The sequence below is a fragment of the Acomys minous genome (genome assembly GCF_964271855.1).
Source record: "Acomys minous genome assembly, chromosome: 6".
Classification (NCBI taxonomy): domain Eukaryota; kingdom Metazoa; phylum Chordata; class Mammalia; order Rodentia; family Muridae; genus Acomys; species Acomys minous.
This window is the reverse complement of record NC_140487.1, coordinates 123,146,393-123,285,214: the sequence shown is the minus strand read 5'-3', so window position 1 is coordinate 123,285,214 and position 138,822 is coordinate 123,146,393. Positions and strand designations below refer to the sequence as shown.

At 48.9% G+C, this 138,822-nt stretch overlaps 1 protein-coding gene and 2 long non-coding RNA genes across 6 annotated transcripts; 2 read left to right on the top strand and 1 right to left on the bottom strand.

The window, feature by feature from the left end:
• Window positions 1-35,232: 35,232 nt before the first annotated feature.
• On the top strand, window positions 35,233-39,494 carry LOC311600263. Of its 2 annotated transcripts, XR_014780180.1 has the most exons (4): window positions 35,233-36,910; window positions 37,505-37,565; window positions 38,949-39,128; window positions 39,264-39,494. It is a non-coding gene; the product is annotated as an uncharacterized lncRNA (long non-coding RNA). The 2 variants fall into 2 exon arrangements; XR_014780179.1 differs by lacking the exon at window positions 38,949-39,128.
• Window positions 39,495-86,394: 46,900 nt separating this feature from the next.
• LOC311600288 lies at window positions 86,395-106,340 on the bottom strand. Of its 3 annotated transcripts, none has more exons than XR_014780202.1 (6): window positions 106,207-106,340; window positions 102,114-103,025; window positions 89,606-89,830; window positions 89,311-89,500; window positions 86,863-86,971; window positions 86,395-86,696 (listed from the first exon to the last, which is right to left on the bottom strand). It is a non-coding gene; the product is annotated as an uncharacterized lncRNA (long non-coding RNA). The 3 variants fall into 3 exon arrangements; XR_014780203.1 differs by having other exon boundaries at window positions 89,311-89,830; window positions 102,114-102,222; window positions 102,810-103,025; XR_014780201.1 differs by having other exon boundaries at window positions 89,311-89,830.
• A 1,879-nt stretch (window positions 106,341-108,219) lies between these two features.
• On the top strand, window positions 108,220-137,607 carry SLC25A33 (solute carrier family 25 member 33). Its single transcript, XM_084786753.1, has 7 exons — window positions 108,220-108,495; window positions 119,956-120,135; window positions 128,205-128,282; window positions 130,754-130,854; window positions 132,305-132,371; window positions 135,699-135,979; window positions 137,360-137,607. The coding sequence occupies exons 1-7, from the start codon at window positions 108,440-108,442 to the stop codon at window positions 137,557-137,559; spliced, it is 963 nt and encodes a 320-aa protein (XP_084642879.1). The 5' UTR covers window positions 108,220-108,439; the 3' UTR covers window positions 137,560-137,607.
• Window positions 137,608-138,822: the final 1,215 nt, after the last annotated feature.

Genomic DNA, 138,822 nt, shown 5'->3' with positions numbered 1-138,822 from the left:
GACCATGCTCGCCTCTGAGAAGAGTGGGAATCTTGTGAGCCTGTGCACTGAATGTCATCACTGCCCGCTTCTCCCTGGGGTGGACCCCAAAGCCCCATGCTTTCTCCGGATCTCGGTGACCTAGCCATGGGAGAGACTTTAAAGGCTTCTCAATTAAACCAGGGGGCTCAAAGCACCCCTGAACACAGTGCACAAGCCAAGGCCCTCCGATAGCTACTCTGTTGGCACGGGGCCTTTGGCTGAGGCCTGCCAGGCACACCCTTGGATAAGCCAGGTTTTTCCTGAGTGGAAGTGAGGTTCAGATCTGTGTGCCCCGCAGGCCTGAGCAATTGGGCAGGCTATCCGGGTCCCACAGAAAAGGTGGGGAGTTCTGGCCACCAGCCGGAGAGGGGACAACAGAGGATTCTGAGAAGCTGCCAGGCTTCGTCTCCACCCTCCCGAGTCACACGGGAATGTTTGAGACCGGGAGGCAGGTGGGTGGGGGTACAGGGCTTTTCACAGCCCCTTCCAGGGTCACAGGCAGGGCACCACACAGGGAGAGTAGGCCAGACCTGTGAGGGACAGCTATGGTGAGGCAAGCAGAGGATACAGCTGCAGCCTCAGGCCAGACACCACTTCCTCCCTCAGCCCGCCCTCCTTTCCAGAGCCGCAGCCCACCAAGGACCTCATGTTCTGGAAACACTGGCTGGTTCCATCTATGAGTATGGGGGAAGGATTCGAGGTTCCTGTTCTCAGCCGATCCTGGGAAGCACGTGGCCTGGACTCACATGCTCCTTTTATTCCTGACCCCTCCCACTCGCGCTGTCCCCGTCCCCACCTGCAGCTTCTATGGTGTAACACCTTCCCTCATCCTATCCCCAAATATCCAGCACCAAGCCAGCATAAACCAGAGTATGCAGTATGCAGCTGCCATCTCTCCTTGGCCTCCATACGCTGAAGACTGCTGTGGTGCGGCCCCTTTGCCCAGCGGACTCTCTGCAGCACACTGCAGATTAGGAGCTAAGTCATAGGCAAGAGCTGCCAGGAGCAGCTGAGTACAGCAGGGCCACTTGTTACTGGTGCCCTGCCCCCCCCCCCACCTCCACTCCAGGGATCTCCCTGAAAACTCTGCTGTGGCTGACACCTGACTACGACAGCCCCCAGCCCCACTTCTGAGGAGAGTGCTAGCCTTCACCCCCACCGAGCATGGCAGTTGTCTTTGCTTGCAGGCCACCCCTGTCTGCCCTTGGAGGCTTCTAATAAATGGAGCTGTGTTCCACCAGCTGCCCACTGGCAGCCCGGTCTAGCCTGTAGGTGGAGGCCCCAGTCTGTATCAGCCAATGGCCTTTCTTCATGCTTCTGGTTTGTGGACGTGTGTCTCCCAAGCCCTGGAAGGAAAAGTCGTCTCTCTTGAGGCTAACCCACCAGGCCGGGCTTGCGGGGAAACCACAGGTCTGGGAGTGTGGTTGCTGCACACTGGTGTGGCCTTTAAGTTATAGCAGGGCAGAGTCAAAGACATCAGGGTGCCCCACCTGGAGCCCAGATCCAGCCACCTCCATCTCTGCCTGAGCAGAAGCTGGGGCAGGAAGCATTGTGCCAGATGCTCCCCTCACACCAGGGATTAGAGCTCCAACAGCTGGGATGCATCAGAGGTTCCAAGCAGGTCCTCAGGCCAGCTCAGCCATGGGAGTGTTCTCCAAGTGGAAAGCTTGGTCCGCACTGGGCCAGAAGTCGGTGTATGTACTGGAATCAGCCTGATCCACCTGGCCAGAGATGCCACGGATCCAGACCACACAACCCTGGAGGAGTCCAGTGGGAAAAAGAGTTGACTTCATTATCTCAGGCTCCCAAAGGGGAAAACTCCCTCCTGCCAGACCAGCTCCAGGAGGATTTTGGGTAGCTCTGATCCAGCCACCTGGCAAATATCGTTGAATCCAGCCTTGTACCGCGTGCACAGTGGGTGCCGAGATGTAGAAAGACACCAAACTCTGACTCTGCCCTGTAGGATCCTGAGGCAGACAGATAAAATCAGGCCAACATGGCATGTCTGGGCAGACGTAGCAGAAGTCAGGGGAAACGGCTGGTGGTCAGCTACCTAACAAGAGGGTCTCTGGGGCTCTCTAGATCAGACTGACTTTTGGGGGGAATAGGCAAGGATGCTGAAGAGCTTGGAGGCAGCAGCCAGGCCCCAGCCATCGGGGCTTTTTTCATTGTACAGTGCCCTCCTGGTACTTGTTGGACCAGGCCTGGAGTGCCAGACTTGCTTGGGAAGCCTCGGGCTCTGTGCCCTAGAAGACTCAACTGCACCTGCCTGGCCTGGAGCCATAGGAAGTGACTTGCCTGTGAGGTCCCTGCAGGCAGCATTTCCCAAAAGGCACACAGGAAAGAGCCTGCAAGGTTTATGGCCACTGAAGTCAGGCTAGGTTTGGGGAGGGTGTGAGCCAAGCCTGCTGGTTCTAATTAAAGGACCGGGCTCCTCAAATGGCCAAAGGGGCTAGGGGCTATGCCAGGTTTGCAGAGCAGATGGCAGTGTTTTGAACAGCGTCTCCCAGCAACGGGGGCCACTGGAGTAGGGAGGGAGTACCCCCAAGAGCTGGGGAGCTCAGCAGTTAGTTTCACTGTAAGGCCTGCCAGCCCCTGGGACACCTGTCTTGGGCTGAAACTGACTTACTCATGGTGTCTAATCCCACCACCAGCCTGAGTTTAGGGGGAAACAAATAGAACCCGAATACGAACTACTGTCTCTCAGCCCAGGATGACACCGCTAGGATCCACAGGATCTGAGGCCAGAGCCTGGTTGCGCACCTCGCTTGGGCACTCTGAAATCAACCCAAAGCAGAGAACAGAATCCAGCGTCTAGAGTAGGCAGTGCCTTGTCCGCAGGCAGTGCCCAAACTAAAAGTCACCACCCTGGGTGACTAAAACTTAGTCTGACACGCAGCGGGCTCTCGGTATAAGTGTTTAACTGACGAAGGGCTGACATTTGTCTTCTACGCCAAGCTGAGTGACAGCTAGCAGGCAGTGCCCTGGGCTCACCTGTATGTGTGCCCCGCTCTCCCAGGCCCCAAAGGCTTCCAGATCCCCCACCCTGGTGCAAGACACAGGGGTGCAGGTGTGGTGGCAGGCGCGGGTCAGACAGTGTGTGTCTGGCCTTTGAATGCTTTTCCCGGCAGTTCCTCTGATTCACAGCTGTCCCAGGAACAGTCATTGCTGTGTCAATAAATATTAGTGACACCAAGTGACCTCTCCGTCTCGCAGGGCTGCTTGGGCCTTCCTGCCCCTCCAAACCCCTGTCCCGGCCATTGTTATTTTAGCCAGCATGCAAGTCTCGGAGCCACTGAGAGGTCCTCAGGGAGAGACTGGCCCCTGCAGGCTGATAACCCAGAAAGCTGCTGTGGCTGTGTCCTAGTTAGGGGTCCCATTTTAAGTAGAAAGTCCAGCCCTCTGAGGGTGAGTGACAGACACCAAGAGGTCCTGACTCAGAAAGAGCCAGAAAGGTGCCCTATGTTGACCTTGCCCTGCCACCACAGCCCACCCAATGTCCCCTGTTCCTCCATGTTAATGACAGGGCAGATGTGTGCTGTAAACGAACACAGAAACACCAAGCCAGGACAAGCTGCCTGCCTCCTTGCTTCACACTTTCCACAGCGGGCAGGCACCGAGCACACCCCCTTTGCAGGATGACAGACTTTTAGCATGAGAGGAAAAGACAGCTATGAGCACACAGGATTTGTGTCACCTCCTCCATGCCACTCCAAAAACATCATTATTTCGGCTTTTCTGTGGGCTAGGCACTCTGGGGGATGTGACAAGCCTGAGCCCGTGTCCCCTCACCTAACCAGAGTGCAACAGCAAGAAAGACTTAACGGGGGTGGGGGTTGGGGGGGTGTGAAGGCAAAGTTCAGAGATCTGCCAGGGTAGCTAAAGAAGACGAAAGGGACAAACAATTCAGTCCTGGGCGGCCTGCGGGGAGGGGGTTGATCTTGGTTGGAACTTGTGTTAAAAGCAAAAATAGGGCCGGGAACTAGTTTTTGGAGCTGTTGGAGAAATTCATGGTGGCGCACATTAACTGGTATACCTGAAAAAAAAAGGTCACGTTTCTGGCCACGGACATAGACTTTGAGGCATGCAAGGGACTGCCCTGGATCCTCCAAGGTGCTTGCTTATGTATTAAAGAGGGAAAAAGGGTCTGTGACTGCGGCTGTCTTTGGGGTGCTTAGGGGCACGTGGATGGTGAAGGGGCTGTGGCTGAGCCCCATGTTCACTGCCAGCGCTGATTTAGGAAAGGGGCAGAGAGGCTGTGGCTGCAACGGCCAGCAGGCGACACCAGCTCCTTTCTCCAGAGAGAGGCTGTGAGGTCTTAGGAGGTGAGACTCCACAGGTACGGGAGATGGCGTGAGTCGGAAGAGAACTTGTGGCTTTCTGATGGAGACCAGGGGAGCAGAAATGGCCCAGGCCTGGACAGAAGGCTCGTGGGTTGAAGGTGTTTGTCACCAAGCCTGACACCACACGGTGGAGAGGGAGAGCTGACTCTACTCAGTTGTCCTCTGAGCTCCACACAGACCATGGCATGGATGTGCCACCTCCACGCATAGCAAGATATCACTAAAATTGGTTTTGAAACCTCAGTTTCAGAATATCTGTGCAGTGGGACATATCAGAACCCCAGGGATTTGGAGGTAGACTGGCCCAAAGAACTGTGGAGTCTGAACTGTGTCCCCAGGTGTGGCTGTGGCAATGCCAGCCAGGCATGGTAGAAGTTACAGGCATGAAGCTCAGTGAGGGCAGATAATGGCCTTCCTCATCCTGATCCCGCTTTCCCAGATCCCTCTCTGCCCCAAGGGAAACAGGAGGACCACGGGCCCCTGGTGTGAGTCAGACTCCACAGACATCCCAAGAGGTCCCCCATCTCCTGACCCAGGTAAGGCAGGAACAGATTTCCAGAATTCAGCTGAAAGGAAGCCACAACCCAGGCATGCCACAGTTGCTACAACCCGTGTGCCTTGTCTGTTTATCACAAGGGTCGCCAGGGTGGCTTGGACAAGTTCCTCAGGGATTCTGGCGGATCTGATCCCTTAGTGGCTACCTGCATGCCTGTTCTGAGGCTCACACACTCACTCACACTCACTCAGCACACAATTATTTAGCTACTGTTTTTGAGGCACCCATCTCAGATGCCAGAGAGATAAGCGCAAACAATTCAAGGAGTACAATAATAATAATGTAAATAATTAAACATGAATGCATAGATATAGGCTTGTGCCGTGAGCAGTTGGCAATCTACCCAGCATTATACTAGAGGTCCTGTGTCGCAGTAACCTAAACAGCAGCTATGTGTTATACCATTATCCTTAGTAGAGTTAGGATGAGAACTCGGAGAAAGGATCCCTGTGCCTGCCCAAGATCATAGCTTACAAGCTTCAGGGTCAGATACGAACTCGGACCTGGAGCCTGGGCTTCTTCATGAGTCTGCAGCCTCCCAGGGCCTCAGTTTCCCTTTGGTGGATGGCAGTTAAGAAACTTGTTCCTGTCCAGGTTCATCCCCAGGAGCTTGGAGCTTGGACTCACTACTCACTCCTTTCGTTGGTTCTAAGCCTGGACCTCTCCCTTGCTACAGGCAATCAGCCAGTACCGTGCACAGCTAATGCATTCGGAAGGTGCAGGGCAGAGGAGCTTCAACCTGAAGCCAGTGCAAGCTGGCTAAGGACTAGAGTTACACCCTGGGCGCGGGGCCTTGCGGTTCACAGGGATCCAGAGTTAAGGATGCTGGGATAACAGCTGCACCTGCCTTGTATCTGGATGCAGGGCTTGAGCGCAGGTCCTTGTGCTTTGAATGTCACTTTACTGACGGAGCCAACCAAGCCCCCGGTCATCTTGGCATCGGTTCTAAAGCACTCTTTCATGCAAAGGCTCAGACGTCAGCATCTTCCATGCTCACAACACACACACACACACACACACACACACACACACACACACACACACGTCAGGTGCAAGCTCCCTGCTTCCTGATTCTCCTCACTCAGCTAACGTTTGAATGCGATAACTTAGTGGGCGGGGCTCATACCTACTTCCAGTGATCTTGAGCTCTGTCTTCCTGATTGGGCCTGTCAGTCTCCAACTGCATCACCAATTCCAGCATATTCCGGAATATTCGGGACCTGTTCTTTCTGTCTAGAGTATTCTTTCCCTCCACTCTGCCTTTCTTCTAGAGGCCCCTCCCCTACACCCCAACCCTTCCTATCACATCCTGTGCAACTTTTAAAAATTATAATGTTTATATTGATCCTCGAGGGTTTCATACATGCATACAATGCATTTTTATCACACCACCACACCACACCACACTCACAGATACACACACAGACAGGCAGGCAGGCAGGCATGCACGCGCGCACACACACACAGGGGTGAGCACTAGATATGTGAGGAAGGGAGTAAAGCTGTTCACATTGGTGGCCAAAGAGACAGACAGACAGACAGACAGATAGACAGGCAGGCAGGCACGTACACACACACACACACACACACACACACACACACACACACACACACACACATATACACACACACACAGAGGTGAGCACTAGATATGTGAGGGAGGGAGTAAAGCTGTTCACATTGGTGGCCAAAGAGACAGACAGACAGACAGACAGACAGACAGACAGAGCAGAGCAGAGCAGATTGGGGAGGAGGGAGAGCAGATACAAGGGGATAATATATAACTCCCGTAGTTCCTTTACCAAATTCACAAATCTAAATCTCCATTGCCTCCCAGCAGCCCATGGGATTATAAATTCATCTCTGTTAATCTATACACAAGAGCACAGCCTACCCTGATTGGTTGGTTGGTTGGTTGGTTGGTTGGTTGGTTGATGATTATTTTTCTGAGACAATCTCGTTTATCCCAGGCTGGTCTTGAGCTCACTATGTAGTCAAGGATGGTCTTGAACTTCTAATCCTCCTTACCCAGTTTTTGTGCTAGGGAAGCATTCTGCCAACTGAGCTATGTCCCCAGCCCTCCCACTCTGATTCATGACCAAAACACGTTCCGTGCAGTGGGGAGGGCAAAGTCACCCCCGCTGAGAACTGTCGTCCTGTTCAGGAAAGGACAATCAGGGGACAGCACAGTCTGGAGCAGAGGCATTGAGGATGCAGACTGAGGACAGGGCTCTGTGGAGCCACAGCCACAGTTGGCCTTGGATGTTGTCTGAACCACAAGGCTTGGCAAGAGTGGGAGGGCTCAGGGCACAACCATAGCAGGCTGCACAGCTCTCACTTATTTGCCAGCCTTGACCCCTGAACTCTGAGCTTTTCCTGGAATGGCAGCCATAAGGATATGGGCGAGGGCAAGGCCTGGGGCCATGGGCCGTGCCAGGGTCATCCATTCCTTCCTCCAGGGGTCTGGCATGTTCTTAGCAGGTGCTGCGTGTACCACGTGCCTGAGACTATCAGGAGAGTCAGGTCGAGAGCATATCTTATGTCCCCTCACCTGGAACAAAATTTTCAAGAGGTAAGAACATGGGTTTGAATTTCCTGGGTTGTTGTTGTTGGGTTTTTTTTTTTAAGATTTCTTTTATTTTATCTTATATGTATGAGTGTTATGTTTGCGTACATGTATGTACACCACATGCATGACTTGTGCCTATAGAAGCCAAAAGAGGGCATTGGATCTCCTGTAACTGGGCTGGAGGCAAGCGTGAGCTCACAGTCTCGGGTGCTTCAGGTGGTATCCGCATTCTTACTCTTAAAGACGCATCCAAGTCTTTCATTTTACTTTATAGGTCTATGGGTGTTTTGTGGAGACAGAGAGAGGGCATCAGATCTCAGGGCTGTCGTGTGGGTGCTCAGAATCGAACTCGGGTCGTCTGAAGAGCAGCCAATGCTCTTAACCACTGAGCCAACTGTCTAGCCCCAACCCCGTTTCTAGGACAGCGCCTCCTATTGGTCTGAAATTCTCCAGGTAGGTTATCCTGGTTAGCCAGCAAGCTCCAGGGATCAACCTATATCTACCTTCCAGCCCTGGGATTACCAGGGTGTGCCATCACATGCAACAGTCGTCTGTCTGTCTGTCTGTTGTTAGTGTGGGTTCTAGGATGAAACCCGGGTCCTCACGTTTGTGAGGTAAACACTTTCCCCAGCCTAGTTTCTCAATCTTTAATCCCAGGATGAGTATAGCTTCAGAGGCTAGGCCAGAGAGCCTGTTACCCCATCTACCAGGCTGAGTTCAGCTGGTATATGTGAGTGTGGGTGCCTTGGGCAGTTAGGGGTCATAAAGATGCAGGAATCTAAGAGCAAACCACAGTGCCTGTGTATCCTGTCTATACACAGACTCCGCTTGAGGGCCTGGAGAGATGGCTCAGTGGTTAAGAGCATTTGTTGCTCTTTCAGAGGATCTGGGTTCAGTTCCCAGTATCCACGTGGTGGCTCACAGCCCCCTCTAACTCCAGATCGAAGGGTAGCTCACCCCCTCTTGCAGCACACAGCCAGGGAGAAATGGAGGGATTCTCCCAGCTTGTGTCAGGACTGTTCATGCGCAGGCCAGCATCAGCTTCAGAGGCATAAAGTTCCCACAATCCACATGGTCTCTCCGGGCCTCTGCCTTCCTCCGCAGGAGAGGGTCCTGTAAAGTCTGAGGTTTCTCATCTTTCTGCCTCCTTTTCCCAGGAAGAATGCAGCTGGTCAGCAGACTGGTGGAAAAGGGTCCTGGTCGGCCAACCTGTACCACGTAGTTAGTAATCAATCCGGTCCGTGCAGTCAGAGCTGCAGCTGTGCCTACGGTTAGCCATTTCTGAGCAGGCTTGAGAAAAGAGGGAAGCAGGGTCTGGGGTCTCTCAGGGTTGACTGAGCCCCACCCACACAAGCTCTGTCCCCACAGCGACCCTCCCAGCACACCCCTAGGTGGAGGAAAGCTTGACTGGGCCTTCCGTCCCTGGAGTCACAGGACTCTAATGGTACCAAATGACTGGGCCCTTGCTTTCCCAACTGGCTTCTCCTTGTCACGCAGATACTGTGTGGCTTCAGCTTTGAATCAGCTTCGTAGGTACCTTGGTGTCCGAAGGCTCTTTATGACCTTAACGATGAGGTTTTTAAAGTACCATATCAACTTAAAACAAAAGCATGTTGGGACAAGGGAATATAGCCAAGGAACCCACGCTTAACTTCTCCAGGCATGTTCTCTCTCTCTCTCTCTCTCTCTCTCTCTCTCTCTCTCTCTCTCTCCTTCCCTCCCTCCCTCCCTCTCTCCCACACACATATATACACACAATATAAATAAAGAAAAACAAGGTAACATTTTAAAATTACAAACAGCAGCAACAAAAACATGTTTTACACACAAAGATTCCTGGAAGATGGTCTTTTGAGCAGATTTAGACTTTTAGATACGAGATCATAAATGCGCCCTCCTATCATTAAATAACAAAAAAGTGAGCATATTTCTGTGTCATCCCCTGGGCACTTAGGGAAGAGAGGGGCTAGCCTGTGGATGCTGCAGAATGGCTCTTCAAATGGCCATCCTGAATCTGCCAGCCCCACCCACCCACTCCTGGCCTGGTCCCCAGGCTGGCCTCCCCCCCACCCATGTCTTCAACCCTGACCCAGCAAGGAAGGCCTGGCCAGCCTGACCTGCTTTGCCTTCTAAGAGGCACAGCTAACTCAGGACAGAGCCTGGTGACTCCTGATTCATGCTCACCTCTGACCAAAAAAGAAACCCAGCTGTGGTTACAGAGAACTGCAGGGGCCTGAGGTAGGCAGGAGGCAGGGTGCAGGCAGGGACACAGAAACTCTGAATCACGGCGCTGCACTGGGGGCAGAGGCAGTCATGGGAGGCGAGGGGGGGGGTTGGTGAAACTGGAGAGAGAGAGAGAGGCACTGCTGTAGAGTGAGGACAGGCCAACAGAAACAGACATGGCGAGTCCCCCGTCCCCACTTCACCAACCTCAGAATGAGTGACATTTCCTAGGAACCAAAGGGAGGTATCTCAAGGCCTTGACGGGGAGCCAAGAGCCCAGCAGATTCTCAGAGTCAGTTCCAACAGTAGTGCCCTGTGGTGTCCCCACCTGGACAGGGCAAGGCAAGGCAGGCTTCAGCATCACACACCCCTAGGGCCCAAACCTGCCCCCCCCTTTTTTTTTTTTTAATAAAGTCTCACTTTGTAGCCCAGGCAATTCTCTTGCCTGCCTTGGGATTACAGGTATGAGGCTCTAGACCCAGCCCAGTCTTCTATTGAATGCCCAACGCAATGAGTCCCAATAATAAGACTCTCCTAGGAGCCAACAGTGCTCAGCCCACGGGGTAGGAGAGCCTCCCTCACCCCCATGCCCCCCACCTCCCCCCATCCCCCCACTCTCCACTTCCCCCTACCCCCCCCCCATTACAGCCTGCAGAGCCTGGAGTAATTAGTGAATTGATCACAAAGAGATTGCCAAGGAGGCGGGACCAGAGCTGGCCTGGGGAAGCTGAGGATGAGGACAGCATCCTGCCCCAGGGTTGTAGGTGGTGGGCCCGCATTGGCCAGAAGCCTGAGCTAACAACAACTCTAATCCCAGAAGCCTGGATCAGCAGCCAGCCTTCCCAGGCTGCAGGGAACTTCGGGGGAACCAGAACCTCAGAGCCAGGCAGAACGCCTCCAAAATTCCTTGGGATTTTTCTTCTCTAGTCAAAAGACTATTTTTAGTCATGGAATTAGGAATGCAGAAAGGACTGGAGGGAAACACACAAAATGTCAACATGGTTGTTTTCTTCTTTTTCTTGTTTGTATTGTTTTTACCAAAAATAGGACTCTCAAGATTTAAAAAAATGTATTTTTAAAGTGTAATTAATCTTGATAGAAGTTATTTATACTTGAGATTTTAAGAAGTGAAGAAGAGAACTTATCAGCTCTCAGGGTCAGTTAATCAGGAACATTTTGCTGTCTTGTTTTGTTTTCACTTTCTCCTATGTGGATTCTTGGAGGTTGGGTGGCAGTTTTCAGCATTGCTACATTGTATTTTACATTTACATTATTGCAAATATTTCTATCTCCAATAAGTCATCACTCTTAAAGTGTCTAAGTAGGGAGAAGAGAGACGGTCCATGGGTAAAGAGCTTGCTTTGCAGCAATGAGGGCCTGGTTTTGGGTCCTCAGCACCCACACAAGGAGCCTGCGTGGAGTGCCCACCTGACACCCTCGTGCTGGGGCTTGCTGGCTGGCTAGTCTCACTGAATGGGGGGATCTCCGAGTTCAGTGACAGAGAGACTCTCTCTCCCAAAAGCTAAGACAGGGAGAAGATGGAAATACAGCTCGGTGATTTAGAGTATATACTGCTTTTGCAGAGGACCCAGGTTTGATTCCCAGCACCCACACGGCAGCTCACAACATTCTGGAACTCGAGTTCCAGGGATCGAGCACCCTCTTCTGGCACCTGTGGGCACCAGGAACACACATGGTACACACACATACATGTAAACAAAACACTCATACACATAAAATATTTTTTAAAGAAAAATATGTGATTGAAAGCCTAAGATGGGGACTGGTAAGACAGCTTGATGAGAGGCCAACTTGAGCGCCCCGCTTCCCGCGACCCCGACCTCCCTACCCCTCGGTCCTCCTCACTCACTCCTTTGCTCTTCTGTTTTCTGCCATGGAGCAATGGAGCGGTACAGCGCAAAGGCCCTGGCCGAAAGTAGGCAACTCGCTGTGCCCTTTGATTTCCTGGTTTCCAGGAGCTGAACGGATGCCTGCTGCCTAGAATCTGTACAGCCAGTGGGATTCTGTGACAGGAGCAGAAATGGACGAAGACACAGACTTAGTCTAAACCCAAAGCCCCATCCTGACTGACCACAGTAGTGTGCGCCTGTAATCTCTGCACTTGGGAGGCATAGGCAGGAAGATCGTGTAGTCCAGGCCACCCTGGGCTATATTTTGGGAGCATGTCTAAAACCCTGCCCAGTGTCATTAGAAGAAACGTGGAGGCTAACAAGATGGCTGAGCAGGTAAAGGCACTTGCAAGACTGGGGACCTGAGTTCGATCCCCAGAACCCGTGAAGCAGGTGTATGAAATTGTCCTCTGACGTTCACTGTAACTGACTGACTCTCTCTCTCTCTCTCTCTCTCTCTCTCTCTCTCTCTCTCTCTCTCTCTATCTCTCTCCCTCTCCCTCTCCCTCTCTCTCTCTCTCTCTCTCTCTCTCTCTCTCTCTCTCTCTGTGTGTGTGTGTGTGTGTGTGTGTGTGTGCCTCCTGACAGCTAATGCAGTGTGAGCAGGTTCCTCCCACTCCTGAGGCCACCTCTTCTGTGTCCATGGACCATATAAACCTTTCTTTGAACTGCTTGTATCAGGGCTGGGGGAAGGAGGTATGTGTGGAGGTGCACGTATGTCTGCGTGTGTAGAGGTTGACCTCCTGGGTAGTTAGCTCCTCGGGTACAGTCACCTTGGTTTTTGTTTTGTCCTGTTTGGCCTGGAGCTCTTGGATCAGACTAAGATAACTATCCTGAGGGCTGCGGTGCTGGGGTTGCAAGCACATACCGCCACGCCGAGAGCCTCTGATGTGTTTTTATTTATTTATTTATTTATTTTTATTTTATGTGCATTGGTGTTTTGCCTGCACGTATGTCTCTATGAGGGTGTCAGATCTTGGAGTTACAGACAGTCGTGAGCTGCCGTGTGGATGCCGGGGATTGAACCCGGGTCCTTTGGAAGAGCAGACCACTGAGCCATCTCTCCAGCCCCCTGATGTGGTTTTAAAATAAGGGCAGTACAGATCAGACTCGGGTCTTACGGTTGCATGGCAGTCGCTTTCCTGACTGAGCCATCTCTCCGTCCTTCGCCTGGTATCTTGTCACAACGGTCAGACGAGCAACTAAGTAAGGCACAGAGGAACCCAGGAGGTAAGCAGCAACAGGGTCCCCAGGCGGGCCATGGCCCCAGAATGTGGCAGGCAGTCTCGGCACACACACACACACACACACACACACACACACACACACACACACACACACACACACACACACACACCTCTGCCCCCCCCCCCCCCATGCATCAAAAGGTTCCTCCTTACTGAGATCCCAGCCCCAAACTCTAACCTGACTGGGCCCATCCATACACAGCTGGGAAGCCCCGCCCCAGCAACCATGATGCCTAGAGCCTTCTGCTCTGCCAGCGACATTTAAATTCACTTTGCTTGCCTGAGGTTGGAGCTAAGTAGTACACCGCAGAGCTCTGGCTTTGATCCCTCATGCAAGAAAATTATTGCTCAAGCTGGGTCATCTATTGTGGCTGGATAGTATAAATCTAGTGCCACTAGATGGGGTCTATAAATACAACTCTCTCCTCTTTGTATAGGTAGGAAATCTGGGTTTGGAGGCCTGAGTTTGAGGCCCAACCACCAAGCCATCTGAGCCTTGCTTTCCTTACGTGTATCATGGGAGTATCAGACTGCCAACTCCAAGCAATGGGAAAACTAAGCCCACGTTTGCAAAAGCTAATTATGGGATGAGCACTCCAAGAGTATTATGGGAGAAGGATCAGGGGCTTTTGGCATCGCCAAGTGGGACAGTTGACTAGTGTAGGGGACTAGACCTTACCCAGGCCTGCACAACCCTAAGCGACTCTGGGAAGGGGCTTCAGACAGTTAAACCTGAGGCTGATTGGGGAGCTGAGACTCTCCCCGTGACCACCCCCTTCTTTTTTTCTTATTTGTTTGGTTAGTTGGTTGGCTGTTGTTTGTTTGTTTGTTTGTTGGGTTTTTTGTTTGTTTGTTTGTTTGAAACAGAATTCTGTTTACACAGCTAGTCAGGTCAGTTTCACCAGGCTAGTGGGCTGCCAGCCCTGGGTAAAGGTTCATGGTGACTGGCTGATTTCCAGGGCTGGCAGAAGGGGAGGTCACATGGAGCTACAGCAGGGAGGACTCTGCTCGGCCTGCTTCCAAGTGTCTGCGTGGCCAGACCTCACAGGACTGTCTGGAAAGATGACAGAGTGGTAATGGGTCTGTTGTATTTTCCCATCTGTACTTAGGCCTGGCAGAATTGCACATCTGTTCTAATTTGCCTCTGCTGCTGTGATAAAACACCGACCCAAAGCAACTTGGGGGTGGGGTGGGGTATTTCATCTTACATTTCCAGGTCACACTCCATCACTGGGAGAAGTCAAGACAGGACCTGAAGGTAGGACTGCTTGCTATCCCAGACCACATTGCCTCTGACTAGGTAGCTCACTCATAGCCAAGGAAATACAGTAGGTGCCATGGAGGATTCTGCTTGCTCTCTGGGTCACTCACAGGCTTAGCCGCCTTTTTTATACATAGGAGCCCATGCCCACCTGTCTAGGGAATGGTGCTTCCCACTGAAGGCTGGGCCCTCCTGCATCAATTATTAATAAAGACAGTCCCCCACAGGCAAGCCTACAGGTCAACCCTCAGTGGAGACTTCGCTTCCAGATGGTGCTAGACTGTGTTAACTAGACAATGCTAACTAGGACATCTTGGTAAAAGTGAGCCCCAACATACATACCCCAAATCTTTGTTGTTTTGTTTTGTCTTCTGAGACAGGGTTCCTCTGTGTAATAGCCCTGGCTGTCCTGGGACTCTTTTGTAGACCAGACTGGCCTTGAACTCTGCCTCCCGAGTGCTGAGATTAAAGTCATGCACCACCACACCTGGCTCCCAAATCTTTTCATTTACCTATTGTCCCAATATAAAATACTGCTTTGAAGGAAAGAAGATTTATTCTGAGCTAAACATGAGTGATCAGGACCAGAGAATGGAAACATAATTCACCCTGCACGGGCTGTGTCACCACGTTGAAGCAGCATGGACTTTTGGGGTTATCAGATAGGCAGCTACAGAAGGTGGGGGACTCCTCCTTAGATGTTATCTTTGCTTTGCCGATAACTGAACCCAGGGCCTTACGCATGCTGACACGCTAGCCATGTGCTTACATGCTAATCACATGCTTTGCTTTTGAGCCATATCTCTGACCCTCCTTTTTTCCTCTTTAAACATTATTTTAATTCTGAGATATAGGCTTACTAAGTTTCCCAGGCTGGCCTTGAACTTGTGATCCTTCTGTTTCAGCCTCTTGAGAAAGGACCGCAGACCTGTGCCTCCTCCAGGGTCAGGCACCATCTCTGGGTCATTTCCAGCTGCAGGGTTGGCAGAGACACAACATCTGTCAGGCTTTAGCAAAACATTTCAAGAGTAGTCAGGACACACTGTGTCAAACACGGAGGTGACAGTACGTGGCTATTGCCCTGGCTGGTGTATGTCAACTTGACACCAGCTAAAGTCATCAGAGAGGAGGGACTCTCAATTGAGGAAATGCCTCCACAAGACTGGCTTGTAGGCAGGCCTGCAGAACACTTCCTTAATTAGTGATTGGTGTGCCGGGCTCAGTCCATGGTGGGTGGCGGTATCCTTAGGCGGGTGGCCCTGGCTTCTGTAAGAAAGCAGGCTGAGCAAGTCATGAGGAACAAGCCGGTAAGCAGCCCCCTTCCGTGGGCTCTGCATCAGCTCCTGACTCCAGGTTCCTGCCTTGCTTGAGTTGCTGCCCTGACTGCTTCTGACGATGAACTGTTATGTGGAAGTGTGAATTAAATAAACCCTTCCCTTGTAAGTTGCTTTTGGTCATGATGTTTCATCACAGCAACAGTAACCCCAGCTAATACAGCTATTAGAAGGGACTGAAGCTGGCCTGACCTACTTTGGTTATTTATCTACAACACTCCATATCTCTGTATAATCTCTTGTTCTAGTCAGCCAAGGTCAAACAATCTGCAGGCTCTTGGATATTAAAAAAAAAAAAAAAAAAAAAAAAAAGCTTTGACACAGAACCTGGACCCATACTAAACGTAAACATGTTTTTCTTTGTCTTTGTTATTATTGCTACACGGTCTTGCTTATGTCACCCTGGCTGGTCAGAAATTCCAGACTCAATCAATCCTCCAACCTTGGCCTCCCCAGGCAGGCACTCCCACATGTAGATTGTTTTTGTTTATTTATTATTTCATTTGTGTATGTGCCTGGTTGTGTGTATATACATCATGTACACGCAGCTGCCCAAGGAGACCAGAAGAGGGAATCAGATCCTGGGAACCACAGGTGCGGTCAGTTATGAGCTGCCTAACTGGATGTTCGGAACTAACCCTGGGACCAATAGGTACTTGTAAGTGCTAAGACATCTCTCTAGGCCCAGATTTTACATTTTTAAAAGATGTGGACATTCCTGAAGCCAGCACATAGACAACATCAAATCTGTTAGTTCCCTTTGTGGGCAGCCATTTTATTTTATTTTATTTTATTTTTTATTTTTTATTTATTTATTTATTTTTGAGACACGGTCTCTCTGTGTAGCTTCGGCTGTCCTGGACTCTCTTTGTCGACCAGGCTGGCCTCAAACTCACAGCAATCTGCCTGCCTCTGCCTCCCAAATGCTGGGATTAAAGGCATGTGCCACCACACCCCGCTCGCCATTTTATTTTAGTAATGGCTTTTTTGTTTGTTCGCTTGTTTTTTGAAACAGGGTTTCTTTGTGTAGTCTTGTATGTCTTGGACTCACTTTGTAAACTGCCTGTCCTCGAACTCACAGAGATCTGCCTGCCTCTACCTCCCGAGTGCTGGGATCATAGGTGTGTGCCACCACACCTGGCTAGTGTTAGTCATGGCATTTTAATTGGCATGTGGCAGGAATTCACATCTAAACAAAAAAGGGGGGTGTTGGTTTGTATAACTGTAAAGCCCAGAAAATGTTCCTGCCTTGGGGATGGCTGGAGGAAGGAATTCAAGTAAGCCACGAATGATCAATCCCCTACACACACACACACACACACACACACACACACACACACACACACACACACACCACATGCTCACAGGTGTGCACACACACCTCAAACAACTTCCTTGTAATGCCATCAATATGGCTACCATCAGCCCTCAGCCACTGTCCTGTCTAGATAGCAAGGCTGAAAGAAAGAAACTGTCCTTCCCAACAATCTGAAGACGGTGATGGGGCACCTTGTGTTATAGCCCCACCCTGGATGACGAAGACTCCCCACAGTAGCGTGCTTGTGAGGGTCAGATGTGCTCACGTCTTCCCAGCTGTATGCTCGCCAGGGACAGAGCTGAGCAGTGGTGGGAGGTTTGGAACTTGGCACAGCCATCTGTGGGACACGCAGACTTTGAGTCAGCTCAACCTAAACCAACAGAGTGAGAAGAATCGTCTGTCCTCTCGCCAAAAGATGGACAAGAAATGGAAGAGCTCGGGTCTGTTGTGTGTGAAGCTGTCTACAGAGGCTGTCAAAATAAATCCTCCAGGGACTAGGAAGACAGTTCAGTCAGAAAAGTCTCCCTTGCAAACCTTTGGGCCGGAGTGAAGATGCCAGCACCTATTGTAAAAAGGCGGTCATCTCTTTTTGCTGTGATAAAATACCCTGACCCCCAAACAACAAACAAGACAGTTTGGTGGGGAAACAGGAGAGATGGCTCACTGATAAAAGACCACTTTCTGTTCTTGAAGAGGACCTGGGATTTAGTTTCAGCACCCATGTGGCTCACAAAAAAAATCTGTAACTCAGGCTGGGTGTGGTGGTACACTTGGAAGGCAGAGGCTGGCAGAGCTCTGTGAGTACAAGTCCAGTCTGGTCTACAAAATGAGTTCCAATCTAGCCAGGGCTGCACAGTGAGACTGTTCATATATACAACCTCAAAAAACCTGCTGCTCCCTTTTCCTCTTGGCTTCTCAAGGCACCAGGCACATGTGTGGTGCACATGCACACGTTCAGGCAAGAAATTAGCTAATTCATTAATTATATAATAAAAAAATAATTATTGCTGGGCTGCGGTGGCACACGCCTTTAATCCCAGCACTCGAGAGGCAGAGGCAGGTGGGTTGCTGTGAGTTCAAGGCCAGCCTGGTCTACAAAGCGACTCCAGGACAGCCAAGGCTACAAAGAGAAACCCTGTCTCAAGCAAGGCATGGTGGTGCACGCCTTTAATCCCAGCACTCAGGAGGCAGAGGCAGGCGGATCACTGTGAGTTCAAGGCCAGCCTGGTCTACAAAGCGACTCCAGGACAGCCAAGGCTACACAGAGAGACCCTGTTTCGAAAAAAAAAAAAAACCCTAAAAAACAAAAACAAAAAAAGAGAAACCCTGTCTCGAAAAACCAAAATAAATAAATAAATAAATCTTAAAAGAAAATTAGGGGAGAAAGGGTTTGCTTTAGCTCACAATTCCAGGTTCCAGTCCATCACAGCAGGGAAGTCAGTGGAAGGAGCTCAGAGCATCTCACTGCACCCACAGTCGATGACAAATAGATGCTCACAAGGCCACTTAGTCAGCAGCCCCCCACAGATCAACATAATTCAGTCTGCACTGAGAACCTCCTCCTGGATTACTTCTAGACTGTGTTCAGTTGATAAGCAAAACTTACAATTTCAGGAAAGTTGTCTTCTGACCTCCACATATGTAACACACACACACAGTAATTAAAAAAAAAAAAACTATGATACAAAGGGAATTCCTGGAGCCAGCCAGTTTAGAAAATTGATGAGTTCCAAGTTCATTGAGAGACTCTGTCTTAAAAACATAAGATGGAAAGAAATAGAGTAACTTGACATTAGCCTCTGTCCTGTGAACACACACACATGAAACATACACACACACACACACACACACACACACACACACACACACACACACTCACACACATGGAATCTTCCATGGTCTCCTCCCATTCTCAGATCCTAAGGAGACAGATCAGCCCAAGGCTGAATCTACTGTAAAGACAATCCAGCTGTCTGGAATCTAAGGGTGACCCAGGCTCTGCCCTCCCTGAGTGCCCACCTCCCTCCCACACCTTAACCCCCACTCTCAGCCACAACCAGTCTTATTCTATGGAAAAATCAAGAACTTCCGGTGCCAGGCTGCTTGCTTCAGAGCCTTCCAGCAAGCCAACCCAGGCTTTTTCGCTTGTTCAGCTATTTTAAAACAACCCTTCCCAAGCAGACCAGAAGTGGGGGCTGCGGCTTGAGTCGAGGTTAAACAAATAAGAACCATTTCTCCGCTGACAATCTAGGAATGAAAGATTTCTTAAGGCAAATTCCCAAGCTATGTGCTCCATTTAAAAAAAAAAAAGCTGCCCCAAATTGCAGGGTTCCTGTCCAGCACTCTCTGTTTCTGAAGGTATCTGGATTGGTTTTGGCTGAGCTCTGTATGGAGTACTGGGACCAGTGGCAGTGTGGGCGGCCAGGCACCAGGCTTTGAGCTCTGTGTAGCCCCGACCTGGCCTTTCTTGGCAAGCAACCCCCTAACCCAGCCCCACAGGACCTTGGAGGGCCTGGCCTACTTCCTGGCATGCTGGGAAATGCCCATCCCCACCTTGGGAGGCCTAGGTAAAATGACTGGCTTTGGGGACTGCCCCCCCCAATGTCTTGAGGGTAGGCAAGAAAAATGAGAAGGGGAAAAAAAAAAAAAGAGGAGGAGGAGGCGAATGCAAGTTAAAATCAGTAAGATGTCCGACCTTCCTGGGATTAAGTGCAAGAACTACCCAAGGAGGGAGTCTCTCTTTTCCTCTCTAAGAATTGTCAACCCTTGGGCCCAAGCTGAATCTCTAGACCAAGGGTGTTGGGCTAGGCATGGTGGCGTGTACCTGTAACTCAAACACCCGGGAGGCTGAGGTGGCAGGACTGCAAAGAGGAGGCCAGCCCGCACCACCCAGCGGGTTCCAGAGCAGCCTGCGCCACAGCACAACTGTCCTCCTCACTCCAGGAGGAGTCTTGAGAGTAGAAAAGATGACTCCGAAGAAAGGGCAAGCTGTGTGCGCGCCTGCCGTGGTTTGTGAAGAGTTCCAGGCAGTGAAGCTAAGTATGGGAGATGTGTGCTAGGTGTCTTTTCTCAGCTACTGCACCTGCTTCCAGAAAAGCAATAGCTTCCAGCACTGGGGAAGGCTTAGTCAGCGAGGCGCTCGTCATGCAAGCATGAGGACGTGAGTTCAATCCCCACAGCCCACAGGAAAAGCCAGGCATGCACTTATAATCTGAGTACTGGAAAGATGGGGCCAGGAAGATCGCTCGGGGCTTTCTGGTCAGCCAGCCTAGTGCAGTCCTAGGTAGTTAGACAACCTAACCCTCCCCCTCCCCCCACCCCAAAAAGGCCAGAGAGATGACTTAGCAGTACAGAGCACTTGCTGCTCTTCCACACACATTGTGGCTCACAACTTTCTATAACTCCAGGACCAGTGGATCCAACATCCTCTTATGGCGCGCACACACACACACACACACACACACACACACACACACATCAAATACACATAAATAAACAATAAAATATTTTTTAAAGACGGACAGCGTCTGAGGGAGAGTGACACATAACATTGTCCTCTAGTGTGCACACACGTGCTGGCTCCCTGAGTGAGCCTAGGGAAAGTGCTGCTAGCCCACTGGAACCTATATGCTGAGGAAAACTAAACTGTTACTGTGTCCAGCCACCCAGCCACCCAGCCACAGGGGCTGTGTGTTACTGCAGCATTATCTAACGTTCTCTGACTGAACTTGTGACACACTCTGGGATGTCTGCCACATCCTTCACCGGGAGAGAGAGACTGACTTGCAAACACTTCCTAGTCCTCTGTCCAAAAGCCTTCAGCCCAAGAGTAGTTTCCAGCCGCATCCAGGAGCGCCATGGCCTCTGAAACACCTCTGAGGCTTGAGCCTGAATCTGTTTTTTCCTTTGCGTTTCTCTGCAGCAAGTGCATATTACACCTGGTGCTGACACTAATGTGAGCCAGGTGGGAGGCACCTAATTCCGTTTTTGTCTTTTTGAGACAGGGTTTCATGTATCCTAGGCTGGCTTCAAATTTGCTGTGTGGCCAAGTGAGGCAATTCACTGTCATGTGCTCACACGGTCCCTTGCTACTGTGTCTAGATGCCTTAGATATGCATTCATGTAATTCTCCCAGCTTCCCTACCATTCTGTTTTTATTTCTTTTCTTTCTTTTTTGTTTGTTTGTTTGTTTGTTTTTCAAGACAGGGTTTCTCTGTGTAGCCTCGGCTGTCCTGAACTCACTTTGTAGACCAAACTGGCTTCGAACTCACAGCGATCTGCCTGCCTCTGCCTCCCGAGTGCTGGGAGTAAAGGCGTGTGCCATCATGCCTGGCCTTTATTTCATTTTTTAAAAGGCACATGTCCCATCTATACCGAGGCACAGAGAGAAGAAGTGAACTTGGCCATCGTTGCACAGGTAAATATCAGAGGTGCCACTTGAACCTCATGGGTACGCTCCAGAGGCAGGACTAATGGCCGCCCTCAGCTGTGGATGCGTCATTTCAGAGAGAGGGATACAGGCGAAGGGCAGGCCCGTGGAGCCTGTGGGAGGAGGGGGCCCTTGGCAAGGAGCTCTGCCATCAGGTTTCAGTGTGCGCTAAAGAATAAATCGCTGGTGATCACTAAGGACACTAAGCCATCCATGCTCTCCCCCAATCCTAACCTCACTCCTCAGCCAGAAGAGGACATTGGGAGCTTCCTTGTAGTGCCCAGAGACCCAGAGTGGCACAGTGACACCGCCACAAACATCAGTAATCTCACTGTGTATCCTGCTCCATGGGCAGATGTCCCAGGACCATTCCAGCTGTCACCCTTTCCACCCTGTTTGCCTTGTAGCCTCTCCCTAGATAAACTGCGTTATTGCGAGGAGAAAGTGGGAGCCAGAATTCCTGAGCAGTTGTTATGGGCAGGACTCTGTCAAGCAAATCCATGCACCATGTCTCATGAGACCTTGATGCCCTAGGAAGCAGTGTCTATTGTACAGATAAGAAAACCAGGCCTGCCGGGCGTGGTGGCGCACGCCTTTAATCCCAGCACTCGGGAGGCAGAGGCAGGCAGATCGCTGTGAGTTCGAGGCCAGCCTGGTCTACAAAGTGAGTCCAGAACAGCCAAGGCTACACAGAGAAACCCTGTCTCGAAAAACCAAAAAAAAAAAAAAAGAAAAGAAAAGAAAAGAAAGAAAGAAAGAAAGAAAACCAGGCCCATGGCTTTAAGGGACTTGCAAGCAGGATCGGCAACACAGTGTTGCCTCAAACCCTGATCTGTTAAAAAAAAAAAAAAAACCCCAATGCTGCATATGAAACATGATGCTAAGCTTGGACTTTTAGATCTGACTCCCAGAGACACAGGTGTCGCTTCTTCATCTATTCTTCCAGAAGCTGTGTGTGTGTATGTGTGTGTGTGTGGTGTATGCTTATGTGTATTTGGTATGCACCTGTGTATGTATGTGTTTGCGTGTGTGCTTTGCCCGTGTCGGTGCATCTGGAGGTTGACATTGAGACATTTTTCCTCAGTTGATTCTCCACCTTATTTCATTGGTTCATTCACTGACTTGAGGCAGTCTCTCACTGAACCTGAAGCTCACTGTTTGAGCCAGACTGAGTGGCCAGTGAGCTTCCAGGAGCCTCTGTACCTCTCCTGATACGCACACTGCCAGCCCAGTGCTTGGGTTAGAGGTGTACATCACCAGACCCAAAAACTCAGGTTTCCATGCATGTGCGGCAAGCTCACTGAGCCCCTCCCCCTCCCCCCAATTTTATCATCAAAACAAGATCTTGCTGTTTGAAACCTGGTCTCACATCCTCTTGCCTCAGCCACAGGCATGGCCTACTACGAGTATCTGCTCCATGCCAGACTCTGCACTGAAGCCTGAAGTAACCTGGCCTTGGCTTCTTTCTGCTCTTTCTTCTGGGGATGGTAGTTCAAATTAATGGAATATTTCGAGTGTTTTCCATTGTCCCCAGGTCCTGAGAGGGCCAACCAGCAGCCTATGGCTGCTCCTCTGACACAGGGGTATTGGAGTCCTTTCTTGGAGAATCCGGGGCTAAATGTTTCAGGAAATCTCTGACCTGCCAGATTTCTGTGTAACTGATCAGTCAGAGATGGGGGAAGGCTTCCCGTCAGCCCGGCTTTTGTCTCTCACATGAGCCCGAGACAGACAAACCACAGACTCAACCAGCTGTGGAAGCACCGAACAGGAAAGCCAGAACATCTGGCGCTCCACTTCCTCTGAAGGCTGCACACGTCTGGGTGCCTGCGTGTGGCTGCCTGCGTTGGTGTCTGTTTTCTCTCCTGCCGTTGGTTAGCGGGACTCAGATGCAGACAGGGTTGGAAACCACAGGCCTTGTGGTAACAAGGAAGTCAGACACGGGCTCCACAACCTGACAGCACATGGCTGCTCCTCAGACAGTACCCCAGGCCACCCTCCAGCTTCCACCCCTAGTCAGCTGCAAGTCACCATGCAAGCAAAGAAAAGGCATTCTTTTGCTTCTGGACATAGGTGGTTTTTTTCAAGCCGCTGTCTGGAGATGAGGGTAAGGTCTGCTTAAATATAACTTGGCCTCCGAGTGCAGACTCACAAAATGCTGTGTCTGGGTAGAGCTGCTTGTATGGTAATTTGGGAATCTGTGGGTGACCACTGAAGTCACGTGTTGAACAGGGGACTGATTTCCCATTAGCGATGCTGGCCTCCCTGTAAGGACTGAGCTCTTGGGGTCCACGCCTACTTCCTTTTTTTTTTTTTTTTTTTTTTTTTTTTTGACACAAGGTCTTATTATGTAGCTCTGCCTGGCCTGCAACTTACCATGTAGAACAGGCTGGCCTGGAATGCACAACAATTTCTATTTTTTTTGAAGGGAACACATAAAAGGAAATGGGAAAGCCCCCCCCCTAAAAAAAAAACCATAGCATAAGGTTTAAGTCATAGTAATCTTAAGAGTAGACATTATGAAGATGTTTAGAATCATAAAATTGATGCACACCTAAGATCACACAGCAACAAAGAAGTAGGAAGTTTTTTGCTTACATAGTAGTTTCTGATTTTGTGTTTTTATGGGATTTCTCTGTGTGTGGATGTGTGTGTCTCTACACCTGGCTTTCTTCCCCAATTTTTGGCCCTCTTCTCTCTCTGTCTCTCTCTCTGTCCTATTCTGCTTTGTTTTAATTCTATTTTCTTTTTTGTGCCGTTTGTTTTTGTTTTGTTTCGTTTTTTCCTAATGCGAAAAAGGGTGTGGATTTGGGTGAGTGGGGAGGATCTGGAAGGAATTGGGGGAGAGAAAAGTGAGACCAGCATATATTGTATGGAAAAAAAAACTATTTTCAATTTGTTTTTTAAAAAGTAAGGTTAAGATTCAAATTCAAGTGAGTTTCTAGCTCCCTGCTAGGCCCTAGATTATTCTCTCAGTGAGTAGTAATAAACTGCTTAGCACGCAGCTGGTGCTCAATAAATACTTCTTGACTTAATCAACGAACTGTGCTATCATTTGTGGCAAAGACAGCGCAGTCTGCATAGGAAATGCCAGCCCCGCCCCCACCTCGCGCCCGTAAGGCTGCAGTCACAGAATGGGTGCTGCATTGTTGCTAGCATTGTCAAGGTCAGAGCCTGGGTGCCGGTAGCCCTGACTATCTAGACTCGGCATCCTGTCCTCCATAAGCCAGTCACAGAGCCGAAAAGCAGAGAAAGGAGATTCATCCGACGTGGCCACCTCAGGAAAAGGAACAAAGAGGTCCTGTGACCCTCTAAGTCCATCTTCAGGGTTCAAACATGAGGTTTCTGTTTAAACAGAAGGCAAGAGACATGCATATCTAAGCAGTCCCAGGAAGATGTGGTCGCACCGGCGATGTGCTCCAGTCTCTTCTGCAGGGCTGTGTGAAATCTCCTCTCTCTCTCTCTCTCTCTCTCTCTCTCTCTCTCTCTCTCTCTCTCTCTCTCTCTCTCTCTCTCTCTCTCTCTCTCTCTCTCTCTCTCTCTCTCTCCCTCCCTCCCTCCCTCTAATTGGCACCAGTGTCTCTTTTAAAATATCCTCATTCCTGCCAGAGCCGTTACATGGCCAGCGTTCTCAAGTCCACAGCAGGTGTTCAGTGTTACTTGTGACTCGTAGAGCTGCTCAGGAACTGGTTAGGAAGATGGCCTGCAAAATAAAGCTTGCTGACAACAACGATCTGTGAATTCATCTAGCAGTCCGACGGGCTAGGCATGATGGAGGCACCGACAGATGGAAGCGACAAACTGAACAGAGTACTAATCGGGTATCGCCCGCCCGCAGGCGCTCAAAGCAAGCCAGATTAAAGGAGCCAGCTCCCCTCAGCAGATTGGATTGTAAATCAGCAGCACCTGAAGTGGTACGTGCGCAGTGTCCCGGGATATGCTCTTTTTTTTTTTTTTTTTTTTTAAAAACACCTGCAGAGTAAAGCTCCTGAGGCGGCGCTCAAGTCGAGAAAGCGGCGCGTGTTGGTGATGTCATCGGAAAGTGCCAGGGACAGACTCGTTGCCGTGGAGATGGCACGCGTATCTAGCCCGCCCCCATGTCGGGATTGGCTGATTCAGGTAGGATCTCAAAAGCGTGGTCTAGGGCGGAGGTTCTCAACCTGTGGATGGCAACCCTTTTTGCAAGTGGGGCATATTAGATGTTTGCATTACAGTTCATAGAAGTAGCAAAATTACAGTTGTGAAGTAGTATTGAGAATAATATAATGGTTGGAGGAACTGAAAGGATCGCAGCAGTAGGAAGGTTGAGGACCGCTGTTCTAGGACACTTTCTGCTCAGACTCTATGGTGACTTGTTCCTCACGGAGTGTTAGGATCATTCCAGCAACTTGCAGACCCAGGGTAAGAATCCCGAAATCTATGTGAGGGATGTGGTGGCACAAGCCTCTAAACCCAGCACTCATGAAACAGAGGCTGGCTGACCTCGGTGAGCTCAAGGCCAGTCTGGTCTAGACAATTACGCCCTGTCTTAAAACAAAACAAAACAGCATGATTTCAGGAGCTGGAGAGACGGCTCCGAGGTTAAGAGCACTTGCTGCACACGCAGAGGGCACAGAAGACACCATGACCATGGCAACTATTATCAAAGAAACCTTTTAACTGGGGCTGGCTGATAGTTTCAGTCCATTGTCATCACGGCAGGAGGCGTGGCAGTGCGCAGGCGGACATGGTGCTGGAGAGGGAGCTGAGAGCTCTACATCCCGATCCACAGGCAGCAGGAAGAGAGACCAGCCTCAGAGTCCAGGTTGAATACACACTTTCTCCAACAAGTCCAAACCCCCTAATCCTTCTGATCCTATGAAAGAATTCACGGGCTGGAGAGATGGCTCAGAGGGTAAGGGCCCTGACTGCTCTTCTAGAGGTCCTGAGTTCAATTCCCAGCAACCACAGGGTGGCTCAGCAACCATCTATAATGAGATCTGACGCCCTCTTCTGGCATGCAGGTGTACATGCAGATACAGCACTCCTATACATAAAATAAATAAATAAATCTTTAAAAGAAAGAGTTCTCTCCACTTTCTGGTGACTAAGTATGGTGGTGTGAACGAAAATGCCCACACACTCCCAGGGGCTCACAGGAAATGGCATTATTTGAGAGGATTAGGACATGCAGCTATGTTAGAGTAGGTGTGGCCTTGTATGTAATCCAGGCCCAGCGTCGCCCTCTCTCCATAACGCCTGCCAATCTGGACGTAGAACCCTCAGCTCCTCCAGCACCGTATCTGCCTGCGTGCTGCCGTGGCGCCCACCATGACTGCCGTGGGACTGTAAGGGACTGAACCTGTAAGCCAGCCCCAAATAAATGCTTCCCTTTTTTAAAAAGTTGCCGTGGTCAAGGTGTCTCTTCACGGCAGTAGAACACTAGGACACTAAGTACTCACATATGCGAGCCTGTGGGGACCATTCTTATTCAAACCGCCATGGTTGCTAAGCACCACATGGAGATCCCCTACCGTCTACAGGGCATCCTGTGACCTCTCCTGGCCTCCACCTGCAAAACACACACACACACACACACGGGCACACACACACACACACATACACACACACACACAGGCACACACACAAACACACATACATACACACACATACACACACACATACACACACATACACACACACATACACACACACACATACACACACACACACACACACATACACACACATACACACACACACACACACACCATACACAAACATACCTGCAGGCAAGTACTCATACATATAAAGTAAAAATAGGTAAATCTTTTTTTTAAGCTGGGCATGTGGTAGTGCACACCTTTAATCCCAGCACTCAGGAGGCAGAGACAGGAGGATCTCTGTGAGTTCCAGGACAGCCTGTTCTGCATACAGAGCTCCAGGACAGCCAAGGACTACATAGACAGACTTTGTCTCAAATAAAGAATTATTTTTAAAATCTTTTCCAAAAAAATACAAACAACTGCAGATGAGATTCCACTTAAGGCAGGAAGCTCCTGTGAGGTTTAAATTCATCCCTTAGGAAGACTAGGTAGCTACACACACACACACACACACACACACACACACACACACACACACACACGACACCCAAAAAACAACAGAAAGAAGGGCCAGGAAGACAAATGCCAAGAGTCCAAAGTGTAAAGTCACACCGCATTGGTAAATCGTCAAAGGTTTCCCCCTCAGTGTGGCATGTGTTGTTTCTACCTTCCCCAAAGCTTTCTTGCACGGCTCTATGTTTCTCGCCATCCCCATTTTTCTGGCTATCATGACTCCTGGAAAACACTATATTATGATTGCAGCTTTCTCCTCCTACCCGACTGAACCGTCCTTGTCTTCTCCAAAGGAAGCGACTCCATGGAACTTTCTGTGCTTGGCTTTTTGCAGCACACACACTTGACTTTATTCCTCCGTTCCTGGTCCCTCCTTCTCCGTTTCATTTGTTGGCTCCATCTCTTTCCTCTGACTTCTAAATGTAGCTGATGTGGCACATATCAGACAGGCACAGAACACTTCCTTTCTTCCTTCATTCTGGTGATGGCCTCATCTATAAAGACCTTTTTTAAAAAAAAAAAGATTTATTTATTAGTTATACAGCATATGTGCCTGCAGGCCAGAAGAGGGCACCAGATCTCACTATAAATGGTTGTGAGCCACCATGTGGTTGCTGGGAATTGAACTCAGGACCTTTGGAAGAGCAGCCAGTGCTCTTAACCTCTGAGCCATCTCTCTAGCCCCATAAAGGCCATTTTTATACAATGACTTATCTATACATCTCCAGCCCAGAATGCTGCTTCACCTCGGACATTGGCCTATCCTTTCTTTCATCTTCTCAGGCTCCAGACCTTGACCGGATCTTCATCCCACAGCCCATCTGTTGGCAAATCCTACTGACTTTTTCTTCAAAAAGAATACAGAAATACAGGCTGGAGTGCAATCCCAGGGGGGAGCCCTTGCCTGGCGTGCATGAGACTCTGGGATTGAGCCTCAGTGCAGACTTAGATGTCAATCCTCAGATTCCAGCCTACCCTGACATGGGCCTAGAAGGATCCTCCCTCATCCCTCACCCAGATGATGAGCCCTGAGCACTGAGCACTGCCCCCGCATCCACATTTCCCCCCCCCCCCATCCCTCCCTCCACGCACGCTCATGTAGCCGCAGGAATTCTGATCAAAGGCACGTCATGTGGTGTCCCTGTGTAAATCCTTCCAGAGGTGCCCATCTGGCTTGGAATAAAAGTCAAAATTAGTCTTGACCCGCAGTGTCCTGTACAGCCAGCCTCCGCGCACATCACCAGGCCTCTATGCTTGACTCCCCCGATTACCTAGCTCCAGCCGCGTTGGCCATCTGCCAGGCCTGCTTCTACCTCCAGGACACTGAGCTCGCTTGGCCTCTGCATGGAACACAGCCTCTCATAGCCATCAGGCTCCATGCCACTGCTTGCTGCTCAGGAAGGCGCTTGGCGGGTTTGTCTTTATTTCAATCTTTAAAGCTTCTAGATTTGTTGCTGTTGCTGTTGTTGCTGTTGCTGTTGTTGTTATTATTTGTGTGTGAGTGTACACATGTGCATGCCACCGCACATATGTGTTGGGGAGTTGGTTATCTTCTCCTACAATGGATCCCAGGGGATTAAGTTCAGGTTGCCAGGCTTGCTCGGTGCTTTTTAACCCACTGAACCATCTTTCTGGATTTCATCTTGTTATTTTATTCTTGTGGTGCTGGGGACCGAGCCCAGGGCTTTGCTCGTGCGAGACGAACATGCTACCCCTGAGGGGCATCCCAGCCTGACTTTAAATTGCTATCAGATTTGCTGCAGCCTTTATTCCTATTCCCTCCCATTTTGGTTCATTACACTTTTATTCTCACACACATACACACATGTGTACACATAAACACACACACACACACACACACACACACACACGAGTTATAGGACTCTAAATGAAGTGAATGAATTCTAGCAGATGCCCACAGAGCATACATACACCAAACTAAGATGGCTAAATTATCAGCGAGCAATTAAAGCTTATGAGATGCCTGTCATATGTGCGGCCCATCGTTGGTTAAAAGGTTCCTATGTCCAGCCTGGCTGTAAATCATACACACCAAATACATACGACATGCATGATGTATGTAACACTTTACTCTTTTATCCTATTGGGTCCCTTTCCACACAAAGGCAGGGTTTCATCCGCTCGCCGTTGCTCTGCTCCAGTCCTTCACAGAACTTGCGTCAGAAGGATCTGGGGAGCAAGTGAATACATTGTCCGGTGGGAGGGGTAAGAGCCGGCTATGAGCTCGGGCTTTCGGGCTTCCCATACTCTTTTGCCACCGATGTGCTTCATGGTGGCTACGGTGGTTTGAATGAGAACGGCCACCTTAGGCTCATACAGTTGACCGCTTACTCACCATGGCATGAAACTGTTGGGGAAGGATTAGGAGGCGTGGCCTTGTGGGAGGAGTTATATCACCACGATGGCTTTGAGGGCGTGGCCTAGTGGGAGGAGTTACGTCACCACGATGGGCTTTGAGGTCTCAGTAGCCCACTGTGTTTCTCTCTGCCTGCTGCCCGTGGATCGGGATGCAAAGCTCTCAGCTACTGCTGCACCGCCATGCCTGTCTGCTTCCCGTCATATGATGATCACAGACTTGTCCCCTAAAACTGTAAGCCCCCAATTAGATGGCTTCTTTAGTAAGAGTTGCCATGGTCATGGTGTCTCCCCGAGGCAATAGGCCAGTAACCTTTGAAACATCTAACCTTTCGAATATGAGGGGCAAATATTTCAGCCTTTCATTTTCCAATATCAACACGTCCTGAACGAATCAGCGAGCACAGCCGGCCACTTTACCGGCCTCACAGTATCAACCCTGAACGCAGATTCTCCCTCGCTCCCCAGCGCCTCTGCGTTGAGGAGGTAGTGACAGGTCCTGCGGCATGGTCACACAGACGCTTTTTCATAGAGTGCGCCATGTGCAATAAAGGAAGCGCAGGTAGACAGGAAGGAACAAGGACAGGGAAGAAGTCCTGAGGGTGCTCTCACCGAGCCGGCGCTAACAAAAATGCCATTCGTTTTTCTCCGGTGCTGGAGGCTGAGGTACAAGCGCAAGTGAGAGCCTAACAGATCTGATTGCCCTCTGGGCGTCGCTCCTTGACTAGAAGATGGCCTCCCCCCCACCCCCCTCCGTGCCTTCACATGATCCTGTGTGTGCGCATGCCCCCAGGCGTTTCTTTTGTATCTTAATTTTTTTTTTTACAAGGATATCAGCAGCTTAGATCCTAAATTACTGGCAGTCTGTCTGTCTGTCTGTCTGTCTGTCTGTCTGTCTGTCTGTCTTTCCTTGCTTACTTAGAGATAAGGTCTTGCTGTGTTGTCCAGGCTCCCCTCTAAGTCCTGGAATTGACAAATCTTCCCACTTAACTCCAAAGAGTAACTGGGACTACAAGTGGGTCTCCCTCCAAATACAGCCATAGTGACGGGTTCAACTAATGACTTTGAGGGGTAGAGGCGTACAATCTGATCATGACATTAATTTATATCCAAGAGATGACTGGGAAGGGCAAATGAGACAAAAAAGGAACCTTCCAGGCAAAGAAAGAATGATTGTGAGGTCCTGTGACCAGAAGGAGTGTTGACACGTTAGGGGGAATGAAAGGCCTTTGTGGCTGGAGCTCAGGTGAGAGTCTTGATGGGACACAAGCCAGGGCTTGGGTGGGGACCAGCCGCTGCAGAGCCTTGGCAGTCACTTAGGACTGTAGTTGAGAATAACGTGGGAAGTAGCAGCCTCTGAAATTATTACTCTGGCCACAAATGGGTTGAGGTTCTCCAACTCTCTCTCCCTCTCTCTCTCTCTCTCTCTCTCTCTCTCTCTCTCTCTCTCTCTCTCTCTCTCCCCCCCCCCCCCTTTCCTCTCCAGTAAAGACTGAAGGACATGGAGCTTGGAGCCTTTCTCACAATAAGGGGACATTAACAAAATCTCAACAGAGGGCTGGAGAGATGGCTCAGAGGTTAAGAGCACTGACTGTTCTTCCAGAGGTCCTGAGTTCAATACCCAGCAACCACATGGTGGCTCACAACCATCTAGAGTGAGATCTGCCGCCCTCTTCTGGCCTGCAGCCATAAATGCAGGTAGAACACTGTATATGTAATAAATAAATCTTTTTTTTTTAATCTCAACAGATAATTTTTCTTAAGGACCACAGACATGTTTGATAGGAGGACTGATGAAAAGGGGCCAGGAGTAAATGTAAAAAGCCAGAGAGCCACACAAATGGCATGGAATCCGAGGACAGGCCTCTGAACGCATGGACTGCCCCTTCTGGGGGGCTGCCTCTACCTTGAGTAAAGTGCAGCGCTTGAGCCCTGCTTCTATGCAGGCCACCATGTTCCCCCCTCCCCCACACAGACAGGTACCTGCTGAGACACTATGAGTCCCTAGCTAACAGGCCCAGGATCTCTCACCTGAGACATGTAAGGAGTGCTGGCAGCCACACATACTGTTCCCCACTCCTTACTCTGCCTCCTGCCTGGGAATCAAAGCATGTGGCTGCTGGCTCTTGCTGAGGGCCAGAGGCTCCCTTCTGTGCCATCAGGTTGTGTCTTTGCCTGTGATGCTAATAACTTTCCTAGTAAACTCACTTCCCGGTAGTCTACCTCCGGATCCCTCTGGAAATCCCCCTCCCTCTAAAACCTCTCACAATCTTATAGGCAGATGTGATGTCTCACTGGAGTGGGAATGTTCAGATGGACTGATGCAACAGTCCGTGTCGGTCTTCTGAAAGCCCAAATACAGTGGGATGGCTGGATTTGAGAGGAACACCCTGCATGTGTACTGGGGATGAAACCCAGGGTCTTGCACATGCTAAGCAAGCTCTACCACTGAGCCACATCTCTAGCCTGGAGAGTGGGAGAGCGAGGCCTCACAGTCTTTCATGGCTGGCTAGTTGTAAAATCAGCACAGGAAAGCAGGGAGGGGCTGGCACTTAGTTCCCCTCAGTTTGGACTTTTGTGTATACAAAGGTTTTCCTGGGTTGGGGGGCATAGAAACATTTGCATACAGGTGAGGAAGATAGAAAAATTTTAATGCCTTGTCATAAACACAAGTTTTATACCATTTGATTTTTTAAAAAAAAGAAGAGGTTTAATTTTTTTACAGTCCCTTCCATCCCCTTGACAGAAGACTGTCCAAGGCAACCATCCTGATTCTAGTCAGAATTAACTGGTGGAATGTGCTTTGTGTTCTTCAGCCAAAAAGATGTCTCCTAAATCCCACTGGGCTTGCTTGGCTTACAACACGGGTTCTCTACAGGGACACTGACTGTCTCTTTAAGGCGTGGAGCATCTGGCAGTGGCTGTATGGTACCCTTCTATGGCCCCCATGTGTTCTGTTCCCAAACTGAAGTCCTCTCCCTCGTCCAAAATAGTTTTCTTTTCTTAATGGTGCTTTTTAGGAATATCTTTGTACATAAATCTTTCTCGACTTGTCTGTAGATGCATTTCTATAAACGAAACTTCTGGGAAAAAGAGTTTCCTAATTACCTTCCAGAGAGAGTGTTCTGGTGTGCAAGCCCACGAGCAATCTACAGGATCGCCTGTAGTCTTCCCCTGCCCCAACAACTCCAGGAATTTTCATCCTTTTAATCACTGCCAATCTGATAAGGGAAATGATTTTCTCAGGATTACTTCATTTGCATTTCTTTGATTGCAAGTGAGATTTGGACTCCTTTCCAGCCACTTCCTACACTTCTTCAGTCAAGCTTTGGAGCTAAATGCGGGGCCTTGCGTGTATTCCCGTTCAGTTTTATCTCAGTCGGGATTAACTGAGCATTCTTTCCTGTTGAGATAATTTTGGATCTTGCTGTTGCCGTTCCAACAGATTGGCCACCCTTCCCAGTCTGGGGCTATTTGCACAGTCGATAAGCAGCTATCTTTGGCCCCATCCAAGCTGTTGATAGAATGCTAAAGAGATTAAAGCCAAGGACAGAATTTCTTGGCACGCCACTAGAGAATTCTGTGAAATGACACTGTCCCATCTGTTAGTGCAATTCCACATCGCAGAGGTCCAGTAGTACAAAGGACCCTTTACCTGGGACATGAGGGCTGGGTACACAGTCTAGTTCTGGTCCTTGCTAGTTGTGTGAAATGGTGTCGCCTTCCTTAGAGATATGCCTCAAGTTCAGTAGACTTTTCTTTTTCTTTTTCTTTCTTTTTTTTTTTCCATTTTTTTTGAGACAGGGTCTGTCTGTGTAGCCTTGACTGTCCTGGACTCGCTTTGTAGACCACACTGGCCTCAAACTCATAGTGATCCACCTGCCTCTGCCTCCCGAGTGCTGGGATTAAAGGTGTGTGCCACCACGCCCACCTTCAGTAGGCTTTTTGACTCTGTTTTTGGTCCATAGAAATTTCATGAAAAGTGGTGAAACTATTGTGAGCAACATGTATGCCCACTGCGTTCGTTTCATTTAGTAAAGCTATCAAAGGCATCCCTTTGGGAGTCACTGTGGACCCCATTGTCACCTCTCTTTATGCCTGCCAACTATTTACTTGACCATCCACTTCAGAGTTTAGCCTACAATCAACCCTAAACTCATTGGCCTGTCATTGGCCTGACATGATTTTAAATTTTTAGTCTGTGAGAATGTGGTCCAGTTGATAGAGTGCTCGCCTAGCATGCAGAAGGCCCTGGGTTTGATTCCCAGCACTGCATAAAATGGGCCGTTCCCCGTACTGGGGAGGTGGAGGCAGGAGGATCAGAAGCTCAGGGTTGTCTTCAGCTATGCAGATGTGCTGCCTAGTTTTATGTCACCTTGACACAAGCTGTGGTCATCTAAGAGGAGGGGACTTCAATTGAGAATATGCCCCCAGAAGGTCAGGCTATAAGCAAGCCTGGGGAGCATTTTCTTAGTGATTGACAGGGAAAGGCCCAGCCCATTATGGGCAGTGCCTTCCCTGGGCTGGCGGTCCTGGATTCTATAAGAAAGCAGGCTGAGCAAGCCACGGGAAGCAAGCCGGTAAGGAGCTCGCCTCCACGGCTTCTGCATCAGCTCCTGCCTCCAGGTTCCTGCTCTGTTCGAGTTCCTGCCCTGACCTCCTTCAATTACGGACTGCAATGTGGAAGTGTAAGCTGAATAAACCCTCCCGGCCCAAGCTGCTTTAGTCTTCAAAGCAACAGAAACCCCAACAAAGACAGTAGAGTTCAAGGACAACCTAAGACACATGAGATCCTGCCTCAAAAATAAATATTTAAATAAACTCAGCTTTCTGCCTCCTGGCCTTTATGCTTCTTCACAGCACCCCCGAAATATCAAAGGTGCTCAGTACCCCCTGCCAAGGCGGGTCTGTCCTAAGCCCCCTTTCAAAACATGGGTGAGGAAGCCTCCAGGGATACCCCGCCTCTCTTACAGGCACGGATCAGATGGGTCAGTGTGATGGGAGAAAGGTTCAGAGGGAACCAGGGGACCTGCAAGTGGTGGCTCATGCTTGTAATGCCAGCGCATAGGAGGCTGAAACAGGAGATTGCTGTAAGTTCAAGGCCAGCCCAGGCTACAAAGTGAAACCCTGTCAACTGCTTTCATCTGAGGGAGGGAGGGAGAGGGAGGGAGGGGGAGGGAGGGAGGGAGGAAGAGAGGGAGAGAGAAGGGGGGGTGTCCTTTTGTGGTCAATAAACAGCAGCAGTTGAAACCGTGAGAAACAAAGACAAAAGAACTCCATCAGCCGTGCAAGAGCAAGGTGTCATTCTAACACCTGGTGTGTCAATAGTGTCACCCAAGCACTTACACCCTCAGTTACCTCAGTTCCAAGGCCAGACACGGTTATCTTCAGGAAAGAACAGGAAACATTCATTCCATGTGACAGAAAGGAAATAAAAGGGAAATTAGGTTCCTGATTTAACTACCATAATGACTCTGTCACCCTGGTCTCTTCTTTTTTTTTTTTTTTAATATTTATTTCAATTTTATGTATATGAGTGTTTTGCCTGAATGTATGTATGTGCACTGTGTGTGTGTGTGTGTGTGTGTGTGTGTGTGTGTGTGTGTGTGTACTTGTTGCCCACAGAAGCCAAAAGAAGGTGTCAGGTCCCCTGGAGCTTGAGTTACAGAAAGTTGTGAGTTCCCACGCGTGGGTGCTGGGAACCAAACCTAGGTCCTGTGAAAAGCAAACAGTCAGAGCTCTTAAACGCTGAGCCGCCTTTCCAGCCCCATATTTTAGATTCGTACCGCCACATCTGGAAGACAGCGCTTTACAGGACGTATTCAGTCTGATAGTTATAAGAGCTGCCTAAAGCCAAACTGTAAACTTGTTCAAAACATTGTGCTACTTTTGTGATTTTTTTTCCTTCCTTTTTGCTTGCTTGTTTGCTTTTGTGACTCAGTTGCAGGTGGCAACATCGCGTCGCAAAGCAAAGACTGAACACACCTGGTGCTGACAGTCATCTTGCCTGCTCCTCAGTACAAGATGTACAAAATTCCTTTCCATTGTGTTTGTCCTAGCTCGCTGGTGGTAATGAGGTTCCTTGCCATGAGGGAGGGTGTCCCCCCTAAAAATCCACATGGAATTTAATCCTTTGGGGGCAAGGGGGTGACCAGAGGGCCACCACTGAGAATCAGCTGCTCTGAGAGAAGGCCCGATGACTTTCTCTGAGGGAGGTGGGGGTGTCCTTTCCCTCCGCCTTCCAACCCAGCAGGAAGCCACCGGAAGGCAAATGCTGCACCTTCGCTTTCAATTCCCTGCTCCCAGAACTAGGAGGAACCAATACCTAGTGTTTATAAATTACTCAGTCTGTGCTTTTTATTTTTGTGATAGCAGGACAAGCAGACTGTAGCCAAGGCGAATGCTGCCATGCCCTGGAAAAGCTCAGCGCGCTACATATGCATTAACTCTTTCGTCCCAAGGCACAGAACAGGGGAGAGTGACCTGTCTGAGCCCACCTTTCTTATAAGAGGTAGAGCTGGGACTTGAACTCAGGCAGTCTGTTTCCAGGTTGTAGGCATTACTGAACGGCAGCATCCTACTGTTCTATATGTAAATGAGGTTAAGGAAGGAATAATTAGAAATTATTTCTCAGGGCTGGAGAGAGAGAGAGAGCTCAGTGGCTAAGAGCACGCACTGCTCTTGCAGAGAACCCATGCTTTGTTCCCAGCACCCATGTTCGGCAGCTCACAACTACCCTTAACTCTAGCCCCAAAGGACCTCAGTGACTTCTTGTGGCTTCTGAAGTTAACTTGCACACACGGTAAATCTTTAAAGCAAAAGAAATTATCTCTCTCCCCAAATTATGAACGCACACTGCAAAGCTGCCCCAGATACAGTGGCGCGCAGACTCACTCTCGCCTCCTGTGCGCGGCACACAGAACGGTAAAGAGAGACAAAGAATACAAGTGACTAACACCAAGGGGGGCCCTGGACACCCACAGCGGGGGTGTGTGTGTGTGACCGCAAAGCAGGACACACCAAAGCCAGGCCCCAGAACCCAGGCTGACGGCATGGTCATGAGACAGGCCCACACCATAGAGCCCCTGCCCCCAGGAGCATCCAGCTCCTGAGACCAGCCAGAGAGGTGGCCAGGACTCAGCGCCAGCCAGTGCGTTCCCAGTACCTTCTTCCTGTTGATGGACTGCACAGCTTCCCAGGACAACATTTGGAGTCTCCGAACTAGAATGTAAGTAAAACATTTTAATACAAATCACTTCAACCACAGCAAGGCAGTTGGCTTCTTCCGACAAAGCTGGCAAGAGAAGCTCATGAACTCATTCGGATTGACATCTTTCAAAGGGCTCTTGCCAAGAGCAATTGGCCGCCTCGTAATTATGAGAAGATCTAAGCTGTTTCCACTCCACCAGGGTTAGGGCCACTGGTATCTGATTCAGTGTTTACTTCATGAATGAGGTCAGTTCCCAGCACAGCTGGGGCTCAGGAGCGGAGAGAGACTGCTGGTCAGCCGACCATGTCCCGGCTGCAATTCCACCCTGGAGTGTTAGCCTTAGGGCAACCAGCTTGCGGCTCAGCTGGCTTAGCCACACCCCTGGGTGTTTTCTTGGGGTCTGGCTCTTCTGTCTTCCCTCTGGAGAAGCAGACCCCAGCCTGATGCAGCCTCCACAATAATGAAGCCACAGCCAAGTTTCCCACACCGCTATGCTTCCTTCTGCAGCCTGCCTCTTAGGAATTGCCACACTGTGCTCCTGGCCACCCCCTCAGGAGCTGCAGACTGCCAGGAAACAGGGTAGGTTTATTTTAGTTGGTTTTTTTTTTCCAGGATAGCTCTACACGGGTGGTATGAAAGGAGTGACTCAGTGTCTTGGAAGCCACCTTCAAAGGTAAAGAAGTCTCCCAGTCCCGAGTGCCCCCTCTCTGCCTCTGCCCCACAGAGACAAGAACAAACTCAAAAGGTTCAAAGCATGCCTTGTAAAGGCACACATGGGCCTGGGGACGTGGCTCATTTGGTACCTTCTGTTGCAGAGTGCGTGAGAAGCCTGCAATGGAACCCTAGTTTCAGAGTGTAGAGGCTACACAGTTGGCTACACAGTAAGTTGAAGGCAGCTTGGAATACTGTGGTCCTGTGCTTTCCGAATGCTAGGATGGAAACTGTGTGCCACCATGCCCGGCCCCAGATTCCTCCGGATTCCTTTTTATAAGAATCCATTCTCGCAGCGGCAGCATTAATCCATCCATGAGGGCGGGGCACTCATGACGTAAACACTCTGGCTTGGTGTAGCAAAATACTCCCGTAATCACAGAACTCAGGAGGTTGAGGCAGGAGGATTGTGCATGTAAATCAGCCTGGGCCACATAGCAAGACCCTGTCTCAAAAATAAATCTTGGGAGTATCCCGCCTTCTGACACATCTACACTGAAGATCAAATTTCCAGTGCATAATTTGGGGGGATGTGTTTCCAACTCTAACAAGGCCTAGACAGAGCTTGTGCCTTCACCTTCCTCATCCTCACCACTATTGTCCCTGCCTTCTTGCCTATGGCAATGCACATGGCCCTGCTGAAACTTACTCTCTCTCTCTCTCTCTCTCTCTCTCTCTCTCTCTCTCTCTCTCTCTCTCTCTCTCTCTCTCTCCCTGAGAGGCCTCTGTACTCGCTTTTCCCTTCCCTTGTTACACCTTGAGGGCTTATCCACCCATCTCTCTTCTCCTCAGCCTTTACTCCAATGTTCCCTTACCACAGAGGCCTTCCCGGCCACCGTCTCCCATGCCCAGGAAACTTCCTCTTAGCTTTGAATGTGTGTTTTGTAATTTGTATTTTGAATAGTGCATATTGCGTTGTTCTTCTTTCCTCTCCCGGCACCTCCGCTGTCCACGGCATGCCAGCTCTGCACGGGCAGAAACTTTCTCTCCATAGATCTACTTTCACAGCACCACACACCAAGCACTGGCCTGGACTCTGGGAGATTCTGCAAGAATTTTTTTTTCCCCACATTTGAGGAATTTATGCTACTTTACAGAACTAAGTTGTTACGGTCAGGGCAGCCCGGTGTCTTCTGATCTCGCCGAGATTTTCAGAATGGGCAAAGACTGTCCACGTGCCTCCCTCCCTCCACTTCACTGCCCCTCTGATTCCCAGCAGGAAAGTGGGGCCATTGGGGGAAACAGGGTGTCCTACCCCACTCTGGCCCATTGGTCTAGCCTCTTGACCAGTCCTAGGGAGGAGACACACCTGTGATGCTGCATCCTCTTCCCTGTTCCTTAACAGGTCTGCAAGGCACCATCACCTGGCCTTTCACTGAGGACTGGCAAATTCACACACACACACACAAGTGGCTGGAAAGGAGCCAGCCACCCTGCAGCCAGCATCCTGCCCAGGGAGTCTCACCTGGAGCCCCTGTCTGCACAGTGACAGCATCTGTCTTCTCCACAGATTCACGCAGCACAGGTGCCCTGAAGCCTTAGCCCATGAAAATGTTGTACAGGGGTTCCTCCAGCAAACCCGAACTAATTTTCATTTGAAAAGGAGTCTTTTGAGAGTTTTGAGTGATCCCAAAGTAACCTCTTGATTTCTGTTTCGAAGGGAAACCAATTCCAGATCTGCGTGGCTGCAGGGCCCACAGTCAGCATGTATGACTCCTTGGTTGTGTGACCTTAGCCCCATCTGCGAAGCTGCTGCCAGACCTGATTGCAGAAACAAACTTGAAGCAAAGACATTGAAAACAAAGCAAGAGGTCTGAGGTTTGCCCCATCAAGTCTTTTGAAACCAAACTGTCCACATATTTAAGGGCTTGATGTCATAACTTATTCCCAAGTAAGACTACATTTTGAAAAAAAACCAGTGGTTTGTGCACATGCGTCTCTGTTGTGTGTCTGTCTGTGAGTGAGTGTGTGTGTGTATGTGTGTGTGTGTGTGTGTGTTTGAATGTATATGTGTGGGTGAGTATGTGGATGTATGTGTGTCTGTCTGTGTGTAAGTGTGGGAGGTAAGTGTGTGTGTGCGAGTGTATGTGGGTGAGTAGGGGGTGAGTGTGTGTGTGTGTGTGTGTGTGTGTGTGTGTGTGTGTGTGTGTGTGTGCTGGAATGTGAGAGGTTTAGCATAGACCTTAGGAAATCAACTCTTAAACCTGAAATTTGAGATGTGTGTTCAGAATAGGCCACGAGGCTGTGCTTGCCTCAGTAAACTCATGTGATTTTGAGACTGCCTGGAATTGTCTGGAAGTTAAATGTTAGCCTTCTGAAAACGGCCAGTCCTCAACGCGCCAGCTGTTGTTAGTCTAAGTGCGCTGTAAGCAGCGGTCTATTTAAAGTCCTCACACCTGGTACTTGACTACTTCTTGTTTTCCAGTGGGTGCCCTGGAGCCCTGCACTTCTTTTCCAGCATCAGCCACCCCTTTCCATGTCCAGGTGGCTTCACTCGGCGTGCTGACTGGAAAGGAAAGACAGATGTGTGTGTGTGTGTGCGTGTGTGTGTGTGTGTGTGTGTCAAGGTCACAGTCATTTGCCTCTATTGCTGAAATTGGGCTCGGGTAGAGACTAGGTGACCCTACAAAGTGTGCTGGGGTTTGGGACAGAAGGGCCAGGAAACTGGGTGAAGAGAGTCCCTGAGTCACACTGGGGAGAAAGCTGTACACCCCCTCACCTCACCCAGGGCTCTGGAACCCGGCGGGCCTATAGGGATAAACCCATGACCTTCATGGCCTCTGGAGAAGCAGGCCTCAAGAAACGAAGGGAACCCTGGAATGGCTCGTCAAATGCAGGCATTGGCCATCAAACCGGGAGGTTCACGTTCAGTTCCCAGGACCCACAAGGTAGAAGGAGAACTGATGCCCACAAATTGTCCTCGGATTGCCATATACAGCCACACATTGTCCTCTGACCTCTCTATACACACACACACACACACACACACACACACAAGCACACACACACACGCACACGCACACGCACACACACACACAAGCACACACACACAAGCACACACACGCGCGCGCGCGCGCGCGCGCGCACCACTAAATAAGTGTACTAAAAAAAATCTTGAAAAATAAAAAAAGAGCAAGTCAACTTTCAGAGATCAATTAAAGGTAGCAGGAGTTGTGCGCCACGCTGTAATCCGGGCACTCAGAAGGTGCAAGCAGGAGACGCAGGGGTCTGAGGTCGCCCCAGGTTGTTACAGAAGACCCAGTCTAAAAGGAAAAAAAAAAAAGGGAAAAGATGGGAAGGAAGAAAGGGAGGGGCGGGAAGAGAGACGAGACAGGGAAAAGGCGTCTCCGGCCTGGACTGGAGCAGAAGAGAGAACTCCGTGGTAAAGTGCTCCCTCATAGCATCCCAGAGCTCCCTTGTTTCTCTGGGGTCTCTCTTCCAACCTCAGAGACTCCCTCCTCCTCCCCCTCCCTCTTCCTGGCCACCCTCTCACCCTTGGGGGCTCGGAAGAGCATGTGTGACTCTGAAGGACACAGCAGGGCCTGGTGCCTGGTCGGGCAGTGGTTCTCAGACCAGAACAAGGCTGTGGTTGCGGGCTGTGCACCGGGCTTTTCATGGTGGTGTTGCAGAGACAGGGCCTTCGAACTGAGGGGGCAGAGACATTCCCGAGATTTTTCACGTGCAAGCAGATATTTCCTTTGTGAGTTTCTAGACTAAATAACACTCCCTGCGTCTAAGGATCCGTGTGCGCTGCTGACCTGGCCCCGTTCTCTGCCAGTGGGAGGAAAAGGGAGCCCTCAACTGCCCACAGATTAGGAGCCAGAGAGCAGGGAGTAGTTAAAAAAAAAAAAAGCTGTCTTTATAAGAGCCTACCTGTACTATCTTCCCTCTGCTGCCCCGGGTCTCCTCCAAACACTGAGGAAGTTTGTTGGCAAACCTTGGGGACAAAATGGCAAAGGCTTTTCTAAGAAAAGATGCCAGCCCCCTATCCCTGTCATCCCCTTGTACTCCTCTCTGGGCAAATACACTTTCACCAGGTTTACTTTCTGAGGGGAGGCAGGGTCTCCTGTAGCCCAGGATGACCCTGAACTCCTGAATCTCCCTTCCTCTACCTCCTGAGTGCCAGTGTTACAGGCATGCACCTGGCAGACAGGGTCATGTGGTGCGGGGGGGTGGGGGGGGGAGCCTAAGGCTTCCTGCACTCTACCACGACCCCCACCACCTAGCCTTGCCGTCTAGAGCAGTTTCAGGGTGACAGGCAAATGGAGCAGACACTACAGGGTTGCGATTACCCGCCCCGCACATGGCCTCCCTGGCCATGCGCACCCTGCAACCCACGCGGACATCCCTCACCCGTGCAACCGTGCGGCCCACACTGTTATCACCTAAAGTCTGTATGTCACATTAGGGTTCACTGTCACAGTTTCCCAATCCACAAGTAACATACTTCTGCTTTTATTATATCCTACAAGGGAGTTTCAATGACCAATAAATTGTGTAAGCCGAGGCTCCGTCCCAACCCTGGCCACTCCTGATCTGTTTCCTGTTTCCATAGTTGTGTCTTTTCCAGAATGTCAGAGTTGGACTTAGACAGTGCACAGCCTTTCCAGACTGGCTTCTTTGCTAGTAATGTGTGTGTGTGTGTGTGTGTGTGTGTGTGTGTGTGTGTGTTTCTTTTCTTTACCTCCTCCCTTTCTTTTTTAAGACAGGGTCTCACAGTGTAGCCTTGGCTGACCTAGAACTCACTGTGTAGTCCATGATGACCCCTGAAATAATAAAGATTTGCCTGTCTCTGCCTCCCAAGTTCTGGGATCAGAGGCACACACTGTCACACCTGGCCTCCTCCTCATATTTTCATGGCTGGACCCCTGATTTTGCTGTAGCAATGACTAATAATTCAATGGTCTAGATGCAACAATTTTCATATATTTCTAGGAAGCCAGATTTCTTTTTAGTTTAGTCACAAGGAAAAGCATCCGAAGAGTGGCAGTGGGAGGCCGGGCGTGGTGGCGCACACCTTTAATCCCAGCACTTGGAAGGCAGAAGCAGGTGGATCTCTGTGAGTTCAAGGCCAGCCTGGTCTACAAAGTGAGTCCAGGACAGCCAGGCCTACACAGAGAAACCTTGTCTCAAGAATAAGAAGTTGTATTTTTTTTAAAGATTTATTTTTTATTATGCATACAGTGCTCTGCCTGCGTGTATACCTACAGGGCAGAAGAAGGCATCAGATCACATTATAGATGGTTGTGAGCCACCACGAGGTTGCTGGGAATTGAACTTAGAACCTCCAAAGAGCAGTCAGTGCTCTTAACCTCTGAGCCATCTCCCCAGCACCCCAAGAAGTTGGATTTTTAATGAGTTGCATAATTTATTAATATATAACATTATAATAAAGGCTAAAATAAAATAAGAGCAATATTTGGCTTAAATAAAATAACTTTTAAATGACACCTTAAGTGTATTATATGAGTATGTTATGCATTTGCATACGTGTGTGGGTACACACAAGCCACAGTGCTCGTGTGAAGGTCAGAGGACAATTGCAGGACTTAGTTTCCTCCTACCGTCATGAGTTAAGTCCTGGGAAATTAAATAGGGTCATCAGGCTTGGCAACAGCACCTTTGTCTGCTGAGCTATCTCACTGGCTCCAAATGACCTCTATACTAACACCATCAGTGTGAAGGCCACTGTAAGTAAACCAGGGCACAGAGAGAGGCTGACTTACATGAGGTAGGCAAGTCCGCGCTGTGTTCGCCCTAAGAACCGCAAAGCACAGCATCTAAGCGTGAAGCTGAGTTGCAGCGAGCTCAGCTTACACTGGAAACCTAAGCGTCTTCCCCACGGCAAACGTTGGCCTGGGGAAGGCATCTCTCCTTCCTCTCTCTTTATAAGTTATTTTTATTGTGTATTTATTTGTTATTGTTTGGGGTGCGATGTTACACGTGTGGAAGTCAGAGGCCAATTTGGCATCGTTAGTTCCCCCCCCCCCATCACTACACGGGTCCTGACAACCAAGCTGAGGTGGCCAAGCTTGCAAGGCAAGAGCCTCTACCCACTGACCCATCCCTCCTCTCTCCTTTAGCTCCTGGGGAAGAAGCACTCGGGAGGCAGAGGCAGGCGGATCTCTGTGAGTTCGAGGCCAGCCTGGTCTACAGAGTGAGTCCAGGACAGCCAGGGCTATTACACAGAGAAACCCTGCCTCAAAAAACCAAAAAGAGACTGCCTGGTGCCGTGCCTAACCTTGCATGCCCCATTGTACCTCTGCAGTTGCTCAGTGCTGTCTGGATTTCCAGAGCCGAGGCTGAAATCCCACCACAGCAACACCCAGCACAACGGGGAAGCTTAAGAGCGTGTCTGCACAGAGGCTGGGCCAGAAAGGGACGCTGTCTTCAGAGCAGTCCCACAGGGCATCCTTCCTGAGAACTCCGTACTACTCGTTGATAAGGACAAAGAGGGTGGCAGCGATGACCATAAAGCATCTCCAGCCTGGCTCCTGTGGGTCGCCCAATGAGATGGACCTGTTTCTCAAATAACACACACATCATCGCTTTGCTGCCCCTACCCTTACCCATCTCCACTCAGAGGTTAAGAAAGCCAAGTCCACCTGACAGGGTCCTACCAAAGGTTCTAGAAGGTGTTTGGTTGGGTTTTTTTTTTCCTTCCAAAGATGGGCTAGAGGAGGCAAAGGCACTTTCTACGCAAGCATGAGACCTGAGTCCAACCTCCCAGAACCCGTATTGAAAAGCCGAGCACAGTGTCCCCATAACAGGAGCATTCGTACAGTTGCTGGCCAGCCAGTCTCGGCGAACCATGAGCCCCAGGCTCAGTGAGAGATCCCACCTCAAAACATAAGCTGGCGAGTGCTGAAGGAAGGCCCGGTAGCAACCTGGGCTTCCACAGCCGCATGCACACATGTAAACATGCACCCACACAGATGTGCGCACACATCAAAAACACAGGTGGAGGACAATTGATTAAGACACGGATGCTGACCTCTGGCCTCCACACACATGCTCCCCTAAAATGAATAAATGAATAAATGGACGGGAGGAGCTCCCATTCCCTGTTTCGGTCTTGACCATGGGCACACTATTTGGAACTCTGGCAACGGTAGGATGTGGGGAATGCCTGGAACAGCAGCAAACCAAAGGAGACACACTGTGCCAATAGAACTAATCACCGGCTCCTCCTGCCTTCAACAAATATAAACAAAACAAGATGTTAAAAAGTAACAGGCTCGAGCCGGTGCAGTGGCACACGCCTGTAACCCCAGCACTCAGGAGGCAGAGGCAGGCGGATCTCTGTGAGTTTGAAGCCAGCCTGGTGTACAAAGCAAGCCCAGGACAATCAGTGCTACACAGAGAAGCCCTGTCTTGAAAAACCAAAAAAAAAAAAGTAACGGGCTCTGCTTTAATTCCCGCCAAGGTCCTGAGGCTTCAAACAAGCCAGCAGGTGCCAGGGACACCATGGCCAATGACTGAGCTTCGGTGACTGTCCACAGGGTGGAGGGTGGCAGGGCTAATAGGGAGATTGCCGGGTACTCTATCCTGGGATGCTATAGCGCCTCCCACCCTTCCCACTGGTCCTGCTGGAGATGGCGGGGGGGGGGGGGCAGGGGGGCGGGGGGGGGGGACCACTGAAGGATGTGGCAGGCGCACAGGCACCCAGGCACACAGGGGCCAGACAGCTGATGTTGGTCACATGCTCAGGAAATCCTAAGGCCTGGAAGTCCTGAAGTCAGGAGGAGAGAAAATGAAGAGCAGCTGCGCTGGGAGCTAGCCCACATGGGCCGGGTGGGTGCAGGGAGAGGCGAAGGACGCGGGAGTGTTTTCTGTGGGCCTTGAGGAATCTCTGACCCAAGCGGCCCACCAGGAATAAAGGGCTAAGCCAGGAAGCCTAGGAGCCTAGGAGCCTAAGGAGGGAAGAAGCAGGGCCAGAAAACGTGAATAAAGAGTCAGTTCCTGGGGCTGGATGCCCAGCAGTTAGGAGTGCACAGTGCAGCCAAGCGGTGGTTTTTAATCCCAGCGCCCACTCAGGAGGAAGAGGCAGACAATCTATATGAGTTCGAGGCCAACCTGATCTACAGAGAGAGTTCCAGGACAGACAGAGGTACACAGAAAAACCCTGTCTCTGGGGGTGGGGGTGGGGGGGGGGAGTGGAGGGGAATAGAGTACATGCTGTTCTTGAAGAGACCAGGGACCAGGGTTTGGTTTCCAGCATCTACAAGGCAGCTCACAGCTGCCTGGAACTCCAGCCTCAGGAGACCCCGTGCTGTCTTCTGTCTTCTGAGGGCATCACATCCATTGTGCACAGACACTCATGCAAGCAAAGCACTTGTACAAATAGTTTTTTCTTGTTGTTGTTGTTGTTTTGTTCTGTTTTTCAAGACAGTGTGTCTCCGTGTAGCATTGGCTGTCCTGGACTTGCTTTGTAGACCAGGCTGGACCTGAACTCACATCGATCTGCCTGCCTCTGCCTCCCAAGTGCTGGCATTAAAGGCTTGCGCCACCACACCCAGCTGTACTTTTTTTTTTTTTTAAATGAAAAGGAAGCAGGCAACTCTCTGGATGTGGGCTAGCCATTTCCCAAGTAGCTTGGTGCTGTGCATATATCTGTCTCTCTTGATGCATTTGTGTTTGTTTGTTTTTTAACAGAACCCGATTCCTGCCCTGGTCCCTCTTTCCTGATCACTTTGGAGAATTGTGCAGTTTCAGAGCAAAGTACCATGTAACATTGAGCTAAGGGACCATTAGGTTTGACTTGGTTTGTTGAGATGGATATCTCATATAACACAGGCTAGCCTTGAACTACATATCTGAATTTGGCCTTAAATTAGAGATCCTCCTGCTGCGGCCTCTGCAGTGCTAGGATCACCTTGATACATAGCTTTCCTGACTTTCTCCTGAAGGGTTTTGTGCTTTCGTGTTTGGTTTTGGCTTTCGTTTTTGAGACAGGGTCTCCCTATCTCTTAGCTGATCAGAACTCACTATTTAGTCCAACCCCTATCTTGGGGCAATCCTCCTGCCTCGGTTCCCAAGTGTTGGGATTACAGTACCAATCACATTTGGCTATGATCCCTTTTTAAGTATGAATGAAAGCCACTCCTTCGGGGTCATTCCCCACCCTGCAAGAATCCAGCTGGAACCAGAGCCCTGGCTCCCATGGAGCTGACTGGTCGGCACTAGACTGTGTGCTAAACACCACCAGGGCGTGAGGGCTGCTGGTCATCTGTCTCTGCCAGATTCCTAGGAATACTGCGGGGGTTTCCTGGCCCGTGGGAAGCAGAGCCAGCCTGTGCCTGGAGGCTGACAGGAGGGACGTTGGGCAATGCTTCTCCCTCCCACTGCCCGATCAGCCCAGGCTTCCCAAGTTCCCCGGGTCCCTGTGCCAAGCCCCCGGGGTATTTATAGTGCTGGCACATGCCGGGGGAGCCAGTGGAACAGCTGTTTTCTGATATGGGAAAAAAAGGAGCTGTTTCTACTGGGAACTGTAGGAAAATGAGCCGGGGATGATGTCTGCCACTCCGTGCTGGTCTCGCTGGGGAGGGGACCTCAGTTCCTGTGCGGACAGCACTTCGCAACCTCACCACCTAGACAGTTCAGTCAGCTTGTGGCCCAGAGCACCTGGTGCTGACTGGATCCTGGGGCCAGGAGGATACAGTGGCCAGGAGGAACAACGTCATGGAAACCATGACTGACCATCCAGTCCTCCCATTACCTCAGGATGAAGGGAGAGAACATAAACACAAAAGAGTCCACCACGTGCGGGAGTCAGCTGCCCCTGGAGGGTGATGGTGGGGTGTCGGGAGGGATGGACAGGAGGGGTCCATGTGAGAAGGGGCAGATGGCATGGAGAGTGTGAGGCCTCCCGTGGGCCCTACCTATCACCTCCTGGGGATCATAGAGGTTGTGTGCCTCTTCCAGGTGAAATCATCATGTGTGGAGATGGAGCAGCCAAGCCTGCTGCCTCTCAGGGAGCTGGAAACAACACACGTGCGCGCGCGCGCACACACACACACACATACACACACACACACACACACACACACACACACACACACACACACCCTGGACTACAATAAGGAATTAAAGCAGGAAGTGGGGTCAGGGTTGAGGTTAAGGGTCATGAGCCAAGCATGTAGATTCTCCTAAGACAGAGTTTCTGGTGGCGGTTGGGGGGGCAGGGTGTAAACTCTGCACTGCAGGCAACCTTCCACAGTGCAGCATGCACCGGAGCATGCACAAGCTGCATTTCCCATACACCCAGACATGCGGGGGGTGGGGGAGGTGGGGGTGGCAGATACCCCACCCCACCCCCACACACCTTGTGAAGGGATTTGGATCCCACCCCTCTGCCTCACTCCCCCCCCCCCTCACCCTCCCCTGTTATCCCATCAGAATCCCTTAGTTCTCCCAAATGCTGTTCTGGGCATCTGTCACTCATGGAGTCCTGTGGGCGTGGTGATCTGTGACTGGATGAGGTCTTCCACTGGGCCACCCTCCTCTATGTGGTGCGAGTGCAGAGTAAGCCCCACTTGTGTTGGGTTGAAGACCTTAATCACTGTCTCCTACCTAACAAGGAACAGTGAGCAAGAAAGAAAAACATCTCTTGTCGTTTGCTGAGAGAAGTTGCCCACTGTCAGGAGGTAGGGTGCATCAGCTTTCTGCCAGGGCCATGTCTTGGGAGGAATTTTTTTAGGGGAGTCTTTTATCTTGTTTGAATATTTGATGGGTTTTGGTTTTGGTTTTGGTTTTTGAGACAGTCTTATGTAGCCGAGGCTGGCCTCAAACTTGCTATGAGGCTGAGGGTAGCCTTGAACTCCTGATCCTCCTGCCTCCACCTGCTAGGATTACAGGCATGGACCATCAGTCCCAACTCGCTGGGGCTTTCTTCATCGCAGCAGAGTCTAAGGGGAGCCCTGCTGTCCTTGAGTGGGGAGGGTTGGTTTTTAGACACAAATTGAAGTGGAAATCCAGGAGAAAAATCAGTTAGTTCATAGTACAATGGTATTGAGGCTGTTGCTAAACTAAAAAATTTGATCATTTTCTCAAAGAAGAGCCATTTTGCCCAGATAGGATCATGCAGCTCTCTGGTAGGGACGGTGAGGGCTAGTGGTTGGCCTTCTAGTAGTGGAATTGTGAAAATCTCCGGAGAAGGTGTGCCTGGACAGAGACCAGGACAGCAGTAAAGGAGGGCTGTGGTGCCCTCTAGTGAGAGTAGGAGCAAATGCACTGCAGACATGCCTCTAGGGATGGCCCTTGCCCCACCATGGGAAACACAAAAGTCATAGTTTCTCATGGTGCTCCTCAGAGCTCACACCTTCCAGCCATGTGGACTTGACCTGGCCACTTAGACAGGATATGGGTTCCATCCAAGAAAGGAGCGAGGTGTCCATCCTAGAAAGAGATGAACACACCCTACAAGGACTGAGGCCAAAGGAAGGTCAGGTGGCTAAAGGCCTCTTGTTCCCCAGAACCGCCCACAGTCACAGGAAAAGTATCCTGTGCAGACATCACTGCAGGGGCCAATGGGGTTTCCCACCAGGCTGCCTCTGCACAGACATCATGGAGCTACTGAGCTGAACCCAAATCTCCACACATCCATAAACAGAAGCATTTACGTAGGATGACAGAGTGGTCTCCAGAAGACTGAGAAGTTCTGAATGCTTGAGAAAGAGCATGGCTTCCATACACCAACACCAGGGCTTTCCCTGGGCTCAGAGAAATGTGCATGAAAGACAGAAAGGGGTGGGGGATTTGGTCCTTTCAGGGCCCAGTGTGATGTCTAGAAGGAAGTAACTAGGAGCTCTGCCCACATACCACGTGCTTCTGGAATCTCTCCAGACTCAGATTTTTATGCCTTTCCAAGTCAACAACCTCCATCGATGATGCCTGTTTCTGCATAGACTAGGTCTGGAGTGCATTTGGTGGGAACTGAGAGCCACTGGAGATCTGCTATACGCACTGTGAGGCTGATGGATCCCATGGCACAGCCTCTGATGCACATCCTGAGATTTCTGGATGGGCCATCCCGGTCACTGTTAGGGTTAGGCTACACAGACCTTGATATGCCTTGATGCTCACACCTGGAGGAGGCTAGCACTCCCTCCCCTCCAGGGAGTTTGAAGACAGCTCTCAGAAGGCCCAGTGAGGACCCTGAGAAATCCACAAGATTCTGCCCTGACATCATTGACTCACTAGAGAAAACCCCATAAGTGTGTTTATTTTGTGTTATTCGGCACACCAAATTTTGGAGATCATTTTTTTCTTGAAGTTTAAAAATACCAGCAATCAAACTTGAAAATGTGTTTTTGGTGGTTAAACCAGAGCATCCATCTGCTGGGATTTAGTCACCTTGGAAATGAAATCCTGGTCAGGACTGTAAGGGAGTTGTAGGCTGTTAATCACTGGCCTCCCCTGACACCATGACTGTAACCCTCAAACTGTGAGCCAAGATAAACCTCTCTCCTCACACCGCTTCCTGTCAACTATTTTGTCTCATCGATTAAAAAAAAAAGTAACTAATATAAAAATCCTTCTACATTTACTGAGAACAGTAAAGCTGGAGGAGGAAAGTATGTACTTACCTAGAAGAGTCTTGGGGTCTTTTTGGGGGAGACAAGAACAAATGTCTACCCACTCAAACCTAAACTGGTGTGGTAGCTTGAATAGGAATGGCTCCCATAGACTCATGTGTTTGGCGCTTGGCCCATAGAAAGTGGGACTATTAGAAGATGTGGCCTTGTTGGCATAGGTGTGACCTTGTTGAGGTAGGTGTGGCCTTGATGGAGTATGTATGGCCTTGCTGGGGTAGGTGTGGCCTTGATGGAGTAGGTGTGGCCTTGATGGAGTAGGTGTGGCCTTGTTGGGGTAGGTGTAGCCTTGGTGGGGTGGGTGTGGCCTTGATGGAGTAGGTGTGGCCTTGTTGGGGTAGGTGTGGCCTTGCTGGAGTGGGTGTGGCCTTGTTGGAGTGGGTGTGGCCTTGCTAGGTAGGTGTGGCCTTGCTGGAGTGGGTGTGGCCTTGCTGGGGTAGATGTGACCTTGATAAAGTAGGTATGGCCTTGTTGGGGGTAGATGTGGCCTTGTTGGAGTAGGTGTGGCCTTGCTGGAGTGGGTGTGGCCTCGTTGGGGTAGATGTGGCCTTGCTGTAGTGGGTGTGGCCTTGCTGGAGTAGGTATGGCCTTGTTGGGGTAGGTGTGGCCTTGTTGGGATAGGTGTGGCCTTGCTGGAGTGGGTGTGGCCTTGCTGGAGGAAGTGTGTCCCTGGAGGATAGGCTCTCAGGTCTTGGAAGCGCAAGTCAGTTCTCCCCCAGCTGTCTACAGCTCCTTCTCCAGCACCATGTCTGCCGGCAGACCACCATGTTTCCCCACCTTCCCAGTAAGGGACTAAACCCCTGAACTGTAAGCCAGCTCCATTAGATGCTGTCCTTTATAAGAGTTGTGGTGGTCATGGTGTCTCTTCACAGCAACAAAATGCAAACTAAGACAACTGGTAAACCAGTGAGTTTAGCAGGCTTACTTACTGGACCATGAGTGGAGGGCTACTTATGAGACCGAATGACCCACAAATAGCCACCACAGAGACTCCTCCAGCACAGGGGTGATGGCTTCCCCGTAGCTGCGTAGCTGATGTCTCCCCTTCAGTAACCTCCCACCCTCTGTATTTGCTAGCACCTTCGAAAATAATCTCAGGTGACAGTCTGATGACCCTTCCCCTCCCTCCATCAGGGAAAGCCAACAGGAGCTACCTTGTTGAGGGTCGCTTGCAGGTCACCCAGCTAATCTGATTAAGATGGGAAGGACTGTTGTGCTCAGAAGACACAGAACCCCACAACACTGAGGGTGTCAGCCCTCCAAGTATAGACGTGGATGAGGCCAAATGTGGCGGCTCTGGCACTAGCTCCTTCTCCTCTCTGGAGCCTCTGTCCTTCATCCTGAGGTACTAAGTCCCACTACACCCAGTTTTAGAAATCACTTTAGGGTTTATTCATTTCTTGTGTGTGTGCGCGTACGTGCACTCAAGCTGGAGGCCAGCTCTGGAGACTTGATTCTCACCTTCTACCCTTTGGGTCCCGGGTTCAGACTGGGGCCATCAGGCTTGGGGGGGGCAAGCGCCTTTATCCGTGAACCATCTCTCTGGTCTCCATTCAGTTTTTTTTTTTCATCTTACTTTTGCAGACCACTTTTTTTTTTTTTAGTGAATAATTCACGTGCCATAAAAATCTCCCGATTAAACAGTCCTCCAGCCTACCAGGGTCCACGTTAGAATTTTTTTTTTCAAGTTTATGATGGTGTAAAAGAAATCTGCGTTTGGTAGAAACTATGCTTTGAGCTTTGGGTTTTCATCTTTCCCCAGGATGATAGGTAGTAATCGTCTCTCAGGATGCTGGTGGGCATTTAGGCTAACTCCTCCAGAGAACCGCTGACACTCAAGTATGCCACGTTGCTGAGCTGTGTCCAGTTTGTTGGGCCTTTTTACCTCAGCTATTTTCCACTTAGCTGGGTTTGTCAGGACAAAACATCAAGGAGTGCCCGTATCCACAGCGAAGCAACCTCGTGACCATCCGTGTTAGAACATGTCCATCACCTCACACAGGAACTCTGCAACTTTACCCAGCTTCGGTTTTCCTTCCCCCCATCCTAGTAACCACTGGTTCAGCGTGGTTACCAGTGCCGGCGTAGTAGCGCACGCCTTTAATCCTAGCACTCAGGAGGCAGAGGCAGGCAGATCGCTGTGAGTTCGAGGCCAGCCTGGTCTACAAAGTGAGTCCAGGACATCCAAGGCTAACACAGAGAGACCCTGTCTGGAAAAACAAAAACAAAAACAAACTTTAAAACCAGAGTGGTTACCAATGACCAGAGGCCTTCTCGGATCTGCCCGCTCTTCACACTTCATGGGACACAATCTTACTTTAGGGGATCTGTCCTAGTCACTGCCACCCACCTGGCGGGTGGAATGCTTTATCACAGACCTCATCGCAGAGGAAACTAAGACAGCATCCTCTGTGCCTGGCTTCTCTTCACGGCCTGCTGTAGCCTGGGTCCACTCTTCCTCCTTATAGTTGAGTTAGTGTCTACTCTATGGGTAAAATTGCTTAATTTATTGCTTCATTGGCTGATGGACATCGAGGTTGTTGCCACTCTCTGGCAAGTGTATGAATACTGTCACCACGAACACTAGTGTACATACACGGTTTCCTTCAGTCTGTTGTTCCTTCCCTTGAACGCATGCCCAGAAGTGCAATTCTGGGATGGGAACTCCATGTTTGACTGCTGGAGGGACTGCCAGGCTGTTGGCGCTCTCTTCACTTTTCCAGAGCCCTAAGAATTGGTCAGTCACGTTGAACAAACAACACTCTTACCAGATCTTTCCAGGAAGAATCTAAATGGCACTAGTAAAATGTCAGCTCTAGCTAAGAGTCAGCAAACTGGCCTTGCATTGAAGACACCAAAGAGGTGCTGGAGAAAAATTCAGACATAGCCATTGCTTCCAATGGGGTGGGTCACCGAGTCCCACTCTGCGCCAGGGTATGAGTTTTGGGGGTACTTTAAAGCTGGCTAAGATCCAGTAGAGCCCTACTAATGTGCACTGCTCAGAGTTTGATCCCGGGGACTGAAATTTTAAAAATAATTTTTAAAACATCCAGCTCTCAGGAGACCGAGACAGCAGGACGAGGCCAGCCTGAGCTATATTGAGGTCTTGACTGCAACTAAAACTCAACACCACTGAGATGGCCGGTCCTGGTTGTCAACTCGAGTGTAACTGGGATCAACTAAAACCCAAGCAGCTGGCCACACCCGAGAGGGGTTTTTCTTGGTTGGATCATTCGAGTTGAGAAGACCTACCCTAAATCAGGGCCACACCTTCTGGTGTCACACACACACACACACACACACACACACACACACACACACACACACACACACACGGACACGGAAGAAGGAAGTTTTCGCTTTCTGCTAGTTTCCCTCTCTCTTGCTAGCAAGGTCAACCTTCCTGCTGCTGAGGCGCTCCTCCTTCGCTGGCGTTAGAACCGGCTTCGTCAGGAACGCAGTGTATACTGACCAGATGAGGCGCCCAGCCTTGTGGACTGAACAGCTACCAGACTTTTGACCTTTCTGTCAGGAGACAACCATAGTTGGACTAGCCAGACCACGGCCTGTAAGGCACCCTAATAAATCCCCCGTAAGTAGAATATATTTTCGTTCTAATCGGTTTGGTTCCTCTGGAGAACCCTGACTAATACCAACTCCCATGCATCAGCTTAATGCGTCACTACCGCTGCGGCAGGCCGGGAGGCTGAGTGGGCTCCGTGCGAGGAGGAATCTGTTGGGCGAAGCTCCCATCTGCAGGCTGGGTAAGAGCCCACCTCCGTTCTAATATGCACAAACCTCAGCTTCTGGCGCTTGTAGGACTGGGGTCCCCCTTTCCCAGCTGGCTCTTAGCGAGGGTCGCTTAGCCACTGATAGACCTCTCCTTCTTTCACCCTTAGTCTCCCCTCATCTTCAAAGCAGGAAGGGTGCCTGGACCACTCTTGGGTCTAGCCTCTCTGGCCTCCTCTTCTGGCCTCTGGCCTCAGAGCACCTCGATGCTCTGAGAGGTTCCGACCCACAGGATAGCGTCTGCTCTCCTGCCCCGAAACGCCCGCCCACTGTAACACCACGCCCACACTTCTCAGATTAGACAGACGCTGAGGAGGGGGCCGTCTCCGGATCTCCATCAAGCTCAGGAGATGCATGCTTCCCAACTCCAGGACTCTTTGAGGAGATGGCTGTCTAAAACTGACCCCCAAATCGTGCTTCTGAAGAATTTGATCCGGATATAACAAATACATGATTGAGAAGCAGGAAACAGCATGTGCTTGAGACATAACACAGATAAGTCTTTTTTGGTTAGTTTTGTTTTGTTTTGTTTTTGTTTTTTGAGACAGGGTTTCTCTATGTAGCCATGGCTATCCTGGACTCGCTTTGTAGACTAGGCTGGCCTCAAACTCACAGCAATCCGCCTGCCTCTGCCTCCCAAGTGCTGGGATTAAAGGCGTGCGCCACCATGACCAGCCACAAAAACTTTTAAAAAGAGTCCAAAAAGCTATATATGCTAAGATAATCATGACAGTATTGCTAATATAAACGATAATTCAAAAATAATAAGGAGGGCCAGAGAGATGGCTCAGCCAGTAAAGGTGCTTGCCACCAGGCCTGATGACCTACGTCCCTTGGCTGGAGCCCACGTGGGGGAAGGAGAGAGTGGATTCTCTCAAACTGTCCTCTGTCCTACACAAGCACACAGGTACATACACACATACACACACACACTTATGAATTATATAAGTGTAATTTAAATTCTGTTAAGTTGACACTTTCATGCGTACAACTCAATGGGTTTCAGTATAGTCATAGCCTGTAACCATTACCATTACCAAAGTCTAGAATAACATTTTTATCACACAAAAAAGGAGCCCTGTCCCCTCGGCGGTGGTCACTACTCATCCCCCACCCCAAATAGCTGCTCATCTGCTGTGTGTCTCTGTGGAGTTACCTGCTCCAGACACTTCATATAAACGGAGTCTCCCAACCTGCAGCCTTTGTGTCTGGCTTACTTCCCTGAGCACTTACAGGAACGCTCCAGGTCAGGGCACACATCCTGACAGTATTGAGTCTACAGCGCCTTCAAACGCTGACAGACAAACCAGGCGGAGCCACCCGCCAGAAACTGCTTTCCGACCCAAGCTCAGAAGTCCCCTTTCATCAGATCCGCTTTAATCTTCTTCCAAATAAACCACGGCGTTGAAGTCCAGGTACCTGTGGCTAGAGCGGGCTGGAGGGTGGGACTGACAGTGACCACAGAATTGGTGCAGTTGAGAGGTTACATACATGCCCTGGATGCCCAGGGGCCAACCTGGCCATCAGGTGTGTTGGTATGGCCTTCACTGGCTGTGGAGTAAGGCAGAAGTGTAGAATTTGAGAACTTTCACCAAATTTTTTTTTTTTTTTACAAATCAGGCAGTTGACATCCCACCTGATGCCCCTAGGCTGGGCAGACTAGACAAGATTGCTGTCTGGGACTCCTTGGTGACTGCTCCCCACACAGAGGCCATATGCCCTAGTCTCTGCCTCCTTCAGCTGGCTGGCTGACTCCCGCCCCATTTTCTATCTCATGTACATAAGTCCCAGAGCCAGCTGGTAGTGGTGGTGCACACCTTTAATCCCCGCACTCGGGAGGCAGAGGCAGGCAGATCGCTGTAAGTTCGAGGCCAGCCTGGTCTACAAAGTGAGTCCAGGACAGCCACGCTACACAGAGAAACCTTGTCTTGAAAAAAAACAAAAACAAAAACACAACAACAACAACAAAAAAAGTCCCAGAGCTTTCCTGATTTCTGTGGGGACAGACAATGAATGCTGACCATGAATCCTGGGGGGCTTTCCCTCCCTAAGGACATCCTCACCCATGACAATGGCCAACTCATTGATCGTTGGTGGCTTTAACACAGCCCCGCAGCCTGAGAAGCTGCTCAGTCCCAGGCAAATCAGGATGTCTCGGCTCATGGCCTCTCACTTCATGCCCCTCTCCTCCACCTGACACACACACACACACACACACACACACACACACACACACACACACGGATATAAAATAATGCCACATCAGGACAGGGAGATGGCTCAGCATTTGCCACAAAAGAAAGTCCTGAGTGTAGATCCCCAACAGTCATATAAAAAGCTAGACACAGTGGTGCATGCCTGTAACCCAGGGGAGGCGGGGACATGTCAGAGAGCTCACAGCCACCTGTGCCAGCTCCAAAGCCCTCTTCTGTCTTCTGTGGGCACCTGCATGCACACATACACACACGCACGCACGCACGCACGCACGCACGTAGGCACATGCGCACACACGAGGCCATAAAATATAAACTAAAAAGCAAGGCTGGCTGACCTGGGACTTTGTCTTCTAGCTGACCTGCCTGTGGGCAGCCTTTAAAGCTGCTGGCAACACCTTTGTCAGTTTTCTCCCGGTGTGAGAGGAACACTGTACTCCCGCCACAGTGAGTTCCTAGGGCCCAGTGGGTGGACACGGGGGTCTGGGAATGGAGGACAGTGCACACACAGTAAGGCTGAGCCCAGTCAACAGCAGTGGCTAGTGCCTGCCTGCCAGATGGCCCTGCACGCCTCTGGTTATGATTAGGTGACAGACGGCACTCGGAACCCGGCAAGCCGATGATGAAAGCTGTGAAGAGAACATTGTTATACGACTTTTCATAGTTTCCCAAGTAAATGTTCCACTCACTGCCGCTTGGATTACTAAGGCCTTGGAAGTGAACCCAGAGATCTGTTCCCAAACAGATGCCTCGTTTCTCCTCTGTCACCTAGGCACTCGGTATTGTTGTCAGATTGTTTTCCTGGGTCCGCCCATCCTCTCGGCTCAGAACATTCCCTCCGAGTGATCGCCTGGCACCTCTTCAGCCACTTCATTTCCCAGCTCTCTCACGCCAGCTCGTGATGTAGCAGGCAACTTGCCACTGGCAGGTGACCCAAAGGTCCCCTGATGATGCTGCAGGGAAGGTAGCAGCAGACAGACAGACAGGGCGGTCCTGCCAAACCCCTCTCCAAAGGACAGCCCATTGGCTGTGCCAACTCCATGCCTGTCCTGTAGCACTGGGGCTCTTACAAGGGCAGTCTGGAGAGACATGCAGAAAAAGTGTCTACACCCCAGTGGCCCTAGGGCCCTCACTGCCTTTATTACTGCTTATAAAATCTAGTAAACAGATGGTTTGGTTTAGAGAAAATATGCAGCCAGGATTATGAAAGAAAGAAAGAAAGAAAGAAAGAAAGAAAGAAAGAAAGAAAGAAGTGGAAGAGGGAATTATATAACAACAAGCCTAGGGACAACTGGCGAATCAAGTACCATGGCCCTGTGTGTCTCTTCATAAGTCTTATGTGTCCCCAATGAATCCAAGATAACTCCCATGTCAGGTTGAGTCACACTCCACTCTCCTCACCACCCTCCTATGACCTGCGTAACGTATGCACATGACACCACGGGAGAATGAGTTTCATGGTACTTGGGGCCAGAGGAGTACATGGGTTTGGTTTTTTGGTTTTGGTTTTGTTTTGGCACAAGATTTCTCTGTCTAGCCCTGATTTGTAGACCAGGCTGGCTTTGAACTCACAGAGCTCTCCGACTCCCAAGTGCTAGGATTAAAGGCATATGCCACCCCACCCAGCGTACATGTGTGCTGTCTCTTGAGAAGCCTGGTCATACAGTTGACAGCCATAAAGATAGAAGGGAGGGAGAACCAGCAACCTTGGTTATTTTCTTTTACTGTAACAAAATATCCTGAAAATTAATGTAGTGGGAAGAAGGGGTTAATTTGACTTACAGTTCGAGGTTATATATAGGTTGTTGCTTTGAGGATGTCAAGGCAGGAAGTCAAGCAGCAAGTCATATACTCACAGTCAAGAGCAAAGAAAATATTTTCACCTTTGCTTGCTTGCTCTCAACTAGTTTTCTCCTCTCTTATACTGTTCAGGATTCCCTACCCAGGGAATAGCACCACCTACAACGGGCTGGGTCTTTGTGTTGAACAGTTTTGTGTCAATTTAACACAAACTAGAGTCATCTAAAAGGAGGAAACCTCTTTTTTTTTTTTTCCTGGTTTTTTGAGACAAGGTTTCTCTGTGAAACAACCGTGGCTGTCCTGGAATTTGCTTTGTAGATCAGGCCTCAAATTCACAGAGCTGCCTGCTTCTGCCTTCTGAAGTGCTGGGTTTATGCCACCAAGCCTGGCTGGAGGCATTTTCTTAGGTGAGGTTGCCGACTCGTGGTGCACACCTTTAATTCCAGCACTTGTGAGGCAGAGGCAGATGGATCTCTGAATTCGAGGTCAGCCTGGTCTACAGAGTGGGTTCCAGGACTGCCAAGGCTACACAGAAAAACCCTGTCTTGAAAAACAAACACAAAACAAAACATGGTTGTAGGCAAACCTTTAAGGCATTTAATGATTGATGGAAAAAAGGCCCAGCCCATTGTGGGTGGTGCCATCCCTAGGCTGGTGGTCCTAGCTGTTATAAGACAGCAGGCTGAGCAAGCCATGTGAAGCAAGCCAGTAAGCAGCATCCCCTCCATGGCCTCTGCGTCAGCTCCCGCCTGCAGGTTCTAGCCTTGCTTGAGTCCCTGCCCTCAGTGCTTTCGAAGTGTTATATGAAAGAAATTCTTTCCTCCCCAAGTTGCCTTTGACCGCGGTGTTTCATCACAGCAACGATAACCCTAACTAGGACCGAAGTTGGTACCAGGAGTCGGGTGTTGCTGAGACAGACCTGGCCATGTGTTTGAGGGAGGATTTTGGAAGGACTTTGGAACTTTGGGCTAGAAAAGCCATTGAGTGTTCAAAGCCCAGTGAGCTGCTGTTCTGTGGGAGCTTGGAGGATAAGAGCGTTGAGGGCAGCAGGTGATGGAGACCTGGCTTGTGAGGTTCCAGAGGGAAGTTTGAGCATCTGTTAATGGCTCAATCAGGGCCATTTGCTATTTTGAGTTAAGAATCTGTGGTGTCGGAAGGGAGGAATGGGAGGATACAAGGGATGGGATAACAATTTAGATGTAATATGAATAAATTAATAAAATATATTTTTTAAAAAAAGAATATGTGGTGTCACCAGGCATGGTGGTGCACAGAGAAACCCCATCTCGAAAAACAAAAAGAAAAAAAAAGGGGAGGTAGGGAGACTGGGTATTTCAAATGAATTTGTAAGACTGTGGAACTTTTTAAGTTTGTAAATGATTTTGTTGTTGTTGTTGTTGTTGTTGTTGTTGTTTGTTTGAGCTTCTCTGTGTAGCTTTGGCTGTCTGGAACTAACTCTGTAGACCAGGCTGGCCTCAAACTAACAGATCCACCTGCCTCTGCCTCCTGAGTGCTGGGATTAAAGGCGTGCGCCACCATGCCTGGCTTGTAAATGTTCTGATGCTTATATTAATGTGTGGCCTTGGGGATGAGTCAGAAAGGAAAGATTGTAGCTTTACAGTGATGAGTTTGTGTGCTGGATATTTTTATGTCAACTTAACACAAGCTAAAGTCAGCTGAGAGGAGAGAACTTCAAGTTTTAGAATGCCTCCATAAGATCAGGCTGTAGGTGGTGTTGCTTTAATGGCATGGCCTAATAAATGTTTATTATTAGGCTTATAATTATTACAGTGGTATCATTTTCTTGCTTTCACAATCAATAAGGACACAAATACCTGATATATTTTAGAGTAGCCCTAATTCACCCAGGGCAAGGCAGACATTACCCCCTAAGCTACCTTCCCCTATCTCCCAGCCTCCATCCCATACCATCTGCTTCTAGTAATTTCTATTTGGGCTTTTTCCCATCCATAATCCCAAAATACTTGCTGAGGTTGTTCATCTGGGCCATTTCTTTCCCTGTGGAACTTCAGAGTTCCTCCTCTGGGCCCACCTGGCTCTTTCCTGTCCCAGGGGATTCTCCTCCTCCTCCCTCCTCCCTCCTCCCTCCTCCCTCCTCCCTCCTCCCTCCTCCCTCCTCCAGTCTTGTCTGCTTCTTCCTCCCAAGATCCTTCTCTCCTCAAGCCTGTGAACCTTTGCCACCCCTACCTTCCTCTGGTCCTGCCCAGGTATTGGTTTTTTTTTTTAAAGATTTATTTATTTATTATTATGTATACAGCGCTCTGCCTGCATGTACACCTGCAGGCCAGAAGAGGGCGTCAGATCTCATTATAGATGGTTGTGAGCCACCATGTGGTTGCTGGGTATTGAACTCAGGACCTCTGGAAGAGCAGGCAGTGCTCTTAACCTCTGAGCCATCTCTCCAGCCTGGTATTGGCTTTCTTTATTAGTCAAACAGCAATACTTAGGGTTACGTGAAAGTCTGCAGTAAGAATCTCAGGGGTGAGGGGGGAAAGGAATTAACAAATACAACGCATCGGGCCACAAGGCAAGTCTGTAGGGCATTTTATTAATTGGTGACTGACGTGAGAGGGTCCAGACCATAAGAAAGCAAACCATGGGGAGCAAGGCAGTAAGCAGCACTCCTCCGTGGCCTCCGCATCAGCTCCTGCCTCCAGGTTCCTGCCCTGCTTGAGTTCTTGCCCTCACTGCTTTTGTTGAAGAACTGTTATAGAGAAGTGTGAGTGACAGCCGGGCATGGTGGTTCACGCCTTTAATCCCAGCGCTCAGGAGGCGGAGGCTGGCAGATCTCTGTGAGTTCAAGGCCAGCCTGGTCTACAAAACGAATCCAGGACAGCCAAGGCTACACAGAGAGACCCTGTCTTAGAAAAAAAAAAGTGTGAGTGAAATAAACCCTTTCCTCCCCAAATTGTGTTTGGTCATGGTGTCTGATCACAGCAATGATAAGGTTAACGAGGACAGTCTTCCCACATCAATTAACAATCAAGACAATGCCATAGGCTTGCCCACAGGCCAAGGCGGTCTAGACAATGCCTCATTAAGGGTCTCTTCCCAGGTGATTCTAAGTTGTAGCAAGTTGGCCATTAAAGCCAGCCAGCAGCCGGGCGTGGTGGCGCACGCCTTTAATCCCAGCACTTGGGAGGCAGAGGCAGGCGGATCGCTGTGAGTTCGAGGCCAGCCTGGTCTACAAAGCGAGTCCAGGACAGCCAAGGACACACAGAGAAACCCTGTCTCGAAAAAACCAAAACAAAAAACAAAAAACAAAACAAAAAAAAAAAAGCCAGCCAGCAAGGGCTGGGGAGATGGCTCTAGTTAGGAGCACAGGCTGCTCCTCCTGAGTTCGATTCCCAGCACCCACATCACGTGACTCACGGCCGTGGACATTTGCACTCACAGGCACATGTTCATGAAGGGACGTACACCACATCTGAGAAGGAAAAAAACCACAAGAGGATGAAGGGGGCCAAGTGCCACTCTGAACAATCTAGAGAAAACACAAAACAAAACAAAATAAAACCCAAGAGCCACGGCAGAAATGAGAAGAGGCAATGTCAGGGAGATAGCAGTGTGGAGTCCCTGGGACAGAGCACGCTGTAAAGAACCCTATTTATAGGAGGCTCTCTCTCTCGGTGTCCGTGGTCTGAGCCAGACAGCCACATTTCACCGCGAGCCTTCCACAGTGAATCCAGAAGCCAAGACTGAACACTGTAAAACACTGTAAAGTTTTACATGTCTCCTGCTGCGTCTGTCTGGCCTACTTCCTAATTTCTTAGTCTATTTCTCTCTCTCTCTCTCTCTCTCTCTCTCTCTCTCTCTCTCTCTCTCTCTGTCTCTCTCTCTCTCTCTCTCTCTCTCTCTCGTGTGTGTGTGTGTGTGTGTGTGTGTGTGTGTGTGTGTGTGTGTGTGTGTAGCTGGGTGTGCACGTGGAGGCCAAAGGACAACTTGCAGGGTCAGGCCTCTCCTTTCACATGTATGCTCTGGGAAACAAACTCTCGTTGTCAGGCTTGGCCCTGGTAGTTTACCAGCCCAGCCATCTCTGGCCTGACTTTGTGGTTTTTGTTTCATATTTAAAAAAACGTTATATGGGCTGAAGAGATGGCTCAGTGATTAAGGACACTGACTGCTTTTCCAGAGCACCTGGGCTCAAATCCCAGCACCACAGGACAGCTCACAGCTGTCAGTAACTCCAAGCTCTGACACTGTCACATACACATATATGCAGGAAAAACAAATGCGAGCCAGGTGTGGTGGTGCACGCCTTTAATCCCAGCAGAGGCTGGAGGATTGCTGTGAGTCTGAGGCCAGCCTGGTCTACAAAGTGAGTCCAGGACAGCCAAGGCTATGTGGAGAAACCCTGTCTTGAAAAACCAAAAAAAACAAAAAATAAAAAAATTTTAAAAAATCAATGTATATGAAATAAAGGTAAATAATAAATAAATCTTCTTTTTTAAATTATGTAGCTATTGAATTGTTGATAGCAATAAAAATAAAATAGCTTGTATTTTTTGGTTATAAATTACATGGTGTGTGTGTGTGTGTGTGTGTGTGTGTGTGTGTGTGTGTGTGTGTGCGCGCCTATATTTAGTATTTGTATTGGACCTCGGGCCAGCCCCTGTGCCCACTCAACACTTAGGTGGGCTCTGCGCACTCACACTCTGCTCCTCCTGCTTGTTAAACAAGTGCTTCAAGGGCTGACCCAGTGGCTCCCAGCACAGACCTGATGGTTCCCAAAACCACACACCCCACAGCCTGCTGCTCCGTCCCCGTGTGTCTTCTGGTCCCTGAACTGGCGAGGGTGAGAGAGAAGTGCAGCCCAAACTGAGAAGCACTGCCGGCTTCAACACTTAGGATAGGCCGTATGATTCCACTTACAAAAAGAACGAATGAAAATTTGCTCAACCATGTTCATAGCAGCCTTATTCATAATAGCCAGAACATGGAAACAGCCTAAGTGCCCCTCAGTAGAAGAATGGATAAAGAAACTGTGGTACATATACACGATGGAATATTACTCAGCTATTAAAAACAAGGATTTTCCAAAATTTGTGGACAAATGGATTGAACTAGAAATGATCATAATGAGTGAGCTAACCCAGAAGCAGAAAGAGTCAAATGGTATATACTCACTTATTACCGGACACTAGCCCAAGGGACAGGTCCCATGAAAGTCTGCACCTACCAGGAAACGGGGATGGAGGTGAGGACATCCTATTGAGACTCTAGATGAGGAAAATATAGAGGATAGGCAAGTAGGGGGACCCAGAGGGTCCTAGAAACCTACAAGAAGAACATTATGATGGCTAGATCTGAGCCCAGGGATTCTGCTTGATCTAAGGCACCAACCATGGACAAAACGGGCAGTCATCATCAAACCCCTACCCAGATCTAGCCAAGGGACAGAACATTCTCCACAGCTAAGTGGAGACTGGGGACTGACTTTCACAGGATCTCTGGTGCCCCATATTTGGCCATGTCCCTTTGTGGGGGAGGCCCAATGGCACTCGGAAGAAGGATAGAGGACTACCAAGAAAAGACTTGATACCCTAGCACCATATTCAGGGGGAGGAGGTCCCCCACAGCCACAGTCATAGGGAAGGGGGATTGGGGTGAAAGTGGGAGGGAGGGAGGAATGGGAGGATGCATGGGATGGGATAGAAAATGAGATGTAATAGGAATTATTTTTAATTTTCAATAAAAATGTGTTAAAAAAAAAAAAAAAAAAAAAAAGAACGAATTGAGGCTGCAGTGAGAAGCTGGGATAATATGTCTGGTCCAGGGGCTCCAGCAACTCGCAAGGGTTGGTCACGTGTTGACCCTAACACGTGCTGGGTACCCGCAGGCTCTGCTGGGGAAATTCACCCAGTTCGCTAGAGTTGTGCACTTAACAGTTTGTACAGGGTTTTTTTTGTTTGGTTGGTTGGTTGGCTTTTTTGCCTACATATTTCCCTGATAAATTGTATTTCAGAAAGTCAACAAAGCTTAGCACAACAACATTAACAGATCCTGTGTGACTATGTCCTGCTGGTGTCTGTCGAACTCTGCAGGAGGACCACCACTAAGGGGGAAAAAAACCCCACAGTTTCTCTGTACAAGAAACCCAGGTTTGTTTTTTGGGTCACTGTTTTCCCAGGTGGTGTGTGATGGGGAGGGGGGGGTGTGACTCATTTCTTTGCTCCACCCCTTTCCCCTCATCCCAACCGTGTGGGGTTGGAGGGGGGCCAATGGCTGGGAGGTTTGGGCTGTTGCCTAGGTGATGCTTAAATATTGGCCTCAAGTTATGATGGTAAAATAAATAAGCAAAAGCTTAGGGAACGCCAGCTAGCCTTGGTCTGTGGACCAACTCGGCCCAGCTGTAGGGAAGGCTCTCTGTCTCTTTCTGTGTCTCTCTCTGCTCTCTGTCTCTCTGTCTCTCTCTCTTTGTCTGTCTTTGTCTCTGTCTCTCTGTCTCTCTCTATGTCTCCGTCTCGGGGTCTCTCTCTCTCTCTCTCTCTCTCTCTCTCTCTCTCTCTCTCTCTCTCTCCCTCCCTCCCTCCCTCCCTCCCTCCTTCTCCCTCTCCCTCTCCCTCTCCCTCTCCCTCCCTCCCAGTAGGATGTGCGTGCACAGCTGCCAGCAGACACATTCACTTTCAGGTAAGAAAGTGACTGACTCTCTGGGACTGGGAATGTGTCTCAGTTGCAGAGTGCTTGCCAGGTGTGTGAGAGGCTCTGGGTTCAGGCCTCAGCACTGCTCGCTGACACATCACACCCCAGATTGGGGGCTGGAGAGTTGGCTCAGCAGTTAGGAGTACTTGCTGCTCTTACAGAACCAAAGGTTGGTTACCAGCACCCAGGTCAGGTGCCTCATAACCACCTGTACCTCCAGTTGCAGGGGACCTAACATCTTCTTCTGGCCTCTGTGGGCGCTGGCACCCACGTGCACAGACCCACACAGAGAGGCACACAAACACATGCATATTCAATTTTAAAACAAAATCAGACTTTTAAAATTTTTATTATAATTTATTCAGATTACCTCCCAATTGTTATCCCCTCACTTGCATCTTCCCATTCTCTCCCTCCCTCCCTCTTCCACCCTATTTCCCTCCCCCCAGACCTCTGACTGAAGGGGACCTCCTTCCCCACCATATGCCCCCAGCCTATCATGTCTCACCCAGACAGTCTGCTTCCCCTTCCTCTGTGTGCCCGGTGGCCCTCCCCACCAAAGGGAAATGATCAAATTGGGGCACCAGTGTTCATGTCATAGGCAGTCTCCACTCTCCCCACAACTGTGGAGAACGTGCTGCCCATTGGCTAAATCTGAACTGGGGGGTTTACTGCATGCATTGACCTTGGTTGGCACAATGGTTTGTGTAGGCCCCCTGGTCCAGATCTGCCGGCCTCGATGGTCTCCCTGTGGGGCTCCAGAACCCTCTGGGTTCTTCAATCTTTAATTTAAAGAAAGAAAGAAAGCCAAGTGGTGGTGACACACACCTTTAATCCCAGCACTTGGTGGGGGCAGAAGCAGGTAGATCTCTGAATTCAAGGCCAACCTGGTCTACAAAGCAAGTTCCAAGACAGTTTACGTGGAGAAACCTTGTCTTTAAAAACCAAAAAAAAATAAAATAAAAAATAAAAATAATAAAAAGAAAGAAAGCAGGAGGTTTTAAAAATTAAAAACCCAGAGGCTGACTCCAGGCACTCTGGAACCCAGAGGCAGAATGAGGGGCCTGGCTCAGGGCTTGCAGCAGACTTAATCCCAAGATGAATTCTTAGTTCCAGACCAGGCTCCTATTCTGGGATGCCCTTTAATTCAGAGATGTAGAGCCTCTGGGCCTCAGTTTCCCCACCTGTAACCATCCTTTTTTATAGGCAAGAGGCAGCGGGGAATGCATCTTGCAAAGCTTATTCCAGAGTGTTTGCTCTCTGCAGCTGCGGCAGCTGCGTAGCTTGTATTCCAGCGTCTGTGGTCCCAGTGCCCTTGGGGAAGTAGAAACCATCCACGTCGCCCCAAAAGCAGCTAAAGTCTTGGCCCAAAGGCTAGCTTGTCCTGCTTGTTGGCCTGTGTGCGTAGGGGAGGAGAGGACTCAGGCAGAGGTGGGGTGGGGACAGCTCCCTCTGGGCAGTGCTAAAGCACTGGGCGGGGCTGGGAGGGGTGCTGAGTGTTTGACAACCAGCATGAGGTCACTGCTGTCCTCCCCTCTGGGGTGTGATGTGTCAGCAAACAGCCATTGGCCTACATGCCGTGACTCAGGGTGGTAAGCATTCTTCTTGAAGGCCTCAGCCCCAGCCCTGCCGCTGCCCTCTCCAGCTGCAAACTCCACCCTCTCCCTCTGGCTCGGTCCTTCAGAGCTCCGGCCAGGAACTCTAAAGGAAACACTCTGTCAGCAGGAGCAACTGCCCCTGGAGACCCAGGATGCTCCTAGTGCTACTTGGGTCCCCTGCAGGGTCACAGACTGTCCCCTGAAAGGTCACATAGCTAGCTGCCTTGATGTTGCTCACAGTGTCCTCAGACATGGCAGCACTGGCAATTCTGGATTTTAATGAGCACCTACTGTGTGCTCTAAAGCAGATTCTTGTGATAACTGCCGATCTCCCTCTCTGGAAAGCTGCCACCAGTCACAAATTACCATAATCTGGGTGTCTGAAAACAAGAGAAATTTATTCTTTCCAAAGCAAGCCAGAAGGACAGAATCAAGGTGTCAGCAGGTCCATCTTCCCTGCGATACTCTGGGGGAGAAGCTATTCTGGCCTTTCCACTCTGTCGTAGACAATTTCCTCAGCCCATGGCTGTGGCCATATTCTCCTGGCCTCTCACCTCAAATGGCATTGCCTTCTGTCTTAGCCTTCTGAGTCCAGTCTTCTTCATATGAAGACACCGGCGATGGCATGTAGGGCCCACCCAATTCCAAGATGGTCGCATCTGAAGACCTCTGGTTACACTTGCAAAAGCTCTATTTCTGAAACAGGTCATTGTCACAGACATAGCTGTGTCTTTCCTCAATGTCAAAATTTATCAAATAGTAATAAATTCACAAGCCAGCTGCAATTTGCCAGGTAATCCCAGTTTCGCTTGGTAGCTAGCTGGCAGTCACAGGTTGCTTGGCTCCAGTCTTAACTCCATAGCAAGATAATATATGCAGAATGTCCAGGAAAGGGTTAAAGCGGCTAAAAAGGTCAGAGGGGCTGTGCTGAGGTTGGAGGCAGAGCCAGTGCAAGCAGGAAAGGTCTGCAGGGGCCCAAGGGGTATACAGGGGACTGAAGCTGTGGTCAGACACAAGGTCGGTTTGAAGTGGGCGACGTGTTACAAGCGGGAGAAACTGAGTTTGAGCTGGAGGCGAGACTGGGGCACAGGCAGGAGCCACTCGCTGCGCTAACTTTCACGGACAAGACTCAAGACAAGCTTCCGGAGACCGCAGCATGCCTGCACATTTGTCCTGATGCATTCCTCTTTTATGATCTCAGGTGAGGGCTTTCATCTGGCCTGAGTGAAAAGCTCCTGTGTCTGAGGTTTCCAATATGCTTGGATGCACTCTCAGATGTTACTCTTTATTGGCCCAAATAATCGCCAATCCGTGCCTCCCGGTGCTGGAAGCTGGAAGCTACTGACAATTAACTGGTATTAAGATGTGGAGTATTAGGGCTGGAGAGATGGCTCAGTGGTTAAAAGCACTGCCTGCTCTCCCAAAGGACCCGGGTTCAATTCCCAGCATCCACATGGTAGCTCACAACTGTCTGTTATTCCAAGATGTGGAGTATGCTGGGCGTGATGGTGTACGCCTTTAACTCCACCACTCAGGAGGCAGAGGCAGGCAAATCACTGTGATTTTGAGGCCAGCCTGGTCTACAGAATGAGTTCCAGGACAGCCAAGGCTATACAGAGAAACCCTGTCTACAAAAAATAAGAAAATGATATGGAGAAATTTTTTTTCTTGGCACTTATACTCAAAGTGTTGTCACTTAGGTCAAGACTGTTGCTTTAAGGTTTAAGATTTATTTTACATTGTTTTGAGATTTATTGTTTATTTATTTATTTATTATTTTATGCACATGAGTAGTTTTGCTTGCAAATATATCTGGACACCATGTGTATGCCCGGCGCCCATGGAAGCCAGAAGAGGGCGCTAGATCCCCTAGAACTGTAGTTAGAAATGGTTGTAAACCTCCATGTGAGTAGAGGGAATCGAACCCAGGACCTCTGGGAGAGCAACAAGTGTTCTTAATCACTCAGCCATCTCTCAACTCCTATTTTTAATACCTCTCTCTCTCTCTCTCTCTCTCTCTCTCTCTCTCTCTCTCTCTCTCTCTCTCTCTCTCTCTTTCTGTGTGTGTGTGTGTGTGTGTGTGTGTGTGTGTGTGTGTGCGCCCCAAGTGTATATATACGCCCAAGGGAGTTAGAAGAGGGCATCGGGTCCCTTGGAGCTGGAGTTAGAGGAGGATGTGAACCTCTTGTTGCTGGTGCTTTGGAAGAGTAGTATGCACTTTAGCCACTGTCATCTCTCCAGCCAAAGGCTGTTGCATTATGAAATGGATTTATCCAAGGCTAGACCCAGCCTGCTGGCACTTCATACAATAGAGCAGAGCTGGAAGCAGGTCCAGCTTGTCCCCCTGTCACACCCTGAACCTCTAGTGACCTTGGATTCGGGGGAGGTGGGACAGACAGCTATGAATCTCGGTACCGTTTTTACCTCTAAGGATGCTGGGAGTCAGTGAGTGGAAGTGGCCCGTGGAGGTTGCCTCAGCTGTAAGTGCTGAGGCCAGGATTTGAAGTCAGCTCTCTCTCTCTCTCTCTCTCTCTCTCTCTCTCTCTCTCTCTCTCTCTCTCTCTCTCTCACTCTCTCTCTCTCTCCCCTTGGGTGTCTTGAACTGACTTTGTAGGCCAGGCTGGCCTTGAACTCACAGCAATCCACCTGCCTCTGCCTCCCGAGTGCTGGCATTAAGGGTGTGCACCACCACATCCAGCCCCATACTGTCTCTTTCAGAATCCACACCAGAGAGAATTTCTACCCTGCAACCATCCCACAAGGCTGAACGTGGGAAGGGTCCTCGGCACTCAGAAGCTAGGTGTGCTCCCATATTTCTTTCTCTTTCTTCAGTTAACAGTCAAGTCCTCAAACAAAGCTTGTAAAATCACAGGGAGATTCTGAACCAACATGCCCATGGCTATGCTTGGTGAGGTAGGTGACTCAGTGACGGTGGGCCCAGGAATCCCAGCAGCCTCGAGTGAGGCTAAACCTGAAGCTCCAGACCAGCCGTCCTCCAGCTCAGAACAGGAACCAAGAGCACAGCTGAGCAAAGGGACTGTTTTCCATGTTCTCACCAGATAAGCTCAGCACTAGTCTGCTGGGGACCAGAAGTCCTGCCACTGCCAGCTGGTGGGAGAAGGGGGGTGGGGTTCATCCAAGGAAGAGAAACTAGATTGAAACATCCATTCCTGGAGGTGTCAGTGTGCTCCTTTTGGGAGCCACAGACAGCTCTGGGCTCTGCCCAGACTCCAGTGTGCAGTGTGTGACAGGCTCAGAGGATGAGCCCAAACCAGCCCTTTACACGGTGGCCTCATCAAGCGCTCCCCAGTGCCGAGTAAGGAAGGAAACCAGGACTTCCAGTATCCCCAGCCAGCTGGAGCAGTGTGGACCCTGAGTGAGGACAGCCCCTCCTGGCCCCAGAGCCAGAACAAGAACAGGTGCCAGTCCTTGCGGCCAGTGGCCTCAGGGAAGCTCAAGTGCCACCTCTCCCCTGAACAAGATGTCCTTGGCACCATGCTGGGGCTCGCTTCACTGGGTTTCATGAAAATATAGGACTCTCCCTTGGACAGAACACCCAGGCATTTCCGTGTCCCTACAGCAGGCAGTGGCCTCGCTAGTGCCACGCCCAGCATTGCCCTGTGTGATCTCTTCTGGCTAAAAACCCACTGTGAGTCCCAGACAGCAATAAGGGAAGGAAAAGTCACAAACTCCATGGCCCCTGAGATGGCGGGGCACCCCAAGATACCTGTGAGCTACTCACGCCTTGGCCTGTGATTCAGACTCAGTCTTCTTTTACCTGCCTGTTGCTTGTAATTATCTGTCTGCCTCTCCTGTCTGCCCCTCCCCCCACCCTGGGATCCTTCAGGGCAAAGTCTATACTGATGCACTGTTGACCTGCACAATTCTTGGGACTTCAGTGTGTGCTTGTTGCAGGATTGAATGAATGAATGAATGAATGAATGAATGAATGAATGAAATGCCTAGAAGTCAACTTCAAAAGAGGGCTTGTGGGCTGGGAGTACAGTTCAGTGGCAGAGTGTTTGCCAAATACCCTACCCAGAATCCCACTCTTCCTGGAACACTAACAAAGGGAACTGACCACTGGCAACACTTCAGGACCACTGGCAAATAACCTCTGTCCTGACCGCTGGAAACATGTGTCCTCTGGGAGCTGCCCTCCCTCCATCTCCTGGTTTTAGAAACCCCTGCACCCTACACGTTGTCCTGTTCTCCCTGGGACCCTCTTCTTAGATCCTACAGACTCCCAGCCACACCCAACGCCTGGATGGGCCAGCATGAGAAATAAGGCTCCAGCTGTGAAAGACCTTCAGGAATTAACAGGGAAGGGTGCTTCTCTGGGATCTCCCCCTTCCAGGACCAGCATGTGGACCTCTGAGGAAAAAGAGTTGCGCTCGGAGAGCCGTTTATCCAGTACTTACCCAGAGCCTGCTAGGAATGACGTGCTCCCTTTAGTGGCGTGCAGCCATGGGCTTTTACAGCAATGCCATCCTGTACTAACAAGACAGCCGAGCTGTGAGGGAGCCCTGGGAACTGAGAGAACAGAAAGGCAGGTCCCTTCACAGAATCACTTTCCTTCATTCCAAGTACATCATAACATGAAACCACTGAGTTCTCACCAAGACTTTCTGAGGTAGGGGCAATGACTGCCACATCTTACAGAAGGGCAGGAAGCTGGGGTGCAGAGAGGTCAACAGCGGCTAAGAGATAAAGCAGCCTTGCATGCAGCCATCTGGCTCCTGGTCCCCTTTCTCAGCCACCATCAAGGCTGCCTCTCTAGCTGAGCTCAAGCTATCTTCTCAGCTTGTCAGGACAAGAGTGTCTTTCCAAGCCAGGCGTGGTGGCACACGCCTTTAATCCCAGCACTCAGGAGGCAGAGACAAGCAGATTGCTGTGAGTTCGAGGCCAGCCTGATCTACGAAGCAAGTCCAGGGCAGCGAAGGGTACACAGAGACCCTGTCTCTAAAGAAACCAAAAAATAAAATAAAAATTTAAAAGAAGAGTGGGGGCTGGAGAAATGGCTCAGAGGTTAAGAGCACTGGCTGCTCTTCCAAAGGTCCTGAGTTCAATTCCCAGCAACCACATGGTGCCTCACAACAATCTATAATGAGAGTTGGTGTCCTCTTCTGGTGTGCATGTGTGTGTGCAGGCAGAATATAGTAAATAAATATTTTATTTTTAAAAAAGTGTCCTTCCAGGCCCATCCACACAGCACGGGGACCCTGACCCCAGCCCCATACACACAGCACAGGGACCCTGATCCCAGTGAGCACTCAGCTGAGGACGCACAGTGTGCACACAGAAACCTTCAAGTCAGCCTGGCCATTATGGGATCCCAAACAGGACAGCTCCCTCTCCACTTACAGGCCTTTAAAAGCAGCTCCCAGGGGCACATGTGTCCCTTGGGAGCTGGTGTGGTGGCTTCCCCCAACCAGCAAACAAGATTTGACACCTGTCCTGGTGTGAACAGCTTGTTCCCGAAGGGAAAAGCAAAACAATGATTCAGACCCTAGGTAAACAGCGTGCTCACTCTACCAGTGAGAGGGAACACACAGAGAGGCCATCTGATGGCTCTGTCATAAACAACAGGCCAGAGAGAACATCCCAGGTGGGGTGTGGGACCTTTGGAGGTCATGGGCTAACTCATGACTGCAGACTGTGATGGGAGGAGGGACAGGGGAAATTCTAGATGCAGGGGTTGGTCACACTCCAAACGGCCTCTTCCCTCACACACAGGTGACTTCCGGAGAGCAGCTCCCTCGAGGCCCCAACATCTGTCTTATTCACTAAAGGGTCCTCAGTGTCCCAAATTTTATGTCACTGAGAGCTGGAGAGATGGTCCAGTCAGTAAAGTATGGCACAAGCACAGGTACCTGAGTTTGGGCCCCCAACACCCATATAAAAAGCCAAGCAGAGTGACACGTGTCTGCAGTCTCAGGGAGGTGGAGGCAGTAAGAGCCATGAAGCTCAGTGGTTAGCTAGACGAGATGAGTTAACTAGCCTGGATTCAAAGCCTGACCCTATCTCAAAAATAAAAAAAATCTTAAAAAATAAGGGGGAGACTGAGGAAGGCACCTTATGCTGACCTCTGATACATGCTCACGTCCATGTGAAAATATGCACACACACCTGACACACATGAATATACAAACACACACACACACACACACACACACACACACACACACACACACACACGATGGGCGGCTTAGAAGTTATCATTTGCCGGGAGTCATGATGCACACCTGTAATCCCAGCACTCAGGAAGGCAGAGGCAGGTGGATGTCTGTGAATTTGAGGCCAGCCTGGTCTATAGAGTGAGTTCCAGGACAGCCAGGGCTACATAGAGAAACCCTATCTTGAAAACAACCCCACACACACATCCAGTAGAAACGGTAGGCCAGTACTCCGCCAGTTGGCTCCTTGTCTGGTCCAGGCTCCCAGCTCACTGGATAGTTACTCACACTCAGGGTCCATCTCCCTCTCCGGAAGCACCTCCAGGACATACTCAGAAGTGGGCCTCACCTGCCGTCCAGGTGACTGTGAAGCCAGGCATGCTTTCACTGAAGACTATCACAGACTTGAATTTTACATCATAGTCATGAACCATTTGCCTTACAATAACTTTCCCTAACCATTTAAAAAAAAAAAAAAAGATACAAAACTCACCGTCAGCTTACAGGTCTCTCCAAAACCAGAAATGGGCTGAATTTGGCCTGCAAGCCAGTGGTGACAGGCAGTGGCCACAGCTCAAAAGCTCAAACCCAGACTCTAGTCTCCACAAGTTCCCTTCAGGAACAAGCTGTTCACAGGCTCTGCCAATCAAATTGGGCATGGCCCCAAACTCTAAACCCCCATTAAACATCCACAATGCTCAATTGTGTTTCTCTTATGAGTTCTTCTAGAACATTCTTCCTCCTCAGTTTTCAACACTGGCGTGTGTGTGTGTGTGTGTGTGTGTGTGTGTGTGTTTGTGAAGACTTTTCTCTTAAGTGTTTTTTTTTTTTTTGCCCCAAGTGTCCCCAGTTCTGGGAAGGTTCTGCAGATCCCTATGGAGTCTGGATGCTTTTTTCACTTCTCTCCAAGTTCCATAAGCAGAATGTTGCCGCGCTGGCTGCCTCAGCCTTGTTCTCGTCCATCAGCCTAGATGCTCCCTGAGGGTCCTTGTCACCCCCCCACACACACAGACTATCTCGTCAGTATCTGCGGATTTGGGAAACATTGATATGTGTTTGTCACAATCATATCCGCTCTCTCCTGTCCCCTCACTTTCCCCAGGCTCTAGGATTGCCACCCAACACCTCAGTCTCCATCCACCTCCCCCTCCTCAGTGAGTCACCCCACATCAGGGCCTTCGTACCGTCCATGGTTGGTGGTGACAACTCTCAAACCGTCATATCTAGTCCCAGTTTGAACACCATGACGAGGATGTCACTGCGGCTCTTAAAGCCAGATAGACAAAGGGTGAGAGACACGTAGCTGTCTGATGACTACATGGGGCTGGTCAGACGCACGGGCATCTTGACTTCATAGGGCCAGGGAGACAGTGTAAGGAAGTGAGCTGTCCCAGTGGCGGGCACAGTTGTGCTGGCTGGTTTAACGCCAACTTGACACAATCTAGATTTATCTGGGAAGAACCACCTTCATAGATGAGCTGTGGGCAAGCCTGTAGGGCACCTTAATTAGTGATTAGCGGGGGAGGGCCCCAGCCCATTGTGGGTGAGGCCACCCCTGGGCTGTTGGTTCTGGGCGCTATAAGGAAGCAGCCTAGGCAAGTCATGAGGAGCAAGCCAGTGAGCAGCACCCCTCCATGGCCTCCGCATCAGCTCCTGACTCTGGGTTCCTCTACCGCTTGAGTTCCTGCCCTAACTGCCTTTAAAAAAAATTTTTTTTTCCAATATAGTTTCTCTGTATAGCCTTGGCTGTCCTGGATTTACTTTGTAAACCAGGCTGGCCTCAAACTCACGGAGATCCACCTGCCTCTGCCTCTCTGAGTGCTGGGATTGCAGGTGTGCGCCACCACACCCGGCTTCCCTCATTGCTTCTGGTGATGAACTGTTATATGGAAGTGTGAGTGAAGTAACTTGCTTTTGGTCATGGTGTCTCATCACGGCAACAGTAACCAAGACAAGACGGGCTCTCCTGTGGCGGCTTGGGGGCGGAGTCTAGTTGTTTAAATGAGAAACGTCCGCATAGTTCTGGGCACTTGAACACTTGGTCCCCAGTTGGCGGTGCTCTTTGGCGGGAGTTCAGGCTGTGTTGGTCTGCTGGAAGGATTATGTCACTGGGGAGTAGACTTTGAGATTAAAAACCCCAAAGCAGGGGGCTGGAGAGATGGCTCAGAGGTTAAGAGCACTGACTGCTCTTCCAAAGGTCCTGAGTTCAATTCCCAGCAACCACATGGTGGCTCACAACCACCTGTAATGAGATCTGGTGCCCTCTTCTGGCCTGCAGGTGTACATGCAGGCAGAGCACTGTATACATAATAATAAATAAATAAATCTTAAGAAAAAAAAAACCCAAAGCACTTCCAGTTCAGGATGCGAGGACATCCTGCTCCTACCACTGTGCCTGCTGCTTGCCTCCGTGTTTCCCAGACCCCTCTGGAGCTGGAAGCTCAGAGACACCCTTTCTTTCAAGAACGGCCTTGATGGAGGTGCGTTACCACAGCAACAGAAAGTAACTAATACAAGTGCCATACACCTGTGATCCTGGCACTCAAGAGGCTGTGGCAGGAGGATGGAGAAAACTCTAGGCCAGTGTGGGCTGCATAGCAAGGATTGTCCAAAAGAGAGAAGAAAGGACCAGCTAGGTGGCTCACTGGCTAAAGGCATTTGCCACGAAGCTTGGTGTTCTGAGTTCCATCCCTCTAGGACTCACATAAGGAAGTTCACCCACAAGTTGCCCTTTGACCTCTACACACACAGTGGCACATGCACATGCAACTAGAATTTGATAATTGATAATTACAAAAAAAAAAAAAAGCCGAGTGTGGTGGCACACACCTTTAGTCCCAGCACTCGGGAGGCAGAGGCAGGCGGATGTCTGTGAGTTCAAGACCAGCCTGGTCTACAAAGCGAGTCCAGGGCAGCCAATGCTAACACGGATAAACCCTGTCTCGAAAAGCCAAAATAAATAAGTAAATAAAAGATTTTTTTTTAAGAGGGGAGAGAGAAGGAGGGAAGAATGGAGGGAGGGAGGGTGGGAAGGGATGAGCAGCAAGGAAGGAAGGAGGGAAGAGAAGGGAAAGGAAGGAGGCGGGGAAGGAGGGAAGGACGCCAGCCCAGAGCTGGTCAAATGCCTCTCAGTGAAGCTGATCCAGAGACCACAGCTCAGTCCCCGACAGCTGGCCAGGTCACCAGGCCCGTGCACAGCCAGGAAGGTCCAGGCTGCAAAGCCAACCAGTGCTTCCAAATAAGTGTGGGAGGAAGGCAATGTGCCTGGGACAGACAGAGGTGGCAGGGACCTTAGCCTAATCAAGCCCAAGAGCCCCCCAGGGGCCACTGTTCTCCTAAGTAGGCTCTGTGCCCAGGTGTCACCTTGAAAGTCAGCCTTCTGCCTCCTTTCCACAGAGTCACTTTGTCACCCTTCCTATTGTCCTCCCAGACTCTTCTCAACTCCTCCTCCCATCTGGGACCCTTAATGCCTGCCAGCTCAGCCCCCCCTAGCCTCCCAGCTCCTCTAAATCAACCCAGAGGACAAGTTCCCTCTCTCTCATCTTGCCTCATCAGCGGGCCCTCCAGCCTCTCCATCACTTTTATTGCCTTTTCCCGGCAAAAACTCCCTCCAAAATTATCAGCAAACTCCACAAGGGAAGGCCTAAGAGAAAATCCTCCAGATAAGAAGCGCTCTCTCCTCTCCCAGAGTGCGTTCCTGGGCAAACACTCCTCCTCAAAATGATTACAGGCGAGATTTGGGCCAGATGGGAGGTCTGGGATCCCGCCATTGCTGTCAGCTTCTGCCTGTCTGAGCCTGCATCCGCTCACCCGCTCTCTTCCCCTCCTCTCAGCCTGCTACTCTGCGGGCCCCTTTGTCACCCTCACCGTTTTTCTGTTCCTGCCCCCAAATACCTTCAACCCAAACAGCCAAGTCAGGGATCCTGAGCCGCCATGGGGCCCACCTGCTTGGCAGCATCCTCGGGGCTCCTTTAAACGTCGTCGTCAGCAGATCATCCTACACCCAGCTACAGCGCTGTAGCACGTGATCTCACCTCATCCAGAAAGACATTCTTCACTAGAGGGAGGGCACACGGGTTCTGGTGAATTAAGTAACCAGCCTCAAGCCGCTGGGCAGGAAGTAACGAGACTTCAGCCCAAGGCCTCACTTTTCCCGGAGGAACCCACAATTGAACGCCTGGCGCTGTACCTGACCAACACAGGATTCACAGGGGGAGTCTCTGACTCAGCAGGTGGCAACCCTCCCTGTTGCTGGTCCCAGATGAGACAGTCACACTCTAGAGACGGCGCCTCTGTCCCCATCCCACCCCACGCCCGGTCCTTACTGAGAGGAAAATGAAGAAAAAACTCCTGGTTTGGGTTACAAATCTTCTGAGTCTCCCTGTTGCCAAGGGAGATTTTCTTTAGAATTAGCAAGTCAGGGGCCAGCCACACCACCCACCTGGGGAGTAAGGATGCTGTCTGCCAAGCCTGAGGACCTGAGTTCAGTCCCTGAGACCCATACGGTGCAAGGAGAGAACTGACTCCTGCGAGGTGTCCTCTGACCTCCACACGTGTGTCCACACACGTACACGCAGAAAGGAAGGAGAAAGAAAAGCTGTTTAAAATGAAACAGCTCAACCGGCCAGTGAACGGTTCAATGGGCCAAAGACACTTTCGGCCAAGCCTGACAACCTGAGTTGAGCCGCCAAGAACTACATGGGGACAGAAGAGGACTGACTCAAAGTTGCTCTCTAACTACATGTGTGTGCCATGGCACACTTGTGCGCATGTGTGTAAAAATACACACAGCAAATAGGTAGAGAAATAAATGTTTTAAAGTCATTAGAAGTAAACAGGTCAAGCAAAAACATGCACAAAGACTAAACATTATAAACAACTTGAATGAAGGAAGGAAGGAAGGCCATGCATACTTGGAATATTACTCAACAATGAAAAAGGACGGCATTCTGACATCTAATGCATGGGGAAGCCTTGAAAGTATAATGCTCAGCCGGGTGGTAGCGCACACCTTTAATCCCAGGATTTGGGAGGCAAAGGCAGACAGATCACTGTGAGTTCGAGGCTAGCGTGGTCTACAAAGTGAGTCCAGGATAGTCAAGGCTACACAGAGAAACCCTGTCTCAAAAAACAAAAAAACAAAAAAACCAAAGTTTAATGCTGAGTAAAGGAGGTCAAAAGTAAAAGAGTCCTCCGGTGTGTGGCCCACAGCCATGAAATGCAGATAGACAAACCCACAGTGGTTTTCAGGGGTTGAGAAGGGAAGATTCGTCGAGGCAGGACTTTCTGCGTCGTAGGGTAACTCTGTGTTCAGCTCTTTGCGGAGCAGTCAGAATCCATGTAAAGCTGACCGTGCAGGGTGCATCTGAAATTCCCGCATGCCGGGACTGGGATGGGAAAAAGAGACGGCAGAGATCCCTGGAAACACACAGGCCAGCTAGCCCGAGTACACAGAGGGGGCAACACACACCCTGTCTCAGCAAGGTGAACGGTGAGGGCAGACGCCCTCTGATGTCCACACGGTGCTTCATTTCCGCCCCCCCCTCTCTCCCCTTCCCTCCCTCCCTCCCTCTTTCCTCAGTATCCCCACCCCTCAGCGGCTGAAGAAACCCAGGCATAGAAACCAAAGTATCATGGGAGACATTATATTTAAAAAAAAAAAAAAATCACGAAAGCCCAGTTCCACCTGTACACTGTCAGCCGCATTCCCCAGGTCGTGGCCGAGGCCCTGACGCCGGCTGCAAGTTTTTGAGCAAACGTTCCTCCCTGGAGAATATGGAATCTGCAAATCTACAAACAAGGGTCTTGGGAATCCCCATCCTGGATGGATTAGCTCGGTCTCGGGCGCCCCCTAGCGGGCACTGGGGATTTAAGACATTGCCAGTGGAGTGTGCTGGTTAGCCTCTCAGTCACCTGGGCCTCTTTGAACTCCAAGAAGAGCAGTCCTACACATGCGTAACTTCTTTTAAAGGTTTTTTAATTTGGGGTATATTTTTTTAAACAACTAAAATAAGCAAAACCAGCAAAATTCCAGTCTCATTTCGTTATTTGTTTATTTACTTACTTACTTATTTATGTGCCTGCATGCCAGAAAAGGGCATCACATCACATTACAGATGTTTGTGAGCCGCCATGTAGTTGCTGGGAATTGGACTCAGGACCTCTAGAAGAGCAGCCAGTGCTCTTAGCCTCTGAGCCATCTCTCCAGCCCCATCACTGGTAGTCTTACCAGTGATAAAAATGTTCTGTTTCATTTTGTTTTGCTTTCAATCCGTCTCCATCAGAATCTTCTGACATTTCATCTTTACAGAGTCTCTGTCCGCTTTTAGATTCTCACTTGTAACATACTGTTGACGAAGCCTGATAGCTAGTCTAACCCAGATTTTATCATGCTAGGCAGCCTTGTGAGCAATGGACCAAGATGACTGTTTCATGGTTAAAGTCACAGGGGTTTCACTTGTCCCCAGTTCTCTGTTTCTGTTACTTTTATCATTTTTTAAATGATTTTTTCCAGGCAGGGCCTCATGCAGCCCATGCTATCCTCAAATTGTCTTTGTAGCCAAGGATGACCTTGATCTTCCAATCCTCCTGCTTTCATTTCTTGGGATTATAGGCATATGCCACCATGCCTGGTTTTTTTTTTGGGGGGGGGGAGTTGGTGAGTTGGTTTTGGGTTTTGGTTTTTTTTTGTTTTTTTCAGTTTTGGATTTTTTAGAGATGGGGTTTCTCTGTGTAGCCTTTGCTGACCTGGGCTCGCTTTGTGAACCAGGCTGGCCTCGAACTCATAGCGATCTGCCTGCCTCTGCCTCCTAGGTGCTGGGATTAAAGGTGTGTCCCACCATGCCCGGCCCATGCCTGGTTTTGTGTGGTCCCAGAGATGTGGAACTTAGGTCCCCCTGCATCCTAGGCCCAACAGTATCTTTTGGCCTCTGAGAGCAGTGGATACATGTGGCAGATTACACATGGAGGCAAACTACTCATAACAAAATAAAAATAAATCTTAAATCTAAAATAAAATAAATACAGAAATTACAGAGTCACTGTAATAGAGAAGCTACAAGTTCCACGCTCTCTTTCAAATGACGTCAGCCCGACACTTGTTTTAGATGCCTCTGAGATTTCTGGGTAGTTAAGAAGGACTCTGTTGCTGGATGGGGTGGTGGTGGTGATGCACACTTTTAACCCCAGCACTCAGGAAGCAGAGGCAAGCAGATGTCTGAATTTGAAGCCAGCCTGGTCTCAGAGCAAGTTCCAGGACAGCCAGGGCTACACAGAGAAATCCTGTATTGAAAAACAAACAAATAAAAGGACTCTGTTTACGGATGCTTCTGGGGGGGACAGCAGTTGGGACAGCTCTGTCTCTCTCCTCTTGCTTTCAAACTTGACCTCAGCCTGCCCTAGGAGCCTGTGACCCCTCCTCCCTGAACTGCCCCTTTTCCCTGAGTTCAGGCACTCTAGAATATTCCCCTACCATCAATCCTTGATCCTGTACCCCGTTTCGGGTACCACCTCAGCCTCCAGGGATACATCGTATCCTTCCATGTTCATGTGTGCCACCACCTCTGGTTTAGTGGGTGGGTTTCCTGGTTGGGGTGGTGGTGGTCCCCTCTGCTTCTTAGCAGATGCTGGCTATGGGTGCATAAAGGTGTTTCCTTAAGAGAACCCCCCGACAGGTGTCCACCAGTCTTGTCCTGTGATGTGGGAGGGAGGGAGAGAGGAAGCTGAGAGAAGCTCAGCGAGGGCCCTGGGGACACAGACAAACCTCCCAGGCTAATGCAGTCCTGAGTGCTTCGTAGCTACCCACCCCACTCTAACCCCCCCACCCACCCCACCCCCGCAGCCACTAGAGGACACAGTGGCGCCAGAAAGAGCCACAGGGACTCATTTAGTTCTCAGGCTCCCCTCTGGGATGCAGGTCCTGTTACCTCTGTGATTTCAGTCAGCAGAGAAAGGTGAAGGAGTTTAAAGAAAACAAACAAACAAACAAACAAACAAAACGACTCCATGCATCCATTCTACAGGCAGCATTGACTTAATAGGATCCCAGTCGGCAAGCAGTAGGCCAAGGACCTTAGGTATCCACTGGCCTGTCCAGGGGACAGAGACCACCAGTCCTTGCTTCTGAGCCATATCAGCCCCCTTGCTTGTCCCCGTGGTGGTGGTTTGGATAGGAATGGCCCCCATAGGCTCGTGTGTTAGGATGCTTGGCCCACAGGGAGTGACACTATTAAGAGGTGTGGCCTTGTTGGAGGACGTGTGTCACTGTGGGGGGCGGGTTTGATATCTCCTGTGCTCAAGCTACGCCCAGTGTGACACACAGTCTCCTTCTGCTGCCTGCAGATCAAGCTCTCAGCTCCTTCTCCAGCACCGAGCCTGCCTGCCTGCCTGCCTGCCTGCCTGCCTGCCCGCCTGCGTGCTGTCATGTTTCCCGCCATGATGATAACGGGCTTAACCCTCTGAAACTGTAAGCCAGCCCCAATGATAAGACTTGCCGTGGTCATGGTGTTTTTTCACAGCAGTAATACCCAAATGAAGCTGGGCGTGGTGCCACACACCTGTAATCTCAGCACTCTCGGAGGCAGAGGCAGGTGGGTCTCTGTGAGTTCGAGGTCAGCCTGGTCTACAAAGCAAGTCCAGGACAGCTGAGGCTACACAGAAACCCTGTCTCAGAAAAACACACACACAACAACAACAACAACAACACTAAGACAGTTCCCAAGCCCTTATCCAAGGCATCTCCTCTATTTCCCTCTACTTCTGCCTCTACAATATTGGGTTTGAAGGAGCAAGGCTGTCAGATTCTGGAGCTAAGGAGACCACACACACCTGTGGCAGCCTTTCCCCTCTCTCCAGAGCGTCCAGGCTACTGGCAAGCTCCGTACTGAGCGCCTGTCTGCAAATTGGTACCAGGCTTTCCTGGGTACTCCAAGGAGGAAATACTAAATCCAAGACCAGCTCTGATCAAGTTAGGCCCAGCTGCAGCCCTCTCTGTCTCTCCTCAGAACTGATCCAGAATCCATGTCGTACAAGGAGAGACTCTACTGAGAGTGGCTAGGAGTGTGTACACAGACTCCCTGTGCCCGAATGCCAGGTGCTGTGCTCCCTTCCCCAAGGAAGCATAGAAGACCTCAGGCTGCTAAGCTCCAGAACATCAGAGGACTACCCGTGGGGACACATTCCCCCACCATATAACAGGTACCCTGCAACTGGAAGCGCCCCCTTCTCATTTCTCCCACATCCTTGGAGTAGTATCTTCCCACCCCCCAAATCCTCTCTGGTTCCCTTGCTACCCAGGAATCAGAAACAGCTTGGCTACATGGCTGCCCCTTGCCCTACCACCTGCCTCTGACAGCAACATGAACCCCACTTCCTCTGAGGTCTATAAGAAGGGACCCCCACACCTGCCTCCTGGACCAGAACTCTCCTCAGACCCTGCCAAGCGGTCACATGTCTGTCTGCCCATGGACTTAGTGACTCTTTCAATAAATCTCATCCAATGGACGAACCACCTCATTGGTGGTCCCTTCTTGAATCCCACACCCCAACTCTCCAGTACTGAGTAATTACAGTTGGTTGGTTAGTTGGTTGCTTGCTTTTGTTTGGATTTTGGGACTTCCTTTGTTGATTTGGGTTTTATTTTTGAGACAGAACTTGCCTATGTAGCCCAGGCTAACCAAAAATTTTTAATCCTTTTCTCAGCCTCCCAGGTGCTGAGGTTGCAGGTAAGCATCACCACACCAGGCTTTTTAGGTTTTTGGTTTGATTTGGTTTGGTTTTTTGAGACAGGGTTTCTCCGTGTAACCTTAGCTATCCTGGACTCACTTTGAGGCTGGCCTCAAACTCACAGAGATCCACCTGCCTCTGTCTCCCCAAGCGCTGGGATTACAGGTGTGCACCACCCTGCCTGGGTGCTTTTCTAGTTTTGAGGGGAGGGGGGTGTTGTTGTTTTGTTTTTTAATTTATTTATTTATTATGTATACATTGCTCTGCCTGCTTGTACTCCTGAAGGCCAAAGAGGGCACCAGATCTCTTTATAGATGGTTGTGAGCCACCACGTGGGAATTGAACTCAGGACCTCTAGGAAGAGAGGTCAGTGCTCTTAACCTCTGAGCCATCTCTCCAGCCCTGCTTTTCTAGTTTTTTATAGAATAATTTTTAAGGCAGTTGTAGGTTCGCAGCAGATTCCGTGCACGCTTCCTGCTGCTCTGCCCTCAGCCTTCTATCACTGTTACAAACCACATTGACAATGTCGGTATCTCCCAGAGTGCCTCAGGGCCGGCTCCTGATGTCTGTGCTGATTAGTTTTTCATCAGCTTGACACAAGCTAGAGTCACCTGGGGAAGGGAAGGTCCATGGAGAGAATGCCTCCACCTGACTAGGCTGTAGGACGTTTTCTTGATTGGTGTGGGAGGGCCCACCTCACTGTGGGCAGTGTCACCCCTGGGCAGATGGCCCTGGGGATATTGGAAAGGTGACTGAACAAGCCCTAGGAAGCAAGCCAGCAAGCAGGGTTCCACCACGGCCTCTGCCTCAGTTCCTGCCTTGAGTTCCTGCCCTGACTTCCCTCAGATGAAGTGAACCCTTTCCCCTCCAAGTTGCTTTTGGTCATAGTGTTTATCGCAGCAGTAGAAAGCAAATTAGGACAGTGCCATGCATTCTGTGGATTGGGACAACTATAACATGGCACAGCCTTGCAGTTCCAGGGTCCCCCAAACTGTCTGTGTTTCCCCTGGTCGTCTCTTGCTAAACACCATTGATGTTTCACTGTCTCCACAGGCGTCCAGCGTCCCAAATGTCATACAGTTGAAATAGTAGAGTATGCAGCCTTACCACATTGGCTCTGTAGTGGTGAATCTTGGCTGTCAACTCCCACTGAGGAATTGCTCCTGTCAGATTGGCCTGTGAGCAAGTCTGGGGGGCATCTTCTTGATTGCCAAGGCTACACAGAGAGAGCCTGTCTCAAAAAAACAAATAAATAAATAGTTCTTTTAAATATTTATTTTAAATTATTTTTTATTTATTTGTGCTCATGTGTGTGTGTGTGTATGTGTAAATACCACATGCATGCACATATTTGCCCATGGAGGCCCGCAGCATTTTCTTTTTCTTCTCCTCCCCCTCCTTACACTCCCCCCACCCCCCCACCCCCTGCCACTGAAGCATTTTCTTAATTACTAATTCTTCTAAAAGGGCTCAACTACTGTGGGTAGGGCCATCTCTAGGCACGCGGTCTGGATGAAGAGGGAGCAAGCCAGTGAGCAGGCTTCCACCATGGTGTTGCTTTAGTCCTGCCTTGGCTTCCTTTGATGGCAGACTGTGACCTGCAAGCCAGATTCCCGCCCCCCACCCCCACCCCAGCTGAGGACCTAACCCAAGGCCTTGCATTTGCTAGGCAAGCACTCTCCCACTGAGCTAAATTCCCAACCCGCCTGCAAGCCAGATTAACCCTGCCACCCTGTCTGCCCAAATTACCTTTGGTCATGGTGTTTATCACAACAGTAGTCAACACCCCCCCCCCCCTCAAGCACCGGTGCTCTTAACTGCTGAGCGGCTCTCCAGCCCCTTTGATTGCTTTCACTCAAGTTTTCTAACTTTCCCTATGTAGATCTTGCACGTTTTCTTCTGTTGGTTTTGTTTTGTTTTTACAGAGCTATATCTTAATATTTCATTTTGGAAGTGCTAGTAAAGATGGTTATAGTTTTAAGCTTTTTATTACATTTGTGCGTACTTGGGGGTGCGTGTGCTACAGTGCATACGTGAAGGTCAGAAGATGACTTGCAAGAATCAGTCCTCTCTTCCCACCATGTGGGTCCCAGGAATCGAATTCAGGTTGCCCGTCAGGAACGAGACAGCAGCTGGAGATGCCAACCGAGCACAGGTCACCAGCCTTTGCACCAGGCGCCTTTACCAATGAACCATGTTGCTGACCCAGTAACACATTTTTAATTTCAAATTGCACTTGCTCGTTTCCTGCACTAAGGAGGTAATGACGTAATATACTAATGTTTGCGGGCAGCCGCTGACCCGAGACTTTCTCAGAGGCCACAAATGAAAGGACAGAGGGAACTTTAGATCTTTGTCCTTACCAAGAATGGACTTGGCAAGGCTCATCTCACTCTGCAGCCAGGGCCTCAGAGAAGTCAAGGTTGCTGGGGACCTGACTCTTCCTCCTGGGCTGTAGTTACCAGCCCTTAGGCAGCTGTGCCTGAGGTGTCACATGTTCTCTTTGCCAATATTGTCTGACATAGCTCAGTGGACTGCGGCTGGTTTCCCCCTGTAAATAGTATATAAGGTGCTATACTTAAGCCGGGCGTGGTGGTGCATATCTTTAATACTAGCACTCGGGAGGCAGAGGCAGGTGGACCGCTGTGATTTTGAGGCCATTCTGAGGAAGGACACCATTAGAGGCCAATGCTCTAGAGGTCACACCCACACCCTGAGCCCACATTCTCTACCCATGGTCAATATATTTGTCCCTAGGGAAAGTGGGGGGAAAGTCAGGCCTTGAACGTGGGCGGTAGGTAAACGCTGCCCCATTGATTTGACTTAGGATTGCTGGGGCCTTGCTTAGGCATGTGTTCTCACTGGGGGGGGGGGGGGGGGGGAGGACGTTGCAAGAAAAAAAAACAGCATGACAGACTCAAACAAGTCCTATCCAGGCTCCAGGAAGCCAGACCCATTAATAACCAGACCAGCCACAGCCCAGAGCGAAGGCTGCATAAGTAGCTACCCCAACACCAAGGCATAGGTGCCTCCCCCACCCCCAAGGGGCTAGTGGCTCCCAGGCCAGCATTTCACCTCGTGGCATCAGCCACTCTGTTATTTGCTGAGAGGAAAGCTGGGAGCAGAGGGAGGCAGCCCACGTGACTTTCCTGGGAGCCTGTTTGTTTGTTCTGGTGAGGCAGGCCGACAAACTCCCAGCTGGCCTGGGAACTGTCGCACAGCTACAGCAACTTGCCCGGAACCCAGACTAAGTGTCCCTCCGCCCCCTGAACTCCAGGGCCCACATCTCTTCCTTTATTGTTTGTTATTGTTGATGGTGGCTGTTTGATATGAGATCCCACTGTTTCTCAGCCTGGCCTCTAACTGGCAGCAACCCTCCCGCCTGCCATACCCAGATCATAGATGCTTTTTGTCAATCTATCTGCTTTGCTCTGATGCAAAAGGTGAGGAGGGCACATGGGCAACCTGAGGCGGAAAATACCCATAGAAAAAAACAGCTAGGAACGGGCACAGGATGTGCACCAGGCAGGAGGGTGGGCCTCACCCATGGGGGACCCGAAGCCCTCTTAAGATGATGGTCCACGAAAAAACACAAACCCGGAAGTTTATGCTTTACTATTCTGAAGCACATGGGTTTGAAACCAGCGTGTTAATGGAAACTTGAGGTTTTGGTTTTTTCCCCGGAGTAGGGAGGTTGGACAGGACGTTACCCTAACTGGATCAAACTCACCTTGTAGCTAAGGGTGGATTTGAACTCCTGATCCCAGGTCTCCACCTCCTGAGTTCTGGGTTGCAGGCGTGTTCTTTGATGCCCAGCTGGCCCTCCTTGTTCCTCCTAGATCCTGGTGGCTTCAGGTCCCTTCCCTTGTGTCTCTCTACCTCCCTTTTCACGTGGTTTCTTGGTGTATTCTCTCCTGACCTGCCTTTCATAAGGACATCAGCCTGTATTTAGAGTTCACGTGCACAACCCAGCGTAATGGTGTCTTGGAGTCTTTAACTACATGGCATCTGCACTGGACCTTTATTCAAAAATAAGGTCACAACAGCCGGCTGTGGTGGCTCACGTCTTTAATCCCAGCACTCGGGAGGCAGAGGCAGGCGGATCGCTGTGAGTTCCAGGCCAGCCTGGTCTACAAAGTGAGTCCAGGGTGGCTAAGATAATGTAGAGAAACCCTGTCTCGAAAAACCAAAAAAGAGAAAAAGAAAAAGAAAAGAAAAAAAAGAAAAAAGAAAAAAGTCACTTTTGCCAGTTGAGGTAATCATATCTTGATGTGGAGGTTGGGGGAACTCATTATTAAACTCATCACAGGATCACTTTCTGTTACTATAATAAAATGCCCGAGGCCGGGTGCTTAATAAAGAAAAAAGATTTAGTTATTTTGTTTTAGAGGTTGAAAATCTGAAAGCAGGACTGGGGAGATGGCAGAGTGGTAAGTCCACTCGAGCTCTTCCGGAGCACCCAAGCGCCCACCTCAGGTGTTCACGAGCCCAGGTAACTCCAGCCTCTCTTATGAGTCCCTCCAGCTGCAGATAGGACCCTGTTGGAAGGAGCATGTGAGAGAAGGTGAGACTGCAGTCTAGATCATAAGGAGGAGCCAGTTCATGACCTCCCACCTCTTAAAGGGCCACCACCTCCCAGCATTACCACACAGAGCACCAAACTTCCAACCTTTGAGGGGCACACTCATGGCAGGGCCTAATTACCACATGAATTGAGAGTCCTTAAAGCCAGCTCTTTCAGGGACCACTGGTGACAGGGAGAACAAGGTACCAGGAACATGCTAAGGGTCCACAGTACTCGGCAAAGGTTGACCTATAGGAAAAGTGATTTTCTTTTAATTGCCCTGAAAACCTACCAGACTCCCTGTGCCTCACCGTGAACGCTGCTCTACCTCAGGAGGTGTGTGGCGCTTCCCTCAGACTGGTTCTGACACTGACCTCCCTGGCTGCCTGGATGCTGTTTCCTAACCTTGTAGCTATAGTCATGTTTTCATCTGGCTGAGCCAGAGCCCTGCAGAGGACTCTGAGTGCTGTTGCTTACAAAATCCACCCCCTCTGCCAACGTGCAGGCGTGTGTGTGTGTGTGTGTGTGTGTGTGTGTGTGTGTGTGTGTGTGTTAGGAAGCCTCCTCTATCACTTCCACCTTATCTTTTGAACCTGGAGCCTGCCACTCATCTAGACAGCCTGGCCAGAGAGTCCTGGGCTCTGCCTGTCTCCTCCCACCCCCCACCCCATCCCAATGCTGGGATTAGAGACACAGACTATCGTGCCTGGCTTTTGCACAGTGCTGGGCGTTCGAACTCAGGTCCTCACGTTTGCCCAGTGAACATTCTATCCACTGAACTATCCCCCTAGTCCCACCTTGGTTTTTTTGTTTGTTTGATTTTGTTTTTGTTCTTGCTTGGAAACAGGGCTTTTCACTGGCGGGATGGAGCCCAGGTCCTCATCCTCGCAATACAGACAAGCAGTTTGCTAGCCAGGCTATCTTCCTAGCCCTCTGTTCTTATTTCCAGGTAATTCCCTTCACCTCACAGCTTGAGACTTGCGGATGCCCATTGCTCGCTTACCGCATGACACTGCAATTGGCTACGCACCCTGGGGTAAGCTCTCATTAGGCCCTGTACTGGCCCAAAGGACTCCACCCAAACTACTGCCATGTTCACAAAAGGGACTTGAACCCTGACCCAAGTCCTCTGGGGATTTGTAGAAACACCTCTTTTACGAATAATTCTAACTTAAGTGAGTATTTCCTGGGGCTGGGGTGCATAGCTGGCTTAGTGGCAGAACATGTATCCAGCATGCACACCCTAGATCTGATGAAGGGTTTTGTTTGATTTTGGTTAATGTGTCTTATTGAGCTGTTACCCACGTGCTCTGCAATTCACCAATTTCACGTGTAGAATCCAATGTCATCAGTGTGTCTTCACGGAGTTACACAATCTCCACGGTCAATTTTTAAACATTTCATCATTCCTCAAACAAGCCGTGCCGCTAAGCTGTCAACCCGGCGTACCGCCCCCACCCCCATCCAGCCTTTGACACGAATCCACCTTCTGTCTCTAGATTTGCTCACTCTGGACGTAAACAGAATCATACATTATGTGGCTTTGAGTGTCTGCTTCTTTCACTCGGCAGGTATCTCCCAGGCTTCCCCTGGTGTAGCGGTCTTCAGTACATCTTTCCCTGTTAGCCAAGTCGTGTCCATTGGGTGGGTACCCCATGTTAGTAATCCACCCATCCGGTCGATGGGCATTTGGGTTGCTTGGCTGCCTAGCTTTGAGGGATCTAATGCTGCCATGAGCATTTCTCTAAGCAAGTTTTCAAAAGATGGCTCTTCTTTTGCGGCCCCCAGTGAGGAAATGTACAGAGCAGCAGAGTCCTCAGGAGACTAGTGTGTCCCACCTGGTCGGCAGCACAGGGCAGCTGTGAACTCCCCCACAGGCTTCACAGAGGGATAGGGACACCCAGGGCCTTTGCAAGGGATCTTTTAGGTCAGATGTGCGTACAAGTGTGGGGACTGTGATATGCCCATCACTGTCCCCACCCATCCTCACTCCCCGCCTCAGTCCCCCGCCCCAATGCCCCTCTGTCAGGGGGATGACAGATGGTACCAGGCACTGGGGATTTGGAAATCTGCTGTGTAGATGACTTAGGTCTGGTGGCATGTGGCTACATAATTCATGGTCAAGACTGTGTGCTACTATAACAAAGGCTTCCCAGGAGCACCTGCAGTGCCCTCCGTGGCTCATGCTGCTGCGAGGCAGGACACTGAGGAAGTAGTACACTATTATTGCCTTGAACGTCATCCTCCTGCCTCTACTTCCTGAGTGCTGAGATTAAAGTGTGTGCCACTACTCCTGGTCTATGCCAGACTGGGGCTAGAACCCAGGGTTTCCTGCATACTAGGCAAGCACTTGGCCAACTGAGCTACAATCCCAGCCCCCCGAGAGCCTTTTAAAAAGGCTTTTAGCCGGGTGGTGGTGGCAGCACACGCCTTTAATCCCAGCACTCAGGAAGCAGAGGCAGGAGGATCACTGTGAGTTCAGAGGCCAGCCTGGTCTACAAAGTTAGTCCAGGACAGCCAAAGCTACACAGAGAAACCCTGTCTCGAAAAACCAATAAATAAATAATAAAAAATAAAAAGGCTTTTACCTTTATGTGTATGAGCGTTTTGTCTGTGAACTGCGTGGGTGTAGTGACCAAGGAGAATAGAATAAAGCTTCGGGTCCCCTGGCACTGGGGTTACAGATGGTTTTTAGCTGTGGTGTGGGTGCTGGGAATTGAACCCAGGTCCTCTGCAAGAGCAGCCAGTGCTTTTAACTGCTGAGCCATCTCTCCAGCCCTATTTTAAATGAGAGAATAATCATATATTTTAGTATGTTGGTGTTACACTGCTGCATAACAAACTATTTCATGGTTTAGTAGACTAAGTAGTACGTGTCCTTACAGATCACAGATCTATGAATAAGCAGTTCCGATGACTGGGCTGGGCTCTGCTGATGTCCTAGACTGGGGTGTCTCTTATAGCTGCTGGGTTGGGGTGTGCCGTCTGGTCTAGGATGGATGCACGCTCATTTCTGATGGCAGAAGGGCGGTTGTGGGAAAGTGGGAAACCTCCTCAGCCACAGGTCTATGTTTTCCAGTGTGCTGGCCCGATGCTCACACTTGTCTGCTGGAGGAGATCGGGTTGAAAGGTTCAGTTCCATGGTCACTGAGAGCCACATATTACGACAGCAGGAGTCTGTGGTACACAAGATCCATTCACGTGCCAGCAGGCAAAAGCAAAACCAGCTTCTACCCAGAGCTTAACGGTGTGAGCCACCGTCTGGCAAAAGTTTTTTGGTTTTTTGGACAAGGTTTCTCTGGCTGTCCAGGAACCCATTATGTAGACCAGGCTGGCCTTGAACTCAGAGATCTACCTGCCTCTGCCTCCCAAATGCTGGGATTAAAGACGTGCATCACCACCCTTATTGTTTTATTTGTGTGTGTGTGTGCGCGCGCGCGCGCGCGCGCCACATGTGTACAGGAAACCTTGGATTTAAATCCCAGCACAGCATAAACCAAGCTTGGTAGTGAGGGAGTTTTTCCTTGGCACACAGTGAGTTCAGGCCGAGCCTAGACTACATAATGAATGAGACGGGAGACAGGAAACTATGGATAAACACTGCGCTGGGTGGTGATGTCATGTAGAATGGGATGCAGGCTCGGTCCAGAGCTCTGCACAGGTGTGCCGAGATCTGATAACAAGGGCCCAGACAATAGATGGTGTGAGCAGGTTCCTGCTCGGTAGGCAAAGGGGGAGGGAAGGCTTGCAGAGGGGCTCAGCAGTAAAGGCGCTCGCTGCGGAGGCTGAGCTCCTGAGAACTCACACACACACACACACACACACACACACACACACACACACACACACACAAAATTAGTTAATTAGGTATCATTTTTTAAAAGGGGAAAAACTAGGCTAAATGGGGGGGGGGGCGGTGCGGTGCTGGATTATAACTGGAGCGAAACATCAGGATGACCACAGGTGCATCTAAATATGTATTTCTAGATTTAACTATACTGACATGACCTAAAGAAGCAGAGCCCAAGTAGCAGTAAGCAATAACATCTTGGTTCCACACATATATGACTGAGCTGGAAAGGTGGAGGAGCATAGGGCCGAGTAGGGGGGACCACGCGCCACCACCACCACCACCACCACCACCACCACACGGGAAGAAAGTTAACAGTGCTCCAAGGATGCATGGATAGCTTTTCTTTTTGAGGCTAATCCAATCCCTCAGATTCACTGGGCACCGTGGTGCAAACCTGTCATCCCAGCACTTGGGAGGCTGAGGAGCTCAAGGTTAGCCTCTGCTACACGGCAAGCTAGGAGACCCCCGTCTCGAACCCTCACAAAGGGTTGACAACAACTAGCCCACCACACCACGTTACAGCAGCAACCGCTTCCTGCTACGTGGACGATATGGTCTGTCAGTGTGGGCGTGGGTGAACCCTGAGGTTTGCACAATGCCGACATTGTGTTTCTTAGATTGTGTTCCCCCCCCTGGTAAGTGATGATGAACTTTGAGACTGCATTTAAGGAAGTCGTTGAGGTTAAATGAAGCCATAAACCAGAGGAAGAGACTCCAGGGGGGCGCACACTACAAAAGGAGGGTCATGTAAGGACGCCTCTGAGAAGGCCCTGTCTGCAGCCAGGAAGCAACCCCTCAGCAAAATCCGGCCCTGCCCACCCTTGATCGCAGACATCCTGCCTCCTCCAGCACTCTGAGGCACAAGTGTCAGCCTCCAGAGGCCCCAGTCTGTGGGACTGAGTTAGTGGCCCTCCAAACGCTGCATTATGTAACCTGTCTTTTCCAGTGCTGTGGACAGTGACATTTATGCTGTTGACAGTTGTGTTCCTTGGCTGAGCTGGCTTGAGAGCTCTGAATTCAAAACTTCAGGGACAGTTTCTGAATGTCCAGCGTCTCATCACTGTAACGCACTGTCCAGTGTGAAATCCTCTCCAGAATCCCTCCCAAGCATTGGGAATCATAGAGCATTCAGAGGCTCCCATGGGAAGCAGGCCATTGCACTGTAGTTTACAAGACTCGTTCTTAAAATAATAAAATAAAATAAACAGAGCGTAGAAGTGCAGCTCAAGTGCCAGGATACATGCTGAACCTGGGGGGCTGATCATGCCATCTTCCGTTGTTTTGATCCTTGGAGATAATTACTGATCTCACATCTTGTATCATAAAAATAAAAACTTAAGTTAAACATCCCACCTTGCCTTTCCTGGGACTTGAGGTCTAAAGGAGACAGCTGTTCACTGTCACTTCCCCAGATGCTCTTTATTCAAGACTTGGGGCTTGTGACCAAACCTTCCGTTCAGGAGTAAAACACTTTTAAAGGTCTATGCATGAGAGTGTGCCTGGTGATGGTAGAGGTGCCTGCAAGGGCACAGGTAGGGGCTAGATGCCCCCCTCCCTCCCCCACCCTCTCCCCCTCCCCCCACCCCACCCCCTACCCCCAGTCTTGTCTTTAACAACCAGGATAGAAGTGCCAGCTTGGGTTCTCTGTTCAAGGACTGGCGTGTCCTGCAGTTGCCTAGCGATGCTGGCAAGCCTCCTTCCGAGAGATTATCTGAGTCCACTCCCACTTTCATGCCCAGAGGGAAAGCCCTCGAAGGACAGCTGGAGGAAGAAACATCTTCTGGGACATCAAGTTCCCAGGAACCACTTGGGGCTCAGCCAGGACAAGCCAGTCTCTCAGGGAACAACAAACAGGGTGAGGGAAGGAAGTAACACAAAGTGTGCACTCAAGAGTGGAGGGTGCAGCCAGGCAGGCTGTGGTGGCGCACTCGGGAGGCGGAGGCAGGTGGATCTCTGTGAGTTTGAGGCCAGCCTGGTCTACAAAGCTAGTTCCAGGACACCTAGGGCTACACAGAGAAACCCTGTCTCAAAAAACCAAAACCAAAAACAGCAACAAAAACAAAAAAGGATGAAAGGTACATTTTCTGATCTATTGATTGATTGTGTGTCTGATGCACGCGTGTGGGCACATCATGTTTTCAGATGCAGAAACTCTGGGACTGTATCAGCCAGGGTTCTGCAGAGAAGTGGAACACAGAAAGAGATGCACAGCCACGTATGGTGGCACATGCCCATAAGGCCAGAACCTGATAGGGGTAGTTAGAAGCTAGCCTGGGCTACACAGTGGGAGTGTCTTAGGTTTCTATTGCTGTGATGATGACCCTGAGCAAAAGCAAGTTAGGGAGGAAAAGGCTTGTTTGGCTCACACATCCCTGGTCACAGTCCTCTGAAGGAAGCCAAGGCAAGAACCTGGAGGCAGCAACTGTTTCCCCTGGCTTGCTCAACCTGCTTTTTTATACAGCCCAGGAGGTGGCACCACCAGCAGTGGGCTGGGCTCTCTCATGTCAACCACTAATAAAGAAAATGCCCCCCACAGACTTGCCTCCAGGCCAATCTGACGGAAGTATTTTCTCAAGTGAGGTTCCTCTTCCCAAATGACTCTGGCTTGTATCAAGTTGACAAAAAGCCAACCAGCACAGAGACCTCGTCTCAAGAAAACAAAATGAGAAAAAGAGGAACCGAGGGGAGGGGACTCTGTGACTCTGGGGGCTGAGAGGTGTCATTATCTGCAGGCTGCAGACCCAGAAAAACCAAAGCTATAGTTTCAGCCCACACCCAAGGGGCTTGGGAGCAAAGAGCTAGTGTTATGGGTCTCAATTCAGGCTCCAAGGCTCAAAACCAGGAACTCTATTGCCCAAGGGCAGGTAAAGATGGCTGTCCAGCTCGAGAAACAGTGAGGGCTATCCTTCCTCCTGTCTCTGCACTCTACTAGGGCCACCAATGGATCAGATGGTACCTGAATCAGTAAGGGCCCACTTGTTTTTTTTTTTAATTGTATATGCATGGGTGTTTTGCCTGCATGTATGTATTATATTGTGTAGATTCCTGGTGCCTTCAGAAGCCAGAAAAGGGTTTCAGATCCCCTGGAACTAATTACAGATGGTAGATGCTGGGAATCAAACTCAGGTCCTCCCCAAGAGACATCGAGTGCTCTTAAGTCCTTAGAAATCGCTCCAACCCAGGATACCCATCCAAATATCGATCTCTTCCAGAAAACCTTCACAGGTGCGCTCAGAAACACCGTGCTACTAGTTGGCAGGACATCCTTTGACCCAGGCGAGTTGAAATTCAGTGTTACAGGACCAAAGAGCACCGGGCCTTGGAGGTCACTCAGCACCCTGCATCAGCAACCGAGCTCCTGGAAGATCCCAGGCATGGAGGGTAGAACCCAACCCAGCTGCTTAAGGACACTGCTGCCCAGCTGTGCTTCTCCCTGCCCCACCCCCACCCACCTCACCTCACCTCACTTCAGCCTCACTGGCCGGGCTTCTTTCTGCTCCTTACATAATCTGAGCTTCCTTCCACCTTTCGGCCTTTGCACTTCCTGTTCTTACCAGTCAGACTGACCTCCCCAGCTCTCTGCATCCTCTGTGTCTCAGCCTCATGCCAGCTCTGCACTCTCCCCAAAGGGAGAGCTAGATGCACACCATTACGTGTTTACTGCCTTTCTGGGCCCTCTGCGAGCGTCCTTTAATGGGCCTTTAGTCCTTTGTTAGTGGTTGGTCTCTTTCACTACATTTGAGCTCCAAGAAGGGCAAGGAGTATTTCTTATTTACACCTGAGTCCTGAGTGTGACATTGAGAAAGAATTCAGGTAGAAGCTGTGTGTGTGTGTGTGTGTGTGTGTGTGTGTGTGTGTGTGTGTGTTGTATACACACATGCAAGTACACACACCTGAGTGTGGCATATACGGAAGCCAGAGGAAGCCTCTCACCTTGGCCTTATTCCCATGAGACAGGGTCTCTCACTGAACCTGGAGCTATCTGCATCCTCCTGACAGCTCTGCACTCTCTGCACCCGCTCCCCAGAGGGAATGTTAGATGTGCACACACCATTGCGCTTTTCTGGGTAGCCAGCAAGCCCCAGCGATCCTCCAGTCTCAGACTTCCTACAGCTTTACACAGATACTGGGATCTGAACTCAAGAACTCGTGTGTGTGTGTGTACCGCAAACCTCCTTACCCACTGAGCCATCACTCCGGCCCTGAGCCCCTCCCCCTCCCTCTCCCCTTACTTTTGTAGTGCTGGGGAATGAAATCCACTCAGGGCCTTGCACATGCTCGGTGCATGCTCTACCCCAGAGCCCCACCCCTGCCCTATGGCCTACTTTATTTAGCAAAATGAAACCAGAGTTTACCAGTGTCCTTAAGGGCCGGTGCTGGAGATAAGGTGCCCCAGTCCTGAGAGAACCCACAGGTCAGTGGGAGGGGCCTGGGGCAGTGCCATGAAAGCTGTATGAAAGGAGTAGGCAGAGTCCTAAGGGAGCAGGAAAGGCCACTTCTAACCCTGAGGAGAAAAAAACTACATAAAACAGGTCGTTGGGGCCTCAGTTTCTTCCTTTGTAAATGGGGGACAGTGATAATGCAGCCTCAGCTTTGTGCTGTTGTGAGTCCGAAAGAGACGGCATGAAACAGATACTCTACATGTGACCAGATGCCAGCTCTCACAGGCCTGTCCCTTCCCTTTTCCCCGGGCACAGAGTGACAACCTCCTAACTCTGCCCTGCTCACACTGTGGCCATGCCAAGTCTGCAACTGGAACCAGCTCCTTTGGAAGGACACACATGGCCTCATTTCTACACAGTCATTTTACGGATTAGAGAAAAAAAAAAGATGGCAGACAACAGGTACTAACTAGATGGAGACTTTTATTAAATGAACATGGGGAGAGAAGGGAAGGGGAAAGGGGTACCCCAGGGAGAGAAGGGGGGTGGGGTGGGGGGAGAGAGGAAGAGAGAGAAAAGCAGGGAGGGGGAGAGAGGGGGGAGAGAAGAGGAGAGAGGAAATAAGAGAAACGTAAGAGATAAGAGGTGAGAGGGAGAGGTGGGTGTGTCCTTTTATATAGCCCCGTTAGGGCCACGCCCCATAGAGGTAGCCAATGACATCACAGGTAAGCAGACTGAGGCAGAATCCTAACAGTAATGAATCCTTCAGTCCCTTGAGACTTACTAGCCTTGGAGGGCTAGGGCCATGGGGGGCTATCACTGGAGCTCAGTGGGTAGAGTGGCATGAAGCCCTGGGTTCTATTCCCGGCGCTGCATAAATGGTGTGGCGGTGCAAACCTGTGGTCCCTGTACTGGGGAGATGGAGGCAGAAGCATCAGAAGTTGAAAGTCATCTTCTGCTAGACACTGAGGTACAGCCCTACCTGGCCTACACAAGAGCCTTTCTCAAAACAAACGGGCAAATAAAAATTGGCTCGTGAAAAAGTGACTCGGCGAGCCTGAAGTTACTCTGCCTCAGCAGCAATACAGGGACTTCTGTGGGAGTCACTGCTGGTATCACCGACAGGGACCTAGGACTTTCTGCTTTGTGTGCTTGTCGGTGTCGAGGCTCTTCAGTTCCTGGCCTGCCAGAGGGATTCTTAAATGCCGCCAGATGCAACTGAGGCGAGGCCCCTGAGCAGACAGAGCCCTCCTCGCCCAGCCTCACCCTTCTGTTTGCTCTAGGTGCTTAGCAGAGTAAGAGGAGGGTTTCTGCATTTCAGCACCGTGGCTTGGAAAGCCAGCTGTTGGCCTTAGTGGAGATAGGACTGGCGCTTTAGTTCTGAGCCTCTAGCTCAGCCACACTTTGCAACTGTTCAGGCCTGGTTGAGGTGGGGGGCCCAGCAGCGTCACCAGAAAGTTTAGTGTGGAGGTGAAACACAAGTTAGGTTCCACCATGACGTTCACATGGGAAGCCCAGGTCGAGGGGTCCACAATCCGCACTTCCGACTACAGGAACTGTGCCCTCCCGTCTTGTGTGGACCCACTGAGCAGGCTCCTCACTGGCTCCCATAAGCCATCTGTCTGCTACAGCTTGTGACTTGCAATTTCCCTCCATAGTCAGTTTATAGCTAGCCTCTCCCCGCACTCCGCACCCCGCACCCCGCACCCCACACCCCGCACCCCGCACCCTGCACCCCGCACCCGGCACCCCGCACATCCATCTCAGTGCCGTGGCCCTTGGTCCAGGGTCCCCCTTCCTTGTCTGCCCCACCTACCCTTCTCAACTCTAACCTCCAGATCCCAGCCTTATGCCAAGAGATGCCTTGTCCACATGGCCACCACACGGTCAGCTTGGTCATCTTCTAATTCTTCCGGAACTGTTCGGCAATCTCCATTGCTCTTGGGATGGAATAGTAACCCCAGGCTCCCTCTTCCTCTCCACGCCTGCCGCTCTCCAGCCCCACAGGACTTAGGACTTGCCAGCCTTTCTCTCCGGGCACCAGGCCTTGTCCGCTGGCACTTGCTATTCCTATACCACTCTCCCCGCCCTTGCTGACCAGGGTCCCAGTGCCTTCCCAGAGGAATGCGATGACCTGTTGCACCAGTACCTTTTAGGGCTTTTGCTTTTTCTGAGGACCTGCACGAAGCGAGTGCTCTGGAGGCCGGTGCCGCGGTCAGATTGTAGCAGAGAAGCATTGCATGCGGCCATGAATAAATGAATGACTGGAGGAATGAATGAATGAATGAATGAGGTCTGCTCTGTCCCGCCTGCTCCTCAGGGTTGGATGCTGCTGCGGATCCAAGTGTCATTGCATCTCCACCGCGGAATGGCCGTACTAATGCCCATGACCTAGCATCCTTTAGCAGCCAGCCAGTGCTGGGTACCAGGCTGAGGAGTAACATGCGTGGACAAGAACCCCAGCGCTCCTTCTCTTGTGCTGAGAGTCCTCAATGGCCTTTCTGTCACTCAGAGGGACATAAACCCACGCTGAGAGCCAGGGATTTAAAACTGGGAGAATAATGTGCCTCGTATTAATTGGATGCTTTCTCTAGGCAATCCCAAGGATAATATGCAATCCTTCCTATACCCTAAGCAGATGCTGTTATGGTCCATCTCATTATAGCTGGAGAAGCCACTGCTCAGCAAGGCTCGGTGGTGGGCTCAGGGTCCTGGGGTGTGAATCCATCTGGCCTGACTCCAGGGGGTTGCTCCCTCCACACCAGCTCGGCATTACATACCCTCACTCTGTAGGCACAGGCAGCTGGTTCATTCCTGACTCTGCATAAGACAGTGTACTTAAAGTCTCTATCTATCTATCTATCTATCATCTATCTATCTATCTATCTATCCATCTATCTCTACCTTTCTCCTCCCCTCTCCCTTTCTCTCTCTTAGATGCATATGTCTTATATACATATGTTTGTGTGCATATCTTCATGCATGTGGGTACAGCATGTGCGCAGGTATGCAGAAGCCAGAGTTTTAAATCCGGTGGGTTTTTTTTGTTTGTTTGGTTTTTGTTTTTGTTTTTTGGGTTTTTGTTTTGTTTTGTTTTGTTTTGTTTTTTGAGACAAGGTTTTTCTGTGTAGCCTTGGCTGTCCTGGACTCTTTTTGTAGACCAGGCTGGCCTCGAACTCACAGCGATCCGTCTGCCTCTGCCTCCCGAGTGCTGGGATTAAAGGCGTGCACCACCACGCCCGGCCAAATCGGGTGTTTTTAAAAGCAGGGTTTCGTACTGAACCTGGAATCCATTGGTCCAGGCTGGATGGTGGTTGAGCTCGGACGGTGGTTGAGCTCAAGAGGTCAGCCCGCCTCCACCCCCTGGCACCCAGTTACATATGCACGCCATCAGCCTGGTTTTCACGTGGATGCTGGGGACCCAGACTCAAGTCCTCACGCTTATTGAGCAGGTGCCTTGGTAAGCCATGTCCCCCGCACTTGACCTCTCTCCAGCTTAAGTGAATGAGGCTCACATAGGTAAGGTATATGAAGGGCTGCTGTGTAGTCAAGACTCAAGGGACATGACTAAGACTATAGCTCAGTGATAGAGGCCTTACCTAGCATGTGTGAGAATCCAGGGAGAAAAGCAGCTGGAGGTGGTGAGCAGCTGCAGCTCTGGCTGGTGAGCTTGGCATTGGTTCTAGAACTCACGCACAGCCAGTGTCTGGCCACCCCTGGAGATTATCCATCCCCGGTGGTTGTCAGATGAAGCAAAACAGATCCAAAGTCTTTCATCTGCAGTTGTAAAACCTGAGCCACAAAAGCTATAGGTTACTCCTGTTGGCATCAGGAGCCAGTCTGGCAGGACCTCATCTGCAGCACACTCTGACCTGTACTGGCCAGAAAGCTGCTTAAAGGGTACTTTGCTTATAAAGTCCCTGCAGGTGACTATTTGAAACGCTTCATACCTCAAGATGGAGTGCCACCCAAAGTCAGACACATCCTCTATCTGACTTCTCTAAAATCATTACAGCTCACACTGTAAAGTCCACCCAGGCTGCTGCTGTCAGACCTCTCCCTAAGCTGTTCCCAGCCAAGACTTTTGGATAATGGTTTGTCTCTATTACATCCTTTGGCCTGTGGCTGGCATACAATAGGAGCTCAATAAATGACACCTCTCTTCGTCTCTCTCTCTCTCCCTTCTGTCCCATACACACACATACCTCTCATTTTTCCCAGACATGATTTTTCTGTGCAGTCCTAGTTGTCCTAGAACTTTCTCTGTTGCCACAAACTCAGAGATGTACCTGCCTCTGCCTCCCTGAGTACCAGGATTAGAGGCGTGCGCCACCACTGCCCAGGCAGTTCTCTCTTCTTTTGAGATTATGACATCTTTAACATCTTTCTTTACAGTCCATCCCATCTCTTGTGTTTGGAACAAAATTTCTTCTTTAAAAAAGGTGTGTGTATGTGAGAGAGAGAGAGAGAGAGAGAGAGAGAGAGAGAGAGAGAGAGAGAGAGAGTATGTGTGTGTGTGTACATGCGTGCACATGCCTATTAAGGCCAGAAGAGGGCATCCGATTCCCTGGAACTGCCGGTTGTGAGGCACCAGATGTGGGTGCTGGGAGCTAACTAGGTCCTCTGCTCTTGGGTGCTGGGAGCTGACTAGGTCCTCTGCTCTTGGGTGCTGGGAGCTGACTAGGTCCTCTGCAAGAGCAACGATTGCTCTCAGGAGCTGAGCCATCATCCCAGCCCCCACCCAGCCATGATTAGTCCTTACTCTGAAGTATCAGCAAAATTAACCTTGCCACCGCCACAACAGGTGGGGAAATGGAGGCACAGGGGGCTCTTCTTCAGTCACAGAGCCTCCTGCTCCGCTCCCTCCAGGAAGCTGCGGCCAAGACAACAGGCAGAGGGAAGAGAGGAGACCTCTTCTGGGCAGTACTCACTCATTGGCCAGCGCACGGACACAGGGGTGCCAGCAATTCCTTCGAGTGACCACCACATTGTCAACATCGTTCAACACAATGGGAGACACAAAGGCAAGCCTCTTAGACTCGGCTTCATCCCAAAGGTGACTTCCTTCTAAAGAAACTATCAGGGACACTGTGGACTGGAACAAGGGACACTCAAGAGAGTCAGGGGAAGCAGGTTCCATCCTGGCAGACAGAGACTTACAGGCCGCCCTGGCTTTGCCTTGCCAGGACAAGCCAGGCCGTTCATTAACGAGGAGGCTTGGCCTGCAAAATCTCACTGAGATCATGGCAGGGAAAGCTGGCTCAGGCTGGATCTGTTAGAAAGAGGAAGGTGAGGGCAGCGGCGGCCTGGCATTTGTCATTCGCTGCCCCTGGATAGAACCCAGACTCTCCGGCGTCCTATCAGTTGATTATACACGAAGCTACCAGAAGCTTCCAGAGAAAGAAATGAGCCCTAGCCCCACCTCTGGTGCTCATAAAGCAAAAATGCTCCTTTAAAGCACCCCCCACGAAGCACTGAAACCCCAAAGCCACTGTGGCGGCGAGCGATTGCCTGCGCCGGCAGTTTATGCAGCAAAACAAGAGTCAGAAAATTAGAGGCTAGAGGGAAAGAAACAAGACAGAACCTGCATCGGGTCACCGGAAGCCACTGGCCTTGGAAACCTGAGGGGGTGGGGGGAGGACAAGGATGCTTTTCTTCTTGCACCTGTCAAGTCAGAGACAGCAAGCAAATGGGCCAATGGGTACCGTGTCCTCCTTCATCTCTGAGCTTGGCACGTGGTGCATTTGTTCGCTTTATCTATTTATGCCTGCTAGTGGTTGAAGCCGTGGCCTAAGCGCAGAGTCTACCACTGAGCTACATCCCAACTCCTGGGCTCGCGGCACATGTAGTTGGCCTTGCTTTTGTCTACCTAGTCCCCCTCTCTGAGACGCGGCATGCACACAATAAGGTGTATCTACTGTAGAGGGGACTTTGGTGGCTGTGGGACAAGCCTCCTATGGTCCAGAATAGCGTCAGACTTGCTGTGTAGTCTGAGCTTGAACTGCCGAGCCTCCTGCCTCTGCTTCCTCAGTGCTGAGATTATAGGCAGGAGCCACCACTTGTGGACAATTTAAACCTGTTTTCTTCTTGGATACAGGGTCTCTTGTGTGCTAGGTTGGCCACAAGCTCACTATGCAGCGGAGAATGACTCTGAACTTTGGCTCACCTGGCCTCTGTCTCCCCCGTACGGGATCACGGGCATGTGCCACCATGCCCAGCCTCAAAGTGGGACTTTCTTTCTTTCTTTCTTTTTTTTTTCAGAGTGGGACCTCCAATTAACTTTATTCTCATTAGGTTCCTATACCTATATTCCTATATCCAAATATAGAACTTTTTTTTTTTTTTTTTGGTTGTGAGCCTAACCTTTAACAGCTGAGGGATCTCTCCAGCCCTAGAACATTTTCTTGACCCTCCGAGGAGGAAGAAGAAGGCTGCTTGCTGATGGTTCGTCCTGCAGCTGCATTTGCTGGTTAGCTGGTTTGCTGGCTAGCCTGACAGCTGAGATCAGCAGGAACTAAGCATAAAGAGGTTTTTGTCCACTGTCCCTGCTAACCTTTTTCCTACCTAGTGTTGGGGGTTTGGAAGGGAAGTAGAGGTATAAGAAACGCAAATAAAATCGATATTAAAAAGCACGCCTTTAATCCCAGCACTCAGGAGGCAGAGGCAGGTGGATCGATGTGAGTTCGAGGCCAGCCTGGTCTACAAAGCAAGTCCAGGATAGTCAAGGCTACACAGAGAAACCATGTCTCAAAAAACCAAAAAAAAAAAAAAAAAAAAAAAAAAAAGTACGGCTACACAGAACCATGGACTCTTTTATGCCTGTTTTCTTCTCTTTCATTTTCTCTCTCAGTGCTATTATAAGTAAGCTTTCCTAAATTACATTTATCTGCATGTGCGTGGGCATTCATGGGGAATGGCTCATGTTGGAGGTGAAAGGGCTGTTTGCAGAGCCTTCTCTGTCCTGCTGTGTACTGGGTACCGTGTCCTGGGTACTGTGTACTGGGCTCTGGGTACTGAACTCAGGTCATCAGACTTGGTGGCTGAGTCGCTCTGTTGGCCCTAAACAGAATTGCCTAAAGCTTCATAAGCCAACTATTTGCAAAAAGAAGTTTCTTTTACATATTGTCTTTACCTCCTGTGACTTGGCTGAACTTACCAGTTCACTCTGAGTTGTTATAGAAATTCCCCAGGATTTTGTAACAATTACATCACCTGTGACTGAAGAGGCTTTTACTTCTCCGTTCCAAGCGTTAGCAAAGTCAAGCCTATGGCACACAAAAGTCAATGTCCAAGAGACCAGCGTTGAGGAAGAGACAGCAGACCTCTTGAAAATTCTACCTACCCAGATCCACATCTCCAGACCAACCTTTCAACCTTTAGAAAGGGACAGATGTTTATGTGAGGACCAGGTTAGGAGCTGCCTGCAGAAGCAAGTTCCCTGAGAACTTTAGTCAAGTAGTCTGGTGTTTTGACACCTTGCAGATGTGATACTCTCCTGGCAATTGCCATTAATACATATGCATATATGTATATGCATGTTTATATGTGTATATATATTATACCCTGAAATATGATCATATCCACCCCCATTTTCCCTGCTCCCATGTTCCTTCAACATGTCCCTTGGTAACTTCCTCTCTCCCTTTCCCCTCCCCTTCCCCTTCCCTCCCCTCCCTCTCGCCCACAAAGTACAGTTAGTGCTGCCCATATGCGCGTGGCTGTGAGGCTATCCACTAGAGCATGGAAGACCTATGAATGGCCACATCCTCAGAAACGAGTGGCTGTTTCTCTCCCAGCAACTACCCTCTGCTGATAGTTCCGCAGGAAGGAGTGGGGCCTGGAGATCATCTACCCGTCTATGCCCGGATTTTGGCGGGTTTGATCTTGTGCAGGGTCCCACAGATGCTGTGAGCTGATTGCAATGTTCACCTCACATCTAGAACACAGCGTTTCACAGCAGCCTTCTCCTGCCTCCTCTTCTCTGGGCCTCGGTGGTGGTGGTGGTGTTAATAGAGGCATCCTCCAGGAGCCTGAGCCAGACACTCAGAAGGCAGAGTGAAGACAGACCCTGAGAAGGAAAGAGAAACAAAGCAAGACGGAGTCACTGACAACAACACAGCATATAGTCTTTGTGCCTTTCACTTATTTTCTTACCTCATTGTGCTATCTAGGACCAATAAGACAGCCATGAAAAAGAGGTAAGCACCTTTGCAGTCACTGTTTACCCTTAGGTACGATGTCAGCTATAGGATGGTTCCAGACACTTGAGTCCCTGAGGCTCTCACATCTACCTCCTGAGTGAAGGACTGGGCAGGTAGGCAGGCAGGAAGGAAGAAGAGGCTCCAGGTAGATAAAGATACTTTTCATTTACACTTTCAAGGGTGTTTGGCTTCCTTGAAGACTAAGTTAGTTTGCCGGGCTTCCTCCCCCCCCCCCCCCGACATACCCCCACCTCCCCCCCACCAAGGGAACTTTTCAGTGGGCAGGTTGGTTTCCTCTATTGAGAACCAATTAGCCTCTCTTTGTTTAGATTACCCTGCCCCTGTGATAGCCCAAAGCAGCCAGTCCTGAAGCAAAATAAATAAATAAATAAATAAATAAATAGGGGGGGGGGAGCAGCCAGTCTCCAAACATATACTGTTTTAGAGCTCCTTCCCACCTGAGACTCCTCCCCTTCTCTCTCCCTCTCCCTCTCCCTCTCCCTCTCCCTCTCCCTCTCTCTCTCTCTCCCTCTCTCTCTCTCTCCTGTGTGTGTGTGTGTGTGTGTGTGTGTGTGTGAAAAAGCACTGGCTGCTCTTACAGAGGACCTGCTCTCGGGAGCTCTGGCACTCAAGTGGTACACAGACATACATGTAGGCAGGACACGCAAACACAAAATTTTTTTTAGTGGTGAGACCTTGCTTTTCCTGATTTTTAATTCTTTAAATAGGTAGAGAAAAAGAATAGGTTTCTACTGTAGATGACTTACCATGACAGCAGACCAGGGCTAGAGTTACAGTGTGTACTGCCACGCCTGGCTTACACATCATTTATTGGCAAGAAGATTGCTGCGCTCCTTCATCATGAATAGTGGCCAAGCGCTTTTCTGTGTTTATTGACACCTGCCCTTTGTTCTGTTAGCCTGATAAAGGATATTATTGATGCTCTAGTGCTGAACTGGCTTCACGTTCCTGCGTCATAAGCCATTTCATCATGATATTTTACCCTTTTCCTGTTATTGTTAAATTTGATTTTGAAATTTTTTTCTTTTCTTTTTCTTTCTTTCTTTCTTTCTTTTTTTTTTTCTTTTTTTTTTTTTTTTTTAGTTTTTTGAGGCAAGGTTTCTCTGTATAGCCTTGGCGGTCCTAGACTCACTTTGTAGACCAGGCTGGAGGCTGGTCTTGAACTCACAGCAATCTGCCTGCCTCTGCCTCCCAAGTGCTGGGATTAAAGGCGTGCACCACCACCACCCAGTGAATTTTTTTTCTTTTTGACACAGAGTTTTCTATAGGCCAGGCTGGCATCAAACTCACTATGTAGCCAAGGCTGACTGTGAACTTCTCATCCTTCTGTCTCTGCCTCCTGAGTGCTGGGACTACAAACACCTATCCACATGCCCTATTGGTTTGTTTGTTTGTATGTACATGTATGTTTTGTCTGCATGTACATCTATCTGTGTACCACTGTGTGCCTGGTGCCCTTGGAGGCCAGAAGAGGTCATCGGACCCCCTGGACCTGGAGTTATGGTCAGTTGTAAACACCAACTGCAATATGAGTGCTGGGGTCAAACCCGGGTCCTCTGCTGAGCCATCTTGCTGCTAGCCCATACCCAGTTTTTATGCCAAGCTGGATACAACACACGAGTCTTTGCGCAAGCCCACCACCACTGACCCAACGCCGTGCGTGGTTTGGAAAGGATTTGTATCCATTCGGCCTCTGCTGTGCCATCAAGAGTCTGTAACAACTGTTCTAAAGGAGTAGCTGCGCTAATCGCATGAAACCAACAGCTTCCTCCACGTGGGACTGCTGAGTCAAATAACTTCTTTACGTCAACAGAAATTTCCAGTCCTTCCCTCTGAAAATGCTGCCCAGTTCTTCCTTTGACTCTAGAGCAGTTCACTACCTCTTGCTGTAGCTCTGTGGTACAGGCCCTGCAGTAAAATCCTTTCAGGAGTAGGAAGCAGGAGCAAGAGGCTCTACAGAGATGTTTTACAAAGAGGCCAGTCTCTGAGCTGGCTTGCTTCTTATTCCAGTGAGGAGGAGGAGGAAGGGGAGGTATTAAAGGGCCAGAAGGAACCTGTGCCGTGGAGGAAGGGTGACAGCCTGGCATTAGAAACGGCACATTCAAAAGCACAGAGGCACGACAGATCCTTGCATCAGCCGCCAATTTAGCTGCTGACCTTGAGCAGATCTGACCTGCTTGTTTCGTAAAGAGGGAACAAAACAACAGGGCTGCCAACAGCATGGGTTTGCAGTGAGATAGCGTATGTGAAAGACCTTGGGAAAACTCTCACAGGAAAGCCACACTGCTGACAAGCTGATGGAGTCTTAGCTGCGCGTGCAGCTCTGCACTGCACTGACAGACCCGAGGAGAAGCCAGGAGACTGGCTCTGCCTAGGGGTGAGAGCCTGGATCCCAGCCTCAAACAGCAGCCAAGGAAAGGGGTGGGTTTCCAGGGTGGCCCCGCCCCTGATTTAGAGTCCAGCCTAGGATGGGGCAGGCATATGAAGCTCCGGGAGTTCAAATTTAGCTTTGTCTACATAGAGAGTTCCAGGCTGGCCACTGGAGACTTTGCCTCATGACAGAGAGAGACAGACAAATAGACAAACAAAACTCTGACTAGAGAGGGACAGTTCCCTTCTGATTAACAGCCTGGCAGTATTCTGCTTAAGTTCCCCCATTGCCCTACAAACCACCTTGAGCTGGGACTGGAGAGGCAGCTCAACCATCTTGGAGGGGACATGGGTTCTGTTCCCAGAAACCAACATGGAGGCTCAAAACTTTCTGTAACTCCAGTTCCACGGACTCTGACTCCCTATTCTGGCCTCCTCAGGCACTAGGCGTACATGTGGTATACATGCTATATTTATAATATTTTAATAAAAGATTAATATTTTATTAATATTAATATGTAATAGATAACATAATATTAATAAAATAAATGTTTTTATTAAAAATATTATACATCTACTTTAGCTAGGGCAAGCTCTCACTTCCTACAGAACTAGGGCAAAGGATTCGGTAGATACAGGAAGATCGAAGAATCTCACCCTTTTCGTTTCTTTCTCCAATATTAGAGTGCAGCTGGTATGCAGCCCCCATGCCAACAGCTCTACAGCTGAACTCTACTCCCAGACGTGAAACACAGCTCCGCTCTGCTCTGCCCGGCAGCGATGGCTTTAACATAGAGCAATCAGTGTGTTTGTATTCTAGATGACTGAGCCTGGCAGTTGTTTCTAAGCAATGCCCACTATCAAATACAGATTGGCTGTGTTTGCTCACACTCGCCTCCCACTCCAGCTTTCCTGTGTGTGTACACACAGGGCATCTAGCAGCTTGGTCTGTAGAAGGTGGTGATTTGCAGCAGCTCTGGGAGACAGAAGACAAAGGGTTGGCATGTTCTGCATCTGAACTCTCTGGAGGGTAAAGGGGCAAAGCAGTGGCTGGTGCTGCAAAGTTGGTGAGACCTAGAATCCCTAGTTGGGGAGGGAGGAAAGGGGGGCGGTGGAGGGAGAGAGAAGAAACTGTGAGTCAGTTTGGAAGCAGGCATTTATGGCCTCAGTGCCTGTGCAGAATACAGAGTTACTACCAGGGGCCAGGAGCAGAAGAGGCTGGGCAGGTTTGGGGGAGGAGGAGAGTGATCAGCTCAGCGTAGGACATTTGTTTATTAGTTCCTTGGGCAATTCTAGGTAGCAGGTACCGTGACAGGAACAGTCTGTTAAGAACAACCACAAAGTCTAAAAACAAGGTCCCCACTCCCATGGAGCTCACGTTCCTTCCAGAATGGGAAAGGACAGTTTAAATAAAACAACAAACAAAGTGCAGGAGCCCAAGTGAGGCAAGTCACCGAAGTCATGTGATCAGGGTGCTGCCAGGGTAACCAGGCCTGGAGGTTAAGAAGATGCCAGTCTCCGTGTGGCAGTGGTCCAGGACATCTAAGCGGAGCAGCAGTTTGGATATCTCAATCTGAGAACACACAGTACAAATGTCACACTGATGAATACATACCAAATATAATGCTATTTACAGAGAGATCAAGAACACACAAAATACTAAGGGTACGCTGGAGCAGAGCAGGCTTGTTTAAATCAAGTATTTTTTTCCTGTTAAGCTGTGAGATGTAATATATAATCTGTATACTTTTTTGCATATGGAAATATTACAAAATGAAAAAAATTTCAAAGATTTATCTATTATATATACACAATACTCTGCCTGCATTACACCTGCAGGCCAGAAGAGGGCATCAGATCACGTTATAGACGGTTGTGAGCCACCCTGTGGTTGCTGGGAATTGAACTCTGGACTAGCAATCAATGCTCTTAACCTCTGAGCCATCTCAGAGGTATGGTTTCCCAGTACTGGAGAGGCAGAGGCAGGTGGATCAATCTGGCTTCGAAGTCAGCTTGGTCTACATAGAAACGTCTACATAGTGAGACCATGTCTTAAAACAACAAAAATAAACACATGCCAGCCCTGGTCGCACACGTTTTTAGATGCAGCACTCAGGAAGCAGAGGCAGGCAGATCAAATGTGAGTTTGAGGCCAGCCTGGTCCACATGGCAAGTTCCAGGCTGTCCAGGGTTACACAGTAAGACCCTCTTAAAAACAAAACAAATCAGCCAGGCACAACAGCACATGCCTTTAATCCCAGCACTCGGGAGGCAGAGGCAGGCGGATTGCTGTGAGTTCGAGGCCAGCCTGGTCTACAAAGCGAGTCCAAGACACCCAAGGCGACACAGAGAAACCCTGTCTCGAAAGCAACAACAAAAACAAAAACCAAATCACACACATACACATGAACCTAAACATTTGTTTGTTTGTTTATTTTTAAGGTGAGGCTTGGCTCATGGGGCCTGGTTTCCAACCTCTGAGAAGGACCAAGAAGCCTGGGCAGGTTTTCAGGCCACCCACTACCAGTCCTGCGCAACTAGCCCCCCCGCCAGGGGATGGCCCCGCCCCGTGCCTGCACGATCGCCACGCCCACATCCACCTGCCGTCCAATAGGCACGCGGGATCCGGGCCCACACCTCCGCCGCACCGCGCCCCGTGACGTCACGGCCCAGCCTCCGCCACGTGACGGCCGTGAGCCCGGCTCTGACCAGCGGCTGGAGGGCTCCGCCGAGGCCGCTGACGGGCGGGCCGCCACGCCGCGGAGGGAGCCGGGCGCCTGGGCCTCCCGCGCGCATGGGAGCGTCAGCGGCTGCCTGAGGGAGGCCAGCGGAGCCCGAGACCTCGCGCATCCCACGAGCGGCTGCGGCGGGCCGCGGAGCCGGCGCGGCCATGGCGACGGGCACCCAGCAGAAGGAGAACACGCTGCTTCACCTCTTCGCCGGCGGGTGAGCCTCGGGCCCCAGAGGCGCTCGCCTCAGCCCCGACCTCCTCCCTCGGGCGTGCCGTGGCCTCGGGAACCCGCGTTTCCCGGGGTGAAGCGAGGGCGGGCGGCCCGGGAGGGTCGGGGCTTCGCCGCGGCTGCCCACCCGGCGCGTCCGCGTTCCCATCCCCCACCCACCGACCGCCTCTCTGCCGTGTGTTCTTTTGAACAATTTCTGGCTTGGTGTGACTGTCACCAGGGGCGAACGCTCCGAGCCCCTGTGACTCCTGCCTCCTGCGCCTCCTCCCTGGCTACGCTGCGGTCACTCGCCGCTAGGGAGATGCGGATGCTGGACATCCAGGGGTAGCGCGGGAGGCACTGCGCACGGTCAGAGAGCAGCAAGCAGGTGTCGCAGGGCAGCCGTGGCCTGTGGAATGTGGGGGGAACGGATGCCGGCCTGCACCACGTGGGAGGGTAAATGGGAACCTCGGAAGGTATGTCCTTGAGCACCTTAAATGTTTTTCAATGGAGAAACGCATTATGGTAGGAGGAAACAAACAGGAGCTGAATCCCTCCCCGACCCCCTAAAATTAAGCAGATTTTTTTTTCCTTTTGTCATAGCTGCCAGTGGCATGGAATCCTTGTTGGTTTTCAAACTATCTGTGGAGCTGTGGCTCTCCCTCCCCCACCCCCAGCCCGGGGTCTTGAGGAACTCTTTGACTTAGCACAATTTTAAGTGTAGGATGTTTTACATAACGCAGGATAACTCGTTCAGCCCGTGTTAGCATATTCACTTGAGTACTATACCCAAGGAGTTCCTTATCCTAAAAAGTAATGGCCGAAGAACTACCCAGAAAATACCATGACGAGAGGGCCTCTGATGTCTTCCTGCTTTTACTCAAGGCAGGCAGTTACTTTCTTTCTCCAAGCAAATAGCTTTAATGGTTGTGCTTAGACAGGAAGAATTTCCTTGTCCAGTTTATTTCTGTCACTCCTCCGTTCCATGGCTTCGCTGATAATTATCTTTGAGACTAACACCAGAAAGCACTCTTAAAGGTAAACCATTTTCTGTTGTCATCTCTGGGACTTTGAAGCCAAGAGAAATAAGTTTACACACTTTTTATTTTTACACTTTATTTTTTACTGAGGTGGCTTCCTACATTGTATGTGTGCGTGCTGTTGACTGGAGGAGTTTTTTAGAGTGGCCTGTGTTGAGACTCACTGTAGCTGATGGCCCTGTCTGGATGCGTCTCCCTGTTCATCCTTCACAGTGCCCTCTGGCTGCCAAGTCCAGCCTTTCAGGTTCTGATAGAGAATACTGCGGTGGACTCATTAAGATGTAGGGAGTTTGTTAGTGCTGTGCCTGAAGCCATGGTGTTTAACAAGCTCTAGTTCTTTCATTAGCAGCTTGAGATCTCCGTGCATGCAGATAAGAGAAGAAATGAGCTTTTAAAAGGATGTTTTCAGAATTACTAGTTGGATTTTGGCCTAATGCTTTTGTCCTTGTTAAGGTAGATCATGAAAGGAGTTGAGTATGAAGAGGGCATGGTCTGTAGTTTAAAGTTGTCAGCCCAGGGGCCTGTGTAACTGTTTTCCTCCATTGTTAAGCTGGCGTCTTTCGGGAAAGCTAAATTCAGTGTCTTTGAGAAGAGATCTGGCTTTTAAAAACGGTGTGTCTCCTTGTTTATTGACGAGTTGTTGAAGGACTGTATTCTCACACAGATTTAACGCTATCCCTTGCTATTCTAATACAGATAATTTATTTTATTGAAGTCAGGATCTAGAACTCACAGTGACCCTGTCTATGCTTCTGCCTCCCAAGAATTAGGATTAAAGGTGTGTCGCACTAGGTCCTAGTGATACATGAATTAGGATTAAAGGTGTGTCGCACTAGGTCCTAGTGATACATGAATTAGGATTAAAGGTGTGTCGCACTAGGTCCTAGTGATACATGAATTAGGATTAAAGGTGTGGCGCACTAGGTCCTAGTGATACATGAATTAGGATTAAAGGTGTGTGGCACTAGGTCCTAGTGATACATAAATTAGGATTAAAGGTGTGTGGCACTAGGCCCTAGTGATACATGAATACTTTCACTAGCTATAACAGACTCAAAAATTAATATAACCAGTGAAAGTTGATTTTAGATCCTGGAAAAATAAAGACTGTACCAAAACAGCTCACAGTCTTTAATTTTTCTTCCCCCCTGGAGAGACAAGTCCCTAGATTATTTACAGAGGTTACTTCCAAAGATTATTTCCTGTATTAACATGTAATAGTCAGATTTTCAGTATAACATATTACCCTTTGAGAAGAGAGCAGGACAGGAAGAAAGGCCACCACAGGCCAACATCTAGAGGCAAGCACTTTGGAAAAGGTCCCGAGTATGTGTACATCCCAACCCAGTTTTATATTCACTTTAAACATAAGACCGTGTTCTTTTTGTTTGTTCACTTTGCATGGGCAGGTGTAGAATTCACTATAAAGCTCAGGCTGGCCTTAACCTCCCAGCAGTCCTGCCTCAGCCTTTCAAACCCTAGTATCACAAGGCGTGCGGCATGTTGCCTGGCTAGCCCACCCTGTTCTTCACTTTGCTTTCTTCTTAGTGATACATTGAATGTTCATGTATTTCTGAGTACAGTCTCTCATTAGAAAGTCTGTGTCTAATATTCTTCAGTGCCAGTTGTGGAGAGAACAGTGAAGGCAAATTCGGTTTCTAAAGCTCGTGGGTGGGGATCAGTGAAGATGTTGGCATAATTTATAGCAACATCCTGTGACACTGACGACATCTTTCTAATCTTTACTCTTTGTTCCTTCTCCTCCACTACAAATCATATTCTTACCTGTGGAAATACAGCTGCTGAGTCAAAATACTTTTTTAGGTTTTATTTCATGTGTATGGTGTTTTGTTTACATGTATGTCTGTGTATCACATGTGTGCCCTGTGCCCATCAGGGACTAGAAGAGAGCATTGGATCCCTTTGAACTGAGGTTGTAGATGGTTGTGAGCTGCCACGTGGGTGATAGTAATCAGACCTGGGTCCTTTGGAAGAACAGCAAGCACTCTTAACCACTAGACCATCTCTCCAGCCCCAAACTGAAACATTTTTAAGGCATTTGGTCTCAACGTTTTCAGAGTGCCTCTTAGTGTCTTTGCATCTTCGAGAATGGGCTTTTTATTCTTGGTTGTAAAAGGTATTCCTATAAGATTTCTGCTTTCTTTAGTGTTGTCAAAGCAAAGAAGTACTCAGACAATCTGAACTGGATGCCTTTGGTCTTATTCTTATGGTATGATATTTTGTGTGTGTGTGTGTGTGTGTGTTTTGTCATAATAAACAGTTACATGACCTTTAAATATTTTTAATAGGGGCCAGGAAATAACATATTGTAAAAGTAACTTTTATTTTCCAGGCTCATTTGTTGTCTGTGAGGCTTACTGCCTCCGTCTGCTAACCTGGGCCTACTCCTGAAATCTCCTGGCCTCCTCACAGCCTACCGTAGGTCTAGAATGTTTTCAGCCTCTGAGACTCTCTGCAGAAGGAGCTAACCCTTACTTGTTCTTTCTGAGCTCTGGGCTAGTTGGTTCAACTCGGCTCAAACTCTTCTCCCAGCTGATTTATTTAATCTGGCTTCTTTCTCAACCCAGAAATGTTCTGTTTGGCCTCAAACTGACTCAGCAATCTGCTCTAATTTTCTGGCTCATTCCATCTTCACCTGAGTTCTCACTTTGCAACCCATCTCTCTAATACAGTTCTTATAAAACTATCCCCTCTCTTTGTAAAATTGCCTCTTTTTGGTTTTTCGAGACAGTTGCCTCTTAAGTTGCTTCTCTTTCTTTCCTCTCTTTTCTCTGCAGAGTTCAGCATATCCTAGTCTGTCAAATCTTCTCTGATTGGTTACCTTTTCTGCCATTCAATTAGCCATCACTTCCAAACATGGGGGCTTCCTTCTACAAGCTAACTGTACCTTCGCTTGGGATTAAAGGTGTGTTTCACGATACCGGGACCTAAGCTTTTCTTTACCTGATACTTTATACAAGGCTGTCCTTGAACTCAGATCTGTTTGCCTCTGTCTCCTAGATTAAAGGTGTGTTTGAGAGGCTGGACAGATGGCTCAGTGATTGAGAGCACTGCCTGCTTTTCCAGAGGACTCAGGTTCAATTCCCAGTGCCCAATTGGCAGCTCACAATTGTCTGTAACTCCAGTTCCAAGGGACCCGACACCCTCACATAGATATACATGCTGAAGGCAAAGCACCAATACATGTAAAGTAAAAATAAATAATTTTTTAAAGCGTGTCTTTATTCCAACCAGATCACATAGACTTAGAAGGTCTTTGGATGTGATCTCTAGCAAAACCAGCCATGTTCTGAATTAACATTCTTCTACACATATTGGTAGATTGTGTGTTTAGTATGACTGTGGCCCTGGGTTCTTGGTTCAATCCCCAGCATGCTCCAAAAAAAGTATTTTAATGAGGATATGGTAGATCTTTAAGGTCTGAAAATGTAGCCTATAGATATTTTCAGGATTTACTGCCTTCCCACAGATTACTGGCTGACAGGTATAGTCTAGCACTGTCACTACCAATTTAATCCTGGTTACTCTGAAGCATTTCAGAGATGGCTGTTCATTGTCTAGGGAAAGTGTAGAGACCATTCAACTCACCCGAGATCTGAGGACACAGCTCACTGTAAAGCATTGGCTGGCATACACAAGTCCTAGCTGGATCCACTGAGCTATATAAACCAACCAAACAACAACCCTTGGCTTACAGGAATTTTGATGAAACAAATATAATGCATACCTTTTATCAGGTTATATATACTATTATGAATAAAATTGACTTTAATTTCATCTACTACATTTGTATATGTGGAAAGGTGGGGTTTGTTTTTTGTTTTGTTTTAATTTGGTTGGGAAATGGCCAATAGGATGCAAGTTTCTCCTCTACCCCCCCCCTTTTTTTGTGGTCTCTCTGTGTTGTTGTTACAAAGAAAGAACATCTCAAATCATTTGATTTTTTACCAATGAAGACTCAGGTGCCGGATGCTGTGTTAAAAACCTGGTTGCTCAGAGAGGTAGAGAAAGCACCCAGCTGACCTTCCTACTTAGCTCACATCCAGAAGGAAAAAGCCAAAACCCAAAAGCTCAAAGTTAAAAACCCCCAAAAGCCAAAGGCTTGTTAGTTCAGCTGACATCTCAAGAGGAAAAGCCAAAAGTTATTTCTTCTTCACACTATCTTAAATTCCATTCACCCTAAAGTCCCTCCTTTCTGTTTATTCCCTGTCAGCTGGCTACTTGCTCCACCTCTTGACCTATGGTTAACTTTATTAAATCCTGTGAACAGAAAGCTCTTGGATTAAAGCTGTGTGCTTGCACTAAGCCACACCATAATCACCCGTTTACAGAGTAAACAGAAAGTTCTTGGATTAAAGGTGTTTGTTAGGGCTGAACCACACCAAACAAGAAACAAGTTTTTACAATTCACAATCTCAGGGTTCACAATGGGATCAAATATCCTGCAACACTGTGTAGTATTGGCTGTCCTGGAACTCACTCTATAGACCAGGCTGGCCTTGAATTCAGGAATTTGCCTGCCTTTGCCTCCCCAGTGTTGCTTAAAGGCGTATGACAGTATTCTACCTACCCCCCTCAGCTCCCCCACCTCCAGCTAAGGATGGAAGTGTCTTGAATGAAGGTACCATGAACTCCCTTCACTAACCCATTCTGACAGGTTACAACTGCCTGTCAGTATTAAACAATGTAGTCTGAATTGTCCTAAGTAAAGAGAAACAGTACCGTATTGCTGAATTACACATTAATATTTGCTGAGACTATATTGTATCCAGCAATGCTGATTTAGATTTCCCTTATTTGTGAAAGATAGGGTTTTTCTTTATTTGGGTTATTTTTTTCCTCTCATGACATATTTATTGCAGCCAGCCATGGTGGCACATGCCTTAAATCCCAGCACTCAGGGAGGCACAGGCAGGTGGATTTCTGTGAGTTTGAAGCGAGCCTGGTCTACAAAGCAAGTCCAGGAGAGCCAAGGCTACACAGAGAAACCCTGTCTTGGAAAAAAAAAATGTATTCTTGTTTTATGTATATGAGTGTTTTGCTTGCTTATATGTATGTGCATGCCTAGTGCCCACTGAGACCAGAAGAAGATACTGAGCCCACTGGAACAGGAGTTGTATAAACAGTTATGACCCGCCATGCTGACCTGAGCCTGGGTCCTCTGCCACAGCAAGCCACTGAGCCATCTCTCCAACTTTAGGGCTGCAGGGGTGCGATTAAAAATGTTCTTCCCGGGCTGGAGAGATGGCTTAGTGGTTAAGAGCACCACCTGCTCTTCCAAAGGACCAGGGTTCAGTCCCCAGCGACCACATGGCAGCTCACAACTGTCTGTAACTCCAAGATCTGACACCCTCACACCAACACACATAAATTTAAAAATTAAATAAAATATTTTTTAAAAAAATGTTCTTCCCAAATGAGATGGAATCGAGGATGTATCATCTAAAAGAGAATCCGCTACATCCAAAATTGGTTTTGCCATAGCAAAATAAATGTGCAATTTGCATAATTGACATCTCATAAGCCTGCTGTCAGATACTCAGATAAACTTGCCAGAATATTATAGTATATGCCAAAAACAGCTAATGTTTTTCTTTTTTTCTTTTTTTGGTTTTTCGAGATAGGGTTTCTCTGTGTATCCTTGGCTGTCCTGGACTCACTATCCACCTGCCTTTGCCTCCCGAGTGCTGGAATTAAAGGTGTGTACCCAGCCGCAACTAATGTTTTTCAAGTAGTGACTACAGAAGTAGCCAAGAAGATGAAAAAATTATTGAATTGCTAAAGATTGGGAGGCTTGCAGAATACCTGTTGTATTATTGGTAAAGTCCATTTTGTGCCTGTTAATAGTCCATGAACATGGAAATCAGTTTACCACTAGTAGGGTAGTGATTTTTATAATTAATAACACATTGGACCTGAGAGATGGCTCAGTGGGCAAAGGGCTTTCTGACAAGCCTGACAGTTTGAGTCAAACCTGGAGACCCACATAGCAGGAGAGAACTGTGAGTTTGTCTCTCTGACATCCACACATGCACAGCAATACCTACCCATCCCTACATTAAATAAGTATGTGTAATAAAAGTTCATGGTCCACCAAAATGGTTCTACTGACAAAGATACTTGACACCAAACCTGACAATCTGTGTTCAATATCTAGGACCCACATGGTGAAAGGAAAGAACTCACACTCCACACACACAATAAATAAGTGTAATTTTATTTTATTTTATTTTATTTTGTTGTTGTTTTTTGTTTTTTCGAGGCAGGGTTTTTCTGTGTAGCCCTAGATGTCCTAGACTTGCTTTGTAGACAAGGCTGGCCTTGAATTCACAGAGACCCACCTGCCTCTGTCTCCCCAAGTGCTAGGATTACAGGAGTGTGCCGTCGCTCCCAGCTCATAAATGTAATATTTTAAAAGTAATAATTTTTTTTGGTAAAAAGTACTTGGTTTTAGTGACTAAGATAAGTGGGTATATGCTTAGGAAACAGCATGTTTTACATATCTAAAATTTTTTCTGATTATTTGAAATTCTAAGGTGAAAGGTAATTTATGTACATAATTTTAAATTTTTATATAACTCTGTGATCCCCTAAAATTAGCAGAAAGATCCAGTGTATATTTTGTGGTAGTTGTTCTATCCTAAACTGGAGGAGAGGTATTTAATCCACAGGGGAGATTAAGCAAGGGCCATGTGGATATAAAAAGGTAAATGTTGGGGCTGGAGAGATGGCTCAGAGGTTAAGAGTTCCTCCAAAGGTCCAGAGTTCAGTTCCCAGCAACCACATGGTGGCTCACAACCATCTATAATGTGATCTGGAGCCCTCTTCTGGTGTGTAGACAATCAACTGTATAAATAATAAATAAATCTTTTTAAAAAACAGGTAAATGTTAAATATGCCTTTGTATAATAAGTGCTGCTTCAGCTCTTAAAGGGAGGCTGAGAGAAGGTGGAAACGCGCCCAAGATCATAGCCTCTTGTAAAAGGGAACAGGGAGTGAAGACTCTCAGTCATAGTCATAGCTTCATTTATGTTCAAGAAATTAGGCAAGTGCTGGGTGTAGTTGTGCATGCCTTTTTAATCCAGCACTCAGGAGGCAGAGGCAGGTGGATCACTGTGAGTTCGAGGCCAGCCTGGTCTACAAAGTGAGTCCAGGACAGCCAAGGCTACACAGAGAAACCATGTCTTGAAAAAAAAAAGAAAGAAAGAAAAGAAAGAAATTAGGCAAATAGACTTTACAGCCAAACTGAGTCTTGTGTCTTCTCCTAGACATTTCATCACTCTTCAGATACTTCCATGTTTGCTCTGAGTAGAACCTTCCAGAGAATTTTACTGGACTTTGGCATGGTAGCCAGTGCAGACTTACCCTGGGAGAGAAATTAATGTCCGGGAAGTTTCCACATAGCCAGTGGAAACGTGAGAGCTGATTACCCTCTGAACATTGTCTGCAGTAGTCAGCTTCCTACCTATGAGCTGTGAGCAATAGAAAATCTACTTTCCACTGGCTTAACTCTTGGAGCAACCACTCCACAGTCACTGTGGCCCTGACAGCTCTGCCTCCCAGTGATACCTGCTTGTCCCCTTACCTGCATGCAGTTCCTCTGTCTCTCTACCACTCAGTAGGTCTTGAGTTTCAGTAAATGGAACTAGTTTAGAGACACACCTATTTCTAAACCAGTCATTGCTCTAAGGGCATTTATGTGACTATCTTGGCCCAAATCACATGCTCTTCTCTGAACAGACACTGTGGTGGAGTAGATGGTATCATGTTAATGGGCTTAGGTGAGTCAGAGTTAACACTAGAAATGGCCTTGATCCCACTCATCCTGTATGGCTACGGTCTGGTTAGAACAGAGGCCCAAATGCTGGGATGCTGCCAGCAGTGCCACCCTGTTTACACTGCCTCCAAGGCAGCCCATTTTACTGGTCTAGAGTGGAGTTTTCCAGCTTTGGCAGGATGATTAACTGTTCTGTCCTATGCATTTTAGAATGTTTAGCAGCATACCGGCTTGCTAATAACAACATCACTAAAACCACCAAGGAGCACGCTTAAAATAGTGGTCTCAGACTCTGATCACTTGACCTAAAAATAAAGTGCTCTTGTATCCATCCATATGTTGGTGTATGTGTGTGAAGGTCAACTTTTTTTTAAGAGACAGAGTCTTATAGAACCTGGGGCTCATTTAGTTTGGCTACATGGGCTGGCCAGTGAGCTCTGTGGATCCACCTGTCTCTACCTCCCTGTTACTATGGTTACTTGTGAGGCAAACGTTTTACATCCTGAATCATCTGCCGCACCCCCCCCCGTAAGATATGCACACAAAATGTAAATTAAGTTGTAAAAATTTTTTAAGCAAATTTCTCTCTGTAATTTCTTTTAAAATTTTTATTTGTGAGTCAAATGAAGGTAGCACACATCTTTAATACTAGCACTTGGGAGGCAGAGGCAGGTGAATCTCAGTTCGAAGCCAGCCTGGTCTAAGAGTGAGTTCCAGAACAACCAGAGCTACACAGAGAAATCCTGTCTCAAAAGACCAAAAATAATAATAATAATAATAATAAAATTAAAATTTGTGTGTGTGTGTGTGTCAAGTGTGTGGATACCTGTAGAGACCTGAAAAGCCCTTTGCCCACTGAGTATCAGATTCTCTGGAGCTGACGTAACCAGTTATGAACTGCTGGATGTGGGTGCTGGGAACCGAAGTTTGGTTCTCTTGGCCATCAAGTCATCTCTCCAGTCTCTATTTTCTGTCTTCACGCCATTGTCTATTTAGACACACATCTCAATATATGGTACTTCACTCAAGACACCGGTTCTCAACCTATGGGTTGTGACCCTTTGGTGGTTGAAGAGCCCTTTTATAGGGGTCACATACCAGCTATCCTGCATATTAGATGTTAATATTCTGGATTTTTTAGATTTATTATTTATTTTATGTATGTGAGTGCTCTGTTTTGCACGTATACTTACATGCCAGAAGAGGGCATCAGCTCTCATTATAGATGGTGTGAGCCACTATGTGGTTGCCAGGAATTGAGCTCAGGACTTCCAGAAGAGCAGACGTGCTTTTAACCTCTGAGTCATCTCTTTAGCCCCCAACACATTATGATTCTTTTTTTAAAAGATTTTATTTATTTATTTTATGTATGAGTGCTCCATCTGCATATACACCTGTATGCCAGAAGAGGGCATCAGATTCTAGTATAGATGGTTGTGAGCCACCAGGTGGTTGCTGGGAATTGAACTCGGGACCTCTGGAAGAGCAGTCAGTGCTCTTAACCACTGAGCCATCTCTCCAGCCCATAAATATACTTAAAAAAAAAATTAAGACTTTCTCTGTGAATTATCAATTGAATAATCCTTGGCTGAGAAATTACCATTTGTGAACTTATTTGGTCCTGATGCCATAGATGCAAAGGTGAGTAAGACCCCAGGACCCAACTTGGAGTTGCTCTGATGTAGGGCCGTGTTTTCCAAAGAGGAAAGTCCCTAGTTGTACGGGCGGTGACCTTAGATGGTACGTGGCATCATTTGTTGTAGCTAGCCCATCCAGCATGGTGACCTTAGATGGCACGTGGCATCATTTGTTGTAGCTAGCCCATCCAGCATGGTTTTGTAGACAGTGTTGAGAAGGTAGAAATAGGTAGTTTAGGATAAACAAGTGAGCTGTCTTGAAGAACGGTGTTTAATCTGGGTATGGTTGTGTACACTCCTGTGATCCAGCTGCTCAGGAGGCTGGGGCAGGAGAGTTGCAAGCTGGGCCATTTAGTGAGGCCTTGTCTTGAAATAGAATACAAAGGCCTGAGAGTGTAGCTTAGAGCATCTGCTTGGCATGAGCCTGGGCTCAATTCTTATACCAAAAAGAAAATTCTTTAAAAAATAGTTCAGAAGTTTCTTGCTATCAACACCTGTGAAGGGCAGAACTGAAGTGATTGCCTTAGAGGAATGACTAGGAGAGACAGTGGCCAGAACAACACAGTGCATGCCCGTCAGTCATGAAGGAAGGAAATAGGATTCCACAGTTGAAAAAAGATGTAATGTTGAGTAGTGTCCACGTTAGGTCTGTGTTGTGATAAACAGATATTCAAAACGGCAGCACCATCTGAATATCCAGCTTGCATGTGCAGAGATTGTTGTGCTTTCTAGACTATTCACGGCAAGTCTTATGGTGAGATTGCATGAGCATTCAACTGGGAATTGGTTGAGCACTGTGTAGAGATACAGAGGGACATGGCATCGCGCTGGTGGGTCATTGTGAAGTGGTTTTCTGTAGTTCTGGAACCTCAGCTAATATTTTTAACTTTCTTTTAAGTTGTATGAAATGAGTTCAGATGATCTGTTCTAAAGAAGAAGAGGCTGACAGTCGCGTGTTGCCTTCTGATCCTGTTGTGGTTTCTCTTCTGTAGGTGCGGGGGCACAGTTGGTGCTATTTTCACATGTCCACTAGAAGTCATTAAGACAAGATTGCAGTCTTCGAGACTAGCTCTTCGGACAGTATATTATCCTCAGGTTCATCTGGGGACCATTAGCGGAGCTGGAGTGATGAGACCAACGTCTGTGACACCTGGACTCTTACAGGTTCTGAAGTAAGTGCCGTCCATCCTATTCACGTAGCGTCTCCTGTCACTCGCCTGTTTACTTTATACGCTTTTGGTCCGAATACACTAATGAGGAATGGGATGGTGTGCCATAGCATACAGGTGGAGGGCAGGGCTCCTGGGATCAGGCTCAGGCTGTCAGGCTTGGTGACAGACATTCTAATCCACTGAGCCATCGTGCTGGTCAGATGTTTTGAGAAATTGCTGCCCAGGAGGATCAGGTTTTCAGTTTTAATGGTGAGGAAGGGAGTGAAGTCCCAAAAACAGGTGGCTGGTGATAGACCAGAGGCCAGGGTATGCGGAGGCAGCACAGACCTCAGTGAAGACAAACAGCCCCGCTCCCGCAGACCAGCTCCAGGAACAGTGAAGAGGAGAGAAGAGAAACTATTGGTGGGTCCCTGATAGGGAGAATTGAGCAGGTGGTAAACGGCTGGTTAAAGGAAGCCAACCGGTGGGGAACAACTGGCTGTCGAGCCAGATGTTGAGAGGTTGAGGAGCAGTGGGCAAAAGGAAATAATAGATCCAGGCATATACAGCACAAAACTGAAGAGTGTGTGTGTGTGTGTGTGTGTATTGTTTTTAGTTTCTGGCTTTTTGTTTTGTTTTGTTCTTCGAGATTAATTTATGATTAAACTTTCCCAAGTATTGTTTAAGAAATAATAATCAAGTTATGCTGACCATTGCTTGGAAATTGATTGATTTTTTGATGTATACTTTATTGTAGGTTATGCATAACTGTTTGTATTTCTTTGTTAGACTGTTTTCTTGCTTTGTTGATTTTTAAACACCCTATTGATTGTAAAAGATGAGAAAGATCATGCTGTAATCTGTAATGAAAAAAATGAAATTTCACTTTAAGTAAAACACGGGGGTTGGCCCAAGAAGAACAGCAAGTAAGTGACAGATACAGAAAAATAAGGTTAACAGCAAGTAAGAAGAAAGACAGAAAAGTAAGAGAGAGCAAGCGAGACAGAGAGACAGACAGTGAGCATGTGAGAGAGACAGTTCTTCCGGGCTTTAAAGTTTTAAGCCAGGTAGTGATGGCCCACGCCTTTAATCCCAGCACTTGGGAGGCAGAGAGATAAACCAACAGGTGTTATCTAAACCTAGGCTAAGTGCCAAGGGGTCCTCTATTGTAAAATATCTGTAAAGTGTGACTTTCCAAGCCCAGTGTCTATTGCTCTCAAAGCAGATTCTAAAGAAACTTTTCTACAGTATCTAGCGAGGTACTGTTATGTCAAGGTCCTAACTTTCTTTCATGCAGTTTCTGCTTGGCTGCTCACAATCAGAGCAAAAAAATAAAATAAAATAAAACTCTATCATTGTCTCAAGCCTTTGGACAGATGCCTTACTTCAACATTATGGGAAAAAGTTTTCCCTGTGAGGGTTTCATTAGGGCTGAGAAATAAGGAGAAAGAATTTTAGGAGAAAAGGCAGATTTTTAAACTGTGTGTGGTGGCGCACGCCTTTAATCCCAACACTCGGGAGGCAGAGGTAGGCGGATCGCTGTGAGTTCGAGGCCAGCCTGGTCTACAAAGTGAGTCCAGGACAGCCAAGGGATTTTTAGACAAAATTACACCTGGACCATATGTAATATTTAAGGGCAGTGGTCATCAGCTGGAGATCTTTGGAACTTTGTCAAGCAAAACCTCAACAGCTGTTCTGGATCTCTAAAAACCATACTGGACAGTCAGAGGTCTCTGGAACTTTGTCAAGCAAAGCCTCTACGACTTATCTTCATGTCTGTGACAAAACAGGATCCAAGGTCCTCAGTGGCTGAAAGAATACTTCCTGCTTGGTGTCAGGTGACACCTTTTGAGATGTCACTGTGAGATGGAGGCAGGTCATCAGGCCACTTCCCGAGCATTCAGAGGAACTGCTCCACACAGGCTTGCCATCCTCCATTTGCAACCCTCCATTAGAAACCACTATCCAAAAGCTGTAGCTACCAACCGAGCAGAGCCTGTAAGGTAAATGGAAATGTTTCTCTTCTGTGAGTTTTATGGAGTGTGTCTCCTCCTCCTCTAGGTTCCCACTGTAGGCTTCAGGAGCCCCGCCTGCAGTAGTTATTCATTACAGTGGACGCCAAAGGGAAAGGGTACTTTGTCACTGAAACTTCAGGAACACGTCCACACCACACAAAAGCCAGTGCTTCACCACAGACCTGCAGCAGTGGTTGGTTGATACAGTCAGTGGCTGTGATGAATATCCATTTACACTCTATTCATGTCAAAATGGAAACCATGGAATTAAGTCAGTTGTTAAGTTAATGATGCTGCCCATGTTAGAAAGGCTCTGTGCAGTTGTCTTGCTTGTCTAGGCTCTAGTTCTGAGCCTGTTATGTAAGTCTTTAGGATTCTTCTGCAGCCTGGGCTGTCCCCAATAGCTTTCAGGTTTTAAAAAGATTCTATTGATTTTTCACAGCAGCCTTAATGGATTAGTGTCTGGGCCAGGCATGGTGCCGCACACCTTTAATCCCAGCACTCGGGAGGCAGAGGCAGGTGAATTGCTGTGAGTTTGAGGCCAGCCTGGTCTAGAGTCCAGGCAACACAGAGAAACCCTGTCTCAAAATATAAATAAGCAAAAAGAGGATTAGCTTAGTGTCTGGACCTGAGTTCCTCCCATCTTAGAGAGAAGGCATACAGATTAGCAGTTGTAGGTGCCCAGGGTCATGTTTAGTGCACAGCCCCTTATTTCTAGGAAAGTTTGAAGCAGCTAAGAGCAAGGTAAGCCAAAAGTAGATGAGCCCAGATCATGGCTGGCCTGCATGCAGCCTCTTTCAGGTTCTATGTGGAGACGTAGGTGGTGCTGGCACAGAGATGCCAGGACCAGGACCTCAGCCCTTTCATTGTTGCTGCTGCCTCCTTAGCTGTGGCTACTAGCCTCAGAGAGAGGTAACCTTACCTCTTCCTGCTGTGGCAGGGTCCTAGGAGTCCCTCAGTGATATCTGTCCCCAGTTGTCTCTTTTAGTCATCTGTGAGTGATGGGGTTTCTCACATCCACCCTCTGCTGCCCTGTGGACAGCATGAATATTTTCCACTCATCCCTAACAAAATGGGGACAAACCAGAACGCTCTGCCCTGCTAGGCCTAGAGCCTGCTTGCTTAAAGCGGCTTCATCCTTGCAGCTACAGTTCTGCGACCTTGGAGCCATTCTAGAGACTTCTCTCAACCCACAGTAAATCCTGTCAGCTCTGCTTCCAAAGTATATAGGAATCTAGTGCTGTCCTGACGAAGGCTACAGTGCTGTGCCGTGTTAGCGTTAGGCTAAGGTTCTCATCCTAGCTGCCCTGGCCTGAGATGTAGCTGTCCACCGTCTTCACTCTGCTCACATGCCTCATCCAAGCAGGAGCCTCAGCCCACAGCCATCCCTGGGGCCTGCAGCTTGTCACTCAGCGGTCCTGTGACCATGCCATTCCCTCCAGCCTCCTGGTTCCTTTAGAGGCGCAGGAATGGGCACTGTGGTACATGCCTTTAATCTCAGCACTCAGGAGGAGACTCTTGAGTTTGAAGCCAGCCTGATCTACATATAAAGTTCCAGGGCAGCCAGGACTACACAGTGAGACACTGTCTCAAAAATAAATTATAAAGGCACAAGTTTCTCTTGTGCCCTCAGACATTATCTGTGTGGCTTTGACACCTTTTCAGGAATCTCCTGCAGTGACCCAGTTATTAAACTGAGCCACCACCACCCCTTATCCACAGCACCTCCCTCCATCTGCCAGCATTGCTGCTTGCTTATGTACATGGTCTTCTGTCTCCTCACTCGCACTGCACTCTTGAATGTGCGAAGTGTGTGTTCTGATTAATAGTGTCCTCAAGCTCCTTAAAATGTTGTGTGTGACGGGAGAAGCACTCAGAACTAACTGAGCAGGTCAGTAAAAGTCATGTTCAGGGCTTACCAGCCTCCCACCATGTAGACACATTACCTTGCTATCACTAGTGAATGCTTTCCTGAGCTTGTTTGTTTGTTGTTTATTTGTTTCAAGATAGGGTTTTTTCCTGTGTAGCCTTGGCTGTCCTGGACTCCCTTTGTAGACCAGGCTGGCCTAGAACTCACAAAGATCCTCCTGCCTCTGCCTCCTGAGTGCTGGGATTATAGGTGTGCACCACCAGCTCATTTCTTTCCTGTCCCTTTTTTTTTTTCCACTTTACATCCCAATCATAGCCCCCTCTCTTATCTCCTCCTGGCCCCATCTTCCCTCCCTCTTCCCCTCATGCCCTTCCCCTAGTTCTCAGAGATGGGAGCCTTTCTCCCCTATCAGCTGACCCCAGTCTACCAAGTCTCACCAGGACTGCCAGCATTCTCTTCCTCTGTGGCCTGGTATGGCACCCTGCCAAGCTGAAGTGATCAAAGAGCAGGCAACAGAGTCCATGGCAGGGAGAGCCCCTGCTCCCCTTACGAGGAGCTGCCTATCGGCTACATCTGAGCAGGGGCCTGGGTTTCCTGTGCTTTTTAAGGTATGGTTTACAGCACAGATTATTTGTATGGTAAGTTCCAATTCCCATGTGAAGAAAGCACATCCTCAGGCTATGAGAATGTACTTGTTTAAGCCAAGTGCGGGGGTGATGCTGTACCAGGGCTGTCTGTGAAAAAGACAGTAAGCAAGGATAAGCCCCAGACGTTATCTGTACTCCGAGGCCCATCCTGGGTTCTGCTCTGAATTCTAGGAGACACTGTGTTTATCAAAAGCCCAGATAAAGCTGGGCAGTGGTGGCACAAACTTGGGAGGCAGGAATACAATAGTGACAGAAATGAAACCAACAAGAACTTCTTCCTGTCTAAGCACAACCATCAAAGCTATTTGCTTAGAAAAAGAAACTGCCTTCCATGAGTAAAAGTCCAAAGACAGCCTGGTGGTGGTGGTGCATACAGGCAGGGCTCTGAGTTCTAGGCCAGCCAGGGCTATACAGAGAAACTCTGTCTCAAAAAACAAACAAACACACAAAAAATTATGTGTTTTATGCTGTATACATGCATGCATATGGAGGTTACAACATAATTTTTTTTACAACATGCAATTTTTTTTAACAACATGCAATTTTTAAAAATAATGTTTTGTCAGGTATCTCTTTTTGAAAAAGTATGTGTTTTAAATGAACATTTGAGCTACTAAGGATTCTTATTTTATTTTTTAAGGTCTTAAAATTTTTTAATAATAATTTATTATTAAATATAATTAAATAAAAATATTATTAAATAATAAAATAAGTGCAGATGGCCAGTCTTTTGAAGGTGGAGGTATAGGTTGTTGTGAAGTGAGCTGTCTGACGCAGCTGTTGGGAACCAAACTTCGGACTTCTGCAAGAGCAGCGAGTGACTGTTACCCTGAGCCGTCTCTCCAGCTGCTTCCTTCCTTCCTTCCTTCCTCCCTTCTTTCTTTTTCTTTTTCTTTTTTTTTAATATTTTATTTTATTTTATGTGCATTAGTGTGAAGGTGTCAGATCCCTTAGAACTGGAGTTACAGACAGCTGTGAGCTGCCATGTGGGTACTGGGAAATGAACCCGGGTCCTTTGGAGGAGCAGCCAGTGCTCTTAACCACTGAGCCATCTCTCCAGCCCCTCTAGCTCCTTCTTTCAATCTGAAATGTAAAGTCCATATCAGTTAGCTAGTCCATATCTTTCAAAAACTACCTTGTTCTGATAGATACTTTGATGAGACACTCTCCTAGTCATGTGTGTCCAGAGAAGACTGATTGTGTCCCACGCCTTTCCAATAGGAAAGCTTGCGTGCCTGTGGGAGAGAGAGTGCCTGGATCCTACAGTGGTCTTTCCAATAGGAAAGCTTGCATGCCTGTGGGAGAGAGAGAGCCTGGATCCTACAGTGGTCTTTCCAATAGGAAAGCTTGCATGCCTGTGGGAGAGAGAGAGCCTGGATCCTACAGTGGTCTTTCCATTAGGAAAGCTTGCATGCCTGTGGGAGAGAGAGCCTGGATCCTACAGTGGTCTTTCCAATAGGAAAGCTTGCATGCCTGTGGGAGAGAGAGAGCCTGGATCCTACAGTGGTCTTTCCAATAGGAAAGTTTGCGTGCCTGTAGGAGAGAGAGCCTGGGTCCTACAGTGGTCTTTCCAATAGGAAAGTTTGCATGCCTGTGGGAGAGAGAGAGCCTGGATCCTACAGTGGTCTTTCCAATAGGAAAGCTTGCATGCCTGTGGGAGAGAGAGAGCCTGGATCCTACAGTGGTCTTTCAAAACTGTGTGCCATGCATGCACAGTGGGAGCTTGATTGTTCAGAAGAGTTTATAAACACCCAGATAGGGCAGAAGTTCAGCTTATGTAACAGGTTTGACTTGTTGCCACTGTTAAATGCGTAGCTATGGAGACTGTCTGTCTTCCGCTCTTAAAAGGCGCAAGTCACTTGAGGACATGCACTCCCTGCTGCATTATGCATGAGGGCTCCCAGCTTTCTGGAGCCAGAGGTTCCCTCACCCTTCTTAAATAGCTTCTAGGCTGCACAGTGCTCATTACTGAAGACCACAGTTAAAGTCTACACTTAAACGACTGTCGGGTAGAGCCGCATTTGAGTCCTTAGTCCTTGCTATGTCATAAGATGTAAGTCACCTCAAGGTGCTACTGGAGACATGTTTTGTTCAAGGAGTTCGCCTTTTGGAAACAGTCTTCTTTGAGGAAGATAACAGAAGTAAAGTGTTTTCATTGAAAACATTAAGTTGTATATGTTATGAACCAGGTGGTTTATTTTTGGCCTTGTGACTCTTATGAAACTTCCACAAATTTCATTTTAAAGCATTGTGTTCATAGAAGCCTAATAACTGTTTGCTGTAACCTTTGATTTTTATAATTTTACATGCTATAATTTTAGTCTCAGTTTTTATGGCCCTTAGTAAGATCTGTTGTTGTTTGTATTTTATTATTTATTATTTATTTATTTTTGGGTTTTGAGACAGGGTTTCTCTGTGTAACCCTGGCTGTTCTGGACTTGATTTGTAGACCAGGCTGGCCTCGAACCCACAGAGCTCTGCCTGCCTCTGCTTCCCAAGTGCTGGGATTAAAGGTGTACACCTCCACCACCCAGCCCAAAAATACGTTTTAAAAAAGACATTTTCGCCAGGCGGTGGTAGTGCATGCCTTTAATCCCAGCACTTGGGAGGCAGGGGCAGGCAGAGCTCTGTAATTTTGAGGCCAGCCTGCTCTACAGAGCTAATTCCAGGTAGCCAGAACTACACTGAGAAATCTTGTCTCTAAAAACCAAGACAAAAAAGACATTTCATCGATTCAATATGAGGTATTACACACATGTAATCCTAGCACTTAGGAGGCTGAAGGAGGAGAAACCAGCCTTGGCTACATAGTGAGACAGTCTCCAGAAGCAATAATAAAATCATAAATTCACAATAATACAGTGGGGCCCAGGTTGCAGGCAAAGCAGAACTGAGAGCTAGAGCCTCCGTGTGTGTGTGTGCGGTCAGTGCTCTCTGTGCCACTGGCCTGCATCGTCACCACTCTTCTTTTTGTACTTTATATGTTTTGAGCTGGAGGCTTGCCGCCCTAAACTCACTGTGTAGTTTAGACAGGCTTTGAACATGTGATCTTTCTGTCTCAGCCTCCACAGGAAATGAGATTCCAGACTGAAGTGCGTTCAAGTAACTGAGAAACAGGATCAGAGATGTCCTAGGACAGTATTTCTTGAGATTTACTCTTTGTAACACTCCTGTCTGATTATATAGCCTTCGGGTTTTATATTCTACAGAGGGAAGTGAGAGACTGGGACTCCTTAACAGTGTGTTCTTCAAGGAGACGCTGGAAAGGTTGGCTTCAATTACCCAAATAGGCCTAGCTCGGAAGTCTTGGTTTTGTTTTGAGTCTCATGTAGCCTAGGCTGGCCTCAGACTCTTTGTAGCCAAGGATGACGCTGAACTTCTAATCTTCCTGCTCCTACCTCCCGAGGGCTGTGATTACAAGTGTGTGCCACCACACCCTGTTTATTGCTGAGAATCAACTAGGGCTTCCTGTACACTAGGTAAGCCCTCACCTAGCCAGCCACATCTGCAGCTTCCAGGGAGAGTCTAAAGCTATGTCTTTTTCTAATTCTTATTCAGGTCAATCCTGGAAAAGGAGGGACCAAAGTCACTTTTTAGAGGCTTGGGTCCAAATTTGGTTGGAGTTGCACCATCAAGGTAAGCACTTAACTGTTGCATGAGCTCATCAAGATCAGCATGCGGCCCTGGGTCTGTTCTTGCCCAAGAGGGACACTGTTGAATGGCTGTTTGTCTTTCCTGTATTAAAATTGCCTAAACATATCTGACATGTAGAAACAGTGGTGACCTTGGGTGGTTCTTAGTATGTGAATAGGGGGCTCTGTTATTTTAAGTGGGAAAATTAACCTTTTGTCAGCACTCAAATCTCTCTGAGTTTCTTACCTTGAGTGTGGTGTGCAGTCAGTCCCTGGGTGTAGACATGCTCAGTGTTGTAGCCTGCACAGATCCATATCAGAATCTGCCTTCTTAGCAGGACATCCAGGTGACCCATAGGAACATTAGGCTGAAGGAATTACAAAGGCTTTACTTTCTATAACATTATATCCTTGGTTTTTACATTTTCTTTAAAGACTTCATAGAACTGCACTATCCTAGCACACTAAGCTACTGTTCACCTTGTTTGTTTGTTTGTTTGTTTGTTTGTTTTTCGAGGCAGGGTTTTCTATGTATCCTTGGCTTGGCTGTCCTGGACTTGCTTTGTTGTAAACCAGGCAGTCCTCGAACTCACAGCAATCTGCCTCCCTGAGTGCTGCGATTAGAGGCGTGCACCACCATGCCTAGTGTTGTTCTCCTCCCCCCGCCCCAAGACAGAGTTTCTCTTTGTAGCCTTGGCTGTCCTGGACTCACTTTGTAGACCAGGCTGGCCTTGAACTCACAGAGATCCACCTGCCTCTGCCTCCTGAGTGCTGGGATTACAGGCGTGCACCACCACGCCCGGCGCTGCTCTCCTTTTTAATTAGTTCAAATACTGACCGCTTTTGAAGTACTCATCATCCATGCCTAGCTAGTGTCTTGGCATTACAGAAAGTTCCTGGGCAGTGCTAATAGAGGGGACCTGTATGTGTAAAAGGAACAAGTAGCAGTATGTGTCATGGGCCAAAGTCCTAACAATGTAGCTTAAAACTCTAGTTAACCTTTTCTATTTTAGGAGCTGGCAGTGCTTTATTCCATAAAGTCAGAGTGTGTGCTTGTTTGTTGAGACCAAACAGGGCTGCAGAAAGCATAAACAGGATCAAAAGGTATACATCAAAAGATCTTGTGTTTCAGACTTACCAAGGAAGGACAGAGAGAGAAATAGGAAAATAAGTAACTGGTTCACATCAGGTTACTCGCGTAGAAGGATGGAAGTGAGGGAACTGGCCCCTTTGGGAAATCTGTTGCTTTTCTCTAATCCTGGTTTCTTGGAAGGCCAGATAACTTGACTCAGTAACAGGAACTGGAACTTCAGCACATGTGATTACTCCCCTCACCTTCCTTTTTGTCCTTTCTGTTGGGATCTGTTGCCAGAGCTTAGTCCAAACCAGTGGCTTCCTGGGACCCTGTTCAACAGGCTCCTGAGTTGAAACGGGTTCTGTGACCGTCAGTCAGCAGGGGTGAAGAGAAGCCTTGCTCCTGCATCGTCAGTGCAGGCAGCCTACATGTAGAGATGAAACCCCTACCACATCTAACCAGTGGACAGGACGTTCTCCACAGCTGAGTGGACAGTGGGGACTGACTTTCACACGAACTCTGGTGCCCCATATTTGACTATGTCCCCTGGATGGGGAGACCTGTGGCACTCAGAGGAAGGATAGCAGGCTACCAAGAAGAGACTTGATACGGTATGAGCATATACAGGGGGAGGAAGTCCCCCTCAGTCACAGTCATAGGGGAGGGGAGTAAGGGGAAAATGGGAGGGAGGGAGGAATGGGAGGATACAAGGGATGGGATAACAGTTGAGATGTAATATGAATAAATTAATAAAATACATTTTTTAAAAAGTCTACACCTTTAAAAATGACAGTATACATTTCTACTCAAATGATTAGCATTTATCCAGAATTAAGAATGTGAAAGGAAGCCAGGTATGGTGGTGCACACCTTTAATCCCAGCACTTCCTAGACAGAGGCAGGCACATCTCTGTGAGTTCGAGAACAGCCAGGGCTAAACAGAGAAATCCTGTCTGAGGATTGTGAAAGGAGCCAAGAATGATGTCACACCTTTAATCCCAGCATTCAGGAAGCAGAAGCAGGTGGATCTCTGAGTTCGAGGCCATCCTGTTCTATAGATCGAGTTCTAGGACAGCCAAGGCTACACAGAGAAACTCTGTCTCTAAAATAAACAAATAAGAAGAGCGTGAAAGTATATTTCATCTTCTTTATATGTGTTACCAAAAGTCTCATTTTCCTCTTTTATCCTGGATGCCCTGTAACCACTTAATTCCTGGGTGGGCATGAACATCCCAGAGGCAGTGGCAGGCCTGGGTGTGCGTCCAGCCTCTGGTTCCTTGCCAGCTAAAATCTTTACTTTCTCCTGTGGTCTCCTACATGTCATAGAGGTTACAGAGGGGCATATATGCTTTAAAGTGCTGTAATGGTGTCTTCATGGCCTTCTCTCTTTGTCCTAACAGGGCTGTGTACTTTGCATGTTACTCCAAAGCCAAAGAACAGTTTAATGGCATTTTCGTGCCTAATAGCAATACTGTGCACATTTTCTCAGCTGGCTCTGCAGGTATGTTACCCTAGCAAATGAGACAAAGACTCGTGTCCCAAAGCATGTGTTGCTTTGTTTTGCTTTCCTTTTTTTTTTCTTCCATAAATTAGAAGTTAACTCCGTGCCTCTTTTGTACCTAAAATAATTTACAGAAGCTTTATATTGGAGTTTGTAGAATATGACTATTAGCAGTTTGTAAACATCTCATTTTCTGACTACTCAAGCTTATTATTCTTCCTCCAGACATATATTTCCCTGCACTGGGTAGTTGTGCTTCTTCTAAAGGAATATTAATGTGGTCTTCACGTCTTCCTGGTTTCCCTATAGAGTTCCACTGTGGAGTGGGAGCTGCCTTCTTTCCTACTCCCTTGGGTGCCTGAGGTGCATCCACCCAGAACAGCTGGTTTGCAGGGCACTGGGTCTGGGGCCCAAGGCGTCTGCTTATTTTGTGTGCTCCTGGTACTTAAGGCCAAACTTAAGGCCTTCCTTGTGCTTCCAGGTGGTCTGTTCTCTTTCCAGGAAGTATCATCCCCCCCCACCTCCCTCTACTGCAGAGCTCAGGGCAGGCCCTCCTCCAGGGAATGCTTGTGAAAGTTCTAAATTACTAGGAGGAACCTCTGCCGTTCCTCACAAAGACTTCTGTCCATTGAAGTCTAGCAACAGCCTGCAATGTATCCTCACCAATTTCCTTTGTTCCTCTCAATAGAATTACTAACCCAGATTATGATCTTTAGGCAGAGCAAAACCAATGCTAATCAAACTACTTCACACAATACCAGTGATTCTCTTAATCCTGAGCCCTGAGAAGGACAGTGTACCAGTCCAAAACAGGTCGGCCCATGGCGATTCAGCCGTAATCCAGACCCTGGTAATCAGCTTTGTAACGCTTGTAAAACTGACCCAGAAGAACTCTGGGTAAAGCAGGCACACCTTGAGGGAGCTTTTCAACCAGTGCCCTAATTAATCTGCTTACCCAGGACTGTGGAGGACACTGGGCCCCGGAGGAGAGCTGGGCTTTGATGTTTGGGGCTGATCTGGAATGTTAAAAGGCTATACAGAAGGCTTGCCAAAATGATTCCTGAGGATCTATGGGTTTTTTTAGTTTTTGTTTCCTTAAATTTCCAAGTTTGAATTCAGGTAACTGAAGGTGTAACACCCTTATTCAATGTTAGCTATAAGTAGAGATCAGCAAGTTTTTTAAAACCCTATCATTTCTGGATCAGAAACTTCTAAATTGAAATTTTAGATAGTTTTTTTCCTGATTTGAATGAAGTAAAGTGCTAGCAGCACCACCTAGAGGCTGAAAAGGCTCTACATGGCGCAGCAACAGCTGCTGCACCGGGAGAACTAGAGGGCTTGTGGCTGCACTGCTTCTGTGCCCAGCTGTGTCAGGCCGCTGCACACTGTGTGGTAGAGACAGCTTTAGTAAGCACTGACTGTATCCGTGATGACTGTTTTTTCCCTCCAGCTTTTGTCACAAATACCTTAATGAATCCTATTTGGATGGTTAAAACGAGGATGCAGCTAGAACGAAAGTAAGTTAACAGTTCCTTCCTTATCTGGGAGTTCCTGGCGTGTTTCCTTCCCTTCTCCCAATCCCAGCTGTGGATGAGAAGGAGAGGTCCTGAGTGTCCCCTCTAGATCTCTCTCTAACATGTGGAGGAATGTCTTTTGCAATCTCTCCTGGCAGCATTGTGGGGGGAGAGGGGCCACAGAGAACACGGGAAGATGGACAGAAAGGCCTCTCCATGGTCCAGCTTCCATCTTGGGTGTTCCTCTCTGGAGCTCTTTTTGAACACCATGTCAGGAAGTGTGCTGTGAACTCTGCAGGGGCCTGGCTGTCTAGCTGAAGGATACCGGCGAGGGCACTTTGAACGTAGCCCCCCAGATGTCCCTGATGTCTGTCCTGAACCTAGCATGGAGTTCTTGGAGTGTTTATACTGTGTTCCCTGAGTGCTCTGGTGACACTACAGAATGTTGGGGCTTTGTTTTCTGTTGACACAGTCTTGCTGTGCAGTTTGTGCTGCTTCAAGTCTGTGATCTTGCTGTCTCAAGCCTCCCCAGGGCGAGGCTTACCAGTTATACTGCTACCCTTGACTAGAGTAAGGATTTTAAAGAAATAGAAACCAATTGTAATAAAGTCATTAGCATTTTTAAAATTTGTGATACAGTAATAATGCTTTTATACATAAATCAGATTTCTCAGCAGCAAACAACTCCTGTGATTCTCACAGAATCAAGTATACTAAACAATGCTGTTTAACTTTACAATGGACGTGGTAGAAAAATGTTTGTATTTGTGTAAAACCACAGCTGTCATTTCTGTGGGTGTCACCCACACTCATACTTCTTGAAGGAATGCTCATTCCTACCAGAAATGTGGCCTCTCCCAGTCTAAGTTCAAGGAAGAGCCTTTGTGCCGTGTAGCCCAGAAATGTGAGCCCTGGGAACACTAGCAGTCCCATCTTCCCTCCAACTGCCTCAAAGGAGAGGGGAGAGGCCAAGATGTGCCTGCGGGGTGAAGGAAGAACCTGCCTGGGCTCACCATCCTCCTGTGGCCATGCACCCCCTGTTCAGGGCCCCGGTCTGTTCTGCCCTCTGAAGTGCTTGCAATGACAAGGGTCATTTACTTCCAGGGTAACTAACTTCTGAACCAAGCATTAAGACAGTCCTTTGCAGCTGGCAGTGGTGGCGCACACCTTTCTTCCCAGCACTTGGGAGGCAGGGGCAAGTGGAGACCTATGAGTTCTAAAGAGAGTCTAGGACAGCCAGGGCTATACAGAAACCTTATCTCAAAAAACAAACAAACAAATAAGCAAAACAAAAATTTTGCAGTTTCCAAAAATTTCATGTGTGTCATACCTGTCCATCTTCCTGAGTGCGGTCCTTGCCCCTCACTGGGGATGTCCCTGCCTCCTTACGGTTGTGCTCTAAGCTTCTGGCCAGCCTTGTCTCCTAGCAGCCTTGGATATCGCCTCAGAGCCAAGTGGTCACAGTATCCTGGTGACACCTGTGTTTAGCAACAGATAAATACATCTCTTGACTGAGAACCTTTCTAGAGCTCAGGACATTTTAGACCTTTATTTGGGTGATATCTGTGAACATCAGTGAGCATGTCTTGTTCCAGTGGCTGCCAGGGAAGTTGTTCCTGTCTTGTACCTTCCACAGTACAGTCAGTGAGCAAAGAGAATTATGGTCTGGTAGGACAAGAGGGATGAGGTGCGCAGCACGCTGGAGGCTCCGTAGTACAGTCTAGGCAGGATAGAATCAGAAGAGGGTGGCAGAGCCTCCTGAGGTGGCAGCAGCTACCACCCTTTGGAGAGGAGCTAGGTGGAGGTATAGAGAGAGACGTTGCACAAAAAGGTGTGAGCACAAAAACAGTTCATTAGAGTACAGAAGGTTAACAGTTTGCCTAAAATCTCTTTTTGTTTGTCGACTTTTGAGACAGGGTGTCACTCTATAATCAATGCTGATCCCAAGCTCACATCCATCCCTGCCTCAGCTTCCCAAATGCTGAGGTTACAGGTGTTAGCTACCGCTCCTGGCTGTTTAAGCTCATGATTGTTTTCAGTCCATGATTCAGTTATCAGCAATACTTTATTCTATAAAACAAAATGTGTCAAGCCATGCCTTTCATCTCAGAATTCAGGGTAGGGGGCGTGCAGACACAGGTGGATCACTGTGAGTTCGAGGCCAGCTTGGTCTGCAGAGTGAGTCCAGGACAGCCAAGGCTACACAGAGAGACCCTGTCTCAACCCACCTCACACGCACACGTCTTCAGTGACTCAAGCAGAGGCCATTTTTTATAGACAAAAAGGAATATCTATAAAAAAAACAAACAAAAAGTAGATCATTTCTGTTCTTTTCCTTGTAAAGTGAGGACAAAGACATAAGAATAGTAAGAAATGTAGTGCATCAGCTCACTCTGGGATATCAGTTTTTGAAAAGTTTAAGGCAGGGGTTTTGACTGACCTTAGAAATAATAGAATAAAATATAGCATCGTGGGCTGGAGAGATGGCTCAGCACTTAGGAGCATTCACTGCGCTTACAGAGACCCAGGTTCAATTCCCAGCACCACCTCAGGCAGCTTGCAACAACCTGCAGCTCCAGCTCCAGGCGATCTAATGCCTGCTGCACAGACCCGTGCAAAATAAATACACCAATAGAAGCTTTAAAATTAAATAAATGAGTAAAATATCAGAAAGTGTGTGTGTGTGTGTGTGTTTGTTGTTGTTGTTGTTACTGTTTTAATGTATGAGGCCCTCGGTTCAGTCCTTAGCATGCACACAAATCACACTCTAGAGTACAATAGTAAGAAAAAGCCTTTGGCCTGGCAGGTAACCCAGTGGTACAGCCCTTGCCTGCCGTGCACAAGCCCTGAGCTCAATCCCTAGTAGACCAGAAAGAAGATGTCTCCCCACCCTTCCCCTCAGCATTTTCCTCTTGTGTCATATGTTTTACTTTGTATATAGTTGTGTCCTACTATCTACTTAGCTTTCCCATATCTCTCTGCTGTCATATCTGTCATCATCATGTGTATGTACCAGTTTACTTAGCTAGTCCTGTTTTTAGATATTTGGATGGTTCCAACTGTTTTCTCTGACAAATGTTATCTTCCATTAGAATTTAACAGAGTTGGGTCAAAGGCTATAAGCTGCTTCAGTGACTGTAGATTCAGATGCCATCTACTCTGTAGGCCTGTCAGGTTTCTCAGCTAACTGAACTGGCTTCACAGTGGGCCAGAGGTCAGGTGGCCTCAGAGCAAGAGAGACAGGTTTCTTCTCCCATGTCATTGCTGTGTCATAGGTGATCCCCCTTGTGACTTGGGTGTGGTGTGTCTATCATTGATCCCCTCTGACAGGGTGAGAGGCTGCAAGCAGATGAATACACTCCAGTGTGCTCGCCATGTGTACCAGACAGAAGGCATCCGTGGCTTCTATAGAGGGCTGACTGCCTCTTATGCTGGGATCTCAGAGACAATCATCTGCTTTGCCATTTATGAGAGTTTAAAGAAGTGTTTGAAAGAAGCTCCGATAGTCTCCTCCACAGATGGAAGTGAGAAAAGTTCCTCCAGCTTTTTTGGACTCATGGCAGCTGCTGCTGTTTCTAAGGGATGTGCCTCCTGCATTGCTTACCCACATGGTATGTTTTGCTCTTTTCTCCTAAAAACATTAAACAGTTGTCTGGTTTGTCATTTGTCACATCGACAACCTGGGTTGCACAGGCTGAAATGCAGACATAGTTTGAATGTCCCTGCCTGAAATGCATGTGGCAGGAGTGGTTGAGTACAGAGATTTCAGTTTGGAGTATGTGCACAACTTGACTGGTTAAGCATGTTCCATCTGGCCAAGGTGACACTCTAGACTTTTGAATTAGAGATGCTCACTGTGTCCCTGCAGGGCAGAGGGACACCATCATTGACTGCATAGACACAGGCTACGTGGGCCTCTACCTTGGTCAGCCCCATCTCAGTGTGGCAAAAGTTTGCTGAGCCAAAATGTGGGCCACTAAACTTTTGTTTTCAAAGAAGCCAAAAACTAGATCTTACTTTAAAACTCCCTGACTCAAAAAAGTTAGGTGGGAGCTGGATGAAAATCACTTGCCTTCGACTTTGGGTAGGTGCTACATAAATCTACTAGTTGGGCTTTTTGTTTCTTTGAGTGTTTTTGGTTATGTTTGTTTACTTATTGTTATTGTTATTTTTGAGACAGCCTTTTACATATCTGGCAGTCCTGGAACTCACTATGTAAGTCAAGCTGGCCTTGAACTTACAGAGATCCACTTGCCTCTGTGTCCCAAGCCAAGTACACTTCCTGGTAGGGACTGAACCTAGGTGCTCTGCCACTGAGCTGCCCCCTTAGGGAAGATGCAAGGATGAGGTCACTACTGGCCCACTAGCCTACTTAAAACCAGTTCACTGTGCCGTGAAACAAATTGTGTTTTCAAAAGCCTCATGTTCAGCAGTGACAGACGCACCAGTGTCTCATGAACTAGGCGTAGGTCCCTTTGTGTGCTGGGACACTACTAACAAGCTACAAAGTCTAGATGCAGGAGAGATCAGCAAGTGCCTCCCAGGCTCTGAGGTCTGCTGACAAGCAGGAGTGACCAGCTCTGGGCCACTATGCTGGGGGCTACACAGAGTGGGTCGATCTGAGGCAATCTGGGGAGCAGAACATGGTCTAAAAAGAATTTAGCTTTCTTCTTTCTCTCTCTCTCTCTCTCTCTCTCTCTCTCTCTCTCTCTCTCTCTCTCTCTCTCTCTCTCTCTCTCTTTTTCAAGACAGAGTCTCAACTATGTAGCTCTGGCTATCCTGGAACTCACTCTGTAGACCAGGCTGGTTTCCAACTTACATAGATCCGCCTGTCTCTGCCTCCCGAGTGCTGGGATTAAAGGTGTGCTCCACTGTACCTGCTAGAACTTAACGTTTCATTGTCCCTCTTGGACTGCCCTGTCCATGTTAGGACTAAGATGCCCAGTAGACACAGGACTCTTGACTTCTTCCCTGTTGTGTCTCTCCCACAGAGGTAATCAGGACACGGCTCCGGGAGGAAGGCAGCAAGTACAAGTCGTTCGTGCAGACAGCGCGCCTGGTGTTCCGAGAGGAGGGCTACCTGGCCTTCTACCGAGGACTGTTTGCTCAGCTCATCCGGCAGATCCCCAATACTGCCATTGTTCTGTCCACCTATGAGTTCATCGTGTACCTGCTGGGAGAGCGTGCTTAGTAACAAGCCACGCTGTTGTGCGGTAGAAGAATAAAACTGAGAACCCTAGAGATTTTCTTTTCCGTTGATGTTTAGTGTTCGAAACTGAAACAGCAAAGGCCATAGAATACCTGGCTCATGTCACCTGTTGGACTTTTCCTTTTGGATTCATGTTTCTGGAAGGTTTAAATTCATTAACGTTAATAGTTAATTATAACTTTTTTTTTAACTTAAGAGGATTGAGGACTGAGCAGCAAGTAAATTAAATCATGCTATTTAATTTAAGTTTGTGCTGGGTTTGTGTTCTTTTATGCTCACTGTACCATAAACCAGCCACGGGGTCCAGCGGTGAAGCGTGGCAAGATAGTGAAAGCCACAGCTTGTTTTCTAGCCAGCTGTGAGGACCAGTGGCCAGGGAAGAGCAACCAGCGCGTGGTGATGCCGTGGACAAGCTTGCCACAGTTTTCCCTCTGTGTGTTTCCAGTTCCCCATGTAGGTTTATCCATAATGTAAGTTTCCAGCCACTGAGATTGGCAGGAAGTGGGGGTACAGCGTGTAGTTTCCTTAAATCCTTCCCCACTCCGTTTGTAGACCAGGCTAGTCTGGAACTCACAGAGATCCTCCGGCCTCTGCCTCCCCAAGTGCTAGGATTACAGGTGTACGCAGTTGCACCTGGCTCAAACTTTAATTCTTCTACGTTAGCCTCCCAAGTGCTGAAAATGTACTTGTACACCACTGGGCCTAACCCGACATGACAATTTTTAGCTACATTATAAACATTATCCTGCATTTATCATCTTTTCCCACATTTGAACCCAGGGCAGTTTTAAGGAACTGCTTATTGCTTGCTTGCCTCCTGGCTGTATTTCTAGAAGTGAAATCCATTTAAGCCCAGGCATGCTTTTTTTTTTTTAAAGATTTATTTATTTTATTATGTATGTAATGTTCTGTCTGTATGTATGTCTGTCCGCCAGAAGAGAGCATCAGATCACATTAGAGATGGTTGTGAGCCACCATGTGGTTGCTGGGAAGTGAACTCAGGACCTTGGGAAGAACAGCCAGTGCTTTCAACCTCTGAGCTGTCACTCCAGCCCACAGGCACACTCTCAAGTTTAGGATGTCACAGCCACCAGTGTTGGCCTCAGATCCTGAGTGTGTTGAGTAGTGTCATCGTCTGCTGCTGAGGAATGCAGTGCCTCACAGGAGTGATTGCCGGCCCTGGGGCTGCTTGTGCTCTGACAGGAGGGACTAGTGGTGTTTACATACCTCCTTTGGTTGGTTGGT

What these genes read in the sequence shown, in the direction of transcription:
- SLC25A33 (XM_084786753.1), top strand. Translation starts at nt 108,440, where the DNA reads ATGGCGACGGGCACCCAGCAGAAGGAGAACACGCTGCTTCACCTCTTC. An exon ending in CTTCACCTCTTCGCCGGCGG is followed by an intron (nt 108,496 to 119,955) that starts GTGAGCCTCGGG and finishes TCTCTTCTGTAG; the next exon opens with GTGCGGGGGCACAGTTGGTG. An exon ending in GGACTCTTACAGGTTCTGAA is followed by an intron (nt 120,136 to 128,204) that starts GTAAGTGCCGTC and finishes ATTCTTATTCAG; the next exon opens with GTCAATCCTGGAAAAGGAGG.